Source organism: Hirundo rustica, chromosome 20 (assembly GCF_015227805.2).
Source record: "Hirundo rustica isolate bHirRus1 chromosome 20, bHirRus1.pri.v3, whole genome shotgun sequence".
NCBI lineage: Eukaryota > Metazoa > Chordata > Aves > Passeriformes > Hirundinidae > Hirundo > Hirundo rustica.
Genome location: NC_053469.1, coordinates 253,946 through 384,322, shown reverse-complemented (window position 1 = coordinate 384,322; position 130,377 = coordinate 253,946). Strand labels below are relative to the sequence as shown.

The 130,377-nt window shown below is 47.6% G+C and overlaps 1 protein-coding gene across 1 annotated transcript; it reads left to right on the top strand.

Moving 5' to 3' along the window:
- The first annotated feature begins 38,541 nt into the window (after window positions 1-38,541).
- Window positions 38,542-127,520, top strand: LMX1B (LIM homeobox transcription factor 1 beta). Its single transcript, XM_040083302.2, has 8 exons — window positions 38,542-39,090; window positions 39,419-39,605; window positions 114,974-115,206; window positions 117,789-117,967; window positions 118,342-118,419; window positions 118,798-118,864; window positions 119,692-119,853; window positions 121,568-127,520. The coding sequence occupies exons 1-8, from the start codon at window positions 38,952-38,954 to the stop codon at window positions 121,723-121,725; spliced, it is 1,203 nt and encodes a 400-aa protein (XP_039939236.1). The 5' UTR covers window positions 38,542-38,951; the 3' UTR covers window positions 121,726-127,520.
- Window positions 127,521-130,377: the final 2,857 nt, after the last annotated feature.

The window sequence follows — 130,377 nt, the reverse complement described above, 5'->3', positions numbered from 1 at the left end:
TTACACAAAGACTTTCTGCTTTTCCCACCGACACATAACCCTGTTCCCACAGTCCCCAGCAATGACCTGTCATGGGTGGCAGAAACCAGTCAATGGACTCAAAGCCCTTAATGCAAGCGTTTTCCCTGTTCTAGCTCTAAATTCCTTTTTCTGTCCAAATTCCTACTCATATGAACCTTTTAGGAACTTAATTATCCTTGAGACTTCTACCTCTCTGTGAAATCTGGTTTAAATCAGTAGAGAAAAGAGTTCAAAGTTATTGGGCAGGACAGGCAGACAGACAAGCACACAGGGATCACAGGAACCTTGTTTTCATAGGAAACTAGATTAAAAAAATCCCACAGCAGTTACCAGCCCCTTTGGTGGCACGCCTGCCTCGGTCCCGCGCAGGGCGATGGTGGGGGGTGCTGGGGCACAGGCAGCTGGGTCTGGGTCTTTGGGAAGGGGAGGGGGCTGCCAGCAGATCCTGCCTCCTTCAGCCAGCCTTGGCTGGGCAGTGGCGCTGGCAGCGGCGATTCCGCAGCCTGTCTGCTTCTCCCAGCTGGATGCAGATTCATGACATCCCCGCTCGCTTTGGCATGCAAACCTGTACCTAATTTCTTCTGAAACAGGCCCTGAGGAAGTCAGCAGATGTTATTATTAAAGCATTGAGCATCAGCAGCTCCCGAGATATTGTCAGTCTGTTAATGAGCTGATCAAACTGGGGAAGGCAAGGGCTTTCCCTACTTCTTAATAAGGAAAATAAGACCTCCAAGGTTAAAAGACTTCATTTAAACTGCACCAAGTTTATAGGTTGCAAAATGTTCTTTAATCAGTTTATTCTTAGAAGGCCCTAACTGCCCGTGAACAGGAGTGGACATTATCTTAAATGATCCCGCAAGAACACAGCCGCTCTGTCTTGGTGGGGTTTGCTGGCATTTTGCTCCCTTGATCTCCTTAACTAACCTTTTCTGTGCACCTTCTGCAATTATTTTGTGAACATTCTGTGCATCATTACCCACAGCTCTGCCCCAAGACTCCTGATGATTTCTGAATTATTAGGTTTTGCTGTTTGAAAGTTAAACTGATTTTCCTATCAATATATTTGTATTTGCAGTTTTGCAAATCTTAAATCCTAGCAGTTTCCCAAGGCTGCAGGAGACACCAGTTGTACAAGTGAGCCAGAAATATCCTGCATTAGACATCTCCTTGGACGTCTCCCTGTCCTCCCTCACTCTGAGCCTGTCCCTGTACCTGCAGACCCTCTAGACACTGTTCTCCTGGTAGCAGTGGCTAATGGGGAACCCCCTTTGTTGGCTTTTCTCTTAATTCCATACAATCTGGAAGTCATCTTGGGTTTTTCCACCTGCAGGGATGTTTAGAATTTGGACACCAGTGATATTGATATTAGAGTAAATCAGTAACAGCTAAAAGTTCGAAAGAAAACATCTATTATTTCTACAGGAGCAGAGGAGCTTGACATGCCTTAATGGTGCCTTGCCACCACTATCACTCACTCACCCGAGACAGGTCCAAGAGCAAGCTGAAGAACCCTTGTCTTGGGTTTATATCTAAATTGCCAACAGGTAAACAGCTGCCAAGGAATGATCAGAGAAGGAGAATACAGAGAAGGCCCCTTTAATTCTCTCCATGTGCTCCTTGGTGCAAGCGGGGAGGAGAACACGAAGGCGAAGCCCCATGTCCCATGTCCTGCAGTCCCTCCCGCAGGAGCCGGCCTTGTGTGGTTGTGGACAGCCTACCCCATGCCCAAGGGGGACTCCCAGGTGCTCAGCAACACTTCCTTCTCACCATGGATCACTGAGCTCACGCCCACGCCGTGATTTATTCCAGCATGGACATATTTATACCATCTGATAAGCAGTGCCTGCCATAAATATGTCCATGCTCTCCCTTTTGCTATGCACCACTGAGGAAGGGGCATGTTGTGATAAATTGACCCTGAAATATGGTGCGTGTACACAGTTTTAAAGACTGGAAGGATCAGGTCAGCTTGGTGTCTTTCTGTTGTGGTTCAATTAGTTATTTTTAAAGGCGTCGGCTGAACTGTGGCTTACAGGGAAAATTTCCAACATTACCGATATTTTTAACCCTAACGTGTGTCACTTGGCTAAACTTCATGAACACTAATAAACCAGAGGGCCCTGAACTACATCTCAGCATCAAAGCAGGACTGTTCTTCCCCTGCTGTGTTCCCTGGAAGGGGAGCATCCACTGTGTCAGCATCCACTGATGCCCTGGCATCCACTGCTTCCCCTGCAGGGAGAGCAGCATCCCAGGGGCAGCCAAGCCCAGCGTCCACCAGCACTCCTACACACCCTGCTCGAGACCTCCAGGGAACCCACAGCCTTTCTGACCAGGACCACTCACAGGTTTGTGGTCTGCAAGCACCCTTTCACATTCCTGGGTCATTTCTGCTAACTTCAAACAATAACGTGGAACAGAGGAATAATAAACCTGAAAAAAAGCCAGTGGGAAACAACTCCCACTGGTTTGAGACAGCAGTCTGGAACTGGGTCTGCTGTGGAGGAGGAGGAAGGGCACTGACACCCAGCATGCCTGGGAGGCACGCTGCAGCCAGTTATGTGCAACGCTGCATGATCAGGTCCCAGCTGACGATAAAGGGACGCACCTGTGCGGTAGCACTGTGTCATCGTTTCCCTCAGATCTGGGGTCCATCAACAGGTCTTCCTTTGAGTTACTGCTGCCTGTCTCTTCTCCCAAACTGTGAGTATCAGCTATATTTTTTCATCTTTTAGAGGAAGTTTATAATTAGGCTGGAATTCTTCAGGCAGAGTCAAAAGCCATGCTGGGTTGGGTTGGATTGTTTGGTTAAATTTTGAGAAAAACTGTTCCTCATTAAAGAATGTGTGCTGGTTTCCGGAGGAATGGCTAAGACCTTCCTCTCTGTAGTATTCAGAGTGCTGTGCAGTTCTAAACTTGAGTATCTTTTCTATTTAAATATTTAAAGCTTGCCTTTGCTTTTGTTTTCACAAAACTTGAACTGAGCTGAAGGGGTGAGACAGGCTGTGGAAGCAGAAGCTGAGCCAGCCCAGTTTGAACTGACCGTGTCTGTACATCACTGACCACGTGTGCAGCAGGGCCTGAGCTGCCCAGGAGAGGTTGTCAAAAACGTTAGGAAGTTCATTTTCCGAGGAGTTTTGAACGGTGTGTTGACCCTGCACAGGGCAGAGCAAGAATCTCAGTGGGTGAACTGGGTGAGCTGGGCTCTGCTGCCTCGTGTCGGAGGAGTTGGCTGCACTTTCTCTGCTGTGCCGAGTTGTGTTTGAGCAGTGACACTCTGGTGTCTGTGGCCAAAAAGTTACCCCTTTGGATGTGTTTTTTACTTTTATTTTGTAAAATGTCTTTAATCTCCAGCAGTGTGACCCCTGCGTTTCAGCTGGGTGACAGAGCTGCGCCTGGCCCCAGTGGCAGGAGGTCAGGGACCCTGTGTGGGGCTCACTCAGCTGTTTGGGGGTCAGCCAAGGATGGTGGTTTCTCAGCAGCCTGTCACCATTTAGTGAGATGTGCTACCACAGGCTGCCATGAGAGCTGGAAGGGGACAAGTTCAGAGTGGGTTTAGACACAGAAGCCCCAAGTCCCAGGGAGATCCTGGGCCCTGGAGAGCCAGGGGCTCATCCACAGGAGGGACAGCTCTGCTCCAAGTGCTCACCCCTGGCCTGTGTGGGGGTCTGGGAAAGCAAGCAGACTTGGGGTGGTTCCTTTCACGGTTTTTATTAGCAGGTCATAGATTTTAGGTGGAAAGCTTTCCAGCAAGCTCTGCATCATTAAAGAGGCAAGAGCAGGAGAGAGGAGCAGGGATGTTGTTGTTGCTACAAGTAGAGAAATACCCTTCCCACATCTGGCTGGACAACAGCCCTGGAGCGTGGTGGGGCCGTGCCTGACCCAGAGCCTGTCCTTACTCCTGTCCTTACATCTGTCCTTACATCTGTCCTTACATCTGTCCTTACTTCTGTCCTTACATCTGTCCTTACTTCTGTCCTTACTTCTGTCCTTACATCTGTCCCTGCGCTGCTGCTGGGGCCAGACGCCTCTGCTGGAGCCCCAGGGCAGGTGCTGCCGTGCCAGCCCTCTTTGTGTGCCCACAACAGCGCCCTGAGGAAGGGTCCAGGCGTGAATTCACTGCAAGCGTCTTCACCAAAAAGATCGGAAAGGGTTAAAGCAGCCATTGCGCATTCTTCTGGTAAAACTCAGCCTAAGGTGGTGCTGGTGGGGCACGCGCTTGTTTGTTGAGTCACCAAAACTTTAGAAAACATGAAAGCACTTCATGTAATCAAAAAGAATACTAGATACAGGCTTATTTCTGTGTTTACAGAACTGTTTTGGAAGAAAAAAGTTATTATTAAAAAAAAAAAAAAATCAAGAGAGAGTATTTTTTCATAGCATAACACCAAAAGGAAAGTAGTGCAGCTTTGGACAAATTAGAAACAGGCTTGAGTATTAGACTTTACATGGATGGTACTCGGGTATTAATCCATTAAAGTAATCAAAAGAGCTTAAATAAGAATCTGAAGGCTGCAATATATATGTCAATGAACAAGCTGTAAAACTTCCTGAAAAGGTGATTTCAAAGCCATATTGTCCAAGCTTGGCAAATTGCATATTTAATTATTTTGTCAGTCCCTCTTTCTACTCTAATCTTTTGGTGAAATACCTTTAGACATATGAAATCAGTTAAGATAATTAGGGTATGATGGAATTAGGTGTTACTTGATTTTTAAGAAAGATACCATCCTCTGCCTTGGTATAAAATGTGTGCAGACCCCAAAAGCTGGACTGTATTGTAATGTTTTCTTTTCTATAAAGATCAAAGGTCTCCAGCCCCTTTCAAGATGTTTGCAGAATTTGTTTCCTAATTATCCCACATTTACTTATTTGTGTGCTGGGACATCAGAGTTAACTCTTTGATTGTAAAGATGAGATGGGACCTTCCTCCAGATGACTGCGGCCAGCAAAGCCTTGCATCTCAAAATTGTTTTTCAGATTACACGGCTGCTCCAATTCTGAGGTTCTGGTGTGGTTTAGGATAGATGAGGTGTTGTGTTTGCTTGATTTTAATACCCCAGTCCTCCACAGCAAAGATTTGGTTTTCCACAGTAAGAGTTTACACCTTCATTAATATCCTTTACAAGTTTACAAACTCTCAGTAAGCAACAGTAAACTACTTAGGCTTTGATTTGCCTGGGAGTTGGAACTGTTTTCACCAAACCTTTATGGTCTTTCCATGATGTGGTGCCTGAGTTTCTTCAGCAGAATTTTCTATAAAAGTTTTGAAATTAGAATTTCTTGGCTCACTTCATTGACTTTATTTTCCCCCCATCTAGAGAGATATAAAAGACTGACAGGACACCCCAGAAATGTGAAAACAGGCTGTAAGTTTTGCAGTTTCAGTTGTGAAGTTACAAAAATAAAGTTGATTAGAATAGCATGAAATCTATAAAATAAAAAGTAAAATGTTTATAGGGGAAGTCTAATATGAAACATTTTTAAACAATGTGTTTTATTTACTTTTTATACATTTCATTTCTCATATTCTTTTGAACTTTTTTGAATCTTCTCATATGTTTCCTAATTACATTTGCTTCTCCGACTCCTGTCTGTATTTCCCTCAGCCCAGCAGGGCTGAGTGTTCGTCTTGGTTTGTGTTTGTTTCTTTCCTTTGAAAATTCAACACGCTGCATCAGGCTTTTCTGAGGGTGTATTTGCAACGGCAGCACTGGTTCAGTGCTCACGGGGAGATAATGAGCATTGTGATAACCAGTGAAGGATGTGCCTGCCTGCACGGAGCTCTGCTGGGACCCAGCAGCACCTACAATCACCCCCGTGGCTGTTTGGGGGAGAAGTTGCTCACACGCTGCCTGCTGACAAGTATAAGCTTTTTTTCCTTTTATAAAACCCTCTTTGTGGTTCAGCACAGGGCATGGCTCAGGCTGAGCTACCCCCTCAAAGCCTGTGAGGAAGAGGAGGGCAGTGGGCTCTGTTGCTCATCCCGTTGTGCGGGACAGGGGTCCTTGCCCATGTCAGGGTCTCGTTGTGCCCGCAGCGAGCGCTTGCTGGTCACGATTGCAGCCCCGGGAGATCATCTCGGCTCTCCCCGACACAGGCTGGGGCAGCGGGGTCCCGGCAGTGCCACACAGCCCCCAGCACCGCTGCTGTCCCAGGGGATGGACGCCCTGGCTGACAGCCCCGGGCAACTAACAGCCCCTGGCTAACAACCCCTGGCAAACAGCCCCAGGTAACTAACAGCCCCTGGCAAACAGCCCCAGGTAACTAACAGCCCCAGGTAACTAACAGCCCATGGCCAACAACCCCTGGCTAACAGCATTTATCCAACAACCCCTGGCTGACAGCATTTATCCAACAGCCCCTGGCCGACAGCCCTTAGCCGATAGCCCTTAGCCGACAGCCCCCGGCGAGCTCTGCCTGCCCCGGCGCTGGGGCTGCGCCCAGGGACAGGACGGGAGCTGTGCCCCGGCCCAGGGCCCTGTGCCGCTTCCCACGGCTCTGCACCAGCATCCCCTGCCGCAGGAGACCCCACAGCCCCTCGGCGTGCCCAGAGCCGGCCCCGGCCCCGTGGAACGCCCTAATGATCCCCTGGATGCCGTGTGCCATCCATCAGCCGCCCGGGCTGTTCCGGCAGGGTCAGAGCCCGGCTGTGCGCGGTGCTCTGAGCCTGACGGGGCTGCGCACGGGTGACTGATGGCCTTAAATGCTTTCCTGACTTTTGCGGGGCTATTTATTTCTTTGCCATCTTAACTCAGGTGTGAGGTTACTTATTGGATTTTTTTTTCCCCCTCTGCTTTTAAAATTCGGGAAGATTTTCTTTTAAATTCACCGTTCCAGTCTTTACTCTTAAATTGGTGATTTGCTCATTTTCCCCCCCTAGTATTTATTATTTATCCACCTAGGATTCTGAATTTCTCTTTCACAGACTTTGATAGGAATAGTTTTCTTCCTCAGTAATAGGTGTATTACTCACCTCCTTAGCACCCCACAAGAAGCCAGTATTCATTTCAGTACTTGGTTTGTTACAATTCTTGACTTCAATAACATCGCAGGTGAGTTTTTTACATTATGTACCCAGCTCAGAAAAGCATCAGGGAAAAGGTGGGGTTTTTTGAACTAAACATGCACTGAAATACATCTCAGATTCCAACAGCAATTAATAAATATTTCAGGTGAAGCTCTGGATTGAGTACATATCCTTCAGTCTGGGCAAAACATTTAAGTTCTTAGCTTTGCATAAAATTACAATTTTTAAAATTTGAAACAAAAAAGCATCTTGGCTGTTTTAGTGATAGGCTTGTTAAAGATGAAGATGTCTCCTATGTGCTTGGATAAAAGTTTTAACAAAACTAAACTTGAACTTTAAAGCGTCACAGGAGCTTTTGAAAGAGTTCACCCAGTGTTTCAACCAAGGTCTCACTGAAGGGACGTGGTGCTGCCCTTGGCAGCTGCTCCTGCTGCCTGCAGGAGGGACACTGAGGGATTTCAGACCAATTTGATCCAATCTCATCTTGGAGATTTCTAATCTGAGCTGCTTGACATATCCAGAATGGTTTATTTGGTTTCTGGCTGCAATTTTGCCCTGATACCTCTTTACTGGAAAACCACATTTAGAAAGGGGGGGAAAAAAAAAAAAAAAAGTGGGAGAGGAAGGAAATACAAAGAAATTTTACTGAAGAACTTGTGTAAGTTCTGGATTTTGAAACCAACCTCAGAAATTTCCCAAAGACACAAACTCTGTTGTATCGGTGTGAATAGCAACACAGAACATGAACCCCCAGCTCCCGAGCGAGCGCAGGGAACGGGCAAAAGCGACTGCTTCAACAGCAAACAGCTGCAGCACACACAATGCTGCTGCTGGATGTGGAGGTTTCGCTCGTGTTGATTACTGTGATGAGCAGGATAGTCCTCTGCAATCAGCATCCTGGGAAATCATAGATACAGCTCTGCTCACATGGCTTTGCAAAAAGAACTTTCAAAGCTATCCTCATTGAAAAATCTAAAGGTATGTTATTACCAGTAAGAATTAAGTTAAACTTTGTTTTTACTTAATTCTAAACAGATTAATAGCATGTATTGATAACATATATTAATTCCATGGAATATCTTGCCTGAGTAACTCCCTCCTGAGGAGAAGAGGATGCCATGCTCCGTTCCCAGTCCTTTCACGTGCTTTTCATTCATTGCAATTTACGCTGCAGTTTTAGCCAAAGCAGCAATAAATCTATTTGAATCCGTATCTTAAATTCAGCTCACATTTTTGGGTTAAGCGGGTTAAACGCAACTAGAAACACGAGCATTTACCTTGCTGTGCTAGAGGCAGCGGTGCCCGAGATGGGAGCTCGGAGCCGTGTCTGGGAGCCGTGGAAGAAGCCCGTGGAGGATTAGGGTGTGCTCAGCCTCTCCTCAGACAGGTGCACAAACACTTCCCCCTTTTAGGTGCTACCTGCTCTTTACTGGACGTTTATTACAAGTCGATGCAATTTCACAAAGCACCTGCATGCAATAAAACCCTATTACATGTGTGAGGCCTTAAGGAAATTAACGGTTCCTCCCTAGGGATGCATATTTTGTTAAGATGTTTATTACAGATGAAGTGGTCCTGGGGTAAAACATTAACAAGTTGTAGAGTGATAAAAGGAATTTTATCATTTCTCAGTGACACAAATAGGAAGAAACCTTTAACTAAATCTATAAAATTCCTGTTTCCTAATGAATTTGCTTTAACTATTTGTTAACTGGATGAACTTACACAGGCTGCAATTTGGATTTTTTCTTCCTCGTCCCCTCCCAAAACCCAAGCAGAAGGCATTGTCTATGAACTGATGTGAGCTCTGGTGCTATAAAAAGAAACTTTGGATCAATAACATTTTTTTAAAATAATGAATTATTTTTCTCTGTGGGTTTAAGGCAGGGCCCTAAAACTGAGATCATTCTTGTAATACTGATTTTAGAATTAAATGCAACATTAAAATTCTGTGCTATAATAATGCTAACTCATATTACTGAAATTACATGTTGCATTTTAGGGCTCAGTCCCAGGAATTTATTTTTGGTTGCCATTCCTTTTTTAGCACCATATTAATGAAGTTTGCTCTTTACCATTATTAGAGATGAAAGCAGGAGCACTGCTTTGGACTGAGAATGCTCCATCTAATTGAATTATATGAATGTAGTTAAATGTCTGCTTCAGAAAGGCCATATTCACTTTCAAGATTAGTTACTCCAAGAGTTAATGGCCTATTTAAGCAACATAGTCCAAGAGCCAAACACAGGTGGGCTGTGTTAATAACTTTATTTAAACCGTTTTTTCCCCTTTTGAGAGGCACAAGCCATCCATTAATGCATTCATTAGAGTTTATGGCATAGTTCTGCTTTTCTCCTAATGACACTATCCAGACTCAAACTTGCTCGGCTAATTTAGCCCAGCTGCCCTTTGCCTCTCAGCAACAGGTCCCTTGTTCTTCGGTCCTACAGGCTGAAGTGTCGCGATGATTAGTTTTTGGTCATTGCTGCCCTTTGCGATATTGTTTTGTGTTTTTCTCTGCATCAGAATTTACCTTTTCTTCAGAGTTTTTGCTGCAGGTTTGTGCGCAGCAGCTGCAGGGAGAGGCATGGCAGTGCAGAGGCATTGCCGCCTCGCTGCAGCCCTCGCATTCCAATGTGATTGAACATTGTGGTTTATGACTTGACTCTGACCAAACAAGCTCACAGGTTTTAATATCCAGCTCTGCCAAAGGTATTTGTGGAAGTTCATCGCAACTGCAGCATCTGAGCTTGCCTGGACTTTTCAGTTTTAAATCTGATCCAAATTTGCCTCTTACTGATGTCATTACAGCTGTAAAATGTGTGACTGTGTACAGAAGTGCCTGTTTCCTCCAGTAGCTGCAGTGGAGGCGACCTGTGTGTGTTTAGTAATGAATTCCCCAGGTACTAATGAACATCACAACAAATCAGAATGACCAATGCATCACTGGGAAAAACCAGGGTGGGTCAGACTCTGCACCGGCGGCTCCTGACACTTGCAGAGTTTATTTTGGATTATTTAATCCGTTTGGGTATGCATGTCTGATATTTCTGGGAGTCCTGTGTTAGCTGTTGGCTTCCAATCTGAAATATCACCTCTGATAAACTTGTACAAACACTGGGGTGGTCGTGGCTATCATGAGATACTGGACCAGCCAGTTCTGAGCAGCCTATTGTGATCCTGGCCAGACCTCAGGATCTCGGCACCGCTGAACCCCAGCGAGCACAGGGATGAGTGTTCCTAGGTGCTTCCTAACAGATGTTTGTAGGAAACAGCAGCTTTGAGCACTCTGTACCTGCACCTAGCTATTGGTAGCACAACTTCAGTAGGAGGGCAGTGATGCTGCAGGTATGACATTGTCACTTCTGCACGAGCTGTAGGAATTGTCACTGCAAACCACACTTGCAAACTGCCGCATCGAGATGTTTCCTTTTACTGATCTGTAAATCAGCACGCACGCATCTGATCATCATCATCATCATCGTCCTCATCATCACCACCATCTCTGCTGCCCATTGATCGCTCTCTTCACTACCTGGCTGCGAGTGATGCTGTGGGGCACGTTCTGTCTGGTCAGGGCTGCGATGCACCGGCCCTTCCCCGAGGGGAGCGGGGCGCGTGTCCGTGTCCCGTGTCCATGTCCCTGTCCCCTGTCCCTTGTCTGTGTCCCTGTCCCCTGTCCCCTGTCCCCTGTCCCTGTCCCCTGTCCCCTGTCCCCTGTCCCGTGTCTCTGTCCCGTGTCCCATGTCTCTGTCCCAGTCCCGCGTCCCTGTCCCTGTCCCATATCCCTGTCCCTTGTCCATGTCCCTTGTCCGTGTCCCCTGTCCCGTGTCTGTGTCCCTGTCCCCTGTCCCCTGTCCCCTGTCCCTTGTCCCTGTCCCTGCCGTGGATCGGCGCTGCCGCCGCCGCCCGCGCGTGTCCCGGCGCGGCCGCTAGGGGGCGGGCGGGGGCGGCGCGAGGAGCCCGGGCGGTGTCACTGGCACCGGATCTCCGACGGTGACACCGGGAATGTCACCTGCCCTGTGTGACACCGGGAGTGTCACCTGCCCTGTGTGACACCGGGAGTGTCACCTGCCCTGTGTGACACCGGGAATGTCACCTGTCCTGTGTGACACCGGGAATGTCACCTGCCCAACTGTGACACCGGGAATGTCACCTGTCCTGTGTGACACCGGGAATGTCACCTGCCCAGTGTGACACCGGGAATGTCACCTGTCCTGTGTGACACCGGGAATGTCACCTGCCCTGTGTGACACGGGGAATGTCACCTGCCCGACTGTGACACTGGGAATGTCACCTGCCCAACTGTGACACCGGGAATGTCACCTGTCCTGTGTGACACCGGGAATGTCACCTGCCCTGTGAGGGGCCTGTCCCGTGCTGGGCTGTGTGAGGCCAGGCACTTCGGGTACACCAGGCTCTGGGCACGAGTGAGAACCCCTTGCACTGCACACCAAGCAGGTGGGCGGGCTTGCAGGACCTTCGAGGGGAAACTCGGATTAGATAATAGGAAAAACGTCTTCACAGAAAGGGTGGATCATCAAGCACAAGGTGCCCAGGGCAGTGGTGGAATCTCCATCTCTAGAGGGATTTAAAAGTCGTATAGATATGGCACTTGGGGACACAGTCAGTGGTGGTCTCGGCAGTGCTGGGGGAATGGCTGGACTTGGTGGTCTTAGAGGACTTTTCCAACCTAAACTATTGTGTGACTCCTGGCAGTGATGGAATGATGATCCCGAGTGCCTCGGCAGCCCCAAGCAGGGGTGGGTGTGAGCCTCAAGTGTGAGTTGAGGTAAAAGGCCTCATGAGGAATGCATTTTGGGATTGGTTGGAGACTAAGAAGCTCCCTCCTCTGCAGCCGCTGCACCAGGGCGGGCTGCCAACATCCTGCCCCATGCTGGTGTCAGACGGAGCAGCTGCTCACTGCTGCTCCCATCAGCTCCTGAAAGGAACAATTGGAAAGAAAGCTCTTGCAGCTACAGGAACGCCTCTGTCCACAGGGTTTGTTGGTATTCTGAGGGCTGCTGGGCAAATATAGTTGAAGAGAGGTCCTTCATCCAAAAAGCATTTGGGTGCAGTTGCAGCTCTCCTTGGCTCTGGGAGGACAACTGCGACCAGAGACAATTTTTCATTATGGACAAGAGAATTATGAGGTACAAACGAGCGTGCACAAGAAAGTTCATAAATTACTGGGGATTAGCATCAGTGATGGGTAGATCTGCTGTGTGCAGCCTTCGCCTGGCAGAACAGGCGGGATCCTGCACAGTGTTTGTCACAGATCAGAAACAACAGCCCTTTGACAGATGCCACGTAGATCTTCATCCCCAAATTCACCCATCTGAGAAACATCTGTGTGCTTAGGCTGGCAAATCTCAAGGAATGCTCTGCCAAGCAGCCTCCTTCCGCTTTCATAGCTCTGTAATCCTCATTCCTCCTCTGAAAGGAACAGGAGTGTGTGCGGCTCTTCAGGAAAACTGTGTGGGTCCAGGAGAAGTCTGCGAGGAAAAGATTCATGGCATGATCAAAAAGCACCCAGGCCTTTTACAGGCAAGGCTCAAGGGCGCTTTAAGCAGTTGTAAATAACAGCGAGGAGCGAGGGGGATTAAAGAGCCGAGCGCTGAGGTCTGTGGCGGGTTGGAGCGGGGACAGGCAGCACGGGCTGCTCCCGCACCGCAGGAGGGTCCCCAGCACCCGGGACAACGCGGGCTCTGTGGTCACAGCCGCTGTCAGGCCAGAGCACAGGGCTTTGGAGCTTGGCTCAGCCATCTCACGTTCCGACAGCGTGGCTTTTCCCTGGAAATTCATGGCAGAATGAGCACCATCCCTCAGAGCGCACTCTGCCCCCAAGCCTGCCCTGTGCCGCACGCTGGCACAGCCCTGGGAGCTGCAGGGAGGGTGCCCGTGTGCAGGAGAATGGGCACGGGAATGAACATGGGCACGGGTTCTAGGGCAGGTCTGTGACAGCTTTTCTCCCCCATCACAGCCTGTGGGTGAATTCCCCCAGCACCAGCTCCCTTCTGTGCCTCCACCCCTTTGGAGTCACCAGCTCCTGTACTTGTTATAAAACAAGGCCCATTTCCCCAGGGAGTTTTGAATTTGAAGTAATTCTGGGAAGTCTGTGGATTTTGCATGCAGTCTGCAGCAGTCACTAGGGATTTTTTATAGTTTTGTTTTTTGTTTTATTTTGAGAGAAACCTTTGGAGAAGTATTACTTGCCTAGGGGCTGCCCCAATTTTTTCCATTTGTGCAGGCAAAAGAATATTGATGGAGAGGGGCGTAGACACACACAGTACCCTCGGGGCTAAAGATGTTTCATAGGAAATTGTTGCTTTCAGACAGATGAAAGCAGATCCCTTTAATTTTTTGTTAGTGCACGCAAGGAACAAAGTTCTGTTCAGGTGTGCTGATGTTATCCCTTGGGTCCAGGCTCGGTCTCCGTGGAGCTGGCTCGGAGCTAGCGTGGAAATGAAATGTTAAAGAATAGCAGAAGAGGTTTGTTTGTAAAGAAGTATCCCCTGCAAATAGGTCCCAGCAGGCTGAGGTCACAGCAGGGCTTCCGGGGGGGACACGGTGACATGGGGCAAGGTCTGGCCCCTGTGACAGACAACGACTGCCTGGCTCTGGCTCACTTGGAGCTGCTGCCCTGTGCTGAGCTCCCAGCCCCTCGCTCTCCCTCCAGCTCTGGCCTGGGCCACTGCCACAGCACCAGGGGACGCTCACCTGGTCCCTGCCCACGCCCGTGCTGGCCATTTTCTCTCCTCCTGCCAGCAAGGAAGGCAGCACGTTTGCTTAACATTTGAGGGCATGATTTATAAACAACCCCTAATGCACCTTTTAACCTCTTTTTTTCATTGTTTAAATTTCAAATTTTTTGGATGCAAACTCCTTAAATCAGTTCAATATGCTCTGAAGGGCTTTGCTAGAATTTGGGCTGAATTGTTTCCAAATGGAAATACAGCTCCAAAAACAAAATTATGTCAGTGATTTTAATTGACTCTCCACTGTGTGTGTGCCCTTAAATAATTAAAGTGTTTCCAATACTCATCGATGCCTCGATTTGGCAGTTGTTTGTGTATAGGCATAAAAAAAGGCAGAATGTAGAAATATTATACCTTGGGCTTCACAAGGGATTCCCTCTGGATTTACTTGGGATTCCTGTAAAGCTATGCAAAACATTGCCAAGGAAACTGGAAACCAGGTGAGCTCTTGGTGAACTGGTGTGAGGTTTGGTGTGACCTGAGTGGCTGGAACCAGGCAAAATTCACTGGTTTCACCTGAGCCACCTTTGTGATTTTGGAGTTTTCTTTACTTGAAACACAAAGCCAAATCTGAGGACCCTCAGTTTCTCTGTCTGGGGCATTCTTGATCAAGGTAGATTGAGAAGCAGATTTGGGGATGAGGCTGTTTCTCCCTGGAGGATGTGTGGTGTTCTCTGCTGGCTCCAGCTGCCCCAGGTGGCTCCTGCTCCCAGTCACACCAGGCAGGTGACGTTTCTTTGCTGTCCCGGGTCAGCTCAGCACAGGTCTGAGCTCCAGTTGCAAACCAGAGTCATCGAGAGAACAGGAAATTCACACCTAAACACCATAACACTGAAAAATTTGCTCTCATCAAATTTTACTGAAGTGAATTCCTCTTAATCCATTCAATATAACATTTCATAGGCATGATTTTTAACTCCTGGAATAAGTGGGACAAGGTGGTGTCTCGTACAGAAGCTGCTTCCTTGGGTAACGAAGTGCTCTCAGCTGAACAGGAGCCTGTTCCCTTGTCTGGCTGCTGACCTTCCTTCTCGTTTTTCAGAGGCACCTGCCCCTGCACCCTGTGCAGAAAAACCCTTTCCAATGGCAAAGGGCTCTGGGGAGAAAGAGAAGAGAAACTTAGAAAATGGAAGGAGGACTCTCTCTCATGTCTTTCCTCTTTTCATGAGGATAACTGTATGGTAAAAACATTATTTTCTGTTGATTGTTTGCTTTTAACAATTGCGGAAATAGTAGCTACTATTTCATGTCTTTCCTCCTATTTAAGGCTACTTCACTAGAGAGGAAAGGGAGAACTCTTTTTTTCATGCTTGTGTTCAGTCAGAGAAATATCTGATATTCTTATTTTCCTCGGAGAAGGAAGCTGTGGTCTGGTAGTACAAACACTGTAAGCATGCTAAAGAAATGCCAGAAGCATTCAGAACACATGTATGATCCCATGTTAGTTTAGTCTCAGCTGAAGGACGTCAGGATGCTGCTCAGGGCAGTGTACCCTAGTTTTACTCTGTGCACTCAGTTCCAAGGAAATTTGGAGGCCCTGGTATCCACACTCCATGGCCAGGGAATGGGCTGGTGGGGTTACTCACCCCTGCCTTGTTCTCACACAGCCCAGGGTCTGGGGGTGCTGGTGCCAGCCTGGGGCAGGAGGAGGTCACCCCACTGTCCCACACTGGGAACTCAGGGGGTTAACTGCGCTGGTGGAGCTCTGGAATTGTCTCTGTGCCTCCCATCTTAAAAACCTCTGACATAAATCTAAATTCCAGGACAAATTCTGCCAATTTCAGCTATTTAATATCACAGCTTTTTCAGCAGGTTTCTATTATTGGTAAAATAAGCAAAGTTTGGTTTCTGAAGTGTGTTTTACTACACAAATCATACAACCCTCAATGGCAATTCTCTCCCACTCATCCTATCACAGCACTTCTCACAACTTGACTGTATGTTGAGATTTCAAACAGATTCCCTGGTGCCCCTGGGACTCATATGACCAGGCAATAGAGGGATCTGGCCCAACATAACTGATGAAAATGCTTCTTTCCTCTATACAAAAGGTGTATTTTACATGCTGTTTTCATGTGTGTAAAATCAGTTTTCAACTTGTGTGCTGCTGCATCATGGCCTGTGACCTGCACTGCAGGGAACAAAGGTATCCCATGGATTCCCCCATCATTCCTTGCTGGAAAGGAAAGCACACTGGCTGTGCTGTACCAGAGCAAAATATACATACATGGATATTTTGGAGACCAAAGTCCAAAGCATCACCTGCTCCTGCAGCAGTCCATTCTTGGGATTTCATTGTGCCTTGGCACATGTTGTTCAATCTTCTCCTGTCCGGAAGCCAAACCATCAGGAAAGCATCTGGGTAGAGCAGCTTATCCCCTGGCATGCAAACTATGCACATGGGGAAAGATGCTGAGGAAAAAGAAAAAAAGCTTGGAATTTCCACTGGCTGCAAGTCATGTTGCCCAAAGCAGTCTCAAAGGATGAGTGGTCTAATGAAGCAGAGAGCAGGCAACATTTTCTGGGGCTCCCACAGTCACCCCATCCTCTTGCCCAAATACTGGCTGCACGGCATCATCTGAGGCTGCAGCAGCAGGGCATCCAGGGCAGAAAAACTTGGGGCATTTGCTCCTTCTATTTCCCGTTGTTCCCTTCTCCGTGACCTTGTGCATTTTCTTTTCCTAGTCTTGTGTTTGGATCCTGACAGGTCTCAGGTGGCCAAAGGGCCCAATTCAGTTGTGCTGGAGCAGCATTCCTCAAACCGGTTACAAATGCTCCCCTCTCTGTGGTATGGTAAAGCAAACTTCAGGCAAATGGAGACAAACTTCTTTTCAAGCGTCAGGAGGGAGTCACCCCACAGGCTGTGTGTGGCAGGAGCCTGCGTCTTCCAGGCTCCTACCCCCACCACAGGGCTCCTGGGCCCCGTGCTGCCCTGGGCAGGGTGGAGAGGCAGCCAAAGCCTTTGCTGCTCTGGCTGCCAGTCATGCCCTCAGCGTTTTCCCCGTTCCCTGTCACTGCCCACTGACCTGAGCAGCTTTTTCCTGCAGCTTCATTGCCTTCCTACTTTCTCCTGTGCTCTGAGCTTCAGGAATAGAGGAAGACTCTGATCTCGGCCAGGAGTTAATAGACAGCAAAGCTTCTCTGCCCTAGCTGCTGACATGTTTCCAACCTGGAATAATTAAGAAGTATCAAGCATCTTGGAAAGCAGTTGACTCCCGTTAGATTTCCTGCCTGATCTCCAAGTCAAAGGAATCAGATAAGATGTGGTGAAGTTGGGGAATGTTTATACAAACCAGACTCACCCTTCTCACATGCTGCATACATGAATCCATTACAGCACTCATCTTTCAGCAGACATCTCAATAAATAGCCTCTAATGTATAAAATAATTAGATCCTCCTCATCTCCCTGTTAAATCCTTCTTGTGTTTTTTCTTCATCGTGCTGTTCCTTCCCTCCTGAGCCGTCCTGCTGACACCAGCAGGGCTTCTGAGTGCTCACAATCCTTGCTGTGTGTGGTGGGACTGGGTGTGACCATCATCTCCTCCGTGTCATCGCCCTGCTCAGCCTCTGCACAGGGGAGGATCTCTCCGGGCCAGGGGCCGGGTGGCAGCAGTACAAGCTGTGACCCCAGGAGTGCCGGGGTGCTGGAAGCCCCCTGCCCTGTGCTCTGGGTGTTGTGTCTGTGCTCTGGGCGCTGTGTCCGCGCCCTGTGCCCGCCCATGAAGCCGTGGGGGTGGCAGCAGGTTGTTCAGCTGCCGTGAGGCCGTGTGCCCGGGGCTGGGCAGCGCCGGTGGCCAGCACGCTCCGCAGATGCCCAGCTGCAGGAAGCCTTTTGCTTGGTTCTCCACAGGGGGAGGACCCATCCCACAGCCTCGGTGCGAGGTGGGTGCTCCGGGCAGTGCAGGGGTGGCTACAGGCTGTGCCCGCAGCACCCTGAGCTCCAGACAGTCTCCTCTGCCCTCCGCTTGTCTGTGCAGCCCACGGCACAGAGCTGCAGAGGCACGCTCAGGCTCTGCCCAGGTCAGTCGCCCACCTGCAGGCAGCGCATCGTGGTTTTCACACCTTTCAGGTTGTGACAAGAAATACAAGTGTTCTGAGGTTTCTCTGTGTCACACGTATAGGACATTTGCACGATATAATTAATTGCACCCACAGTGCAAATATCCAAGAGGAAATAAATAGTTTTAAAGGTGCATAATGTCTGGGAAGCATGCGCTGATCTCTGGGGAGCAGCTTGATTTCCTGAATGCATTTTGAAACCACCACTTCTGACAGGTCTCAGTGTTTCTACAAGCCATTTTCCCATCAGTTACAGAACCCACTTCAAGCCCGAAATAAGGTAACCAATGTTTTCTAGTATTTTTTTATTAACCACCTCCACCATCTTGTAATTTAAAGCACCTGTCCATTTAAATTTTCCCCCTGACCTACTAAATAACCCTGCATGATACATACAATGAAACTAATGGCTTTTGGATGATGTTGTTGAAAACTAGCTTATGAAAAGTGAGTTGAACGAACCACACTGCAGGAAATCCTTTTCATACCCCCTGGAAAACTGAGCTGGAACACCTTTCTGGTTCAGCATAGGAGGCTGAATTCTTAAACAGTTATCACTCACTTTGCACTTGAAAAATGAGGACTGTCTTGTGATTTCTTGTGTCATTGGTGTCACTGCTCAGCCCTTCCCGTGGTATTTTGTGAGGAATGCCAGAGGCATGGCACACTCAGGAGCACTTGCCCACTAAAGACAGCCATGCAAAGAGACTGTCTGCTGCCTTCTGCTTCACTTACTCCTGTTCTTACAAAAATAGAAAGCTTTGGCTTTTGTCAGGGAGTAGTGTGTAGATTTTCTCCCAGGCAGAAAAAGGGGAGCTCTGTGCCTTGACTCCAGCTACCGCTTCAGTGTTTGTGAATCCTAAAGCGTGAGCCTGGTGAGCCCCTGAGGGGATGTGGGCAGCGCAGGGGCGAGATGGCAAGAGGTTGTGGTGTTCCAGATGCTTGCAGAGGAGGTTCCTTAGGTCCCTTGGGGCTGGGAATGGCAGTGACAGCACAGGTGTGTGGGAGGCATGGCTGCAGCCCCGTGCAGGAGGACGCAGAAGCAGGGACTTTGTCTTTTCATGGAAAGCCACCTCTCCTGATGGCCAGTCAGGCATTGTTATCTACATCCTGCAAGGGCTTGCCACAGGCCCCCAAGATTTGTCATAGCAAGCAAGAAAAAGATAGTTCAAGAGTTAGGTAATGATGTGCGCTGAGAATTGGAGACTGCGGAGATAAAAGGCAACTAGTAGCAAAGCATAAAGACTGACACCACTTAAAAGGGCAGGAGAAGTAAAATGGCTAGACACATCATAGCCCTAATGGGAAACACATGAGAGATGTTGATCAGAGAATGCTGGCAAACAGATGAGGGCTCTGAAAAAAAAAGCGGGGGGAAAAAGGAGGAAACAGAAAACAAGATGGAAAGATAAAATTTCAAAGCAAGCCCTAAATGGATAGCAGTTCCAACTACTAGGAAGACCTGTAGTGATTTTGCCAAGTAGTACACAGAGAAGCTGATGATCATTAATATCTTGATAAATTTATTATCAGACAATTCAGTCCTGTCAATGTCAATTCCCTCCAAGAGATAAGAAGTGGTTAATGTGGGTAAAAGCAAGCGAATTCCTAAAACCGCTGATCCTCCTCGTCTGCATCTCCATATCCATGAAGTTCAGAGTTATATGCTAATGCAGTACAGAATCTGAAAAATATGAAAGCTAAAACTTAAGGCATCAAAACACTTGGGAGTCAACAGTAAGAGAGGCACAAGAGCAGCCACCACCAGCTTCAGGCCTGCAATTCTGTCACCTTCCTCTGTCTTGTCCCACATCTCCTGTGTCCCCTCACAGGATGCCCACTCCACAGGATTGTCCACCGGCTTCTGGCACAGATGGAGAGTTAGAAAGTCAGTCCCTGCTGCGTGACACAGCTTCCTACCTGCCACAGTTTCTGGGAAAAGCCCTTTTTAACACCTGCCCTGTGCACGTGGAGCTGCAGGGACACACCTGTGGGCCCCAGTATTGCTGTGGGGGTGTCGGCAGGGCTCAGGGAAGGTTCCCCCGGCTGTGTGCATGCGATGCTGACAGGTGTTATGCCATGCAAAAGCTGCATCCCCACAGCCCCAGATGAGCAGGGACAGCAGCCACTCTCCACACACACAGCCACTGAACCTCATGGAGAGAGAGAAAACTGAATTTCAACAGTCCTGTCTACTCCTGCCACCACCTGGAGAGCTGCTCCTGCATTTTCCCCATTGCTTTCTGAAGGATCTGCAGGCTCTGACCCTATGCTGGAGTCATTCACAGGGCAGGGAGTCACTGACTTGTAACTTAGTGCCAGTAAGACACAATAAAAGCACAGAAGTTCACTGAGAGCCAGACTTGGCTGTCCCACAGGCAGCACAGCTGTGACACCGTGCTCTGCACACTGGATATACCACAGCCAAGGCAGAGCCCGGGGGAGGATTCCCACATTTTGCTTTATGGCATTCGATATACCTTGATTTTTTTTTTTAAAGTTACTTACTCGTGACTTACACCATCTTTTGCAGCCAGGCTCTGACACATTTTAAAACTAAAAATACTCTTCTTACATTTTTAATCAGGCTTCATTATGAATGGCAGATGCTTGAAACTAAAGTGAAAATCATCATCAGTTGTACTTATTGGCTAAATTCCTGCAACACTCAAAGCTTGAGAAAAATCAAACATGTTTGACAGCTGGTAGAATGAAAGGAAAGGATAAATCTTACCCCGACAGCATGCACCATATTTATCATAAGCTGTTAAACTCAGAAGCATCAGCCTCCCACCGGAATGCCATCACTGCTCTAACAGGGCCCCTGGGTTCTGAGCAGCTCCTGGGACAGAGGTGTCTCTGCAGGGGCTGGGAGCAGCCATGGGGTGCCAGTGCAGCTCTGCCCAGGGCTGGGCTGTGCAGGGCTGTGCTCACCAGGGCAGAGGTCTGTGCCAGCTCAGGACGCTCGGGCAGCACTCCCGGTGTTCCCTGCCCTCCCTGAGCACAGCTGCCTGTTCTGCACCCGCAGGAGTTGGGGACGTGGAGAGTTCCTCACTCCTCAGCAGCCTCCCTCTCGGCACCAAGCTACTTCTCGTCTGCAGAAGAGTGTGATAGACACGATGGCTTCAAGAACGGGGGGCTGCTGCTTGCTCCAGCCCCCAGGGGCGAGGCAGGAGCTGCGCAGGGCTGGGGGCTGCGGGCACCGGCACCGTGCCCGAGGCAGCCGCAGCTGCAGTGCCTGGTGCTGGAGTGGCCGACCCTGCAGCACTTGGGTAGGCAGGGCATGATTGGTATCTCTTCCATCAGGGCAGCAAGATGATTTCCCAGTAATTTAAGTACAGAAAGATAAAGTTTCAGCTAACTTGTTAACCTGATTGGTGAGCACTAACTCCAGTGTCACGTTTCACCTCCAAATAATTGGGGAATTGTGATTTGCATTCCTTCCCTCTTCACCTGTGGGTCAGAGGTCCATGGCATGTCCTACAGCATTTGAACAGCTGGTTTGAGGTAGTGGTAGTGTGTCTGTGCCTCGGAGCCGCCCAGGCAGGTTACATCACTGTGGGCGACCTCCCCATCCCACCTCAAGAGCACGGTGTGGCTCAGTGTTGATTCCTTATCACCAGCAGTTGTGTGGCTCTAGAAGACATTTGCAAACTTTTTGTTGATACATGTTTTATGGGCTAATATTGCTTGAACACTGTCTGTCTGTAAAATGAATTTCTGAAGAGAACACTGAAAAAAATCCTGTTTAAAATAGAAATGCACATGTTACAGAAAAGTCCCATTTTACTGCCAGAAGTTTGCAGATTATTATTTAGGTGTGTTTTCACTCGATTTTACATGATGCCAATTTATTAAGTTACAATTAAATATTGGGGCAAATAATTCTACAAACAAGTGATTTACTGTGCTTTTAACAGCATGATCTGTGTCTATAGCAATTAGTATGTTACAACTTAAGTATTACATTTACTTTCTACCGAATGCAATCAATCCCAAATTCTATCATCTGTTATTAAATATACATAAAAATACTTCAAAGGGCAGTAGAAGTGGTGAACTTTATCTAATACAAAAATTAACTACAACTTTACACTACTAAGAATCAACCTGTTTTCCAAGTAGAAAACATATTATTTCCCCAGACATCAGCACTGATGGGTTTCCAGCAGGTTTAGGAGACACGATCCACTAAAAGCCCAGGAAGATCTACATGAGTTAGATTGGCCCTAATTAAACATTAATATGGGTAAGGCAGACTTCTTTCTGATCCTGGGACTCCTGACAGGAGCAGTAATTTCATGCCTGACTCTTCTCTGTCAGAAGGCTGCAGCTGCTTCCCTGCCAGAGGAAGGCAGAGGAGGCTCTGGCTGGGCAGGGGGCACAGCTGGAGCCGCTGGGGCTGGGCCCCCTCCCCGCTGTGGCTGCACACAGTGGCCCGTGCTGGCAGTGGGCTCCCGCCAGCTGAGATCAGCTCCTGTGGGCGGGCACGGTGAGACCTGCTGGAGTCAGTACCTGCAGGCTGGGCTCGGCTTGTGGTGTGCCCCTGCCATGGAGCAGTGCAGGGTGGTGACAGCAGTGCAGGACAGGTGAGGGCTCCTGTCGCTCTCCTGTTTGCAGAGCAGTGCTTTATGCAGAGCCATAGCATAGACAATATGTAAACTGTTGGGAAAGAAGAAAATGATTTGGGGTTGAGAGCCTTGTCTGAACTTTGTCCTTTTCTCAAGCAAAAGAAAATATTATTTCACCTTTTAAAGAGCCACACATAATAAGAGGCAAAATGTCAAGACCAATGTTGATATAAACCCCCAAGGAAAACAAACTCTATGTGACTCCTCCAAAAGGTCTCACTTCCTCACCCCTCTCCCCTAGTTTAAACAGATTTAGTAACTGAGGAGGAAGGGGGGAGGGAAGGCTCTCCTCTGGTCACTGCTGAAGGTCCTGTGCATGGACCCACTCCTGCAGCATCCCTGGCCCAGGGGTCAGGCCCCGCACAGCACCTGGCAGAATGCACCTCCAGGGAGGGAAAATCTCTGACTGCTCTAAGGGAATCTGGCTGCACAAGGCAGAACAGGACAGAGCCACAGATCCATTTTAGCACGTGGGGCAGTGCCAACTCTGCCACAGCAAGGGCTCTGTGCTGCTGGGGAGGACAGGGCTCCCCGGGGGCACTGCTGGTCCAATGCTGTGGGAGATCTCACCAGCACAGGTGGGCACACGGACACCCTCACACTGTCACCTGTTGGGGTCTGTTGGCTTCTCCAAGGAGTTACATGAGGTTACACCAGTTGGCAACTGGCACTGAGGAATGAAAAATTGCTTGCACGTAGGGTCATCCTCCTCTTGTATTATCTTTAGCAGGAGGTACAGCGAGGTCCAAGGCTGCCCGGGATGTGAAAGCGCACTGCACGTTTGCAGAGCAAGTTCCCGTCTGCTTCTGCCATGTGTCTTCAGAGCTGCTGTTGGTCTCACTTCCCCCTCGGAATCTGCACTCCCCAGCATCCTGATCCTGCAAAGGATCTTGTTTTAAATGGCACGTATCCACTTGCTGGGGACAGGTCAAAGTTCTTCCAAAGCCATTCAGCAGTTAGCCTGAAATATGAAATTCCCAATGACAATGCTGTTACTGGGGAACACAGACACGGTAATTCCTACCCACAGCCACAATAACTGTCACGTGGTGCAACACAAAGTACAGAAATTAATAATTAATAGCCTTGAAGAGGCTTCAGATGAGCTGTGTTATTACGTGCATCAGAACCTGGATAAATCACAAGCAATTCAGAAGTATATTCCCAGGTTCACTCATAACCAGCATGGTATTTGGAGTCGCTTTGGGAGCAATAAATGACAGAGAGTCCCTATTATAAAAATAAACATGAACTTAAGTGGCAAGGATTCATTTAAACCAAAAGGGAAAAGACTTCTCCACTTGCACAATCAGTTTAACATAAGTAGAGCAAGTTCTACCTTGGAATATCTGCCCTATGCTTGGGAGGAGGGGACCATAGTGGAAGGAACTGATTGACACTGACTGCTTCACCTCAAAGGTTTTTAACTAAATTCTCCAAAATATGAGGCTCAAAATGCTGTTCCAAAGTGAAAAGGCAAAATGCAGCTGTTTGTCTCATGGCACTTTACCCAGTCTTTTCTTAAATGTGACTATGACCCCCCTATATACAGTACTGGGGTTCATCACAGGCATCAATGGCATTCAATACAGCCTTTAGAACGGCCACCCCAGGAGATTCCCTGCCCTGAGATTCCAGCCCTTGCACTCACAGCCAGAGCTGACAGCGCCCCTCGTGCTGCTCTGAAGGCAGGAGGAACTCAAACTTTATTTATTGACGTTAATAGTTTTAAGCCACCTGAGTGGATTTTAAGAACCTGATTTGAAGCTTTTTGCTGAATAAGAATTTCAGCGTTTTGCCTGAAAATGCTTGTTGAAGTTTATAAGATGACAGGCTTTTCAAATCTGACATTCCCTTTTCTTCCTTTGGTAAAAACAACCTTACAATATCCCACAGCACAGACCAAAAAAAGCCAATCGAACAGTCCTAATCGATTGTTCTGTCAAACCAAACGTGAGATGCCATCATCCTCTGCTTGGTGGTGCTGAGGGGGCACAGCGTGGCTCTGCAGTCCCGTCCTTGGCACAACACGGGATGCATTCGGCAGCAGCAGGAGAGGGCTAAGTGCCAGCGCTGGTGGAAGCAGACCTGTATCAGTGCTCAGGGAAATTACCCAGAGGCTTGAGCAAACAAGCCTTCCCCTGACAAAGCAGCTCCTGGCGGCAGCCCACCCCACCCAGTGGGCCAGCAGCCTTGGCCCCGCTGTTCGCTTTGTGCCCACAAACGCCGCCCGCTCTCTGATCTTCACTGCATCTCGCTTCTGATGTCGGCTCCTCCTCTCAGGCTCCGTCTCAATTAGCTCCCTAAATAAATACAATTTTGATGTGTGGTCTCATAGTGGGTTATTAAACTGGCTCCAAAATGCTTTTCAGCGAGAAGCAGCTCACTTTCCGCTGGCTTATCCTGCTTCACACTTCTGATGTAAAAACCCCGCAGGGTAAACACACACAAACACTTGTCTTTTCCTTCATAGCAGATTTTTTCCTAATCTCTTGAAGAATTAACCTTTAAACGATTCTTGGTGGCGAGCAGAGCAGCGCCGGTGCCTCGGCCGTGTGCAATCTGCGGCGGCAGCAGTAGATGGAGCCAAGCGAGAAAGGAAAGATTCGAGCATTTCTCCCACGGTGCAGGTTTAGCGCCTGACTTAACTCGATTAAGAAAAAAAATTTCATTTAGTTCCTGATGCTTTGAAGGTAATACAGGGAATAATTATGTGTAGCTCTGCCAGCACAATACCCAGTGGAAAATAGTGGCTTTTGGAAAAGTAACAAGTTGGAGGCAGTTTTTCTTGAGGGATGAAGTATATAATGGAAGGGAGAGAGGATATTCTTTTTTTTTTTTTTGAGAAGTTGAGAGATGAGGAGAGTAATCTGGGAAGGTGGCAATAGGGTTTTGAGCACTGAAATATTCCTTTCTCTTCTGCGAGTCCTGAGAAGTTACTCAGCTGGGCAGGAGTTATCCTCAGCATGCCCAAGGATGCACTCGGAATGTTGTGCCGGGCAGCAGGTTCAGAGAAGGTGCAGCATTGTTGCCATCAACCATTGTCCAGGGCTTCCTCAGAGACACTGCCTTCTTGTCAGCAGTAGCAGGAGGTACCTGGAAGTGACATTCGTGCTCTGTAGTGGGCTGGCACAAGCTGTTCTGAGGCCCCCTGGTCTGAACGTGCTGTGGCTGGTGGATGTACGGCTGCCTTCTCTAACCACGGGCCACGCAGTTCCCCGAGCTGTGTATGCTCAGCAAACTCTGCTGCAATGAATGTTGGAGCAATAACATTTTGCCCAAGGCACATTCTAGAATATGTTCTGGCTTGGTGTAAGATAGCTTAGATCTGTGTTTTGGGGGAAAACACTTTGCTAACCAGGAGAAATGGAAAAAACTTCAAGTCAAGTGCCCACAACGGCCTCTTGGCTTTGGTGCAGGATAGTTACTAACTGAGCTGATGGCTCCTCAGAATTGTTCTGCTTGGGCTGTGCCTCACTGAGGGGGCAGAACTGCCCCCAGCCAGGGCTGTCCCATCCTGTGCTGGCTGCTTTGTCTGAGCCGACTCTGGAGCTCTGGTACTGGGGCAGGGGAATGTCCAGGTGAGAGCTCAGCAAAACCAAGGAGAGTGTTTACCCCATGTCCCAGTGACCCTGTGCCAGGTGGAAGTTGGCCCTGGGAGCAGGAGATGGCTGCTCAGAGCAGAGCAGAGCAGGGACAGTCAGTGCCCGCTTGCCTTGAGCAGTTCAAGCAGGTTGTGTAAAGGGCATTTACTGGAGCTGAAACAGGAAAAGACAGAAGAGACCATACTGAACCCTCCCTGCCACTCTCATAAGCCATTCCCTTGTTTAATGTTTTTAACTGGGTTTAACTCATGCTGAATGTTGCTGTATGAAGATTCTGTTTACTTGGAAGTTGCTGCATTCTAGTGGTCAATGAATACGTCTCTGTGTGCTCCAAGTTCTATTAAACATCACACGGAGAAAGGTGACAGAGAAAGGCAAGACGTAGTCTAGTCCAGTTCTGTTTCTGCATGTTTTATTTTCAGCATCTGAGGTTTAAATCCTTACCAGGAATACTTTGTATGGGAAGAACTGAGAAAGACAAATCCCCTAACATTATTCCCTTCTCCCTCTGCTTTAACCTGTCTTTGTCCCTTCCCGGGGCTGCAGTGGGTGTGACAAGGCCAGCATCGCCCCACAGGCAGGGCACTGGTGGCAGGGGTTGGCAGGCAGCTCTGGATTCTCACACGACACTTTTAGTACCTGTCCAAAGGTGCCAGCAGATCCAAAGGAGTTGAATTGGATGTTTTAAGGAGGTACGGCGAGCGCTCAATCTGCACAGTTTAATAAATACTTGAAGCAGTATTGGGGGGGGGGGGTGGGTACGTGGGGCCCCTCAGTTGCAGGAGTTCTTGGGGAGGAGCACTGTGGCAGCAGGAGTGCTGAAGTGTGTGCTCCCTTCACAGACCCCAGGGCAGGTGTCTGGGAAGGGCTGGCCAGGCCTCCTCCTCCCCATGCCACTTCTCCATGTGCTGTGACCATGTAGAGACAGAAACAAATGAGTAAGATCTTTTCATGCAACCAGGGAAAAAATATGAAAATACTCTATTCCTCAAAAAGTATTCAGAAGGTGAATAAAAAGCATAGAAATGTAGTTTTAGAAAGATTTAAAACTCCAACCTTTTCTACAGCCCATTTCTACAAACATATTGTGCCCATGGTACTCCAGTGTCAGTCAATGCAACTGGCAAACAAAACAATGCTTTAGAGTTGTAATTACCTAAGTGTTCTACACTTAGCAAATAAATGTTAAATCCTCATAAATAATGCTGTCAGATCTATTTGATTTCAACTGTATTGTATTGTTGTTAAATGAAACAAACCCTATATTTAAATGTATTCCCCTTGCAGTCCCATTGTTCAGCTTTATTTTGATTTCTTTTAAAAGACAAAGAAAAACACATCCATCCTATGAAGAAGGCTATAGCCAAAACAAATGCACATCAAGTAAGTTTATTTAAGCAGATGTGCTCATAAAATGTTAACAAGACACGAGATAATTACAGGAAAAGGCTGAAGTCCAACTCAGTATGGAGTCCAAAGGTCTGAGTTTTATTTAAGTCTGAGATCAAATAAAATATGCACTGACAGTGTAACACCAAGTCTTCTATCAGTAGTGATGCAGCCATTGTTTTCAAGGCCAATAAACTTTAATGTACCAGTGGAGTTGTATCCAAATCACATAAAATGCCTAGCCGTAGAACATGTAGAACAGACTAAAGTGGGGTTACGGTTCAAAATATTACCCTGGTGCAGATTTATTACCTCTCCCATTTTGACATGGGGGCTGTTTCTCACATTGAGATGGTGCTTCAGATGTTGGTGTTTCTACTGCAAACACACCTCTGTTCTTTGCAGACTGATTGTCCTCATTTACCTAAACCACAGGTGATGCAGATCCCTTGACATCTCACACAGGATTCTTCCCCAGGCAGCTGATGTGACCTGTCACGACCTTGGTGGCAGGGATGCAGCCCCAGCAGAAGCAGGAGAGGGCTGAGGCCCTGGGGAGGGGATGGTGCAGGGCTGGGGTGCCTGTGCTGCCTGTCACCCCTGCACGGTGGCACTTTGGTTGGAAGTGTCGGTTCATTCTGCTCCGCTCTTGTGCAAGAGGGCGCCTGCCCTAACACTTGGTGGAAGCTTCAGGGCCAAAGATGTTCTTTGAAGGTGTTCAGGCTCTAAATAAATGGCTTAACCTCTCTTTGTTTCCATCCTTTACTATGGGAAGAGTTTGAATGCTCTCCCCTCAGCAGAGCTCAGCTCTCCTCTCCCTCAGTCTGTGCACTTCCCAGCACAGGAGGGAGAAAGCCCTGGTGTCTCCCTGCTTCTGGCTGTGCTGGGATGGGACGTGCCCGTGGCTGGAGGGGATGGGGTCCCTGCTAAAGCCAGGAGCCTGCCCTGGAAATGCAGGTGTTAACAGGTAGGCATGCCCTGGAAATGCAGGTATTAACGCTGGCTCTGCTCTGTGGTCAGGGATGTCCCTGCTCAGTCTCTGCAGAATCCACCTGGGATGCTCAGTGGAGAGAAGTTTGGCTTTTCCCTGCACACAGGCACATCCTGAGCAATGCTTTAAAGTTCTTTTCAAAATTCTTTTTCTGGCTGCAAAGAAAACTTACAAATGTGACCAGAAAGGACCCTCTGCTTTAGCCCCTAGGAATGAAAATAAAGGATGGTTTAAGATCCCGTGCTTTTAAACTGCTCTTATGAGCTCTCTAAAGCTAAGTGAGGGATTTTGAGTACCTTGGCTTAGTGTTACTAGAACTGGCTTCCCCTTACTGATTATTTTATTTCTATTAATTCACTAACAATGAGCAGCATTCCTGCCTCCACCTGCTGGAGACACGCAGGTCTCAGTGTGTCGTGTGAGAGAAATTTGGGTAACATCTTTCACTTTACTCCGAAATACGGATCCAACAGATACAATTTGCATGTAGTAGCAACTGTAAATATTCCAGATTGGTGTTGTAGGATGGTGACCAAAATATACGTGTTAGCAGATGCTCCTTTGTAAGTGTTTCACTGTAGTGAAATTCACCTTTTTTCTTTTTTTTTTCTTTTTTTGATTTTTTTTTTCTTTTTTTCTTTTTTTTTCTTTTTTTTTTTTTTCTTTTTCTTTTTTTCTTTTTTCTTTTTTCTTTTTCTTTTTTCTTTCTTTTTTCTTTTTTCTTTTTCTTTTCTTCTTTCTTTTTTTCCTTTTTCTTTTTTTCTTTTTCCTTTTTCTTTTTTCTTTCTTCTTTTTTCTTTTTTCTTTTTTTATTTTTCTTTTTTCTTTCTTTTTTCTTTTCATTTTTTAAAGATGCCTACTCGATTTTATATAATTTTAGAATATATAAACAAACTTTAAATTGGTTTCCCTGGACACTGTTGGGATTGGAACAGCAGTCTCAGAGGTGAAAGTCTTATAATTAATACAGCATGCCAATCAAACCCCATCAGTGACATGTATTTCTTTAATATATCTCTTTTTTAAATTGTTGAGCTACATTATAAACATTTTAGCAGTTCACATCTGTCTCTCGTAGAACAAATGTAATTGAAATTAAAATGCTATTTTTTCCAATGCAATTATATTTTAGAAGCATACATCCTTGCTCGAGGATACGATGTTTTCAGCTCAATATCTCACAGTGCTAAAAAATCTAACCACCAATAGCAACGGTTCTGTACGTCTTTCACCTGCCACAAGGAAACAAAATGTTACCCTGAAAATTCGTCTTCATCCGTACCGCGTTTTGCCCTCTGTATCTCCTGCTCTGGCAGCAGAGATGCTTTAGGGACTCCCCAACAAAATGATAACGTGCAATGTTTCTCTGTCTTCTTCGTGGAATTGAGCTCGAGAATTCAAAATCTTGCAAACTTCACACCCGGTTTTTTCTCATTTAAGAGCAGCATTTTAAAATCGTATCAATAATTTTATATACCTCATTAACGGCAAGTTTAGATGTATTGTTTTACTAATTAACCGCAATTTTTCTTAGCATTTTTGCCTGCAACTCCTACTTCCCACACAAAGGCAGGGAAAAGATTCTCTAGCGTAAAAGGTGTCAGAAACGAAACTCTGAAGGCGCCGCAGGCTCTGCGTGTGCTGGTGGCTGGGAACCGGCTCAGGGAGGAGCCCTGGCCTCTGTGCGCCCTGCGGCGAGATTCCCCGTGCGAGAGAGAGAGCCTGACTGTGTGACCCCCGCATCCTCCCTTGCGCGGCTGCCACCGCTGAGGGACAAGGGCTGGGGCGCCGCTTTAACGGGTTCCATCGACACCCAGAATAACCTTAAAACCTTCATACACAAAACCGCCAACGTACCCGCTCTGCCCCCTCGTTTAGGAGCGATGGGTTCATTCCTTGACGCTTATGGAAGTGAAGACCCAGGAGCTCATGTGCTGTCGATACTGAAGGATCTGAGCTCGGGGTCTGTCCCAGCAGATCTGGCTCCGTGGCTGCCCGCGGTCCCGAGCCGCTGCCCGGGGCTCCGCACGCCGGGGGCCTCCGCCGGGGGAAGGTGCGGAACCTGCGGGCCGCGGGGCAGGCCGGCTCTCTCCTGCCTGTCCTGCTGTTAATTCTCCTTCTGAGCCCGCCGAAGCCGTGCGAGCTGCGGGGCCGGTTCCACTGCGGGGCTCGTCCGCGGCCGTGGGGAGCAGCCTGTGCTCTGCTGAGTACCCCTCTGCCTCAATCGCGCTGCCGCAGCCAGAATCGGGAGCGTAAATGCATTTATGGATCAGTTTATATGATGGGCTGCCCGGGACTGAGGGGTCGGGGGGGTTTTCTTTTCTAAATCGGGCTTAAGCAACGATGAGGAGTAGAGCATTCACGGGACTCGTTCTATGTGGGCAAGTGGTTGAACAGATCAGAGCTTTTGCAACGGAACCCGCTTCGTCTAAAGCGTAAGTTCATTCCCGCGAGGGTGGTATGCTGACCCCGACCGAGCTTTCGGCTGACCGCGACTGACAACGCGAATGCGTTCATAACCACAGGCACCGCATCGAAAATCACACTTCAAAGTTCTCAATCGAGTCTTTCAGTTCTCTCTCTATAGCCCCTTTCACCCAGAAAAGATGCCCCAATCTGTAGTAAATGTGGCTGTTTGGACACGCGTGTGTCGCATAAACTATTCCTGGGGAACATCTTTCCCGGTCTGTTACGCAAATACTGAACTTCAGAAATACCCAAGGAATCCCTATGGAAAGAGAAAAGGCAAAACTGCTCTAGGGGCGGGGACCCTGCTCCATCGCCCTCTGACTCTTTCTCCCCGTTTTCACACGCGAAGCCTCGAGACACCAAAACACCTCGAATGAGGCAGAATCGGTCACCGCGACTCCAACGAAAAATATGCAGGTCCCTCGTTTTGAGATGAGCGAGTCTGCGTTGCGGGAAGGGAACATATGGACTCGTCTGACCCTGACTAACTGAGGCTGAGGGTGAAAGTGCTTTTTATCCATTATAACATTTTAGCCGCAGGATGATAGGGGTTCTTTCAGGAAAACACCTTGGGAAGGGGATTCCTCAACAATTCGATGCCACAGCTGAGTTTACATAAATTTACATCTACAGATAAATAGAAATAGCAAGCAATAAGCTGGTCTTATTGATAATGGGGGGGGGGGGCGGGGGGGCGTGTGGAAATTAACCGTATTCCGGCATGCCCGCCGGCAGGAGTGCGGGCAGCGGCCGAGGCAGCGGGGATGGCAGCCCTCCGGTCCCGGAGCACTCCAAGAACCACTCCAGGTTTCGCCACGCCAGCACCTAGCATGTCAGGCAACTCAGATATGCAAGAGAAGGAGACAGAACAAGGAAACGCTGCCAGAAGAGCCTGCAGCCTCAAATGTGTCTTCCGAACGATCAGCTGGCAGCAGGTGAGGAATCCCACGCTGGGAATTGCATCACGCACCGCTCGGCGCGACGAGCTGCCAGGCGCGAGGTGCTGGAGAGCAGGAGGGTCTGAGGGGAGCGGGGCAGGAGCAGCCCCCGGGACGGGGATCGACCTGGGGGGTGGGAGGGACGGCCTCCCCCGGCTCCCTCTTAGCCTCTCTCGGGGTTTGCTCAGCGTTATCCCCCCTTTCTGTGCGGCACACTCTGCAGAGTTTTGATTCCCTCTGGAACCCCGTGTTTCGAGTCCCGAAGCGAATGCTTCCACCCTTGCATTCCTTAATGACAGCACAATAATCGCTAATAAAAACCAGAGCGGAGCGCTCCGCTCAGGGCAGCGCTGCTTATCCGCGCGGCTTCTGATATTTCCCGGTTGTACGTGATCGTTTTCTATTGACAAAGGCAGCTCCGGAGAGCCTCAGCAGCCACTGCAACGCCGTCACCCGACTGCAGCTCCTGCTGTTCATATCTTTACATAAAAGAGACGTCGTCTGCAGGCAGAGTCTTCTCCTCTCTTCTCCTCTCTTCTCCTCTCTTCTCCTCTCTTCTCCTCTTCCTCCCCAACACGTTTTTTCATGTCCCTTTTCAAGCAGAGCCGGGGCAGCGGAGCTGCGTGGGCGCACGAAGGGCGCGGCGGAGCGATGCCTGAGCGGTCCTGCCTGGCCCACGCGCTTTGCTGGCGCTGCGCGGAGCTCCGGGCTGCCCCGGTGGGAAAAGGAGAGCGGCTCGGGGCGGCCGCGGCCCGCTCTCCCCTAGATGCGGCCGGGGGAAACGTTAATCATAACGGAGAGGCCTCCCAGAACCAAAAAGAGAAGATTTCTCGTTGTCGTTATTTCCCCCACGCCCCACCCCCCCACCCCCGAAAATCGAGCTGTATTTAGGTTCCTCGATTAAACCTACAGAAACGATCCCGCAGAGCCTCGGAAAAGCAGAGGAGCGGCCAGCTCCTTCCTTCTCTGAGGAGCTGGCTCTCTGACGAGAGGCCGCTTCCATCCGGCGAGCGGTCCCGTCGCGCTCGGCAGCCGAGCAGGAGCTCTCGCTCGCCCCGGCCCGACGGCTCGCAGCGCCACTCGGCACGGGCAGCCGTGCCGCATCGGGAACCCCAGATTCTACAGAGGGGGGCGGCGGGTCCCGCGGGTGCCGGGATCCTGCCGGGCAGCCCGGAGCAGCTGCCCAGCCGGCGGACCGGGCTCCCGCCCCGTTCTCGACGCCGCCCGGTCGGCGCCGAGCGCTCTCCGTACCCCGCGGACAGCCCTGGCCCGGCGCCCCCGCCCGGGCTGCTCCACGCACCTGGCAAGTCTCGGGAGAAAAAGCAGAAGGTTGGGGTGGCCTCGTCCTTTCCCGTCCCACTGCCCCGCTCACGCCAGCTCGGGAGACGCGGCTCTGCCGAGCGTGTCCCTGCGGGAGCACGTCCCGCCGGCAGGGACAGCCCCGGGACGCGCAGCGGCCCAGACCGGCTCGCTGGTCCCCTCGGCCCCCGCCCGCTCTCCTGGGGCACCTGCCGAGTGTCTGTCTGTGCGGGGAAAGCCACGGGAGCGGGCACGGCCTCTGCCTCTGCCTCGCCGGCCCAGCCCGCTCCCCGGGAGCGGTGGGGCTCAGCCAGACCCCCGGAAGCGTCTCGGAGGCTGCCGAACCCCGCGGCCGCGGAGGGGCCCCGAGGGCCCTGGAGGGCAGCACGGGTGGGGGGCGCCGCCGCCCCCATCCCTCTCCGGCCGGCGGGGCCGGTGCGGAGGCTACGCAGATGAAAGGCTGCGCTCGCAGGCGTTCCCCGCGCCGTCAGGTCCTGTCCTCCCCCCCAGCCCCCCCGGCTGCACATGTCAGAGTTCACAGACCTGGCTGCTGCCTTTTACAACACTGAGCTGTAAAAGAGCGGATATTAAACCCGTATAATGGATCCAGCTCCGAGGAGAGGTTGAATTTCCCAGTGAAACGAAGGTATTTGCCCTGAACTGGGAAAGGACCCCTCCCACACCCCCTGGGCTGGGAAACCCGCGGAGCCGTCAGAGACCGGCTGTAAACTCTGCCCCCAGCCTCGCACCTGGCATCGGTGGCCTCGGGGGCACATGTGCGCGACACGCTGCTGCCAGCCGGGCTCGTCCCGCCCGCCCCATCGGGTCCCTGCCCCCGGCGGGCGGCCGGAGAGAGCGTTCGGTGCGAGGCGGGCCCGAGCCCGGCCCCCGCCGCTGCTGCCACGGGGCCTTCGCCTCCTGCCCGGCCCGTTGGGTCGTTGCGGCTCAGGGCGGGTGAGGGACGGGGCTGCGCCCGAGGTAGAGCTCTGCGAGCGGGCAGCTAGAGCCGGGGGCTTGATGAGGCTGAGGAAGAGCCGCCGCCACGGGCGCAACCCTCGCGGGTGGTGCCCGGCGCCGGGATAGTCGCGGGCACAGCATGGAGCCGCCGGTAGCCGCAGGAGGGGCCGGGTGGCGGAGCAGCTCCGTGCCGGGCCTTGGTACCGAGCCGGTCCTGCGGCTCCTCGGGGCGGGCGGGGGCCTCGAGCCCTCCATTCCACGAGGCCGTCCGGACGGGCTCTCCACCGGCAGAGGGAATGCGGAGCCCGAGCTTGTTTGCCGCGCTGCCCTCAAAAATCCACTTAGGGAAGATGAAGGCGCATGCAAATGCGTGGCGCCTCCTCGCCTGCGCCTTTAATCATGGTAAATTGGCTCCCGTTCCTCCAGGCCCCCCGAAAAGGCGCACGGCGGCACCGCACCGCGGCGGGGTTGGTGCTCCCAGCGCTGTGCAGCACCCGCCGCTCCCCGGGGCTTTCCGGCTTCTCTGCGCGGCCCCGACGCCCTGCCTGACCCGCCTCGCTCAGCAATTTTCCTACCCAAATGCTGTCGTGACGGGAACAGAGGGCAGAGATAGATAGCATCAAGCTGCCTATATCAAAGCGGTCCTGCTTAATTAAAATACCGGCTCGGTGCTCGCCGCTTTTCATGCAGTGCGACCTCCGACCGCATTCTGCCCGATACCGCTGGCACCACCTCCCCTATCGGCCACCCTGGCTGGCCCCGGCCCTGGTCACCGGCCCTATCACCTGCTCCGTGAGCCGCCGGGCGAGCAGCGTCGTTTCCCGGGGCCGGGGAACAGCCGCTCGGCAGACGGGCCGGTCCCGGTGGGGCTGCTGCGAGGCACGGGGGACTCTGCGCGGTTCACGAAACATTTGTTTACATTACTGAGCAACAGTCCGATAATTTATTGTTATTGTTATTAGTAACTACACTTAGTAGCTCGTTCACATCCATCCTTTCGAGGGGGGAGCGTGGGCTGGATCAGTCACCGTCGTGCGCCAGCGGCGGCGGCTCCTCCCGGGCCGGGGCCGCTCCGCTAGGGCTACCGAGGCAGCGCGGCCAGGTCCTGGGGCTGCCCCGCACGTCGGCGGCCGGGAGAGAGGCCCGGCGACGAGGAGGCACCGAGCAGCGATCTCCGCCGTCGGGGGCTCGGTCGGAGCTGCGGGCTTGCAGAGCCGGTCTGGGGAGCGCCCTGTTGTGGGAAGCCTAGAGACCTCCGTGGACAACCGGCAGCGAGGCCGCTCGAGGGGCGGCCGCCGGTCCCCGTGCCGGCGCCGAAACCGGGCAGCTGTCCGCCGTGCCGGCAGTGCGGTGCCCCGGCTCTCCCCACGCTCCCGCCACGGGCTTTTCTCTGTGCACCGGCGTCGGCCGCTGGCTCCGCAGGGGAGCGAATTGCAGAGTCCGGCTGCGGGTGGAGAAAAACAGGACAGAGTGAACCGGTGGCACGCGACTGCCCAGGGGCTCCCCGCACTCGCCGCTGCGCTGCCGTGGTGCCGCAGAGCTGGGGCCGGCAGCCGGGCATCGCTAGGCCGGAGGCCTGTCCGGCCCGTCCGGGCGTGGGAAGCGCCGCCGTCTCCGCGCTGCGCGGGGCCCGGTCCGGCCGGTCCCGCTCGCCGCGGCCCCGCCGCTCGCCCCGGCTGACCCCGGCCCCGGGAGCCCGTGCGGTGCCGCCGCGCGCCGGCAGGGGGCAGGCTGCGCCCGAGCCCCGCCGCTGCGGGCACCGGGCCCGGCCCGGCCGGGTTCAGCGCGGCCCCCGCCGCGGGCAGCCCGCACGCCCCGCTCCCGCCGCACGGCCGCAGCCCCGCGCCGCCGGACCGCACGGACCGCACCCAACCGCAGCCTGCGGAGCGCCGGGCGCCCCGCTGATGGCGCCCACCTCGGCGGGGGAGCTGGCGGTGCCCGTCGGTAGCGGGGAAAATAAGCGGCCGGGCGGCCGGGAATGTGCGCAGACACCCACCCAGCCGCCGGCACCGCGCGCTTATGAGGAGAAAGCCGGCGCTTCCCTTCCCTCGTGCGGAGACGCCCGCGGCCCTCCCGGGCTCCGCGCGGGTCCGTCCCGCTCACGGCCGGGGTCCCGCTGCGCTCCCGCAGCGCCGGGACCCCGAGGGCACGGGCACCGGGCGGGACCGACGGGCCAGCAGCGGGGACGGGGCGGCGCGTCCTGCCGGCCGGTGGCGGAGCGGGTGCAGAGGGCTCGGCCGTTGTTTTCCCGATGGTTCCTTCCTCCTGCCTCCTTTGGGAAGCGTTGGGACCGGCCGCGCTTCTTGTTCGACTCTCAAATTTAACTCAAAACAAAGAGATTTGCCTTGCAAATAAAAGGACAATTCGAAGGAAGCCGCGGGGAGGTGGGGCCGCTCAGTCTGGTTTGGGTTTATTTCTGTGATGGTTTTGCGCGTGGGTGTTTTAATTGCATTTCGTTTTTCGTTAAAAGCATTATATAAACCTATGTAACACCTCATCGAATTGTTCTCGGGGCAGGAGCGGAGATAACAATTACCCGGCGCAGTGATCCTATACACACACGGAGAGAAACAACAAACCTTTAGTGTGATATTTGCGAGTAAAAGCCCACGAACAAAGCTGGAATTACTGCTGCGGGTGCAGGGCTAGGAGCTCTCCCTCTGCTTCTCGGTCCCGCTGCTCCGCGCTGCCTTTTCCTTGGGTTTTAAGGAGGTTGTTTGGTTTGTTGGGATTTTTTTTCCCCCGTTCTTTTATGGCGAGAATTTATGAAAACTCTTGCGGAATCAGGGGCTTTAATTTTCCATGCAATTGTAGAAGATAATTTGACGGAAGCCCTGTGTGATGGACAACTCCGAATCCTTACGCGAAAATAGGAAGGGGACATAAAAAATTAATGTGAATGAGCAGCTTTTGCGCCGCTGATTGAACTGTGAAATCTTAGCAGCCTTTATCTTGATCTCAGAATTAAATAATCATATATTATTTTTTTTCAGCATTAGCGGCAAAAGTTTTCCGATTTTTACTGTCTAGAACAAAACCAAATAAGCTCTATTACTGAAAACCTTTTACAAAATAATTTACTAAAACACAGTGACGAATTTCTTTCAAAGATTTTTTTTTTTCTGTACGCAAACGGCATAAAAATAAGTTTTTTCTTAAGACCCACAAAATAGAAGCATTAAGTAATTCAAGCTAACACCCGTCCTGTTAAATAAGTATCAATATTTTGGAAACATTACAAAAGATATCTTTTGGCAAGGTCATATCACGGGTCACATTAAGAATCTCTGCAAAGAATCTGGATTTTAATTTCCTCATATTTAGATTTTTAACGGTATCGAGTGGGAAAAGCACACAAGAAATACAAACAAAAAGGACAAAACAAAAAACAACAACAAAAACAAAACAAAAACAAAACCAAACCAACCCCCCACCCCCCCCCCAAAAAAAAAAAAAAAAATAACCAAAAGCCACCAAAAAAGACAAAAAAAACACGAAAGGGGAGCAAGCGGCGTGGGGTCCGGCGCTCCACACAGGATCGCTTTTCCCGTCGATTTCTTCCTCAGAGGGAATCCCGGCGCGGTGATCTTGGACGGGGCTGTCCCGCACACGCACCGCGCCCAGCCCTGCGCGTTCCAGAGCTTTAGCGACCAGCCCGAGCGGGCAGCGCTGCTGCGGGAGCGGGCACGGGCTCCGCCGCCACAGAAGCACCCGCAGCCCTCGGGCCGCTGCTCAGCCCGAGCTTTCCCCGCTGGCAGCCTCGGCGTGACGGTCCGGAGCCGTCCTTCCAAAAAGGGCGCGCGCGGCGCGGTCCCGGGTGCCCCGTCCCGCGTGCCCGCCGGGGCCGCTCGCGCCGCCGCCGTCCGCGGGACAGACCCGCGCGGGTCCCCGCCGGTCCCGGGCTCCCCGAGGGACGCTCCTGCCGCCACCTGCCCGCGGCCCGGCGCCGGACGCGCGCTGCTACCTACCCCGGACAGGGCAGGAGCCAAGAGCCGCCGTCGGGCCAGGAGCTGCGCGGGGCGCGGACCGGAGCGCGGAGCAGCCGGGGCCCCGCTCATCCGCCCCCCTCGGTAGCCGGGATCGCTCACCCCCTCCGCGGCTGGCGGGGACCCGACCCGGGCCCGCGCAGCCCGCGCCGCCCGCGCCGCTCGGCCGCCCCGGGGTGCACGGAGCCGGCCGCCCCGGGCGCCGCCGCGCTTCAGGGGCCGCGGGGGCCCGGCGGGGCCAGGGCACTATTTGACGTCGAGGAGACGGATCACCGCGGCGCAGCGATACGCCGCGCACCAATGGAGTTCAAATGTCAGCAAGTTTGAGGAGGGGTGAGGCGCCGGGGGGTGTGTTCCTCCGCCGCGGCCCCTGCTCTAAACGGCGCGGCTCCTCGGGCCGCCGCACGGCTCAGGGGCTGGGAGCGCCGGGAGCCCCGTGCCCCGCCCGGCCCGCCGCGCCCGCGCTCCGCCCGGCACGGCCCGCCCCGGGAGGGCCCTCCGCGCCAAGCAGGGCGTGGGTCCGGCGCTGCCGGCGAGCAGGTGACACCGCGGCTGCCCGGCGCCGTGTGCGCGGCATGTGCGCGCCCGTGTAGCGGGGCGGCCCCATGGGCGGCGGCGCCGGCTCCTGCCTCTGCCCCCCGTCTCTGGAAGCCCGGGCAGGAAACGCTCCTCATGTCTTCCAGATAAAAATAAAAGCGACTCCTTCCTCCCGGCCGCAGAGTGTCCCCGCGTCCGGCCCGACGCGGGGCTGAGCCGGCCCCGCCGCCCGGCAGCGCCTCTCCCCGCCGCCCGGAGCGCCGGGCCGCGCCGCAGCTCATGGACATCGCGACGGGTCCCGAGTCCTTGGAGAGGTGCTTCCCGCGGGGCCCACCCGACTGCACCAAGATGCTGGACGGCATTAAAATGGAAGACCACCCCCTGCGCTCGGGGCCGGCCACGCTGGGAGTGCTGCTGGGTGAGTTGCCGGTCGCTTCTCGACTACGCCGAAAGCGTCCCCGCATACCGCTCGGTGCCCGGGGCCGCGCTCCGAGGGGCCCGGCCGGTCCGATGCGGGCTGTGGCCGCTCAGCCCCTGACCGGTGCGGGGCGCGGGACTGTCTCGCCGGCACGTGCGGGGCGCGGGACCGGCGGCAGCCGTCGAGCTCGGTCTTACCGACCGGCTGGGCTGGGCGGACCGCGCTGCCCGGGACGGGGACTGGGGAGCGGGGCCGGGTCGTGTCGGGGCCGGGAGCGGGGCCGGGTGGGGCCGGGGCCGGCGCCTGACGCCGCCGTCTGCCGTTGCAGGGTCGGAGTGCCAGCACCAGGCCGTCTGCGAGGGCTGCCAGCGGCCCATCTCGGACCGGTTCCTGATGCGGGTGAACGAGTCCTCCTGGCATGAGGAGTGCCTACAGTGCGCCGCGTGCCAGCAGGCGCTCACCACCAGCTGCTACTTCCGGGACCGCAAGCTCTACTGCAAGCAGGACTACCAACAGTAAGGGCGCGGGGGGCGGCGGGGGTCCCGCCGGGGCTGCCCGGCCCGGCCCGGGGCGGGCGGCGGGCGCTGGGCGTGTTCCCGTTCGGGCCGCACCCCGGGCCGTGCCCGGCGGAGCGGGGCAGCCCGGCACCGGGCTCACGGCTGCGAGTGGCGGCCGCGGCGAGCGGGGACCCCGGCGGAGGCTGCGCGGCGGGCAGGAACGGGACCGAAGACACCGAGCCGTGGCGTCCGACCCGGGCGGGGCGCTGCCACCCGCCCCGGGCCCGCCGCGGTCCGGTACCGTGCGGCGCCGTCGGAGGGGACGGCGATGGGGCGGCCCGGTCCTGTTCGGGCTGCGCAGGCGGCGCCGCGCTCGGAGCCGGCCCGCGGCGCTCTCCCGAACCGCAGGCGCCCGCTGTCCCGGAGCCGCTCCGAGAGGCCCGAGGCCAGCCCCGGCTCCGCTCGGCCCGCGGAACGGCCGATGCCGCTGCCCGGCGGCCGGCCCGGGGGCTCGGCGGGACCGACGCTCCGCTGCCGCGGGCCGGCCCGGTGCAACGGCCGTCGGGCGCAGAGGGGGCCCGGCCCGGGGCCCGGCGCAGCGGCGGGGGAAGCCGAGGGCCCGGCGCTGAGCTCGGCCACGGCCCCGGCCCCGCCGCTGCCCGCGCTCTCTCTTATTCCGGCTTTATCCCCAAATGTCAGGCGCTGTCGGGAGCGGCCCCCGCCGCGTCGCGGCCCCGCGCAGGGATGGAGCCCGGCCCCGCGCCTGGCCGCCCTCCCCTGCAGAAGCCCACTTCATGCTTGTCACCTAAATTGAGGATCCTTTTTGTGCCGGGAGGGGGGCGAACATGGGCATTTCAATCACTAGGACATAATATGGCTCTGCTAGAAGTCTGGCAACAAACAAAGAACAACAACTATTGGTTTGCATCAACTTTTGTCAGGCATTCAGCAGGCATCCAGAAAGGCCTGAAGTGGCTTAGTGGCAACAATGTGCATTTCATAGCTACAGCATGAAAATCCATCTCCATAGAAACGGGTAGTAAATGCTAACATGACATGCTGAGTATAAATATTGTGAGGGTTATAACTCTTGTATAAATGGCCCAGATAAATGTCCCCTTGTTTAGGAATTACAACAAAACATGTTATTTCATGCTGCAGCCCTCGCTAGCTCCCGGAGAGTCCTCCACAGCCCGGGCACTGTGCATGGGAATAACTCAAGGCTTGCCGCCCTTGTGGAGCTGGGGCTGCCGCACCTTCAGGGTTTTCTCGTTCCCGCTTTAGGGAGCCCGTCCACGAGCTTTGCTTTACATTTCCACGCAAAATAAACCACCCCGTGGGAGCTGTAGTTGTAGATCGGTGGAACTTCTTTTTCTGTAGGTAGTAACATCTTATATATTTTTGTTAATTAGTAAAGAATGTTGAACAGTCTTCGGGCTACCTAAAAAAACATGATTTAGCAATGTAAATATTTACATTAATTGCAAATAAATGTACCCTCTAAATACCCAACTTTAGTTTCTGTAAAATAAAGGATTGTACTTAGTGACCTAAAAAGCGAGATCAGACGCTATTGCTTCGTAAAACAAAAGTGGTTTTCTGACTGAAAACAGAATTGTTACTGCTTCAGAAGTTCCCAAATTACCAAAAGCATCCAATTGTAGAGGGGGAAAACGGGGTAACCAGGCTGCCGAGCAATAAAAAGATATCAACATGTTGGCCTTTGTTGCATCCCAGCACCTAGTGTGACATGACATGGTGCCCTGCTGTGTGTGCCCCCGAGGACTGACAGCGGCAGCGGCTCACGGGAAGGGGAGGGGAGACACGGTAAATCAAAATTTGTTTTCTCTGAGATTTTATTAGCCCAAAAGAGCAAACATGTGAAACTGTGCTAACACGGATTGTGTGCTCTTTCAGAGCTGGAGAAATATTCGTTTATGGTAGCTAGAGGATAAAAATAGCTGTCTGTCCGTGCAAGTGGCCCTGGGCTGTGCAGTGCAGAGGGTCAGTTTTATCCATCTGGCTGTGGGGAGTGAAGCCAGGAGCGAGCTGTGAGAGGCCACTGCAGCGAGAGGACACAGCCAGTGCTAGAACACCGGGATGGGAAGTGCCTGTGTGCTCAGTGAGAATGCCTTGGGGTAGTGAGATGGAACGGAACCGGTACAGAGGAAAACAGCGATCAGTACTATCAGATGCATTTTGTTATCCTGAGTCTTATTTACAGATATCTGGGGAAAATAATAATTAAAAAAAAAAAAAAAAGGGGTGGGGGGGGGGGGGGGAGAATAAAGTTTACTTAAATATCCCAGTTCCTGAAATTTGCCTTAAATAGATTTTTTTTTTTTTCTGTACGTAGTAATGTAATTTTAAAGGTCAGATTTCTCCAGAACTCCCAGGACTATAATCAAGTGCTGTGTATATATCTTTGGGAAAATGGTGTCTCATCTTTCTAATGAAAGCAAGCTTCTGATGGGTCAGATATCAGACCTTACACCTTTCCCTGGGTCAGGAATGATTGCTGCCCATCCTTGGATAAGGGCATTTCACATTAGGGGGAAGGGTGAAAACAGTTTTTTTTTTTTTCTTTTTTTCTTTTTCTTTTTTAAGAAAAATGTTGGCTGTGTGAGGCTACCCTTGTGCTTGGAATGTTACAGCAAGTCCTGGGGGAGGCGGATTAGTAGCCCAAGCCCAGTTTGAAGTAGTCAGAGGTGCCTGATAAATGTAATTTATCACAAAAATATCAGCAGTATGTCAGTGGGATAAGCTGGGCATGTATTTTGGTCTCTTTTAAAAGAAGGAATTAAACACATTCTTGCATGAGTACATAGTGATGTTTTGAGTTAATGCAAAGAATTTATTTTACTAAAATTTAGGATTTTGAAGGTCAGGTGCATTTGATGGCAAGGTTTTAAAGGGAAAAAAAAACCTAAAAAAACCCAACCAAACAAACAACAACAAAAAAAAACACACCACCACCAACAACAAAAAAAACCCCAGAGCAGTGGCACCAGGGAAGACTGGCTTTCACAAGCCCCAGTCAAGCAGAATCTCTTTGATTTTAATTAGAACTTTGCCAAATTGCTGCACTTTTGGAACCTTACGCTTACACTGTGGGGATTTTTTTTTTTTTTTTCTTTAAAAGAAATTTTCTTTCTGACAAACTGAAACCTTCAGAATTAATGTTTTGTTTTGTTTCAAAAATAGAATGCTTGTGGTTGTTGTATTTTGGTTCTTTGCTTAAATGGATTTACTTATTGTATCACTCATAACAGTGCTTTCTACTACAAAACATTAGTATTTATAAATGCTACATTACTTTTCATTTTTTGTGTGTGTGTGTGTGTGTGTGTGTGTGATTGTGCTTTTCTGGTTTGTTTTTCTCTCACTACCCAGTGTTATATAACGATTTGCCCTAGTTCTTGCTGATAGTAAAAAAAGATATGTTATGAAAAATAACTCTTCCAGGATATGTATTTCACATGTTAACAATGCATATGATTTATAGATAGATCTGTATTTGTGTTTTGGTTTTGGAAATACAGGCTCTAAAAGAGGTTTTTATTCAAGGGACCAGAGAGCAAACACCCACAGTTGCTATTTCGTAGTTTTTCATTAATCCATTCTAAGTTTTGCTTAGGGTGAGAAAGAGAAACATTCAGGCTTTTGTTCTTTTAGATGTGTAAGGTATTGTTTTAGCATCACTTTTGGATGCTGTTTTAAAAGACGCACTATGTATTTCTATTCTTCATGTTTGAGTCCTTTCTTGTCGATGGCTGGGCTTGGTTTGGCTGTGCAGTCAGCACGGAGCAACACGTCCCTCGCAGGAAGCAAAGGAAAGGAAAGGAAAGGAAAGGAAACCCCATGAAGCCTCGGTGCTGCGGGGAAGCCTTGGCCGCTCCAGATTTTGGGAATGCTTTCACGCGAGCGTAACACTGAGGCTGATGTTTCTCAGTTCGGTTGCGTTTTACATTGAAAATGTGACTAAAGCTTCCCGTCAGTGAGTGTCCCTCGGTTTCGTGGCTGTTATTTCTCGCAGAGCACGGGCCGTGGAATGTGGCAGGAGCCCGGTGCAGGAGGGACCGGAGCTCCTGGATTCTGCTGCGTGCACGGTGGACAATAGCAATCTGCTAACGGCGGGATTTGGTGTGTTTCCAGCGTGCCTGTTTTATTTTTAACGGAGGGGCTGTGCGGCTCGTGGTGCAGCACCGTGAGCTCAGCAGAACCGTGTGGATCGGGGGAATCCCTCCAGCTGCCTCCGCCCTGTGCGGGACGGGCTCTGGTCCTTGTGTGCGGGCCACTGGGAAACGACAGAGAAACCAGGTGAAACTTAGAGTCGGGTGCAGCCGAAGCACATGTTCAGGACACGGAGTAATGATTAAAGTTATGTCATCCACTAAAAATGCTTTTCCAAGTCACTGCAATACTCCGGCATTTCTTTCTGAAAACCCCACCAGCCCTGCACCGTCGGTCTCATCAGCCCCATAAAAAATCCTCCGTACGGTCAGCCTTCGTGGCACCTCGGAGCAGTCCCCGGCGCGGGAGCACGGAGGAGATGTGGCTGCTATTCCAGCCGTGACGTCAGCGCGGTGGCCGGGCCCCTGCGGTCCCCGCTGTCGGGGCTGTCCCCGCGGGGGGCAGCGGCCCCGCACCTCGGCGGCGCTGGCCACGGGCCACCCGCCGGGCCGGGGCTGGGCTGCCCCAGCGCTGCCGGGGATCTGGGATGGAATGTGTTTTAAGGAATTGGGGAGACATTTTGGTTTGCTGCTGCAAGCACTGTTACGTTGGACAGAATAATTGCGATGGAAAGACGCGATTCGCGCTGATCCGTGGCAGAAAGCGATAGGGGAGATCTTTGTGCGGTATAGGCAATATACAGTTAAATTAACAGGAGTATAATTTATAATGCTTTACTTCTACCCTGAGGGGAAAAAAAAATGGTCTTAGATGTGAAATACATTGCAAAAATTTCTTCAGTTATTACAACAAACAGGAATATTTTACATTCTGTTTAGAAACTGAGTGTTATTTTTTGGTCTAAATATTTGAGGTAGTTCAAAGACATACATCCCCTTTCCAGCTATCAATACTATGTCATGATAAAACATCTGGATTGTAACGTCTCTTTTTAGACTAATTATGTTATTGGTGTATTTCTATGGTAAATTCACACCCCTGTCACTTCCCTCCGTTTTGGAGCAGCCTGTAAAGCCTGCTATCTCCTAAAGTGCTCACTGCTCTGGTGAACCTGAAAGTGGAGGGGCAAATTTAGCCAGCCGCTGCTTCATTTGGTCAGATATCTGGGCAGAAATATTCGGGAGAAAAAGGAATTCTTTTCCTAACGCAGCTGTGATTTTTTTTTTTTTTTCCATTCCAGACAAAATTTGGATTTATACTAAATCTGCTGTTTCTTGCAGTAACAAGAGTTGATTCTATTTAATTTAATATCTCTTTCTTCTGGAATGGCGAGTGCAGCGGATCAATGGGTTGGTTAGAGGAGACCCGAGCCCCCTGCGCGCTCGGTGTGGAGGCCGGCGGGAGGTTTAGGAGGTTTGGGAGGTTTGGGAGGTTTGGGAGGTTTCTGCGCTCCAGAAGCGGCCGGGGCCCTCCCGGCTGGGCTGGAACACTCGCCGGGGCCGCGCCGGGCACAGCGACCCCCGCACCCGCGCACCCCCGGACGGCTCTGCCGTGGCTCGTGGGGCGGTTTCGGGGCGAGAAGGGGCTCGGTGGCTCTCGGTGTTTGTTGTCACCGCCGGGCTGAGGGCAGAGCCCGTGCGCGGGGCTCCCTGCGCCCCCCGGCTTCCTGGCGGCTTGGGGAGAATGTGGAGTGTAAATAGAACAGCAGCGTTTCAGGGCAAAATTAGAAAAGGATTTTACACTGCTCGGGCCAGCGTGGACCGTGCCACGAGTTGCTTAAAAGTGCAGAGTCAGAGAAAAGCTGTGGATTTCGAACCCCACGGAAAAAGGCCGTCGCTGTGTCCTCTGTAGAAGGGGCACAGGGGCAAATGACAGACTTGAAAATGACAAAACAGAAAAGATCTTCTCTTTGCCAACAGTTTTCCCCCCACACACATAATAAGTCATTTTAATGCTCAAGTGATGTAAGAAATGAGCAAATAAATAAATAAAACGGTGAAGTGACTTGATCAGCAATCTCCTGTAAGGGTAAACAAACCAGGTATTGCTCTGGGATGGTTTGGTGTGGTAGGAAGGGGTTTTGGCATGATTTGGGATGATTACATTACTCACAAGGCAAAGATTGACTCATAATGAAATGACAGTTTCTTGTTCATTGCAGAACATAAAATTTCCACATTTGTTTTGAGACAAAGGACAAGATCAGTTATAAGTAACAATGTGTTGTGAGCCCCAACAGCTGAGTCTGTAGCAGCCACACAAGGGAACTAGAGGGGTCCTGAGATAAATGGGTGCAATTAGGAATAGAATTTTCTTTTCTCCAGGTGAATTGAAATAACTAAATGAAGTGGGCAGGAAGTTTTTATTGATTATCCACCTTGCGGACTGTGTAGTTGTGGTTTGGTATAACCAAAGCTATGAATGAAAACTGCTCTTTTTGGTAAAAAAGTATTCACATTTATTTAGAAAGCAGAGGTGTTTTCTGAGTTATGGTATTTTATAAAACGTAACAGAGAGATAACCTCATTTTGCAGCAGTGGAGCCTTAACAGCACTGGTTATTACATTTGGGAAGGAGACATCACTTTTCTCCATTAATGACTAAGTAAAAAAAAAATACATTAACAGCCTCACATCTAACTTAAAATAAATGTTGAAAGTCAAGCTAGATTCTGAGTCTGAGAGGAGAAAGCATAAAGGAGAAAAAAGATGAAAATACTCATAAGGTGAAATGAGCCTGAGTTTTTGTTTGTAATGCAGTGCTAGTGTTTCTAACATGCATGCTAATATAGATCTGAATCTTCAGTGCCTTGTTCAGGCAAATTATTCACTGGTTTTAGAAGCCTCTTTAAATTCAATACAAAATTGAGACAGATACTTGACTTTTTTTCCTTTTATATAAAAAATATTTTTTACATGTCAACCTTACGTTTACATTACATTCCTGAAATTGCTTTAGCCAGACTTACACTTCTCAAATGCAACGCTGTCTTACCCTTGCCTTGCTCTCGGACATACCTGCAGTCGCTCTGGCCACAGCACGAGAGCCGTGTCCCCCAGCCGTGGCTGCTGCAGCCCTGAGCCCGGGGACAGCCCCCGGCCCCAGCAGCACTGCCAGGAGCAGGGTGGGAGGATGAGTGCTCCTGCCCCTGGGCCTCAGCAGGCTGCTCTCAAAACAGCCATCTTGCAAAAGAGACTCTGGTTGTTAAAAAACAAATGACTGGTAACTGTTTTCTCCTCCTGTAGAAACGACACATGCCCCGAATAGATGTGCTGCCGTGACCCCCTTTTGTGTGCTGAATATACCTCATAAGTAGAAACACCATGTGCGGTATGTCGTGCAGTTCTAATGCAGATTATTTTGGAGCAAAACCCTTAAAATGAAGGATTTGTAGTCAGCATTGAGTGTCTGCTGTCCCAGGAGGGTGCAGCATTGAGGTCAGCACTGCCAGTGGCACGCGGGGTCTGGTTGCCCCAGCACCCAGCTGCCCGGCCCAGCCCACCTGTGCATGGCTCATCACCTCGCTCCCACAGAATGGGGGTTTTACCTTTCAAAAACTATTTGCCTGTGGGCAGCGAACAAGTAGACTTTTCTGAGATTGTATTACAGTAGAGGGGTTGTTAATATGAGTAATTTCGGTTCATTATTTTCTTGGGTTTGAAATTTTACAGTGATCTTCCTCATAGATACAGCAGAACTGCTGTAGCACAAATTGGTTATACGCTCTTGATATCAGCATAAATAAGATACAGAGCATTTCTTCGGGACTTGATAAGTGTTTGTGCTCTGATTCTCCTGTAAAAGGAAAATAGAACCCTTGTCATAGAGGTCAAACTCCACTTGTCGTGGAGGTCAGTTCTTTGCTTCCAAAACACAATATTTTCTTTAATATACACAAAATTTTCCTCTGCAAACATTGACTTGAACTTGTGAACATGCAATTCCTATTGCCTTCAGTGAGAGCCGTCCTCGCTCATCAAAGGAGGGAATTTGGCTCTTGATTTTACTGCAATCAGTGTTTTATTTATAATGTACAAGAGTGCACGTGCACTCTCCCAGTAAGAGCTGATGGGATTTATGTGCACATGCTGAGGACCAAATCCTCCTGGTAGCTGTCAGGAAGTTTACTTTCACATGCTTGTTCCTCGGCGTAACCTGAATCACCATTCACTGATGACAAAAACAAAACAAAACCAGACAAAGAATAATTGTCTATATCAGTAATTTTTTTTTTTTTTTTTTTTTTTTTGCAGTTGTTACTTTAATCGTGTTAGTATTATGACAGGGAGCAAGCAAACTTGAATTCGCAGAAGAAACTATGAATATCGTTTTAAAGCATTTTTGGTTACAGCCAGCGATTGCTCTGACAAAGAGGAGCACCACTGCTCTTTGGAGGCTGGCGCTGGTGCATTCCCTGTGTGTTAGTGAGGGAGCAGCCTGTGGCTGGGGACAGCTGATGGAGACAGTTTGATGTGGACAGTCGATGGGGACAGCTCTCCAGCCCCCAGCAGAGGAACTCGGCAGGGTGCTGGGCTCTGCTTGTGCAGCTGCAGCCGAGTCCCAGCAGCTCTGTGGGGCACAATACCTGCCAAAGCTCATTAGTGAGAAAGGCCAAGCTCTCCTCAAACATCAGAACCCCACAGAACAGTTGTATCTAACCTGTGAGATCCTGCCAGGATGACGTGTTGTGGATACTGAGCTGCTGTGGTGTGGCTGGTAGCTCACACGGGTCCAGAGCCATGGGCTGTGGTGGATGGACGGCAGCTGGCACAGGGGAGCAAGCTGCTTCTCCCTGCCCGTGTGCAGTGTGGTCATGCAGGTTGCCGGTACAGGTGGGTCTGCTGCTCTTCCAGCATTTCTGGCTTTCCAGAAGAGGAAGAGCTGATCCTCTGTACTCCTCCACCCCACTGTTAATAACCATGGTTTGCAGACTGAATATCTGTTCCATGAATGTTTGTGTGTAGGTGCGAGCTGGAGTCAGTACCTCCACCCTGTGAATGGAGCCCTCCTTGATGCACTGTGTGCCGCAGGTATGAGTGCTGGCAGGGCTGCCAGGGCATTCTCCAGCAGCTGTCAGCAGCCAGGGACATTCCCTGTGCAGAGGGGCTGATGCTGCCACTCCACAGGCCCCGGGCAGAGGCTGGAGCCAGCAAATCCCTGCCTCCAGCAGTGCCAGGGAAGCCAATTGCCCAGGCGTGCAGCAGCTTGCAGTGTCATGCAAGGTCAGTTTACCTGACAGCAAGTGTCTAGGGAGGGCTCAGTGGAGCTGCTCATTGCAGTTTTTGGGGATGTGGTTTTCCACAGGCCTAAGATTTTCACCCACCCTAAGCAGAAGTCGCAGTTCAACATCATGGGTTGTCTTCACAGTTGGATCTTGGGGTAGGCTTCATCTGGCAATAAGAAAAATTTCCCCTATGGAGTTTGACCCTGTGGGGCCAGGTCCCACTTATACTGGAGTTGGTGCGGAAAATGTGGCGGGACCCTACACGAACGTTAGCACTGGCAGTGAGGCTGATTATTGTTAAGTGTGCAAACAGTAATTGTGCAAAAATACAAATGGAGTAAAACAATTTGAGGGAAGAAACGGCATGTAATCTTGCAGCAATATTCTCTGCACAGCATTATTCGTTTGAACCTGCCACGCTCACTGCTTGGAGCTGCAACAAAAAAGTGATTCAGCTGATGGGAGCAGAAAGTGTTAATAGCACTGACAGCTCCTTTGGTAATGGAGGAGCAGGCGGATCCTACTACCAGGGATTCCCGCTGCGCCCTGGCTGCTCCTGGTCGGAGCTGCTGTGGAGCAAAGTTCCACAGAGGAGGCAGAGTTTGTGTTTCAGCAGCAGCTTTCCTTCATGTCCTGCGCTGGGGCTGCAGGGGCAGGCACGACCTTTGTGGGGTCGCTGAACTTCTGTGGGGTGTCCTGAGCCGCAGGGAGCCGGCGCTCTCCGGGGTGTGCAGCTCCCTGCAGCTCCTTCGATCTTGCCTCACCTCGCAGCCCGTGCTGGGGCTAGTTCCCAGCATGGTTTTGTGAGTGTAGAATAAATTAGCCATAATGGCGCCTGCATTAATTTAATGTGGGAGAATCCCCAGGGATTCCAGAGCAATTACAGGGAGTGCAGTCTTGCCCAGTGCGGCGTCCTTCCCGTCCTGCTGCTGTTTCCCGGAGAGGGAAGCAGGAGGGCTGGGTGCTGCGGTGCTGGTGGCTGCAGCACCTTGGTGACACAGCCAGTGCAGGGTGGTCTGTGGTCCCACTGCACTCCACAGCTGGCCCAGGGTGCCTGGCCTGAGTGCCAGCAGCCGTGGAGCTGGCTCGGCTGGTGTGTCCTGCAGATAGCCTGGAGAACAGGCCCAGGGCAAGTGCGCTGTCTTGGCTTCGTTCCTGTCCCTTGACCACTGGCTGACTTGAGTAATTGAAGCCTGTCCCATTTGTGGCTTTTTTCTTTAAAAAATCAGCTCGTGCTTTGGCAGGGGTTTGTCTGAGTGCATAGCAGATACATTCAATGACAAGAGTTACAACGTTCAATTTGTTGGATGCCACAATTAAACCTCAGGTTTTTCACCCAGCCATCCGAAAGCTAATTGGACGTTGTCACTCGAGCAGGAATACACACAAACAAGGGCAATCCACGGCCCCGGATCCCAACAATGCGATTTTCATCACCTTACCAGTCTTTGGGGAGTCTTCAGCTTCCATCTGGAAGTACCTTCAACCTTTTCCACCTACAGATCTTGAAAGAGCTATAACAGAGAGAAAACCAAAATTACATGGAGTTTATTGCCATTTCAGAAGGAAAAAAGTGTTTGAAAAAGTTTATTCAGGAAGCCAAGGGAAGTTAAGTGGGAGACATTTGCCATTTCATCAGTCTGTTGGTGATAGCCATTCATGTCATAAATGGCTTGTGTCATTTGATGCCAAAAATAACACAATTTTCCTCCCCAAAGGCCTATAGGGTTTTTTTTGCAATAAATGTTTATTTGTTAATAATATACTTTAAACAGTCCAGCCTTGACCTCAAGTCTCCAAAAGAATCCATCTTCTCTCTGAAAAATCCTGCAAAGTTTGTGTAATTTTTTTCTGGGAAGGTGTAATTGATGGCGCAGTGAAGGGCAGTGTGTTTGCTTTAACTACTGCAGCTGCGTGGATTAACTGTTTATAAGGGCCTACTGTGCTTTGAATGGCGACTTGCTTAGATTTCAGGCTTTAGTTGACAGCACTTCCTAATTGTTCCTCGGATTTGCTTAAGTTCAATCAGTAAAAATAAATTTCTGCACTGAGCTCACCCATCGTTCTTTCCTCACTGCTGCTTCAAAACCTTTGAAATGCTCGTTTGTAGGAGTTTGATTCCATGGGTCACCCTGCAGCTTGAAATGGGGGTGACCCATTTCAGGACAGGGGCTGAACTTGTTCTGTATCTCCTGTTGATTTCAGAAAAAAATGTCAGAGGAATTTGGGTGCCGAGCAAATAACCTGTATGCAAATATTTTTGACAGGCTTTCGGGTGCACTGATGGGAGTCTCTAGGAGTTGAACATAGAACTGACAGATATGAAATGTAATTAAATACCTGAAAATGTAACAAAGGATTTTGTAAATATCTCTGATATAGAAACTGTTGTTTCGGGAGAAAATAGTAAGTAAGATAATTAATTTATAATATGCTGCACTGTTTTGAAATTGCTCTGCCAAAAGCTGGAGTTGGATTTCTACTGGTAAAGTGTTTGTGGAATGCCAGTGACATGTGACCAGTACCACAGTAAGGCAACAATTGTCTCTTCACTAAATCACCAACTACCACTGATCTAACCAATGTTAAATAATATTTATCAGCTGTTTTTGTTCTGCCATCAGCCACTCTGATCCTTCTCTTACGATTTTTCATGTGAACTTTCACTAAACAAGCAAAGTATTAAGGCATTTGTCAGATATTTTTTTGTTAGTCCTTAAATGAAAATGTGGTTTTCTAGAACTCTGGAGGACTTACTTCCTTTAAGATCATCTGAGTTGTGGGAGAGAGTTACACATTTAATTTCTCAAAGCAGCTCAGCTCCCTGTGCTAGTTTGTTTTCAGTTCGACAGGCACTTGGATAAAATAAAGAACAGAATGTATAAAATGAATGGAATTCATTTTTTCTTTGAACATTTCACATTTGTGGAGCTAAATCATTTGGATAACATTGACACTCAGGTGCTTTGTATAAAGCTTATTTTAGTGGGATTCCACAACACAAAATGGCACTAGTTGTTTGCTGAAATATGTTTGTAATACATTTATTAATGTAACAATTATATGATGCTTTAAAAATCTTTATTTTGGGAATCAAAGCTTCTGGCTTGGGCTGTACTCCCACATTTAGAAGTTGGCTAATTTTTCTCAATCTCCTCGAGTTCAATTAACAAGGCAAAGTTACACACACAGCTGGTTGAAGAACTGGGCTGTGTGGTGGGTGATCTCTCACTTCCCAGGGGCATTTTCTGGGGCAGTCTAGGGCACAGTAACCTGTACCGGCGAGGTCTGGCAGTTCACAGAATCCCAGGATGGGTAAGGCAGGAAGACACCACGGTGGGTCTCCTGGTCCAAACTCCCCACTCCAGCAGGGTCATCCCAGAGCATGTGGTACAGGATTGCACCCAGATAATTCTGGAATATCTTCAGTGAGAGAGACCCCGCACTCTGGACAATCTGTTCCGGTGCGTGGTCACCCGTGCAGTAAGGAAGTTCTTGTCACGTTCGGGCAGAACTTCCTATCCCTTGGTTCCTGCCCGTTGTCCAGGGCAGACGCGGGGTCACGCAGTGGCTGCGCAGCCACGAGTGACCCCGCTGCTGCGTCCAGGGACAGCGGCAGTGCCACCAGGCTTCGAGCTCTGTCCTGTCCCGTCCTGTGCTCCTGTGCTCCTCCCCTCTCCTAGAAGCGAGTCCTGTGCAGACCTTGCGGGTTTCCTCCGAAGCCTCCCGGGCCGGGGAGCGCCGTGCTGCCTGTGTTCCCCCGGCCCGTGCGCTGCAGGCTGGCCCCGACCCGCTCCTGGCAGCGCAGCACGGGGGCCGGAGCCTGCGGAGGGGCTGCAGAAACCAGCGCTCCCCAAACTGCCCCTCCCGGCTCCCTGAAGGTTCTCCTGATTCATTCTCAGGTGATTCATGCTCTCAGCATCAGCTGCCTGTTTGTGAAACTGAAAAGAAGCAATCTGAAAGTGAAACAGTCACACTACCGAGGCTAATATGGGTTCGCTCCTGTAAGAGGATGTTAGAAGTCCCTTTGTTGTACGGAGACTGAGCTTTACCACGTTTTAGTCTTTTTGTCAGCTTTCTTTGGTATTAAATCAAGTGACAAAACATTTAACTTTATCCCTGTGCATGAGCACTTGTGCTAATTAATTCAGTAACTCTTTTGACCTTCTGTTTAGAAGATCACAACTGGTGGTGTTCCTGCCCAGACACCACCATCCCTCAGCGCTCTCGGTTGTTCAGGTATTTGAAGCGTGGCTGTGGTGGGGACGGCTGGCATCCATGTGCTGTTATATTCTTGTAATAGCAAACATTAAGAAAGTTAAACGGACAAATGAATAAGAGAAAAAGTACAAAAGCCAAGGAGCAATTAAACGTAACTTTTCATCCTGGAAAGGATTTCGCTGGTTTATCTTCTAATAAGATTATGTCACCGACACAAGTACCTAGGAGCCTGTGATTGACAGCCTCCTGTACTTTTATCAGGCAGTGTGACACTAAACCTCGGGGCCTTTTGTCCGATAGAGTGAGCTCACGGAAACTCTCTGTCCTAATCCCCTTATTCATGTCAGGCACAGAAAAGAAGTTCTGATCAGATGGCATCTTACAAGAGTGTCACCTCCACCCCCTTGGTGCTGGATGGACATGGGACATGGGACGCTTTGTTCGCCGGCTGTGCCGGGCTCCTGCCGGCAGCCCCGTGGCCCCGGGACGCTGTACTGCCCGGGGAGACTGTGTCTGCAGGGCAGGAGATCCCAGAGAGAGGGTAGGATGGTTTACGGGCTATCTGATTTTGTTTCTATTCTGTTTTTTATTTCTTTGAAGAATGTAAGAACTTTAAAGGAAATACTTCCTTTTGTGTTGTGTCCGTAAGATCATGCAGTGAAATGTCTCACTGAGCCTCTTCAAACTTTGCACTCAGGCAAAAGAGTAAGTGGAACTAAACCCCAATCTTTTCAGAAGCGTAGGATCAATGTTGTAGAAGTCAGCAATCGATTCCAGTGCTGGTATTATAAGTTCATAGCTCCAGCCCTTTCTTAGTTGTAGGAATTCCTTTGTGCATATCCCTGCGGTAACCTATTGCAAATAGCGGTTCCCCGTGGTGCTTTATTTACTTGTCCAACTGTTTGGAAGTCTGTTAGTCTAAAGATCAGATGCTCTGAAACAAATCTTATTACCTTAACCAGCTCTGCAAATTCTTCTTTCTCCATTTTTATTGACTTCTTTTCAGCTAGAACTAATACATGTGCAGCAGGTGGGCAAGTACATCTTTCAAAGTTTAGCCCCTCAGATTTAACATGAGAAACTATAAACCTTTTTGTTTTCCTTGGAGAATGTGGGAAACCACAGGTATTTGAAGAGTTGTCTCCTCAGTGGATTTGTGAAGTTTATACTGGTTGCTGTAATTTTTGAAACAGAAGTCTGGGAAATTTTGAAAGAATGCTGCATTCTGGGGGCATAGTCCAATTAATTACTTTTTTCCTTGCATGAAGTATTTTTTCAAGCTGTAATCAGAAGCAATGAAATAGGAAAGTTTTAAGATTTTTTTTCTTTTCATCTAGCCTGGCACCACTGGCAGAGAAACTGTATCAAACTTCCTCCAACTCGTCTGCTGCAAGCTGGTTCTGTCAGCACTACTCACCAGTCCCCATTTAAGAAGGCGTGTGCAGCTCCTCTGTATTTTTCATCTCCATGCACATTTTTAAAGTAATTTTAGATGTAAAAAGTCAGTGCTAATTAAATGTTTTAAGAAATCATCCTGCAGGAATTCCCCTTTCTCCTCCCTGTCCCCCGCCCCGGCTCCTGGCGGCCTTGTGCTCCCCGGTGGGAGCTCACATCCCATCCTGGGCAGATGCTTCATCTCCTGTGGCACTTTGCTCCAGCAGAGGTCAAAGTCCTTTGCAGAGCGACCTGCCTGGGGTTCCTGCAGGCTGGGGCCTGTCCCAGGCACGCTTATCCCTGGGACACACCATTTCTTCCCATGTCTTCTTAGGACCAGGCTGCCCCAGGAGCCGGGACGGGAACGTTCCCATGTCTGGGTGTGTGGAGCCATTTGCTGCTGCTTTGCCTGTGTTTGTTTTTCCACTGTAAGCACCAGTGGCTGCCAACGTGAAGTGCAAAAGGGAGCGTACACAGGATCTTATTTTTAAAAAACAGCACGCAAAGGAACCTGCAAGGCTGCGGCTTTCCTGCAGCAGAGCATGTTTGCTTTGAACAGCCAGCTCTGCTGGGATCTCGGGAGTGCAATCTGGTCTTGGTTTGCTGTGGCCTCTGCAGCAAAGACAGGGCTGGAGGTGCTCTGCTGAACAGGGCATTATGTACCCTGGAAATCTGTGAGGCTGGTACAGTCCACAAATGTCTGTAAACTTCTCAGGTCAATTAACTGATAGGTGAATTGAGCAGACAGTGTGATATCAGGGTGAGCTTGGGGAGAAGGTTCAGTAGAACTGTAAAGGGAATCAAAGCATTGGCAAAAGCCTTACTAAAATACCGGAGTGCTTAACAGAGTTAAGTGTGAGCAGAAGCGATGTGGTAGGACGCTGTGTGTCTGTCAGAGAAGGGGACTTCAGAAAGCATCTGAGATCCTGTTAGTGTCCCAGGTTTGAACCTCAGGGCTCTTTACCACTCCCCTCGGAGCTCTGCCAGCTGTGGTGCCAGTTTGGGGTGTCCTGCCCTAACGCTGAAGATGTCTGTTGCAGAAAGGTGTAGGAAATAAAGGGAGGGAACCAAGCCTCACTGTGTGCCCTGACGCTACACAGAACAGCTCCTCTTCCTTGACGTGTCCTGCCTTTCTCTGAGCAAGAGGATCAGTAAAAAGGGAAAAACATCCACCCACAGTGAGTGTGGGCTGGTGTTCCTGCGCTAGCAGCACTTGATGCTACAGCATTCTCACTGAAAGAAAAATAACGTTTATTTGGACCAAAAAAAAAAAACCCAACACCAAAAACACGCCCCCCCCCCCCCCCCCCCCCCTTTGGGGATTGAATTTCAGAGCCTCCCTGCCTTTACTCTCAGCCCCCTCTGAAGGCTGAAATGATTTGTGAGCCAGGTCCTGTGACCCAGGGAGTCATCAAGCAGCAGAGAAGGGAAACATTTGGAGTTCAGAGGGACAGTGGGTTTGATGACCAATGTAAGACAATGCAGATGTTTCAGATCATGAGGTCCCTGAGGATTATAAGAAAATGTCTCAACCTCTGGGCTGGGGTCTTCTCTGCAGCCCTTTTCCTTGGTATAATGTCAGACCTCACAGGATTACATTTTTAGGGTTTATTATGGAAGACTCTTGGTGCTTACTGCGTCAGGTAATTCTGATGAGCAGAGTGGGATTTTAATTTCCCACTGGAAAGCGAGTTACTGCTCTGCCCCATGGATGGCGGCAGGGGCACCCAGGGCAGTGGTGATGGGGCTGGGCTGTGTGTGCTGCCAGCCCTGACAGTGGCCCATGGAGGGTTATCTGAGAGGAGGTGAGCCCGAAGAGCAAGAGTTTTTGGACAAGAGTCCTGCACTAACAGCATGTCCCATTGTCTTTCCTCATATAGACAGAGATTTCCTGGAAGGAGGACAGGTTCTGGAACAAGGAAAGAAAAACACTGATGGAGGAGGAGAAGGAGGAGGTTCAATCATTCAGGATCCTGACTCAGCAGTAGGTCTGCTAAACATCTAGTCACTGACCACTGGCCGTGTAGGCTCTGTCCAGTTCCAGCCTGTTGATCTCGGTGCTCCTGCCCTTGGGAGGAGTGGAGGAGAATCGGTGAGGCAGCACCCACAGGAGCTCTGGGACGTGGCCCAGCACAGGGATTTGTACCTGCACTGCATCCAGGGCAAAGCATCCCTCAGCATCACTGCTGGGCCAGAGGTGTGTGAGTCTGACACCCAGGTTTGTGAGAAAGTCCGCCAGAAATATGTACAGAATTATGTACTGAACACATGTTCAAGCACCAGGAGAACAGCATGGGCTGTGGAGCCCAAGTTGTAGGAACAAACCCTGATTCTCTCTGGTTTAATGCTCGTTCAGGGGAGAAAAGGCACACACCAGTCGTGTGGTGCATGCTGCTGTCTCTGCTGCTCAGAGACCCTGTCCGTACCCAGGCTCAGTGCAGGTACCAGAGGTGCCATGGGGCTGGAGGATGGCTTTATTCCCAGACAGGAATAACAGCGAGATGCCTAAGAGACAGGCATGGGTGCAAGCACCTCACTCTCTCACCAGTCAGTCCCAACACATCTGGAAGTGACCGTGGGCACCTTTTCCTGATTCCACGGAGGAAAGCCCCATCCCGTGCTGCTGCCAGCGTGTGTGAGCAGTGGGGCTGGGCTCACCTCACTGGCTGTGCTGCAGCCACTGCTGCAGCAGCAACCTCGAACTACATCTGCAGTGAGAAAATAGGATACAGAACTTGACATACTGGGTGTTTGTTTGTCTGTTTGTTTAAAAAGAAAAAAAAAAAAGAAAAAAAAAATCCAACTGCCTGTTGGCTTGGGGGCGTGCAGAGACTCTTGAAGGCTTTCCTGACATCTGCCTGGCTGGCAGGAGGGGATGGTGAAGGGGCTGCTGAGCTGCCGCCCCTGGCCCTGCCCAGCCCCGCAGCGGGCAGGGCCGGCAGCATCGCCACTGCCAGGGCAAGGCAGCGGCAGCAGGTTTGCATCCTGGCACTGCTGCCAGGGGGACTCTGGCTGGAACAATTCCCGTGGACGCTGCCAAGCCAGAGCCTGGCAGAAGAGTGAGAATTTCCTAACTGTGACAAATGCCTGCCTGAAAAAATGTGTGTTTATTTATCAGTGATGCGTTCAATTAGCCTGAGCTTTGGAAAAGCTGTCTCATTGCTCCGGCAGCCTCCCCTGCCATTTAAAACACCTCTGCTGAGGAAAAGACTAGATAATGTTTTACTTTAAAAAATTTAGGAACTGCTTATTTCTGATGGTCCCCTTTGCAGCCCCGCTTTGACTCCTGATGCTAACTGGAATGGAGACATGCCTTCTTGGCTGTGTTTGCTATCAAGAGCCAAGTTTTTTGGGCCTTTTGTATCTGATGGTAAGTTAGTGTTTTCTTCTTGGCTATAGCTAAAAAAAATGAAACCAGAACTTCGCCCTCAGAGAACTTCTGTCACAGGAGGTTTAATTAAAAATCCACATCCATGATCTGTGATTCTGATAAAATTTACTTTTCAATTTTGAAGAGGTGGCTGCAAGCTCAGTGTGGTTCCCCACCAGTGGGACAGACAGTTTTTCCTTTTGACTTTAGCGTTCAGCATTGGGCTTACGATGGAATCTGAGCGTGGCCTTTATTGTCATTATGGTTGAAGGAACATTGTTACAGGCATAACTGGAGTTTTGTAAGCATATGCTGGAGCATATACTTAAGATATTAAAAAGAGGTTTTCAATAACAATCGTGTTTAGAAACAAATGACCTTGGTTTTCCATTTCTGGGCTGTTCTGTGTGAAGCCAAATGATCACTGTTCCAGGGATGCAATCTGCTGCATTGACTTTGGGGTTTCAGGCACAAGAGAAGCAAGCTGCCTACTTTAAAATGGTGCTGAGCTAGCAACAATGCTTCTGCCTCCAAAGCAGCTCCACAAAGTACCATCTCTGGTAATCAGCTGATTTTTTTAGGTCATATGTAAATTAAGAACACATCTGCTTTCCATATGTCTCACATACACAGCTTACATATGTTTTTGGATGCATTATCTTAATCATATTTATTGGGCAAAGAAAAAAAATTGAATTTTAAAATATTTTTGGATTAATAATATTATAAAATCAACAACTATAAAGCAAATGAGTCATGTACTGCACTGCAGTTACAGTGTACAATTGCAACAAGTATTTAAGGGCTGTATTTCTTTTCTGGAACAAAATCTATAGGCAACTTTACTATCTCTCCTGTATTTTTGTCTAACAGAGATCTAAAGAAAAATTAATTACACTTCTCTGACTGATTGTTATTCTGCTGAAGTATGGTTCTAATCCTTATTAACATTCTCTAAAGTCATGCATGAAATATGACTTTTGCACCACACTCTGTGGCATATGTTTTCTCTTTCCAGTGTATTTTTCAAACTATCTTCAACCCTCACTGCTGTTCATTATTTTAAGATAGGTTTAGAGTTTGCCACAGTCTCAAAACTGATCCAGTACAGAGCATTGCAAGGAAAAAAATGACACATCATTCTGCTCATGAACACAAATTGCTTCTGATTATTTAGCTTTGAATGTTCCCCTCATACTGTTTTTATTAAAAGCCCCAGTATATTTATTCTTGATAGTGTCTTCAATTAAATTAAAAAGAGTCCCTTTTCTATAGCAGTATGTAAAGAAAATAGTTGTTACAACCGCAAAATTACCGAAAAAACCTGGTTCTAGTAAAGTACTACTTCAGTTCAACAACCACAGCACGAAGTTTGCTGTTTTCTTGTAAACTTTCCAGCCATTAGATAAACAGTGTCTGTGTCTTCACACAGAGCTGCACCCTCACATTGTCTGAGGACAGTTGTTTTCCTGCAGGTCTCTGCAAAACATATGATCCATTAATCCATTTATCAGTATTGGAAGATTTGTCTATTTGGATATAGAGTGACTCTTTGGCCAGTTGTGTGTAGGTCTCTGCTCTAGGAACAGTTCGTGTAAGAAATGAGCTGGGCAGAGCACTCCAGTTCTGCTCGGTGCCTCCCAAGTGCCATTAATTTGAGCTGTGACAAGGGGAAGGAAAGTTGTTACAAGTGGGATCCTGTGACTTCTGCACACATTGCACACAGCTAGGAATGTTTTCCTTTTCCTCTTATAAAATAGTGATTTAGTAAAACGGTCGAAGTTTATCAGTTTCTCTAGCTTTGCTCTCTTTGCTTGACAATAACTTTTTTTTTTTTTTTTAAACTCTGTCTTTTGGTGCTGTGATGTCACAGCCTAATATTGTGCAAAGGTGTAACTGGACCAAACATGTCAGGAACATGTCAGTAACTTTCCATAAATTATTCAGTCTCTTTGGGAAAACCCCTAATTATGTCTTAACTCATTTTCTACTTCAGAGAAGTTTTGTCTTGAACTTCAGAGTCCAATTGCTGGGAAGCTTTTATTCATTTATCTATTTATTCATTAAAAAAAAAAAAAGAAATTGGGGGGTTTACTGTATTTCTGCTTAAAATTCTTTGTGTGTGAGCTCTGACAGAGAACTGCAAAGATCTGGCAGAAATAGGATGTCAGAAATCAAAGAGTGGAGTCACTTTAAACTCGTATACAAACAGCCCTGGGAGCACAGGATGCAAAGGTCCCTGCCGAGTTCTCCGTCCTCGTTCCGCGACTGCCACACATCCCCGAGCGGATCCCCAAAGTGCTCCAGGCAATAAAGCTCTTTGTGCTTTGAAGGCCATGGGGTATGGAGGAGAGGGCTGTTTGAAACATGTCACTTTGAACTGTGCTGGAGGGTCCCAGGGAGCTGGCCACCTCCATCCCTCAGAGGTCTGCTTCCAGTCTGCGAGCCCTGGAGCCAGCCCCGTCATCTGCTCAGGTGGCCCCACTGTGAGATGTCAGGCTGATAAGTGAAAGTAGAGACTTTCGAGAGAAGATCAAGAGTTTACTGCTTGCACTGCATCCCTCTCTACGTGTAAGAGTTCAATATGGCAACAAAAGGGGTTTCCTGCCTGCAGACAGATGCTGCCTTTTAAAAATGTTGCTTTACATTTGAAGCCTCAGCATATGCTGTAATAAAGGCCATCCTGAAACTTCAATGGATTGCATCATGAGGAAATTCAGAGAGGAAGGAGCTTTAGGTGGAGCTGTGTAATCTTTTATGAATTAATCCTCTGTGAAAAAAAATGGGACTATAAAGTTGGGGTCAGTCACGGCTCAGGATCAGTGCTGTCTTGTGTTTTAGCTGTGCTAGCATTCCTGCCAAGATGACTGGGTAGGGAACAGGGGCTGGAATGCTGCTGAAACACCCAAATTGTGGTGCTGCAGAGAGGAAAAAATAAGAAAGAAGATGTACGCTGTCCTGTTAGCTGATCTGCAGAACTTAGGTAGGTGCAGGATGATGCTACATTTAGCCACTTGCTGTACCAAGAGGTGGAAACTGAATCTCCCCTTGGAGTGAATCCATGTGCATCCTCTGTGTCAGTGAGGCTTGGCAGGCAGACGCAAGCTTTTGCCTGTTCTGTGTCACCCTGGTGCAGTTTTCTCTCTTTTTCTTACCATCTCTGTTCCTCACAGACTTGCAGTGTAGGGAAGCAAGTGGCCAGAGGCAGGGACACGATCCTGACTGCCTTGCTGAGGGATGCTAGGGCAGCACTCCCTGTCTCCTGTAAATGGGGAACAGGGAAAGCATTTGCCTTGGCTCTTTATTTTAAAGCAGTTGTTTTCAATATGCTTTTGCATCCTGTTTCTGAAGTGGGCTGGCCATTAAGCTTTACTTGTACAAGTGTTCGTGAAAAGCAAAACAAACAAACTATTGTTTATTCTTCAAAATTAATCTGACAATGGGCACTTAGTAATGCTGGAACGGTTGGGAACAGAGGTTGTCTAAAGTAACACATGGATGCAGGGTGCGGTGGCTTATGGTGGATAATGACCCGAGTACAAATACTAGGGTTAGAACATGGAAAATGTGCAAAAGAGAGACAGAGTAATTGTGGTGAGGAACACTGTTCATTTTCGGCAGTTTGCTTAGTGACAATGTTGAGGGGAAGAAAGGCTGTAAATTCCTGTTGGGTTTGGGACTGACAGTAGGGAGCAGTGCTAAGCTGGCTGCCAGCGAGAGTCACGTGGGCTGGAATGGATTCTTGCTTAAAAATGTAAGGACTTTTAAAAGAAAATATTTTGTGCCAGGACTTTGAATTCAGATTGTGTTATGGTGGAATTTTTTTAGAGGTTGGATTTGTAATTTCCCATTTTTACAACTAAATTTTTGTCTAGCAGTAGTGTAAATCTACAATACTTTGACTGATGCAGAGCAAAACTAGCGCAAAGTTTGTGCAACTTCATCTAGCTCCGACCTTCCAGAGCAAGGCTGTCAGATGAATGTGAACTCTCCAGCCCCCAGTAAAGGTGCTGTTATTAAGTATAAATATAGACTAGCTTTTAATAGCTATAATTAAGGTGTGTTATAGTTTTAAATTAATAGAAACGGGGTTTGGTGGCGGTGAGGAGTTCGGCTCGAGTCAGCTCCGATCCGAAGGTGTCAGGCTGGTTCCAGAGGCAGCGTGTTGTGGGCACAGGTCCCTTGTGCCAGGCCTGCAGCGCTCTGGGCAGTGCTGCACGGGTGCCAGGACAGCACTCGGGGGCACCAGGACTGCCCTCCATGGGTGCCAGGGCACCAGGACTGCCCTCCATGGGTGCCAGGGCACCAGGACTGCCCTCCATGGGTGCCAGGGCACCAGGACTGCCCTCGGCGGGGGCCGGGGCACCAGGACTGCCCTCCGCAGGGGCCAGGACACCAGGACTGCCCTCGGCGGGGGCCGGGGCTATCGGCCGCTCTGGAGGACCTGGCCCGCTCCCAGCTGAGTGCTCGCCAAGGGGAGCTGCTGCTGCTGCGCCCGGCCCCGCGGGGCTCGACGCCGCGGTAGGCATGCAGGAGCTCACCGCGCACGCTGACAAGATCAGGTTTCGCACAAAATGCAGCGGCAGCCAAAATCTTCTCTTAAAGCGCTACCGGAGGAGGAGCCGGTGGTGCACCCCCTCCGTCCCTCCTGCAGCACCCGGAGTGTTCGCTGGCGCCCCGCTCCCATTGCGGCAGCCCGGGCACGGCGGTGGGCAGCCCTGGGTACCTTAGCCTGGGGCAGATGAGTGTCCCCTGGGCAGCCCTGGGTACCTTAGCCTGGGGCAGATGAGTGTCCTCTGGGCAGCCCTGGGTACCTTAGCCTGGGGCAGATGAGTGTCCTCTGGGCAGCCCTGGGTACCTTAGCCTGGGGCAGATGAGTGTCCTCTGGGCAGCCCTGGGTACCTTAGCCTGGGGTAGATGAGTGTCCTCTGGGCAGCCCTGGGTACCTTAGCCTGTGTACCTGAGTACTTAGATGAGTGTCCTCGCTGCTGCCCACCCGGTCACAGCAGCCCCCGGATGCTCTCCCGGTGACTCATCTGCGAGGGGGAGGGTGAAGATGGGACCTGCCCCTGTCACCCCTTAGCTCGAAGGTGAGGGTGTTCTCCAGGCTGCTGAAAGGTGTTAACCTCTCAAGGGGAGGGGAGAGCTAATGTCTCCCACATCCTTAACGCACAAACTTGCAGTCCGCAAATGTCATTTTTGCAGGCTGCAGGCGAAGGCCTCTCCATAGCACCATGCAACTGAGCCCTAATTACTCCTTGCGGTGTTGTAAGATAACATACATTGATGTGTGTCCCACGTAGAAGCAGTGAGCAGCCGCTTTGCACTGTTCTCAGGTCTCTGTGGAACTGCCTGCACGTGACACGAAGGTGCCGTCCCCTTGGCAGAGGAAGGGCCGCGTGCTGCACGCTGTGAGATGTGGCACACGCAGTCCTGCACTGGGCGCAGATGCCTGCAGCGTGCAGGAGTGCTCTGTAAAGCTCTTCCCTTCCAAAAGGCTGAGGATGCGTGGGGTGAGGAGACGATTCAACAGGCTGGCCTGGTGCCAGCTGGGGGTGACTCTCCGCTTGGATGAACGCTGGCACTGGGTCTGCTCCCACACACAAGCTGATGGGCTGTTGTTGCTGCTGCTGCTGCTTCAGTCCTGAGGGAAATAACTGGTGTGCACGTGTGAGCCTGCCAGGCTGATCCCTGCATGATACTGAGCAGGATTCCTGAAGCTTCCTCAGGACAGGTTGAGTGTCAAACAGCCTCTGTCAGCATTTCCCAAGCTGTTGTACCCCCTGTCCCACTTCCAGATAAACTTGACTCTTACACCCCCACATTTCTCAGCCTGGGCACAGTGCCGTGCTGACATGGCTGTTCCAGCTCCAGGAGTGAATCCAAAGCCCCCAAGCATTCCCAAATCCTTCAAGAAGGAGTACCCACAGTTGGAAAGTATTGGCATGTGTGGAAAATACTGGTTCTGTGGTCTGGAGAGCTCCTGGAAGTTGTAATTCCTGCTGATGTGCACCAGCATTGCTGGCAGCCCGTTGGAGAGGTGCTCATGAGATGAGCAGGGGGACAGCCAAGAGCCTTTTTGTGTGAACCTGTGTGCTGGTGTCCATGAGCAGAGTGGACAGAACCCTGACCGTGAACTCAGGACTTACACTGGTTCAGGCATGCATCCACACGCTCCAGCCCATGCACGCCCCCTCACTGGAGCCCTGTTACACCTGTGGACAGTTTTGTGGAGAGTTTTGTGTTCCCAGCTCCTGCCCCAGCAGCCCCTGCTGCAGTGGCTGAGTCGCAGGGCATACGGAGTTCAAAGGCACGCAGTCCTCCCATCTTCCTGATGCTAGCAGGGAAATGTCTCCGTGTTTAGAATCTCCAGACCCAAACATCATCTCACTGTGTGTCAGCACTGTGACTACCATCTGTCATATGCTGTTTACTCTACTCTGTCCTTCCCACGAGGACAGGTATGCTTGCTCTGCGTCCTCTTCTGATGAGGTCCTCGGACTATCAGCTGCACATAAGAGGCAGGGTGGAAAAAGGTAAATAACAAGAAAAAGAGCACTGCGTTTGCCCTTTTCTCTACAGAAGATCATGACGTGTTCACTGAGAAAACGCTTTCTTCTCCCTCGTTCATTGACATCATCACCACCTTATTCACTTATGACATGACCTGGCCACTGACTGTTTATAAATTGGCAACCTGTGGGCACAGACGTCCTCTGGACACAACCTACAGAAAAGTTTAAACTTTATTCGCCTCTTTTTTCCAAGCCATCAGTTGTATTCCATATGCCAAGGCAATGAATGTACCCCATATAGAAAGTGTCAGGGATGGAGCTGATCTTTGCAGGGACTTTAAACAAGGGATCCAGCAGAGTATCATGAGTGCATCTTGGAACCATGCTGGGTACAAACACATAAGCATTTTATTACTTTCCCCTGAGCCTCTGTGCCTTGCCTCCCAAGAGGCACAGGTGAGGGCAGTAGCTCCTTGTTACTGGCTTCATGGGCTGCCAAGCTCCCTAGAAGTTTGAAAATGGCAGCTCCACCTTGTCTGTTTCCTGGGGGCTGCAGGCACAAGGGTGGTGCTGCTCTTCAGGGCACCCTGAGTTTCTGGGCAGATAAATGTGCTCAAGCCTAAGGGTGCAGAGAAGTTATTTTTGTGATCCCACTGCAAGTGTTTCTTAGGGCCTGTGGGCTTGCAGCGGTTTCACTGCTCTGGTACCAGCGTGGATCATCTGTCCAGACAGCACCAGGCACAGAGTGCCCTCCTTGCTGCTGCATGGACCAAGGTCAGCTCGGCACCAGGAGCAGGACCACAGGAGGAGAGGAGCCGTGGGGAAAGGCTGAACTTCAGACTAGTGTGTGGTGAAACCTCCCAGGAGAATGAGTTGTGGCATTTTGCTGCTGCTGCAGACAAGGTACCTGTGAATTTCTTGGTGAATCCTTTAGTCTCTGGTGGTCTGTAAATAAGCATAAAATGCGTGTTAGTTTTGGCTTAGGTTTCTATTCTCAGATGAATGAATTTGAATGAACTTGTCTTATCTGTGGAATCTCTCTTGGAACTGATGTTTGCAGAGAAGATAAATGTGCTGCTGCCTGCCTGCTTGTCCTGACTTAATCTGAGATGCACCAAACAGTGTCCTGGGGGAATTAGGAAGGCTGGAAGCAAGCTTGGGATGTCAGGCTGCCAGAATCTGGTGCTATGACCTGTATCTGTTTCTCTGTCGATGATAAGGCTGTGGATTGCATGTTAGCAGTAGAGCATCATGGTTATAATGTTTTCCAAAATGTTTTTTTGGAGGGCAGCATTAGACACTGGTGTTCCTGTTATAACAGCATCCTGATGAAGACACATACTGGATAAAATTCATTCCCATTTGCCTAGGACAGGCCAGCATACCTGTCCAGTACAGCACACACCAGGCTGGTCTGCCCTTGGATGGAAATATTTGTCAGCTTGTTTTTAGAAAATGTTAAACCAGCTTCAGGTTAACTGACTGTTTTTCCAACTCCTCACTTAAATTTTTGCTACCAAGAGCTTGTGAAAATCCTAAGTGAGGTCATGCTGTATGCTGCAAATGTCATTCACATAAGTTACATATGTAAGTTGTAAACCACAAAAAAACCCCAAACTATTGAAACTGTTTTATAATAGAAATCCTTAATGATGAATCCAAACTTGGATTCAATGTCCTTAAAGATGCAAAACGAGGAACATGGTCTCAAAATTTTATTGTCATATAAATGAAGTATTTTACTAGAGAATTGCTTAAGCATCTTTTAGTCCAAGGATTCATTCAAGGTAGAAATAAAAAGAACTGAAAATAACTGAGGGGTGAGCAATGAGCAGTCCCCATAGGCCAAATCTCAGTAGGCGAAAACACTTAAAGTTTCTTTAGTGCTGGCAGGTTCAAAAGTCAGGGCTGGTTTCAATTAGCTTGGGAGAGTCTCAGTGATAAACAATTCCTGTGGTCTTGAAGCAAAGGGCCTAGCTGCATGCAGCCATCCGAACTACTTGAGCTGGCCCTATTCCCTCTGCTCTGGGAGTAACTGTCTGTTTGAATGAGGCATTTGTCATCGTTTGTATATGAATTCTTGTGAGTTTTTGAGAGCAAGGAAAACATGAAGTTTTCTGGTTAAGGCATTTTTGGTCTGAAAATCCCCCGGGGTATCAGTTTAAAATATGCACGACGCTCATGCGATTTATTTTCTTTAAGGGGCTGGAAAATGTGAGTGTGTGCAGATGTGTTTGTGTGCTCATGGCTGCGGGATCCTCAAGTTGTGCCTGAAGGGGAAGTGTGTAGGACTGCCCCCTGAGCCCCTGGGCAGTGCAGCCCCACAGGTGGAGGGGGTGGCAGCGCCTGTGGCAGTGATCCTGCAGGCAGACTGGCCTCTCCAGCACACCCCGCTCTGGGAATCTTGTTCACGTCTGCCCGTAGGATTTCAAGAGAGGGGACAGCAGTTCCAGGTTGTTGCAGCTGTGTGTGTAGCACAGAAACCCATCCAAGGCTCCTGAAGCAGCTCTGGATCTGGCTGGCAAAGCGATGGTCCCAGTCCTGCTGAGACCAGCACAAGCATCACTCCGTGGTGCTCAGAGCTCAGACACTGCTGAGAGAGGGCTTTTATGTCTGGTACGTGTTACAGAGGGGTGAAGCAAGAGGCTGGGATGAGAAATGCTCTATCTCTTATTCAAAAAGATCATATCCTCAATGTGCAGTTCTGCTTGGGCAGGTAGTAAGGTGATAGTCCATCTATCATTGCCTTGAGCCTCACCCAGGGCTCATGCCAGTTGCTTTTTCCCTGCCTGTAGTGACTGGATGATGTGCCTTCCATTCGTAAAAAAACCCTTTAAACTAAAATGAGTCAACAATATTTCAAATAATCTTTAAAAAAGGTCCTGGTTCCAAAATCTGTGTCTACCCAACTCTCAGAAAACATGAGGGTGAACATATTTTTTTAGAGTCACCATTCCAGTGTTTCAATTTTAAGAGCATTAAATAGCCAAATCCATCAAAGAATGCAAACAATAGCCCCATGTCTCCTGTTGGAAATTTTTAGCATGTTTTGGACAGAGCTGTTTTGATTGTAGACTTGAAAAGTCTGAACTCAAACAAAATACTACTTTGTGATCTTCGACACCTCTATTCAGACTTACTGATTAAAAGATTTACTGTTAAAAGATTTATGGTAGCATGCTTAGGGATGGGTTGTATAAAAATTATGAACCACCATATGCTCTTATGCCTTAAAACTTTTATTTTTAGACAAAATGCTAAGAAGCTTAAGCTTTCCTTTTACAGCTGGGAAAAAAGAGACTGTATTTTTCCTCTGTGGCCAATACAGCATCACCTATTCAAGTGAATCCTGGGGAAAGAAAGGAATTTTTGACAAACATTATTTTTATGCAACAAAGCACCGCACAGGGTAGTTCAGTAAGGGCCCTTAAATCACACACGGTACAGATCCTGTAGAGCAGGAGGGTCTATTTTTATCATGTGAGTTTCCATAGCAAAGGCTGATTTAACTCCTTGGGGTGAAGTTCACTCCAGTGCATGTCCCCGTGGAAGATCAAACTCCCTTTAGTGCCAGTGAGGGACCTGCAGAAATTGTGCGTGGGGTGGAGAGCAGATGTCTGTGCACAACCTCTCCGACAGGCACCGGGACACCTCCGTGCTGCTGTGACCTGGCTCCTGCCCTGGCAGCGACAAGATGTCAGGGAGCTGTGCTGAACAAACTCTGTGGCAGTTTAACTGTGAGGAAAAATCCCTTCCCTCTGGGCTTTTTGGAGCAGGAAGCCTTGCATGAGACGGCTGAGAAACTTTATTTTGTTGGGGGGGGCAACAGCAGTGTGGCAGTTCAGCGAGACCGAGGAGTGTGAGGATGCAGGTGCCACACAAGGGAAGCGTGGGAGGGGACGGAGGACTCCTGGCTCTGCCCAGCCCTGGGGAGCTGTGTGGGCAGTGCAGACCCTCTGTGCGCTGCTCTCTGCAGCAGGGTGGGCTCCTGCAGGGAGGCCCAGCCACTCTTCCAGGGTGTTATGTGTACACTCTGATTTCCCTACAAGCTGTGATCCTCTGAATCACAACACAATTTCCATTTCTTTCCTTTTTTTTTTTTTTCTTTTTTTTTTTAAGTAAGTTTCTTGGTGCAGCTTCCACAGAAGTGAAACATGGGGAGGGATGGGGTGAGCTGTGACACTATCCCGGCACCTCAGTCACCGAAAGGTGGGTGGTGAAGGAGCCTACACAGAAAGTCTCTTTTGGGTGTTGTGTTCTCTCCTTCATGGTATAACACAGGTCCTGCCAATTAACTCTAAAGATGGATACTTGTAATTAAAATGTTTGCTTCAACTCAAAAGTGTGAAAAACAGCAAACAAAAATTTGATTAGCTTTGTAAACAAATTCAGATAAAACTTTGCTATTAAATAAACACAGAAATTAAAAGATAATTTCTCCACGCTTAATATTGCCCCTCTCACTACAGTAGAGTTTTGTTCTAAACTTTATTTCATGTTAGACTTCTCCTGAAGATTAACTTCAGTGTGCAGAAATTCTTCAGGGAGTTCTGCTTAAGGTCCCTAGAATACCAACTGGTTTTAAACATGATTTGAGTTCCACAATCTCTAATCAAGTAGGATTCCCACAGAGTTCAGGGTAGGTTGCATTCATTTTAAAATGCACAAGATTAATTCCAGCTTCAAAAATTTGACTTGTCATGTGTAGGTAAGAATTCAGAGCAATGTGCAGGCTCTGCCGTTAAAATGGCTCGGGGTGTCAGTGTTGAGTTGTGGAGAGTGTATAAATCATATGTGTGTGTTTCTCAGGCTGGTACCTGGGGATTTGCTTGATATGATTATACGCACGGCTCTGCTCACTTAGTTCATTTCACGGCTGCCTCAGGAGCGACCTCAGGAGGCGTTTACATTGATTATTTCCTTCACAGCAGCCAACACAGTTCAAATAAAGCAGACTATGCATAATTAAAGGCATCATTGCTTTCTCACTCAAAATAGTAATGGGGCAGTGGATCTAATTTCCTACTTAACACAGCAAAGCTGTTCTTATTAACTATTCCTCTGATTATTGTTTACTAAACTAATTTTAATAATGGCTTGTTGTGTGCTTTTTCTCTTGGAAGACCCAAGCTGTTCTGCGTGTACTGCAGGAGCGTGACAGGGCAAAGAGCGGATCGAGGGCAGGACCATGCACAGCACCTCAAAAGCTGGGCCAGCCAGGGACTGTGCAGGTGCTCAGCTGGGGGCTTGCTCTGCAGACTCACGCTGCTGCTGCTGCTGCTGCGCTGTGAGACACACACCAGTACGAACCACCGCTTGCAAAAGTGCCAGACAGAAGCGTGTGTGTTTGAGATGCCCAGGGACGCCGTTCGGCCCCTTGCCTTTGGGCAGACAGGGCAGCTCTGGCACAGCTCGGCTCGGTGCCCTCTGTGTCCCCAGGGGTGCTGGGCTGCCAGGCTGCCAGCTCAGAGCCTGAGGAGCTGCCCTGTGCTGTAGGGAGCAGCACGCTGCAGGCACTGACCTGTCAGCACGCCTGGGGCAGCCCGTCTGAGCTCGCTCATGTGGTGGACAGCTGTGGTTTCTGACAATGCAGTGGTTAGTGTAGAAGACGCCCACTCTCAAAGCCAGCCTTGTATCTGTTTTTCCTGTGGGAGAAGTTTTTAGCACTGCCCCTGGCCTCTGGCTCGCATGCACCAGAGGACTATTGTGTTCTTATTTCATTAGCATAATAAAATCTGCACCTCCCAGATCATTCCAAAATCAAAATACCCAGCTCATACACTGACACCACTCGTGCCACTGAAAGAGAAAGTTAGCTGGTGAGGAATGGAGCGTGCCGAAGGCACTGAGAGGTGTCTGATCCAGGCTGATGTCAGGCAGGAGTGTGTCAGCTGTGAGCCTCGGTGCAGACACCGTGCCCTCGCAGCAGGAAACGATTACACCACACAGGGTTCCTGCTCAGGCAAGGCTTGCATGTGGTGTCAAGCCCTACAGAAATAGAAAAGCTAAGATGTTTTGTAAACTGCTCTTATCATGTGGTGGAATTACTAAGCCCAGGGATCCTTTGCTAAACTAAAAACCCAGGGAAGCTTGGGGCTAAATTCCAGGTGAATTTAGCCAGAGGTGGCAGCCGACATGCTCAGCTTTTGGACGTGCAGTGAGAAAATGTTAATCTGATCATTTTCTCATCTTCAGCTTTTGCTGATCCTTCCCAGGGCTGCATCATGCTGGCGGGTGACCTGAGGCCAGGCTGGTTTGCGTTTGCACTGCTCACCTTAGCAGGGACGCAAATGACAGTAACTTTATGATGACTTCAACATGCTCTCACATGTTTAAATTGTTCATATTTTCTGGGAAAGATAGACACCGACCCTGACAACATCTTGCTTCTGATGAGTAGGGGAGCCTATAACGTGTGATTCCTGAGAAGAATCTGTCAAACCTCATTACTTTCAGTGAATGAGCCCTGTCAGCTTTCCTGGTTTGTACTTCTCTAGCAGAGTTATTGAATTTCTTGTAAAATGAGGACACCACGGATTGCTTGTTCTCGTCCTGTCGTTTGGCCAGTCTTACCACCCTCGTCCACCTTACTCTATGCCAAAGCTGTGCCCTGCATCTCTTGGTGCAGTTGAGGCCAGGGAAGTACCTCACTCAGGCCAGTCTGCTGCCTTCTTGGACAAACTGAGTTAAACCAAAAGCTGATGATTTTAAGAAATAACTGACCAAACTTCTGTGAAACAAGTCACAAACTCAGTTTGCTCCATGAGCTGTTAAATATCTGACAAACTTCTGGTTAACTTTAGGAAGGACCAACGACAAGGGGGTTATTGCCATTGTAAATTGTATCTAACAGTTTAATAGTTGTAATACCTGGCATGTTCTGTTTAATCATAAGTGTCTGGAGTGTTGCAGAACAGAGAAAGCATCTGGATCTAGAAAAGCTGAAGTAGAAAGTTGTTTTTCTGTTTACAATATGACTCTTTGCTCACAATAACTAAGTGAAATGCCTCTGGTGTGCATTGGCTATGTATTTAGTGTGTGAAAAAGGTGTGTTTTTATGTACCAAAGTTAAGATTATAGTGGTTTTTGGGTTTGTTTTTTTTTTAAGGATTGGAAGTGAGGAAACAAACACAGTAAGCAAGCGCATGTTGTTAACACTGGAAAATGTCTGTCAGCTGGCTGCAAGGTTGTGTTACACTGAAGACAAGGAGGTGAGGGATGCCCATCTGGGCTGTGTCACATCCACAAAGACTGGCCTCGCTATCCTTGAGCTGCTGCAGCCTAAAGCATTTCCACTCCACAAAGGCCCCGCAGACAGCTCCAGCAACTTAAACTTTTCCAGGCTGCAATGCCTTTTAAGGTTCTCTTAATTGAATATTTTCTCTTTAATTGAATAGCAGTGTGTCCAGCTGAGGGTAAAAGGGATTGTCAATGTGGCCGTGTCATTCCTGGCCGTACTTTAGAGACTTTCCCCAACAGCTTCTTTTACAGAGAAAATGTTTGCCTTAACTGATAGATTACAGGGAGGTAATAAATGTGATTTTGCAGAGCTTCATGGTGCCTGGTCTCTGTGTAAGATCAGTTTTAGAGTAGGTGAAAAGGATTCAGTTTACCTTAGTCCGATGAAAACCAAAGCTGTACTACAGAGTTATGGGGCTTTTCCAACACAGCCAAAGTGAGCCATGGTGGAACTACAAGGCATGTCAGACGAGACACTGAGATAGGTCAAAAACAATCAGCTAAAAATGAGCTATCAGTGAAAAATAAACTAATACCTATTTAAATAGCTGAGGGTACTGTGCCTCAGATGTGGTTTTGATTCGCCAGTGCGGGGTGAAGCTCCCGACACGCTGCCCTCCCCAGTTCAGCAGTGCCTCTGATCCCCGCGCAGAGGGGTTCCAGCCCCGAGTGTCCCTGCGTGCCCCAGCTCAGGCAGCCCCACGGCCCTTACCCACTCCCTCTCTGGAATGGAGAAAGGAGGGCTTGCTGCAGGCGTTCCCCTCGGTTTATCATGAATCCCCAGACACGGTTGGGAGATGAAAGCAAAAACATTTTAACAGGACTGTTGTGAAATGGAAACAGTAAAATAATTCCCAGGCTGGGGGTGCTTTGCTTCCCTCCCTCCTTCACCTGCAGGTTTTTAAATGTCCTGTTTCCAAATCTCTGTTGGGACGTGGAGGGCCAAACCCTGGTTTGCTTGTGCATGAAACTTGTTTTGGGCATAGCTCCAGGGTGGGTTTCAAGGCTGGCAGAGCCCCAGGTGCAGGGTTTGCTCCCTCACTGCACAGACTGCAGCAGCCTGGGGTGCCCTGGCAGCCCTGCCCCAGTGGCATTGCGACAGACCTATAGAGAAACAGAGACGAGTGGTCATTTTAACCCCTCTGAAACTCCAATCGTTGTCCTGTAAATGAGATATTTGGGGAGCAGGTGTGGCATTTTATGTTTCAGTGAAAACTGGAAAAATCAGAGGATTTATCAGAGCAAGTTGCCTCCCATTGCCTGTTTATTCCAGCCAGCTGCTAGTGTTCAATCTTGCCAGATTTCTTCCTCTTGCTTCAAAAGGGTATTAGCTAAAGTATTTTTAATAACAAGCAAATGGTTTAATCACAAACAAATGTTTGAGAAATTTGTGGGGTATAGAAGAAAAGCCCCGGTGTCATTCCCCTCTCTGTGGATAGATAGGAGAGGGCTGGGGAGCCCCAGGTTCAGACTGTGTAACTTTTGTCATTAATATGCATGAGCCACTTGACAATTGGACTCTGGAAAAGGATCTGGCTAGGTGGTTACACAAATGCTGACACCTGCACTTACAATTTCATGCCATGAACTCAAGCTAAAAATACTGCAGTATTTTGGGCAGTAGAAGAGGTCCCCAGCCATCACGCTTTTGCCCCTTTACAGGGATAAAGTGATGTTGACCGATTTTGATGGGTTTTGCACAGGAAATTTTGCTTGCACAGGGCTTATGGACCAGCCATGCATAAGGTCAGTGGGATTCTCCACAGCCATTCTGGCTGTTGTTCTTGCCTGTCCCCCACCAATAAAGGTATATGCAGCAATGTGAGATGGTTTTTTTCAGGACTGCAGGCTTGCTTTATGTGGCCTGCTGGGTTCTAGCTGATAGGCGAATTGTCGCTACTTTTATTTCTTGGTATGGAGTATTTCTTCCAAGCCTGTAGGAAGTGATACCTTGTGTTACTCATCATCAGCTGTGGCTTAAGGCTGTCTCAGTGTTCACACTGCTGAGGTGCAGATAGCTCACCTGAGCCTTTAAAAGTGCATTTAATTTACACATTTTACATGTATTCTGTCACTTAATCCTTTTGCTACCTCTCCCTGTGTAGAGCTGGAAGGAATGTGTCATTTCTCTAAAACTTCAGGACAAATGGTATCGGCAGTGTCCAGTCTCAAAGAACTGCTCCTATGGAGAAAGATGCAGTCATTGGGTCTGCGATCTGCTCCGTTCTGGAATTATTCTTGGGATCAAACAAGTGGAATTGACTTCTAGTAAGTGTCCCAGTAAGCCTAAATGGAACTTGGTTTTCTCAGATTCTGGATTTGTGCTGGTGTTAAATAAAATCACTAACATATCATTTGTGTCTGTAGATGTTGACACAGAAGTGGTGAGGACCTGGAGCGCGGTCAGCCCAGAGCTCTGCTAGCAGTCGTGCTGCTTTGTGCTGGCCTTGTTCTCCAGCTCACAAAAGGAAAAATAACTGAGATTTGTCTTGTCTTGGGCTGACAGTATAGCCAAGTGATTGCCAGTCCAATTTGGCAGTTTTTAATCATTTTATCTCTGTTCTCTTCTCTCTGGGGAGACAGGCAGTGTTTAGCAGTCTGCTCAGAAAGACCTTGGGGCTAGTTTCAGCGGCAGTGGCTCAGAGCTCCGATTATTAGCTCTGCTCTTAGGAGCACACTGCGATCCTTCCCAGGGGAGTGGTGTGAAAAATTAACACAGGCTTAGAGCAGCAGTGCAGCAGCAAGCTATGTAACTGTAATTACTCCATTGATATTCCTCACACAATAACACTGTCATCAGTCATTTACATAAACTTTTTCTCCATGAAGAGGGAATGGCTGCTTATAACCCTATTGGGTGCTTCCACAGCATGCATTATACATTTTATTTGTTCTAATTTCAGACTCAAGGCCTGTAGGAACAGAGGGAGGAAACGTGCAGCCTTTTTGTTGTTTTCTTTTCTCTTGCAGCAGTAAGCGTGCCACTCTGCATGCGTGAGCATGCAAGCAGGCAAAAATGTGTCTTGACAGAGTTGTGGGAACTAATTCCAGGATTTGAAATGTTCGATGTAATTTCAAGAAATACAACCATATATTTTAAATATTTTAAATTATGTAGGACACAAGCTCTGTTCCAGGTCCCAGTCTCTCACCATTTCGATCAGGCTGGGTCCACAAGCAGCAAGTACTGTTGGACTCTAGAACTCCTTGGGGCGCTCTGGGTTTACTTAGGTTCCTTTTTCTTCCCCAAGCACATGGCATGGCTCTGTGCACTCTGCCTGTACCAGCTCTCCTGTAGTTCTATTTCTTTCACTGTCACTGGAAAGAATGGGTATCTAAGCTACAAAAGCGCTCTTCCTGCCAGCAAGTGATCCAAGAAAGCAGCAGAAAATAAGTGGTTAGTAAAATTTAAAATTAGTACCAGCCTGTCTTCTGCCAGGGACACAAATTTCTTCTGTGTCCCTCCTATCGCGTAAAAGACAGAGCTACACAAGGCAGGTTACCCTTCTCCCGGTCAGAGCCAGGCAGAGATGAGCATCCCAGAGCCTGTGCCCATGGGTGCCTTCTGGCCTCGGGGTCAGGTGTTGGGGTGAACACCACGCTCCGTGCTCCTCAGACAGACGTGCCCACTGGAGTCCTGGCCAGCCTGAGCAGCTGGGCGTGTTCCTGTCTCAGGGTGTGCAGGATCCTGCAATTGCTGAGGTGCCCACCTGCAGAAGGGGCTGGAGATGAGGCCATTTAGTGCCCAGCTTCACTAGGGACAAAATGTCCCTGCTCTCCAAGCAGGAGCGTTAAACTTTTGCAGATATTATGCTTCCTCTAATTAAAGTCTTTGGAGGTATTCCTGGGGCCAAGACTAATAATGTATTCAGGAGAATAATCACCCTGTCTGGGCTGCAGTGTGTTTATTGATGGCGCCAGGACCTGCTGCTGCTGCCCGTGCCCTGCGCGGCCGCGAGCCCTGCGGGGCACAGCCGCCCACATCGCTGTCGCGGTGAAACCCTGAGCGCTGCGGCACGACACATCTAGTGGGAAAAAAGGCACATGATAGTCAAATTTCAGTTGCTGAATATTTAATGAAGCCTGCAGTGTTTATTTGGTTAGCCTGTCGATTTTTATCGTTCTGTCAATAGCTTCTCATATGTGGCACGGTGATGATCTTTAGCAGCCTGTCCCCTGGGAGCCAAAGCGCTAAATGCAATTATGGATTTTATACCGCAATGTGTTTGATATTTCCAGTGATCTAATTTGCAGTCTGGTAGTTTATTGTTTGGCATTTTAATGGCGTTCAAATGCTACGGAAAATTTGATTTCTCTGTATAATTCATCCTAACATCATTAATGCTGGTAGCCGAATGGCATGGATTTTAGAGGGCTAAATATATAGGAAAGTAATTTTTTTAATGTGGACCAAAATGAACAGAGTTTTAACTAAAAGGAAAACCATGTTGTATTTTTTTACACTTCCTCTTTGTCACTTTCCATTAAATATTAAGATTACTTTGAGGAAATGGTAAAACAAATGCTTGACCTTACCGAACAAAACACAAGTGCAGTGTGTTGTATGATGGAAGCTTCACCATGCAGCTCACAGCTCCTCAGGAGCCTTTTGAGAGAGAAACAGAATGAGAGTTTTTATATTAAGAAGTCCTTTCTGGCTGTTTTTCTCTTCTGTTCCAGACCACCTGTGATTGATAATTAATCCTCCATGTATATATTTTCCTCTTTTGTAGCTCACAGAAGTCCTGAGCCAACCACTTGAGTAGATGCATCTATTAAAAACAAAACAAAACAAACAAAAAAAAACCCAAAACAAAACAAAACCAAAAAAAAAAAAAAAAAAAAACCCCACAAGCCCAAAACAAAACCCAAGCCCACCACTACCAACAATCCCAATCCCAAGCCACAGAGTGGTTGAGTTTTGGGTTGGGGCCGTTGGCAGAATGAAGGGGCAAACAAAACTGTGTGGGGTGGAGTGGCTTGGGGGAGTTAATCATGGTGTTATTTTACACATCTACAACACTTTTATTGTGCAGTAACTCATGAGTTATGGGTCCTCTGCAACTGCAAAATAAATCCTTTAATTAACCACCTACTCAGAAACAATTTAACCTCCTCAGTGTATCTCATAAACTACATTAGCCCCAGATTTATTTAGAATAGTGTTATGCAAGTGTGATCTATTTACATTAAGGAGTATATGCCCTTTGTTATGTCAAGTATTCTGGGACAAGAAAATACAAATCTATTTTATATGGTTTCATCCATGGCTTTTAATGATTTCACTGAGTGTTTCCCAAATAGAAGCAAACACATTTTTGCACTGTTAGATGAAAGCAGATGGGGCAATAAGCATTTCACCTGGGCAGATAGCATATGAATTCATTCCTTGTTATTAGAGACTATTTCACAGAGAACTATGTTGGAGGGAAATGTCACTCTCCTCTGTTGTCCAGTGAAATCAAACTACACAGTGGCATGTTGACAAGAAATGATTCTTTTTCTTGAGTGCTGAAGAATTTGTTTCTGTCTTTCAACAGAGGTGAACACAAGTCCAGTTTGTGTAATCCATCTTACAGGCTGACAGAACTAGAATATGCCTTGTGGTTTATGAGTTTAAGAACATTAGGGAAGTTGAAGAGTGTTCTTCTTTTAATGTAACCGAGTAGAAAAGATGACAAAAATAGGAGTCACAAAGGAGAGCGAATGAGGTGCCAAAAGCAGTAATGAATGATTATAGAACATTCAGCTTTGTGTTTCACAAAATGCTTCAGTGTTGGGCTGGCCAACCTGTTTGCTTTCTGAATGAGGTTCGTAGTGATGTAGAGGTTTCCAGTGCCTCTCACAGCTTGGTAACAGAGGTGCTCCCGCTGCTTGTGCCATAGTTGGCAGTGGTGGCAAACACCGATTGCATTTCTAATTCATCTCAAATCTTTCCCCTAAAAAAATTTTCCTTGAAAAAACCGCGATTTTTCTCTGAGCTTATTGAGTGACAGGATCACAGGTAAGAAACTGTCAACTGCCATATTTCTTTCAATGGAGCAAAAGTCCTTCTCAGGTCCCTGTTTCGTCCTGTACTAGTTTGAAGCAGTGCTGTACTGTTGGGCACTTGGTTTGCTATTGCCAGGAGAGGTGTTGTGGAGGTCACCTGGAGTCAGAGATATCCTCGGCCAGACCCTTCTGGGAAGCTACTTTGCAGGAAGACCAGTAAGGGGTCAGAGGGGATCAGGTCACAGGCAGTGACTCTTTTTCGGGCACCTTTGCTGAAGCGCAGATGAGAGCAATGGCATGACCTCAGCAAGGTACTGGGGACTGTGGCTGCTGGGAGCACTGTCCTGCCTCATCTTCTCTGCTGTGCCCTCAGATGAGTCGTGGGCTCAGCTGGGAACCCATCTTCTTCCCCAGGAGGTGCAGAGTGGGCTGGGATGGGAGCACAATGGGGACAGGAGTCCTGCTGCTGTAAAAAGGAAACTGAGCCTCTGGCGATACACAGACTGTGCAGAGGCAACACTCGCTGCAATTCAGCTAAAACATCACACAACTGTGTAATCTCCAGAAAATATATCAAACCCCCACTGTGCTACTCAAGCTCCGGTCCAGGATGTTTCAGCTGATGTTTTTGTTTGTAGGAATGACAGCTAACAGGCCCTCCCAAAATTGTTGAGAAACATAGTTAGCAGGAGTTAAAAAAAAAAAAAAAAGCCACCAAGTTGTGGTGTGCTGCAGGCTAATGACATGAGGCCTGGCCCTCCAAGTGATCTGCTAGCAGATGATGGATGGATGTGCATCTCACTCAGCAGCAACACCAGCTTTGCTCCATTCTTGAATATCTGTCAAGATGTTAAGTGGGTGACTGCAATCAGCAGTGAAATAAGACCTGTGTAATCTGATGTTCCACTTAGAAACGAAAACAGAATTCCTACCACCTAATATGAGACTAGATCAGCCAACACATAAAGGTCTTTAAGCCGGCCAGGTATCTGATAAAATCTTTACACCTCATTATCACTTGTAATTTAGAGATACGGGCGCAGCTGTATCTACAAACGCGGCATTATGACATTTCCAGGGATTTTTTATCTGTGTCCCTTTCCAGCGAAGAAAAGCTCTTCCTTCACACATATGCTTTTCTATGACTTTTAATGTGTTCTTTTATTCAGATTTAATCTGGCTGAGAAGGGAGGGCTGCCTGTTTTGTGCTTTGACAATTTATGAACATTTTTGTAGATTAGCAGAAAAGACAACCTTCTACTGCTCTGTGGGGGGAAGTTCAGGTTTGGCGAGCTTCATTTAGTCAAGTTGTTTTCTAGAAGGCGGCAAGAAATGTAGCATTTACTGGTAAAAGCGTGGCAAAGATTATTATGGAAGGTATTGAAAAACACATGGAATACAAAGCAGGCATCAGTCAGCTAGCACAGCTTCATGAAGGGAAAGTCCTGCTTGTCAAACTTGATTTCCTTCTATGACAGGATAGCCCACCCCAATGACCAAGGGAAGCCAGTAGATGTAACCTGTTGGGGCTTCAGCAAAGCTTTTGATACTCTCATATTATGCTTCTGGACAAACTGTATCTCACAGCTGGATAGCCGTGAGATGTGATGGGTGAGCACTGGCTCATGGGTCAGGGACAGAGTTGCAGTGGCTGCGGTGACATCAGGTCACTAGAGGGGTTCTATGTGGCTCCATCCTGGGCTCTTCAACATCTTCATTAATGACCCAACACAGGACTCCAAACAATACTAAGTTTGCTGATGACACTAAATTGGGAGGAACAGCCAACTCCCTTGAAAGCAGAGAGGCCCTGCAGAACATCTCCACAAATCAGAGAGAGGAAGTCTCATGATAAACAGATGAGGGCACTTTGTTTGGAGGAGACTGAGGTCAGATCTTGTTGTGGGTTTTAGCAGCCTCATGCGGGGAAGCAGAGGGGCTGGTACCAATCTGTTTGCTTTCGTGACCAGTGACAGAGACAAGTGGAAATCTAAATTTAACTGGAAATAGTGATTGAAATACATTTATTTGTCATATAAAAAGGAAAGTTCTTGACCATAGAATTGTCTAAGCTATTCTGTTTGTTGTTATTATCTCTGAAAGAGAAGATGAAGACTGTTTAAAGAGAAAAGGTAAGAAGGAAGAAAGAAGGGAAAGGATGAAGGAAAGGAGCAAGGTGAGAGAACAGGTTAGACAGGCCCAGGTAGTGATTAATGAAGATGTGGACTTTCCCAAGCACTGAGGCTGTAGCTTGTAAAAAGGCTGAAGCAGGGCTCTGATGGGACTGCAGATCTGAGAAGGGAGACCAGGTCTGGTGAACTGGAAAGTTTATGGCAGATGACGGCTGCTCTGTTACTGGTCTCCCAGTCCAGCATGATCTTTGATGTCTAAAATCTGTCACCTCTCTGGGCTAAAAATAGTCTGTGTCCCATCTCCGGCCGTGCAGTACAATGTACCATGAAACTGCTTAATGCTGTAGAAAATTGCTAATGCAATAAAACAAAGCCCCTTGAAAAATCAGCTAACACCTTATGATGCCTTTCTGGGTTCTTTCTGACCCCATTCATGGGAGCATCACTTCACACAGAAGAGCTGAGTTCTGTGTGGCTGCTCCCTAGTGTCTTGGAATACTGAAAGGTGTCTCTGAAACTCAGTCCAAACCCCGCACTGGGATATGCAGCTCCCCAGCAAGGCTCAGAGCTGTGTCCTGGGTCAGGGGGAGCCCAGAGGAAACAGACAAAGGAAAGGCAGTTTCCAACAGTCCCATGCTCTGTGTTACGGCAGCTTCTGAGTCCCTGTCTAGGTCATCAGTGGGTTCTGCCTTCAGGATAATGCTCAGGATGGACCCTGAAACACCTGATGGCTCCAAGGCTCCCTTATTTTAGTATGTGCAGACAAAACCCCCATGTGTAAATAAGATCTCCCTGACTTAGCAACGCCAGCATGCACATCACAGCTAGCCAGGCCATAAAAATTAGATTAATAAAGATTACCAATGTAAATGCAAGGAAAAAAACCCAAAACCAAACATTGTCAGTATATGCATAAATATGTTTCAGGCAAAGAATACAGGGACTCCTATGGGAAAAGACAATTACAGAATTTCTTACTTTCTGGGAGAATGAGCGTTATTGAGACGTATCCGCTTTTCTCAGGGCAACGGGAAAGAGCAGCAGAAACAACTACTGAGGTGATTCCAGGTATATTTTTATCTGACCAATAAATTACCGAGGCAGGAATACCTGGGTAATGATGGCTAACCTAGAGAAGGAGAGATCGGGAGACAAGACACGAGTCGTGGCTGCTGTTCCGTGGCTGCTTTAGCTGCAGAAGGAGCATAAAAATACCCAAACCCTGAGACACGTAAAGGGCTCCACATCACTGAAAGTCAGGCAGCACAAGAGGTGCTTGAGCCCTTCTGAAAGGAGGGGGACCCTGTGGTTGTGTTGATAGACTTAAGCCCCTTCCAGCCTCTCTGCAGCTGGGTAAATCTCCCTAGGATTGGGCTGGCTAACAGAAATATTGGCATTCCTCAGTGCCGGGTGAGAGAGTACAACTGATTCATTTCTTTGCTCTGCAGAGTAATTCTCAGCAGCTTCTTTTTAACTGAAAGGATCAAAGTCCCTAAATAAGAATGTGGTGAACTTGATACTTCTTCACAACCCCAACAGACATGGACAATATACGTTCTGTAACCGAAACCTTTTGGGGTTTGTGTAATACAATACCCTTTCTGTAACCCCCACCCTTCCCTCCATCCTCTTGACCCTGTTGCAGCTAAGGGACTGGACAGTAGAAAAACATGTCAAGCATGAAAAGCAGCAACTTGAGGGCAAACATGACCCCTCCACTGCTAGTTACTGAACTTCTGAAAGTGCATCAAGCAAGCAGAATCAGCTAAAAAGGGAGGCCAGGGACACCTCATGTTGTGCAAGATGGGAGGTGAGGTCTTTGCTCTTTAGAACTAAAGTGTTTTGTTTTAATCATGGGGAGAGCTGCTGGCTTGGCACTGTGTGAAATAGATTTAGAAATCCTGAGGAAGGAGGAATTTCTCAAAACAGTAAGGAAAACAAAAGTCAGCAACAGGGAAGAATTGGCCAGCATTTTTACAACAGGAAATGCGGAGGATACTGAAAAGAGAAAATTAATGGCACTGGGAGTATGATCCTGTTAACCGTTATTGTTGACACCTCATCATTTCCAAACTGAAATGCCAGCTAAGGCCGTGTTTCACTTCACACTATCTTAGGTCATCTTTGTCTTGCTCAGAGAAAAAGAAACTCCATAATAGAAATGGAGCACGTCATGAGAAACTCCTTTGTGTGTGGAGTCGGCTCAGCAGTCAGGACATGGCTGCAGCAATCCTCTGCTTGATTGCACCAAATATTGTGCTGCATTTTATTTTCTGGGGTAGAATAAATGTTCCGCTCTGAGGAGTGGAAAATGCTAGCTATACCTATTTTAAACACCAGAGTAATGCTTTATAGCCCATAGAGGGATAATTACAAAGTACAAAATCACAGATTTTATAGCACTATTTCCCGGGAGTGCAGTTAGGAGAACAGCATGTGTCATGTAGCCAATTTAGATAATGATTCTGATAAAGATAAACTGTATTGTTTATAATAAGTAATTGGGCTGACAAAGGCCCAAAAGACACAGAGGAGTTTAGGAGCTGCAGCCCTGACCGTGGGCACCGGCTCCTGCCTCCCGCTGGCCGCGCGCCGGGGCTGTGGCTGCAGGACAGTTCACTTCCTCGGGAACAGTAAACAGGCTAAAAATACGTCAAAAGCTCTCCATGGCTGAGATTCCAAGGTGGTGGCTCCTGTGGGGGTCTGTGCTGCTGAGGGATGTGCTTAAGGGAGACGCAGCTGAAATGGGAGACCCGAGAACTGGGCACCCAAAAGCCTGAAAAGAGGAAAGGAAAGGAAAGGAAAGGAAAGGAAAGGAAAGGAAAGGAAAGGAAAGGAAAGGAAAGGAAAGGAAAGGAAGGAAAGGAAAGGAAAGGAAAGGAAGGAAAGGAAAAGGAAAGGAAGGAAAGGAAAGGAAAGGAAAGGAAAGGAAAGGAAAGGAAAGGAAAGGAAAGGAAAGGAAAGGAAAGGAAAGGAAAGGAAAGGAAAGGAAAGGAAAGGAAAGGAAAGGCTTCCCTGCTCCTAAGGAAGTCCTAGGGCTTGTTCAGAGCTGAACCATGAAGAATACTGGCCTGGTAAATACACAGTGGCACTTTACCACAGGCAGGAGATTACTTGTTGAGTAGATTATCTCCCTTGAGATAAGGCAAAATCCTTCAGACGCAGTGGAGTATCTTGCCAGGCCTATTAGCACATGACAAGATGCAGTTTGGGTCCAGTGAACCTCTATCAATCACAAGATGAAGTAAAGCCCTAATTATCATTTAATTGCTGCCTTCAGCTTGAGCTGCCCTTCTTCACAGCTTTCTGCATCCGTTGGAGATTAGGTTGTACTAAAATGAGAACCGTAAAGGGCCTGGCAAAGGTGTGAAATTCCCTGGGTAACTGAATTAATGGCAGCGGGTTCTGCTGCTGGGGGGGTTCTGGTCTCTCTGCAGACAGAATGAGTGAGGGTGAGGGCTTTAATGGGGAATTGGAGGCGATAGCTCTCAGCTATTTGTTCACAAGAAAGAATGACATAGAATCTGCTGGTTCGGCCAAGCTCAAGGGAGCAAAGAAAATACCACTCACAAACGTTTGTTTTTATGCTAATTTTGTGGAATTATGTTGTGAACTATTTTGTTAAATAAGAAAAAGTAGTAATATGTTCATGTAGGCTTGTGCAGGGAAGTTCAAGTAGCAGAATATGAGTATGGGTAACTGTTTTTCTGGCCATTTTGGAGTGGATTAATGTACGGATTTCGGATGTTTGGGCTCTGGTTTAGTTTTTAAGTCAGGATCATTGCTGGTCTGCTTTCATATGTTCTGCGTGGCAGGTGTGTTTTCTAAGTAAATTGCAGAATCAGAATAGTTTCTCATGATGAAACTGACATCAGTAGGACACTTGTCTGTGCTGTGTAACTTCACAACATCAAATCCAATTTCAAAGAAAATTACAGGCCATTAGCGCTTGACACAGAGTTTAATAACAGAGTAAATATTGTGGTGATCTTCGGAAATGCATAAATAAATAAGTAAATACACAAAGTAGAGTTGTCTGGCTTTAAAAATGAGCTTCCAAAACTGGTATTTCCTGAGAAACAGGTGTAGTTGGAACTGGTCACTTAACCTCATTAGATGAAAGACAGAGCCCTATAAATCCGTCATTTTACCAGTCTGCCTGGCAAGCAAATGTACCTGTTTGCAGTGCCCTGGAAAAAAGGTGAGCTGGGCAGATTGAATACCTGGGAGCATGGGTGCTACAGTGAAAAGCAATAAAGTCCTGCTCCTCTTGCCAACATGCTAATCGAGCTGTAGTTGTCTCAGCAGCGTTAAACGCTGAACGTCAGCGGGGCACTGGATGGCTCCAGCTCGTTCCCTTCAGCTCTCCCTTTGCAACCATTAGGGGCTTTTAAGTGTTTCGTGTTGTTTGGCTGCACAAAGCTGGTTTGTGGCTTGGCACAACATCCTTGAAAAGGGCAGTGATCTGTGCACTGAAGAGATTCTGAAACTGTGATCAAAACAAGAAATAAGAGTTATACAGTGACTCTGGCAGGTAAAAATATCACAAGACTTCCAATTATTTCACTTTTAATGGATCACATTGAATTCTGGTTGCTCCTGGGAAAGCACGGGTCAGTCAGCAGTTCTGGTGCACTGGCCGCCCGGGTCAGCGAGGGAGATCGTGTCCCGTGAGCTGCACCGCGCTCTCAGTGTCACCACACAAACACAGGGACTCAGAGCACCTCGGTTAGGCTTTATGGCTCGAGTCCAAATCTGTATTGCTGCAGAAAAGTTGTGTTGTAGTGAATCAGAAGCTCTCAGCTTTCTCTCTGAGCATCCTGAGATTCCTGCGAAGCAAGGAGACCTGATGGCTTGTTACCCCAAAGCCCTCACTACAGGAACAGCACAGCCCATCGTGCTGTTCCAATATTTAGGAAAATTGTAGACCTATTTAGGACTTCAGTTAAAACAGAGATTTATTTTTGGCTTTAGTTACAGCATCTCAAGAACTTGTATAATATATTGTCTTTTTTAATGAACATAAACCATATGACATACATCTGGATTACTAATTCAGAAGATATTTGTCTTTTAAATGCTTATTTTATTTTCATAACTGGGCCTTCTTAAAAGATCTTAAGAGAAAATATAAAAATAATTGTAAAAGGAAAATAAGAGAAGCTGTGAAAGGTCCTTCTGCATTTCAGGGATCCTCCTGCAGGCCCATCACTGGCAGAAGCAGGGCTGGGCAGGTGATTAATTGCATCAGAGGTATTAACATTGCACAGGTACCTCTGAACCTGTTTAGGTGTTAAATAGTGGGCTTGGGTCAAGTGTGAAAGCCAAAGACTAACGAACATAACTCGTTGACTGAATTGCAGGGTAGATTTTGTTCCCCTATATTCACTTCTCTGTCTCTGGTGGGGAAAATTGTACTTATAAGACCAAAATGCAACTAGAAATGAACCTCTGTTTGCTTTGCAGCAATGATAAAAACTGAAAAACATTTTTTAATCTGTCCATTCCTTTTGCTATTTTTTCCACTCCAGCTGTTTTTGGTGTGGCTTTGTTTTTGGTGGGGGTTTTTTTGTTTTGTTTGTTTGTTTGTTTGTTTGTTTCTCTTTAATTATTGTTTATTTCTCAAGCATTCTGATGGAAATTTTTCTAAAGTCAGATTTTTTTCATAGTATGAAAAATAATTTCTTTAACTTGGAGATTGATTTGCTTACCACAACAATTTCTCATATTTTTCCTAAATAATAAAATAAATATGCCATAATGGGGAATAAGGAGTTTACATTCCCAATGGAAAGAATACATCTGTGGAGATGAGTTTCATTAAACCATTAACTGAAACTGACTTTTAGAATTGATTCCATCTTTATCCAGTGTAGTCAGTGCTCTCCAGAAGACTGTATGTATGAAGAATTCTTTATTTAAGATAAGCAAAAAACATAAAAGGAGGCCTCCTCACCCTCTTTTGCTGCTCTGGGTCAACATCACAACCTCTTGATTAGATTTGGAACCTACTAATTAGATATAATTCATTACCTGCAAGAATGAGATCAGAAATCAGGAGCTGCTTTTTCTGAATAAGGCGATCCTGCCCCTCATCCATCATGGCTGTTAGTAACCAATTTAAAGTCAGACAAATGCATAACCAGCATTATTACCTTGTCATAAATAGTTAGGGAGAAAGACCTGGAATAACCTGGCATTATAAATGGTTTTTATCACATTATTTTGCAGTTATTTGTCAGCCACTTTGCTTAAGATAAATGTAGAACAATAATCAGATTCTAAAACAGAGCAGCCAACAAGGTTTTGCTAATTGTGAAACCTCTTCTGCTGGCAGAACTCTGTCATGGGGCACAGTTTATAAATTTCCTTATGGAGAAATTGCACTGAGCACATCTCCATGTTTGGACTTGAAAGTCTAATGGGCCAAAAAACAGGAAAAGGGCTCTCGTTCCCTCCTTCAAGCATGGTGAGATTTCAGCAGTCGGTGTCATGGCTTGTGTCCCTGGAGGACTGCTGGGCCAAGGGAAGTGTTCTGCAGCTCTTGTTGGTTCCTGATGCGTGCAGATCCCAATGCAGCATGCCCCATCATCCATGGAAAGGAGCCTTGCACTGAGACAGAAGGGATGCTTCTGCCACGGGAGGCTTCTCAGAAGGGCAGATAGGTTCCTTGGGTTGGGTTTTTGGTGATCACAAATGTCTGATAGAAAGAAGCACATGAGTAAATGCTAATTGCAGCAAGATTATATTGAGATGAGAGTGGCCAGTGTCCACAGCACTGACCACACCATGTTCTGGAGCACCACATTCCCATCCTCCCCAGGGTGGAGGGAATGGAGATCTGAGTCCCTGGAGCACACCTGGAGCTGCAGTGCCACCCTCTCACCCCGGTGACTCAGGGAAACCAGGATCTGTATCTGTGTTTTAAAGAGGCATGCTGAAGGGAATATAAGGGCTAGGTTCTGCAATATAAATCCCAAAGAGTTCTCTCAGGTCTATTTATATTTAGATACTTAGTGATTTCAAATTTAAACCCCTACTATGGAGAGTAGCATCAGGCTGTGACCTATGCCAAGGTTTTAAGGATCGTGGGAACCCCTCTTAAAAACAGGAGACTCCAAACGTGGAGGAAGGTTTCAAGCTTGCCAAAGGAGGTCCTAAACACCCAAATCAATGGGCACCTTTCTGTGGGATAAGACAGAGAGCTTGAGAGCGGGGAGCTTGCACTAAGGGTGAGTGTTCCCATATGCGAGGGAAAAAAGGTCTTCAGAGATATTTTCTTCTGATAATAAAGATATTTAATATGATTTATATTCAATTAAAGCATTTAGAGGAACGGTTTTAAAAGCAACAGAATTACTACAATGTGGTTGAGATGGCAGAGAACACCTCCTCTGGTGTCAGAGGATACGGAGCTACTCAGCAGTGGTGCAGTACTAAAATGCAGACAGAAGTCACAAAGTCAGCAGATCTGATTAACTGTAAATCCAGGTTTTATTACACTCCCCCCATAGGTAGAGAAGGACAATAACTTGATTTTGATCTCAGCTGCAGCACAAGTAAGATCTGAGAGGAAGATATTTACTAAATTATTTACCTTATATAGCGCTGTCAGTGAAAAGCAATCATGTTTGAAGTGCCATGTCAATGCAGCTGGCCTCAGAAAGAAATATTGAAGGTGTGTTTACTGTCTGGGGTTTCTGTTCGTTTTCCTAAAGCCATATCTAATCGAAAGTGTTGATGTAATTGCAACTTAAGGCAAAATGTAGGAGGAATAGGGACACTTGCAAGCGACAGGCCTATAGAACTTGAATTGTCCTTCCATCATCTCAAAGCTTAAGCTATCACTAGTCAAGGTAGAGAGCGATTATTTTCCTTTTGATTGAAATTTCAGTGGAAGTTTTGGGCCCTGTATCAGCCCATGTTATGTGTCCTGACTCGGCTGCGAGGTGGCTGCCAGCGTGTCAGCATCCAGGCTCCATCCTGCTGCAGCCGCTGGGAACGCAGCCAAAGCCACAGCGGTTCCCCTCGGAGCCTGCTCTGGGCAGCACCGTGGTCCGGCTTGTATTTCCAAACAAATTCATCCTGAAAGGCAAAGAAATGGCTCCACCTGATTTTTGTATCCCAGGATCACATTAAAGGGTGATCGATCGCAGATTTTAGACAAATTTTCCTCTTTTTTTCTTCCGGTTCTTGCAGCTTAGGTGGCTGTAACAGGAGAAGCAGTGACAAACTGTTGGCATTAATGTACTGAGCATAATGAACACCAGCCATACAGCACATGGTGCTTGTCTGCTTATTGGTGGATTTAACTCACTTTAATTGCAGTGTTACTTAACATGATGGAGAAGTAGCCCTCAGAGGGATCATTTGAAGGACAAATAATGTATTTGTGTAAAATTAAAAAAAATAAACCAAACAACTAGAAGATAGTACTACTAGCTGTAGTAAATTATAGTTTAATAATTATTATCTAGATAGTACTTGGCTTAAGGTTAAAAAAGAGGCACTTCTGGAAAGCAGGATGAAAGCTTGCCTGGAGCACAGCCATGGGGACTGTCTTTTGCAAGCTGCACTGGTGGCAGACATTCGGAGAAGCACCTGGGAATAAATTGAGTCTGCTGGGAGGGGAAAGTATCTGCCCCTGGGGCATGTCAATGGAAATAGAAGGTGACAATGAGCCCAAGGCCTGCTTGGCCATATCACATGGGTCTCCTGATTCTATTGAAGGTATTGCACAGCAACCTGCCCTCTGAGCATATCTGACACCTGGGAGGTTTTCTGTGCAAGTGGGAGGTGTAGGACCTTTACCCCCTGGAACAGAGCTGGTGCCGTAGGCAGTGAGACGCTGGTGGTGTTAGAACCTCCTTATGTCTGTCATTTGTACCCTGAACATTAAATATCTTTCTCATTATTCATCCCACCACACTAGAAACAGCTGGTCTTCAAGGGAAATTACCTAATGAATCAACAATAAGGCTATTGTGTAGGCGTGACATTTCTGATAATAAATTACTGCTTTCAGGAGGTTGACCACACTTGTCAGGGTTTTGTGAGTTACAAATTCAGCTGCCTTGTCTTATGCTGTTTTACATAACTGACAGTGTAAAACCTTGGCATTTGACTGTAAGTTATTCCCTCAACATCTAGATCTCTATCATAAAATTTCTTTCTTCCTTCATTTAGAATAATCTTTGACATTTCCAACTCATACATTGAAATTATTTTAATTTAGTTTGGTTTGGTTATATTTATTGTGTCATATGTGTCTTGGACTTAAATATTAATTTAAATGTTTTTAATTAGAAATGTAAACAGGCTATAAATGTAAGGATTCATTTTTTAATTTCATTTAGATAAAATACGTGTTTGCATATTTCTTGTATGCTTACACTTGAAGGAATGCTTTTTCCTAATCCCACGGTATGGAGGAAGATCTAAATATTGCCTTACCAGCTTTCAAAAAATACTTGGATGTACCTAATTAGTTTGGAAGTGCTTGGCTCGTATGAAGTATGCTTCAAGGATAACTATTTTAAAGCATGCTTCTTTTTTCACATGCAAGTGTTACTTGCCTTTTTCTTTGTGTATCCAGGGATGTGACTGGCTAGTGATGAAAAGCAGAAGTCTTTGCTCCCTCTTAGCCGAATGCAAATGGTACTGAAATTCAGGCAGTATCTGCACCGAATTGTGTGTTTATCTCTGTGGAATTCTGTGGAACCAGTTCTTTAGCTTTTAATACTGTAAGTCTTTTCATAAGTAGCCAGCAAGGAGAGAAGGACAGGAGTTCCATTTTCTGCCAGATTTCTCGGGGCAAAATGCATTCTTGCAAACGTGAATGAAGTCGGCAAAGGTGGGGCAGGCTGAAGAGGAAGTCGGTATTCTTATGCAAGGAGTTGTGGAAGCTAAAAATGAGATCTAAAACGGCGAATACATGTTCTAGCAAGTATACTGGGTTTCAAGTGCTCCCAGTTTCTTTGTTACACTCGTTACACTATTGTTGCGCTCGTTTCTTTTCACTGGTAGTTAATATCTTAATGTCTGGACATTGCTGCTGCTTTGCCTCTCACAGAATGTGTCCTTATTTAATGCAGCAGGGCCTTTTAAGGTTTGTGTGAGGCTCACTTAGACATCAGTGGATTATTATTTTAAATAACAATTCAGACCTTCAACAGGAAGAAACTAACCAAAAGCTGGTGCATCCAAGAAATGTCTTGTGACACTCCTGTCTGAGAGCAATAAAAGCAGCGCTGCCCAGTGTGTGAGCAGGGCTTTCGGAGATGGCGCTGTGTGTGATGTGTGCCAGGATCCTTCTGCCTGAGGTGTTCTAGGAAGGCCAGGTGCAAGTGGAGCAAAGCTAAGAATTATTGCCCTGTGCCTGCCCTTCAGCCCCCTAAAGCTAGAGAGTCCTGGGGAGCCTGTCCTGGGAGGATCACACCTTGAACATCTTCAGAGGTGCCTGGAGACAGAATCCTCTGCCATGACCCCACTGACCCTGGCCTGGGGGTGGGTCTGACTCTTCCGTTCCTTTCTTTGCCTCCGTGTGTTGCACTCTAGGGTGAGGTGCTTGCAGGTGCTCCGAGCAGCCGTTCCCCACCTGCCCCGAGGGCAGTCACAGGTGACAGTGCCAGCAGCCGTGCCTTTCCCTGGAGGAAGCCTCTGCCTTCACTGCCTCCTTGTTTTGCAGCGGGCATGAAGAGACCTCAGCTGGTCCCCTCCGGGGATGGAGGCTCTGTGACCCTGGCTGGCGGCTCTGGGCGCAGCCTCGGGGCTGTGGCAGTGTGGGTCTGTGCCCCTACAGCAGGGGTTTGTGGGCAGGGTCCCCGTCTGTGCCCTGCCACGCTGCCAGATGGGCCGCAGCTGAACTGAAGAGGGAGAGGGGAGATCCTGTGACCTTTCAGCGTAATATCTTGGCATCAGTTATTTAATTGTGCATTTTAACCATGCTGATGGTGATGAGTTAGTGTGGACTAACTGGCTGATTGTGGATGTGTTCTGTTTATAAAACAACACCTGTAACCAGCGTCAGGTATGCTCGGCAGCCAAAGGCAGACACCTATGGGCAGGAGCAGCTCCAGAGCCTGCAGGGCTTGAAGGGGCCTTTTCCACTGTCTCCTGCCTTCACTGCACCACCCTTTGCCCCTGTCCCCTACTACCCTGAGGAGGACTCATCTCCCCAAATATCCTTTTGGGGACATTTCCACTGCTCATGGCCCCCAGGGCCTGGTGGATGAGGACAGCCCCGTGGAGCCACCTGTCCACATGGCCAGCTGTGGAACACAGCATCATTTGGAGGGCTCAAGGAGGTAGCTTGTCGCAGCTCGAGTGAGGTCACTGAGGGTGCTGAGAATAGCGGCAGCATCCTCTCCAGCCTGCTTTAGTTTGGTTGAAGGTCATTGGTATCTAGTCCGGATCTTGTGCTTCGAGTGAAGGCCATTCGGTTATCATACAGAGATGGCATGAATTAAAAAAGAAGTGGGAAAAGAATTTTAAAACATACAGCCAAAGACTGATCCTACACTGGTTTTGGGTGGGACTATATTGTCCCAGAAAATTTAGTTAGATGTTAGTGATAATCAAGGTCCTCTGAATTCTATATTTTTTTTTTCTCCAAATAATGTATTTTCAAGGGATCCACTGATGAAAGCAAGTGCTGGCTGTTCTCTTCCACTTTCTAAATAATGGAAATGCATCTGAACCAAACAAAGGTGTTACAATGGTGTCACATTGTCATTTCATTTTCCTCAGTAGCCTTCTGATAAAGACATGTTGTATTCAGCAGCATACAGACATAAGAGCAGTTCTGTCTCCAAAATCTGGCTTTGCAGTGTTGAGTTTCCATGGCAATGGCCACAAATTCCTCCCCAGCTCTTCAAAGTGAAAGACATATTTGTTTTGCTGGCGCAACTTTGTAGCACAAAAGCTCTCTCTCCTTTTTCACGTAACACCTGCTAATCTGAGCCTGGGCCCTTTGAAGCCTCCTGCTGATCAGAAATTCAAATACATTTTTGCATGCTAATCTTGGTGGTAATCTAGAGTTTGTGCCTTTCACGTTGTGTCTGTGAAAACAGTTTTCTTTATAAATCACCAAAAGTGTTGGCCCTGATTGCTATCCATGGGAGGACGAGCTGATAGGGCTGTCAGCAGCTTGGATGTCCATTCTCTCAAGATGCAGCCTGGACAGAGCTATCAGATCAGGGCTTTTTAACCATCCACTCGCCCTTTGTGAAGAGATGGGGCCGGGGGAGAGGGGGAAGGGCTTTCCCAGATCTGGTTCATGGTGCTCTGTGTGTAGCTGTCCGGCTGTGCAGGGCACCCAGGCTGTGATGGGCAGAGTGTGGCACTGGCTTTGGGCTGTGCCTGTGCCTGGCTTTGGGCAGAGCCCAACAAACCAATGCGAGCTGCAGTGCTTTTCTTGTCATCTGGTGGATAAACACACACAATGCTGAATCCACAGCCTGCACGGAATTCCCTCTGCAGCCGAGCTGCATCCTCATGGCTGAGGCGCTGTGGGTGCTCTGCTGAGCCAGGGGCTGGTGCCATGCTGGGACCCCTTGTCTCTCAGCTGCCCACACCGTCCTTCCTCCGTGCCACACAGCCCCGGTCCTCAGCACTGGCGTGTGCATGAAGAATCTGGCTGTCCAGGGAATGGGGTCCCAAAGCTGCCAGGTGTCCTGCTGCTGCTGATGCTGTGGGGTGGTTTGACTGTCTGGGGGACTGTGAAGGTCTTATGTGCCTCAGCCTGTGGCTGGAGATGGAGCTGTGGAGTTCCAAGAATGCTTAGTGCTATCGCAGTGTTTGCATCACTAGTAAAAGATTCAGAGGGGTTTGCCCTGAGGTACTGCTCTGAGTCCATGTGTCTTGCAAAGCACATTAAAGCCCCGGGGGCCCCAGGTATTCCATCCCCAAATTCCATCCCCATTCTCAGGTCATTTTCCAGTGGTGCTGTGTCCAGCCAGTGCCTGTGCTGGCAGTGCAGTGCCTACTGCAGACACGCTCACAGGCCATGTAGCTCCTGCCACGCTCTGTGCTTCAGAGGTTTAAAACAAAAGGGTTTGAGTTTCACTGCAGCTCACACTTAGGCAAGCCTGTGGGGCATGGCTGCTTTACAGAAGTCAGTCCTTGCAGGGCCTTTGCTTGTTTAAAATGATCTTTTTTTCCACTCCTTAAAAAACCAAAGAGGTCTTCCTGGTTCATTTCTCAATAATTTTGTGCGTAGGTATGAATTTCCTCTTGGAAGAGATGAACAGTTTTCCCACTTTTACAAGATGGGATCCCTGTTTAACACTTGCAAAGCTCAGCCCTCCCATCTCTTTCCTGCAGCCTGATCCCCCCGGCTGCAGAGCTGGATCAGTTTCCCCAAGTGCTGGTTGGGAGCTGAGCCGGGCAGCTCTTCCTCCTTACTATGAATTTTATAAAATCTGAACTTTCAGAAAAATCCTTGTTTATGGAAGCTCACAGTGCATTTCAGGGAGGAATGCAGATTTGCTGTTTCATACAAAATCACCAGCAAAATATTTGAAAGAGGGTTTTGTGTTCATTGTCAGCTGCATCTCCCTGCTATTCAGACTCCATTCTATTCAAATTTTCTTCCTTTCTTTAGGGGGAAGAGTCCGAGTGCACAAAGGGACTGTGGTTTCTGCAAGCAGATAGTATAACCCTGTAATATAAACATGGCAATGATTTCCTTAGGCCCTGTGATCCATCAGGCGTGTTCAGAGCAGTTGGCAAGGGTCTGGGAAGTTCCCACTGCTACACAGCAGCTACAGATAAACTGCCTTTCTGCCTTGGTCAGCTGCAGGATCCACACCCCCGGCGCTGGAAAGGTTCATCCCATCCTCTTTCCTGGAAGGGAAAACCTCTGCCTTTGAAGTCACTGCCCACAGCTTACAGAGCTGACTGATGCAGCAACATCAGTAATTTACCGAAGTGGGGGGCAGGGAGGGAAGAAAGCTGCAGCATAAATCTCAGTCCAGCTTTATTCTTTTACCTTACATTATACATCTTTAAAGAAAAATGCTGACAACATGCTTGCTCACAAAAAGCCTTTTGAGCCAGTGCCAAGAATTTGCTCAAACCTGGTAAAAAGTCACAGCTGGGACCTAAGACCAGCACTGAATTCTACTTCAGTGAATCTTAATTTTCTGGGGCTGAGGAGATGTTCGGTATGCCTCCTGCTCCAAAGCTGGATGAGAACCTGCTTTTGTCCTTTGGAGCAGGTAGTCTCTGGTGTCTGATATGGTGAGAATCCAGAGTGTTTCTATGTTTGCTCTCTCTGCATCACTTACTCTTCAATTTAGAAAGTTTAAAACAATATTATTTGGACTGAAATAGCGCAGCCAGGCAACAAGGGGCCTCCAGCCCGCAGGAAGGGCACGTCCCCTCTGCAGAGGGCAGCTCTGTGAGTGGCAGTGTCTGCAGCCCTGCCCATGGCTCCGTGCCACAGCAACCCGAGCAGCGGCCACCTCACCTGGAACAGCCCCAGCCCGCAGCCCTCTGCTCCCTGTGCTCTCCAGCTGGCCGCGGGTGCTGCTCCTTGGGGCTGGTTTAGTGTTCAAGATGAGGTCCTGGTGACTAGCTCATCATGAAGTTTTCAAGCATAATAAATCAGAGGGGGCAATTTTTTGATGAGTACTGTACCTGCCTAAGGGGAGCTGACCACACACATTTTTCTTCTCTCAGCAATCTTAATGCCTCCTCTAATCACTGGACAGTGGCTGCTTGTGTCTGCAAGCAGCTATTTGTGATTTTGGTAGAGATCCTCCTACAAGGAAATGGAGACATGGGACTTTGTATCCCCACGGTTCCCCCCTGAGCACTGCGCAGAAGATGGTAGATGGAGGAGGCACTTCTTCACCCTCCAGAGCTCCAGAAGTGCCCTGGCCAGCGTTTGCACACGGGCCCAAAGCACCAGTGTTAATTGTACAAAGTATGAAGAGCAGCTCATTGACCTGTAAAAATCTTTTCTAAGAATTACTACCTACCCCTTGAAATGCAAAGAGGAAGGGGTCTAGAATTACTGAAGAGTTTAGGATATGAATCCCAGGGAATCTCCTGCCAGAACTTTTTCCCCTGAACTAGGGGAGGGAGTGAATGTGTTGTGTTCCCAGGGATGTCATGTCCTGCCACAGAACAGTATTCCTTTATTTCTCCCTTATTGATGGCTCTTCTAGCTGCCTTAGTTGTACCTATCAGATGTGATGGTCTTCTTTCCACCAAAGCTGATGGTTTAAGTCTTATGTCCAAATCTTGATGCTTTAAGTTAAAAAAAAAATAAGTGCATTAAAAAAAATCATTTCTAACCTTTTTATTACAAAATGGATCTGTATGGAATTATGGAACCCCACACTGCAGTAGTGATAGCAACATGCCTAGTTTTGCTTCCTGCTCTGCATCATGCACTGGTGCTGTAGCTCCCCAGACAATGTAGGAAAAGTTCTAAAACCTTGGGTGGCCTTTGTGATCTTCTCACTTGCGATGTACAATCCGATTAGGGCTCAATCATTGATATAATGATAGCTCCCCCCACAGTTTATTGATCCCAGTGGGAATGAAGGGCATTCAGCACCTCACATAAGCAGACCCTTCATGTCTGTCCTGCTGCTCCTTACAGAATATGAGCAGTAAGGCTGAGCACTCCTCGATTTTCCTATTCAGACTCATTTCAAGCTCCAGCTCAGACTGGAGATTTGCTGAGTAAATAGTCTCACAATAATCTCAGCCTGATTCCAACTAATTAAATCCTGTACAAACATCCCTCTCCGGGCCAATATAGCAAAAGACAATGAAAACACAGAAAACCAGACATAGCTTTCCTCCAGATTTTGCTCGGCCCTTTAATCCTGTATCTTTTGAAAGATAGTAACGTCCATAAGATGAGGGGTCAGCCTTCCTGCCCTTAGCATCAAGCAGTGGAATTTTTCAATAATGAACAGCTGGGTCACCAGCGACACAAAAGCTGCTGTAATATCCTGTAGGCTTACAGGGCACAACAGAAATCCCAAAGCAATCATGATGTACACAGAAAGGGACCGTCCTTTTCTATTAAGGAGACCACTTCAAACCAGTCTCAACACCACCTTTTCTCCAGCTTTTCGAAGGAGAGATTATCCCCTGCGTATATTTAATCACACATTATGGGGCGGCTTTGATTGCCTTTTTAGAGTCAGAGAAGTTAAAGAACATAGTTTGAAGGCTCTTATTATCAGTGCTCCATCCTCGTGCTCCCAGCCAAGATGTGTTTACAAACAAGGGTCGGGAAGGGGGTGGAGGAAGCAGGAATGCTGCCCTGGGCCCACGGCTGCGCTTGGCACTGCTCTCACAGGCTTGGTTGTATAACCCTGACTCCAGCTACGTGTGGTGAGCGCCATTGGGAGGGGGAGGCAGGGGGGTTGCATTTGTGGTTTAATTTTTATGAAACCTTGTGGAATTCATCTCCTTTTCCAGGGAAAGAAGAAGTTATCTTGTAGGGGTTTTCCTACACAGAAAGGCAAAGAGTAGATCAGGGTAACACGAATGAAAACTAAATGCTATAAAGACTTTTTAATGTATCACAAAAGTCAGTCTGAGATGTGTGCAAGATATGCTGGAGATTCCTGATTAAAAGCAGTTTGTGTCAAGGAAGTTACCACTTGCAGCATGTAGAACATCTGACAGTGATTAACTGGAGCTAGCTATTAGATTTTCCTAAAGAAACAATACTTAAACATATCTCCACAAGTATGAAACACTTTATGTACTGTATCTGGTACACCTCATTTAAATTGACTTAGATGGAACAGACACACTAAGTCTAACTAGTAGGTTATTAAGAATATAAACCTGGTGCCCAAGAATTTACAATCAGTTATATGGGGAGGTATCCTGACTTTCCTCCTTTTCCCAGGGCTTTCATTTACTAAGCATATGCTGTAAAGATGTCACATTTACAGCAAGGGACATGTTTAGGATGTTTCTTACAAACAGTTTTAAGTTACATACCTGTAGAAAATGCATCTTGCTATGCTGCAATGTGCTGTTAGAAAGTCTGCTGTGAGCTCAGGAAAATGTGGGTGAAAGGAAGGATATATGCATTGGTACAAATGCATTCTTAACCTAGTTTTTTCAGTTTACTTATTAGCGCTTGTGAACTTTTGATAGAAAAATGACATAAAATTGTTTTCTATGGGAAGATGAATTTTCAGCTCTGTTAAAGCATTTAGAGGTTGGAGAAATATGGTTTAAATCAAGCATATCATACTTCTAATTCCGGGGGGGGTTACAAAAAGAAGAGCTTGGAGATTCATCCAGCCTGGAGTGTTCGGTAGTTGCAAATAAACTGTGCATTATATGTAATGATCATTTCCCTAAGAAATACCTTTCTGTTTCCTTCCCCTTTTTGTATCAGGAGGCTGATGGTTGCTGCAGGGCTGTGCCTGCACAAAGGCGCTGCTCTAATCCGGATTCATACATCACAGGGGAGGAACAGGGAGTCAGAAGACTTGGAACTCAGCATTCCAATAGGCCTTTAATTATGGATTTCCCTACTGTTTGTGAGTGGTGAGAAATGCTGAAGTAACCACTACAGCACTATGAGCCCAATTGAAAGCACTGCTTCAGTGTGGGATTTGTACGAAGAGTGTTTCTGCCTCTTTACTGTTTGTCACTTACATTGGAAGGTTTTTAAAAACAATCACACTTCCATTAGCAGCCACAGGAGCTCTGCTCTCCAGCCTGGCACCCAAAGTCCCAACTTATCTTACTTTCTCTATGCATAAAGGGTCAAATCAGGAATTGCACTGAGCTTCTCCAGAGCAGAAGAATGCTGAGGGTCAGTGTTTAGTAGGTGGGAAATCATGGAAACAGTCCTCTGGGGGCTGAGAGGTAATTTGCTGTTAAGTCCAAACTTCTCTAATTTGCATAATACCAAGCCTAATAAAATATTCATGGTAGCTCCTCTCACTTTCAGACAATTTAAGATAGAAAAAAATTAAACTGGAAAATACTGCTTTAAAAAAAAAAAAAAGGAGAAAAAAAGAATTGAAGACAATGTCTTCAAATATTTTTGTGCTTTTAATTTAATGTTATTTTTCAGAGTTACAGAATTGTTTGCGGTTATTGCCAGATAGAAATCTGCCTTATGCATAAAACTGCAGAGTTTGATCTTTTTACTGGGAATCGCAAAAAGTGCTGGAATTCCAAGATGCGGGTCACGTGGAAGGAGGACTTGGAGGATGTAGCATGTGCGCTTCATGGGCTGGCAGAAATGGTCATGCTGTGAGAAATGACAGCTTGAGAGGTAGTTGGTTTTCTCAGAGTTGGATTCAGTTGAAATGACCAGAGCCAGAGTTCACCCTTATCCAAAGGATCATCACTGGAATTCCGTCATAGTTGTGGCTGATGCATTCTGTGAGGTGTCAGAGACTGGAATGTGTGGAGAGCAGGAGAAACCACCAAAGTAAATGACAGCCCTGGGCTCAGTGCTCGCCCTCAGGGTGCTTCTGTCCTGTGCAGGTTCTGCCCTTTGGCAGCTGATGACCACAGCAGCTCCCAGCAAGCCAGGCAAACCCAGGGGCTGTGGGCAGCTCTCAGTGCCTGAGATGGGGCACGGCCTCAGGGCAGCTGCTCCTGTGCTTACTCACAAAGAGACATGAACTTATCTTGACCAGTCTGGAAGTTTCTTACTGGTGACTATTGCACACAGTCTTCATATTTCAACATCAGTCTAGAGTCTTGTGTTTGGAAAATGCTGATTTCTGCATTGCTATTAACTACCAAACCTGCACAGTCTTTCTCCCAGTTCCGAGAGAATTTGGAAATAAAAATTAATGTACATTATCCAAACGATATTGCAACTCCAGTGGTTCAACCCACTGGTCATCTCGCTTAGATGTGGTGTCTTAAAGAGCACAGAAAGGGAACTGATTGTGTTTGTTCTTAGCATTTTGGGGGCAAATGATTTTGTTTGCATCGATTCACTCATGTGAAAGCATCAGATTTCAGTTAAGCTTATAAATTAGTCAATGGTAAAACCTGAATCACATTAGCAAACACAGGTTTTCCTAGCATAACGGCTGTGAGATGGTGCCTTCCTGACCAAAGAATTGACACCTGACCTGTCCCTTTCCTTGCTGCTGCCAAGTTACATTTATTTTTTGGTAAGAAAACATGAAGTGGAGCTGCTAAAGGTGCAGGATTGCTTGCATCTGCTTACCTGTAAGAATAGTGCCAATGGCTGCAGCAGGCACATATCTGGAAACCGTTTCTCAAAGCCCCCAGGCCCTGGGAAGTGTGATTATCCTCACCCACAAGGGTGGGTGAAAGCAGTTTTGTCACTGGTGCTTCCTTTATGCAAAAGGAAATCATATCACAAGGTGCCAGTATAAAACACACTCCTGACAAGGATATATTAAACCAAAGCCACATTTGGGGTGCAGAGGGAGGTTGAGGCTGGCCAGCTGCATGAGATGACAGATATTTTTGTTAGGATATAATGTCTTACTCTGATTTCCTGAGCGGTTGAATATAAAGCATAAAACAATGGACAGTGATGAAATCCAGAAGAATTACCTCTGTGTATTCTGGAAGAGAGTAAACAAGTACCTCTATGCTGTCCAGGTACAGCAGGCACTGTTTGGGACAGCTGCACTGGCCCATTCGAAGGTGCTGCTTGCCAGTTCGAATGCAGGTTCATATAGGGTTCATATAAAATTGTACAGCTCCATAGACATCACCATGATAATAAACCCCACACAACAGAAAGGTTGGGTTTTCCAATGCATACCAACTACTGATGTAGAACATGCTCCAGTGAGGATTACTTGAAAAACTGCATTTAGTGCTGCAATAATACTAAAAGGTCACTTTGGATCACATTTGCAAAAGGTCAGAGCTGGTGGAGATAACAGCCTGTGCACACAGAGCAGAAGGTGGTGGGCTCGTTTTAGCTCCATCTGCAGTCACAGCTGAAAACCAGTCAGGATCAGACATGGAAAAAAGTTTCTTCAATTTTGACGGATGCTGTGCTAGAGGAGTTCTTCATGTAGTAAGAGACATTTTTGGGCTTGGTAAAAAATCCTTTAAAAAGGCAGAAAGCATTTTAAAACACAACACCATTCTGTATTCTCAAGATGCATCGGGGTTGAATTCATGTATCCAAAGTGGTTTTAGCAGCAGAGTTTCATAGAACATTGTTTCATGTGACATGGCAGGAGGTATGTAATGCACAATGTAAAAACATGCTTTTAATCTTGAAATCTGTCATATGAATCTTGTATACATAGGGAATTTTTGTCCTCAGTTTGCTGGGAAGCTTTCAGCATGAAATGGTGGGAGTGCAATTGTTTGATGCAGGGGTACTGCATTCTCTAAAGTTAATATTTTGGCATTTGGGAAACACATCCCTCACAAGCTGCCGCTCTTCTGCAGCCACTTTGCAGCCCCACCAACAGCAGACAAACCTCAAGCCAGGGACAGAGAAGTTTGTACCCAATATTGCTTTTCCAGCTGCTCTCAACAAGCTGTGATGGGAATATTGCAAGCTTATTCTGAACATCGTAGCTTTTGGCTTTAAACTAAATGTATTCCTGGAGAGGTTCCCGTAATTGAAATGGTCCCAGGAGGAATTAGCATCTCTGTACATATCAGCTGTCTGTCCATCAGGCCTAGTGGAGCAGTGAATGGTGGGGGCTGTGGGACTGAGGATCCCACCTGAGAAACTTCAAGTCTTCATCACCATCTCACAGCCTCTCCAGTTCTGATGTACATTGTGATCTCCTCCAGCACAGCTCAGGGGAAGTGAATTCTTTTGTGATGGATCTACATTGCGTTGAATGATTCTGCTGGCAATTTTTATTTGTAACAGGGCATGGTCCAGGGGTGCCCTGTAAAGTAAGGTAAGGCCAGTCCCAGCACAGAGGGTAAATGAAAGTCCTTGCCTAATGAATTTCTATTAATTGTAAGAAAGGTTCATCCTTCTTTCTCTACATTTTCTGATAGCAGTTGAGAGACACAAGAAATGTCATTTATCTTTGAAAACACAATATTAGTACATGTAAAGGCTCCCAAATGCTTCAGTGAAGGAAGGCAGCATATATTCATGGCTGGAGTCTGCCCTTAAATCTGATCCCATTCTCTATGGGCCCGTAACTCCATCACGGTGACCCTTGCACTATAAGGTATAATATAAAGCAGCAACTGACAGTAGTTCCTGCAGCTGCTGGGACGTGGCAGGGCCTTACTGGGTACACAAGGGCATTCAGCCCCATTTGTGGGAGTCTCTGAAGGATGCAAAGGTGATCAGCGTCCGTGGAAATGAATGGGCTTTTCATGCTGATGATTTCATTCTGGATGGACACAACACTTCCAGCCGTGGCGATTCATCATCCTGGCTGGATGCGAGTGGAAGGCAGCCAGCACTTTTGCACTGATGCTCAGAGCAGACCCTGAAGATAAAGCGTGGGACTCGGACAGAGCTTTCTAAATATTTGACCGAGAACTGCCAGGGAAGAGCAGTGCTATTCCTATTTCTAGGCTGCCAGCAGTGTCTAGCAAATTCTCCCAGAGAATTGCTGCTATCCATGACACAGCTCCAACGCTGCGCTTTCTTAACCTCCTTGTTCTGCTCAGGATTTACCTTCGCCTCTGAGGCAGCTCAGCGTTGCTAAGCACAACACGGTCACTGTGCGTCTGGCACGTTTGGGGCACTGGTGCTGCCGTGCACTCTCCAAACCAGCCCCAGAGCTGGGCTGGGGCTGCTCTGCTGGCACTCCACTCCTGTTGTTGTACAAAAGGAGGCAGAGGCTGCAAGGAGGCATTGCCAAAGGGTGCTGCTGTTTACAGGGTGGGGTCAGGGGCTCTCTGGGCACAGGCTGAGCTGGGGCAGGCGGGAAGCCCGGAGCTGCAGCCCTGCCCGGGGTTCGGAGCTCCGTGGGCACGGGCCAGCGGGAGGTGGGTGGCAGCTCCAAATCCCTGTTTCTGCCATCCCGCCCCAGCACACGGCTGCCTATGGGATCTGGCACCACCGAGGGTTTGTTCCTCACCTTCTGTGGGGAACGGGGCAGGGATGGAGCAGCCATCTCAACTTTACAAGGTGTCTGGATGGAGTATTGATGGATTTGGGCCTCAGAGTGACTAATTAGCATGCAGGGTTCCTCAAAAGGGTTAACGTGAGATCTTTTTAATTGTCAAAAGAGTTGCAGGCTATTAGGGTTGGCATATTCTTCAATAATCTGTTTTATTTTTACCTGCTGGGAGCTTAATTAAAAAACAAAGAGGCTCAATTTAAAGCCCATTACTATGCTAATTTTGTAAGAACTGGGCGGTGATTAAGAAGCTTTAAAAAGAGGAGTTTAGTTTGCTCTAGGGAATGGGTTGGAGGCAGGTTTTATTTCGTTTCATTAGCTAGCTACAATTATTTATAAACTAAATGGAAATGATATTAAAGAGTAATGAAAAAAACAGCATCTATGTATTATTGAACAGCAGAACTTTTTTTAATTTAGCATCGAAGTGTGCAGAGCCTTTATTACTGCAACTCACAGTTAACACAGCTAAATGCAGTTGTTAAATATAAGAGGCTTTTAAAATATGCCCATAAATACGGAGCTGTCTGGTTTGCTTTTCCTGTAGATCACTAGTGTAAGTTTATAAAGATATCAAAGTGACAATAAAGATGAACCACTGTCTCTTAAAAAAAAAAAAAAAAAAAAAAAAAAAAAAAAACCAAAAAAAAAAAAAACACCCAAACAAAACAACCTGGGGTTTTATATAGGAAAATTTCTTAACAGAATAAATTACACACTTACTATTTTTGTATTATGCATGTAATGCTGTATAATCTAACACCACTGCAAACCTTCTACTGCCTTTTGCCTGTCACGTGAGCCCAAAATAATACCTGCAATTCCAGTTATGTTGGAGTACTTGGGAGGAGCTGGTGCATTGCACGGGTGTTCAGAGCTGAAGGCAGGCAGGGACCAGCAAGGGCCAGAGCTGTTACCCAGGCTGTGGGGGGTGAAGAGGTGGGACAGCAGCTGCAGGACAGCCTGGCTCCCAGCGTGGCTGCGTGAGAGGGCAGCAGGAGCGCAGGGTGCAGACGTGGCCAGGGAGAGGCTGGCAGAGCCAGGGAGAGGGCTCCAAGCCCGGGCAGCAGCTGTGAACTGAACCCCCCAAACAAAGGTATCTGTGTCTGTGGTGTCTGTGAGGATGTGAGCAGGGAGATGCACGCTGTTCCTGCCAGAGGAACCGGTAATGCTGCTGGTATCTTCTCAGCACTGGGAGGAGGAGGAGCTGCTGAGCCTGTACCTGGAAAAGCCACATCTCTAGTGGCACCAGGGCTTTCTACAAAACAACATGCTCCTATAAAACATCCCAGCTCATGTGGCAAGAGAGCTGGTTTGCATGTGCAACCTGGTAGCTGAGTCCACTCAGCACTGGATTTCTCACTGAAAAGCCACTCTGATCTTACAGAGGACAGGAACCCCATGCCCCACCAGCCAGCACTGCCATTCCATGCTGAAACCCTTTGTGCTGCTGCTCTTTCTGGGAAAGCCTTGATGCTGTTCCAGGGATGGAGAGTGGGAGGAAGCTTGGAACAACCGAGAGACATCAGTATCAACTAGGCAGAGGGGTGAGGAGGAAGAAGAATGTTGACAGGAGGGCCAGCAGTGGATGCCAGCCCATCCTCCTGGGCTGCCCAGAGCAGCTGGCATTTAACTTTGTAAGGCTCCACATCAGTCTGGCTGTGGCACCAAAATTGTTGGCGGGGCATCTTATTTTAAATAGTTGTTGCAACCAGTAAAGTGTTTCTCGATGAAAGAAATAAGTTAGAAGAATTAAAATTACCTGCACATCAGTGATTCAAATGTTTGTGGACGCGAGCAGGACTCCTCCTTCTGTGTGGGTCCTGCGTTTGTGGCATGAGGTAGAGCATCCTCGAGCCATTCAGGCTCTGTCAAATCAAAATTCACAACGTGGCTCCCACAGTCGTGCTGGGGAGAAAAGCCTTACACTGCAGGTCTGCTGCTCCTGTGGGTAAACTGGGCTGAGCCCAGAGCTGCCGCTGGAGATAGAGGTCATACAGCAGAATAACTTCAATTCCTCTTCTGGTTCTAAAGGCAAAGTGAGCTATCCAAGATCCCTGAGGTTGCAACTGTCCCTTGGCCTTCTTTTGACCCTATATACACCTTACATTCTTCCTTTAATGATTGACATTCAGTGGGTTTGTGCCTTCGGGCACACTGAAGTTGTAGCTGCTTCTTCATCAAAGCAACTGTTTACAGCTGGTTTGAGTTGGATGCCGATAAACAATATTCTTTTTGTCTCAAAATAAAAAGCAGCTTAAGTCCCTAATGATAAGGATTTTGTGCTTTGTAGAGGAAAAAAAAATTCAGCTAGTTTGGGACAGCCAGCCACTTAGCTTAGCAAGTTGGAGTACTTTATACTTCCTGCTAAACTGCCTTTATCTTCTCAAGTGAGCCGGCTATAGATTCTTATCATTGTGGCAGAAGTGATGAGGGTAACATCTTTAGTTGGAAATCATTGGCAACATGTGGAGAAAGCTTAAGATGTTGTCACACTTTAACTTGGTCCTAATCTGTTCAAAGGCAGTTGATACTTTCTAACTGTGCCAGCAGGTAGTGAGAGGGAGTCAAAGACCATCAGGGTGAAATAGCTCCTGCTTTTCTTTGGAGAGTTTATGACTTTCATAAAGCGGACACAAAGACACTGTGGCGGTAACTGTTATTGTCTAAATTAAGAGCTTATGTTCACCCAACCATATTTCATTAACTTGTACAGCCAAGCTTCTACATTTCCTGCCTGCTCCATGCAGTGCTAGAAGCAAATCTTAAATATTTTAACGCCTATTGTCAGTGCAGTGACGAGCAGTGCGGAGGTCGGCCCTGCCTGTGCGTGGTGACCAGCGCGGGCAGGCGTGCGCTGCATCCCGGGGCAGGCTGCTCTGCGACTTGGGACCTGTGTTGTGTGAGATCAAAAAAGAGAATTGTTTTCCTCCCAACAACAAATTGATACTGCGACCAACCCTAAAATGCCAAAATGTAGGGCCTAACTGCCGATGGAGCTGATCATTTCTAAACTCATCTTCCCTGTGAATGAGGACCCAGTCCTGTTCCTGATGCTCCCTAAGGAGTTTTACATCTCACTTGAAGCAAAAGCTGACACAGCTTCTCCTCCCCTGTGTTTCTATAACAGATCATCTTAAGAACATCAGAGGTCTTGGTGAGCAAACTTCAATGCATTTCAGCAAATACAGTGTTTTGGAAAAAGGGGCTTCGTCAGCTCTATAAAAAGGACAGTGCAATCAGAGCGGGATTTCTTTTCAACCAGATATTCAACAAAGCATCTCGTTTCTGGAAATATATATGGAACCCTGAGCAACACCATGTACAGAACAATTCCAAGCCATACAAATTTTCTTGCTGAAAGAAAAGAATGTGCTGATAAGATATGAGGGGATTTTGTACACTTTTTCTCTAACAGGCATCTTTATTTTTCTCTGTGTGTGTATAGTATATATACATACACTTAACCAAAAGTTAAGTAGTATTTAATTTAAGTATTTCAGCTTTGACCTACTTACAACTTTTCATTTAATTAAAAAAAAAAAATCTGGAAAAGTTAATAAAATGTTTAGACAAACCTTCCAGTCTTGCGAGCTTAAAGGAATAATCCTCTTTGCATGCCTAATAATGTTGTTGGTGTCTAATGGGATTTCATTTTCACACATGTGGAAGTGTCCTGTGTTATAAATGTTTGACTGCTGGAATAACTTAAAACCTGTGCAGACGTTCGAGGCAGGAGGAGGGTCTGGGCGTGCTGTAGGGCCCTGCTTACTGATAAATCTCTTTGTATGGGTTTAGAGCATCTAGTTTGCTAAAGCCTGAATACAAACACAGATGCTGATAGCTGAGTCTTAGGGCTCTGTCAACCATATTTGGCCTTACAGAAGCCAGGAGATTTTCATAGTTCTGTGTCAAATCTTAAAAATTCAATTTATAGAGCAACTTTAGTAGTCATCCATATTAGAATGACCAGGCTCATCAGTTCTTTAATGTAAAAAAGATGAATCAGATGTTTCAGTCTTCAAAAAACACTGTATTAGGAGGAGTGTTTATTTTCCATCCTAATATTAACAGTAAGTAATTGACATAAGCTTAATAAAGGTCATTTCATGCTACAAGAATAAATTACCATTCTTAGGCATTGCAGTAGATACCTTTGGTTACGAGAGTTTTGGGTGTTTGAGTAGGGTTTTTTTAGTGTTCCTTTTCTTTTTCAGTGGTCCTTTTTGCAAAGCTCCATGCCTCTGGTAAGAGTCTCCTGTTTTCATCAGAAGAACAAAGTTTGTGAAAGAAGGACTATAAAAAGAAACCATGTGAGATGATTGGGGGAGAAAAATTTCTTCCATTAAGGATCAGCCTAAAAGAGCACGATTTAGAGCAGAATATAGCTGGAACTTTTGTAAGACAAGCAGCAACTTTTCATGCTCAGATGGGGATTCTTGGGTTAAATTGCTATCTTTGAGTTCTGAACTTGGAAAGGTATTAAAGTGGAATTAAACCTTTACACAATCCTGCTCTTGTGTCATTCAGGATTTTTTTGGGTTCTGTTTAATTGTACATCACAGCAGGGTTCTGAGTGACTGGTGCTTTAAAGAAATGAAGGGTAGGGTTAAGTCTGCAGCCCACTGCTCCCTGCTAATCCTTCTTGTTCCTTGAAGAAGGATTTACTTTTGCTGCCAGCTTGTGAAAGACTTTCCTCCTCCCGAAGAGATTGTTGTGGCTTTCCTGGGGAGGTGTGGTTGCTATAGCAGGGAGTCACGCCTGGGTATTCTCTCAAACCCTACTGAGAATGGGCCAAAAAAGAGCCAAAGAAGAGTAAAACTGGGGATTAAAAAATGGAACAATGGGAGACAGGAAGATAGGAGTGGGAACAAATGGGAATTACAGCACCAAAAATAATGCAAAGTGACAAAAAGAGGAAATAGAAAAATAATAGCTGACAGTTGCATTGAAAAGACAAACACTACAAAAGAACAATTTATTTTCAACAGGCAAAGAACATAAAAAGGCATCTGGGAAATAAGACACAGCCCTATGTTGAGGACTTTTTTTGGTTCTTACTGTATTGCAAACATACATGCACCAAGTACACAAAACAGCATCATGCCTCTCTCTCAGTTCCACCTTCACCACAATCTGTTCATTTGAAACAAAAACTTCTTGGGTTTTAAGCCGCCTGTTTGTTTATTCATTTGCTCTTAAATGATGTCTCTAACTGCGTCTGTTCCTAGGCACTAAAGGTAGGGTAATTCTGGGCTTTTCATATTAAATATTGTCATGCATATCAATACCAGAAGAAAAGATTCAACTCTGCTCAAATTCTGTTCTTGAATGCTTTCCAGAGAAATAACTGCCTCTAGTGGACACTTGGTTTTGCTGCTGCTTACTGGAGACAAATTCTTTAGCTCATGCCATGGCAATGCCCTGACGCCTCTACCTGCCCCGGGCTGTGCCCTCTCCTCACCCTGCTGCAGCTGACTCCTCACTTTGGCTCAGCCAGCTCATCCCTGTCCCGAAGAGTTTTCCTGTAGGAGTTTAGAAGAAGTATTTTGATCCTAACCCCCTTTGCTCTACTGACAAAACACGGCCTAATTTTGCAAATATTTGAATATTTCCATCTCAGTCAAAGAAACAGAAATTTTCATTCAGTGAAAAATTTGTCACAATGCAAATAGAATTTTAAAAGGAGCCAGTGCCACATCTAACAGCAAATCTCTCTGAATGCCTTTCCTGCACCCCACTGCTTCATATACAGGGGAGGCAGAGAGATATAATAGATGAAACATTTTGTTTATGAAGTGTCTATGTTTTGCTTTATTTCACATGTTTTTGCAATATAGATAACAGATTACACCACTGAGCTTTCATTGCCTTGTGCTATAAAGATACTATAAAGCCTTTCTGGGTATTAATAATAGATTGTGTTGATGAGTTTGGAGAAGCTGGCAATAGACCCCCCACTGCAAAGACATTAACACCACAGGACTAAGGTATCTTTCCCTTGCAAATCAGTTGCTAAATTGGCTGTGCTGATGAGTTTGGGCACTAGCTCTCCACCAGCATCACTGCAGCAGGCACAGGAAGTGATTTTGTTTTATACTAGCAAATAACATTTCTTCCTCTCAATGTTCTTAGTTGTGAGGAAAGCCTTGTGAAAATTCTTTCCCTAAGTCATTCTTGCCAGCCAAGAAATAACTTAGAAATTATATTTGAATTGCTTTGACACGATTATTTTTTTCTGTAAAAGTGAAGACTGGGCCAGTGAACCACGACCGTACAATTTCCCTGCTTATGGGGTCTTCAGGGTGAAATCTCATATAAAAATTGCATTAGAAGACTTTCCCTGTGTTGTTGGTGGTGTAAATTCAGTGTGCGATTCAGTGAGCAAGAAGGATAAGATGTCTGTCAGAGCAGAGCCAGCATCCCGGCCCCGGGCAGGGCTGTTCCACAGGACCCCTCCACGGGCCGCTTCATCCACTGGAGACTGGCAAGGGCACAAAGGGACAAGGTGAAGGTGGACTTAATTTAATTTGTGTAAAAAACTGAGCAAAAATCCAAAGGAAAAAAAAAAAAGTGTGCCCGGTTTGTTTTGGTGACCACTGCCCCCCAGCTGGGTAGAGATGTGGCAGAAGCACAAATGCCCTGAAAAATGCGATGCCTTTATAGCCCACCAGTGTGATCTAGAGAATGCAAAAACCCACAGCAGCAGAAGCCCATTTACCTTCTTTGAAACTCATGGACAAAAATAACATTATTTCACAGATGTTTGCACCGCCTAGAAATATAATTCTAACAAAATCGTCATCTTTTGTTAATTCATTAAGTCTTCTTAATTGCAGCCCCAGCTTTATCAATTCAATTGGTGCCCTTAACTTTTATAACAGTTTCTGTTCTACAGAAAAGATTAGGAGAAAATTGCAGCCATAATCTGTACAGTGCAATTGCTGTGCTATAAAGAGGAATGGGAGTAGCTGGGAAGAGCAATTGGATTCCCAAAGGTGGAGCACAGTAGAGCAATATCAGTGACTTTGTAAATGAAAAATTGTTTTAATTCCCTTCTAACAGCAATAATTCTATTCTTCATAAATTTTTCCATCAAAGTGTTGTATGGAAAAATGCTATAAAATAGAACAGCATGGCATTGATGGAAGACAGTTGAACAAAGTGGTCAATTAGGGGATGAAAATTAAGCAAAGAGAAGAATTCATTCTGTCACATTCTGCTCAAAGAAACTGCTCTGCACTTTGCATTTTATGTTGTACTCTATAGTTAAGGGAGATGTAACTATTTAGGTCATTCTGGTCCCACTTGAGCAAGTTGCATTAAGCTGTAAGCTTTAAATTCTGTGTGTCTCTGTGCCTCTGTTCAGCATCCCAGTTCCAGCCCGGAGCTGCCGGTGCCCACCGGTCTGAGGTGGGCAGCGAGTGCTGCTGGGCACAGCGATGATGGGCGCTGGTGGCTCTGGCAGGGTCTGTGGTCAAAGCCCCACCAGCGTCAGGGCAGGATTTGGCATGGGATAATTTGTGGTTGGTCCCTATCGCTATTTTAGCCATCAGCTTGTCCTGACAGGGCAGTACAGCACTCCTCACGGAAACACAGGTAACATATTTACGTGAAGAAAATGTCACTCGTGGCCAAGATAGGCAAAATGTAATTTGTGAGTCTCAATCCACGTCGTGAAGTGCAGATTTAACACAAGCTTTCACCAGTAGCTGGTGTTCATAGTACAGCACCTGTGGATAAGGGTTAATAGATATTTTCTTCAGTTCTCCCTGAAGAAGAAAAAGGTTTCTTTGTTTTAGTTTCTCTCTAAATATTACATTTTTTTTCCTAGAAACTTTTAAATTTTGCACATTTTATTACTACTTGATGAAAGGGAATTATCTTTCTTATACTGAAGTTTCAGCTATGAAAGTTGCTTTAATAAATTATGTAATTATTTCTTCTGCAGGGAAAATATTTTAAATTGATTATTTCTTTTTTAAGGGGGGGTGATTCAAATCATAATTTTATAATATTTCTGTTCTGCTTTACTGCATTCGGGATGTTTTGTATATTCTGAATTAAGTGCAATCAAGCAACAGTTTTCCATTTTATAAGCACCCATGAGCTGTAAGACACTACAAGAAAGATTCAAGTCCTGTGCTGGAAAAACCCCATGCATACTGTTTTTCCAATCCTATGTCATCTAAAGAAAGAAGTAACAAAATTTATCCCAAAGAACAAGGAACAGATGTCTTTCATTAGTAATTTAATTTCTTCTCTTAATAAAACTCAGTTGTGTGAAAAACATACTGTATTTTACTCCAGCTCTACCCTGTTCCACAGCACAGGAGCGTGGAGCGAACTCCCAGCCTCCGAGCAGGCCAGCAGGGGTGTCCCGGGGTGTGAGCAGAGGGAAAAGCATCACACACAGACTGCACCAAGACTGCTTACAAAAGCTGTGACCACTACCTTTGCATATGTATTAAATAATGAAATCCAGGTATCTGCTGTGGTTGCTGCAACACACAATGTCAGAATAACAGAGAAAGGGAAATGACTGAAGGTCCCTGATAGGTAGGAAGCAGCATCTGTCCTCTTGCATACATCAAACACAGCTTAATAACTTCCTATTTACTACTTCATGGCAGAGGCCCAGTAAATAAACAACCTGACTGAATTAGTCTATTTTTCTACCTTTTTCCTGTATAACAAACCTCTTGAACCACGCTTAATGTGAACAGCAAATTTCACACTGCACATGGACATCTCTCAGCACAGATTAAATTAGTTATAATAAAACAATTAAAATCTATTTGCCCACAGACAGGAGGAAATGAAGGACCTGGCTGAGCCACAGAAAGGTAAAGGGTGGGTTGTCAGGGCACCAGGAGAGTAAACAGCAGAGCTGTGATTCTCAGGAGCAAAGCAGGGTCAAACTTACTGCGAGATAACTGCGCGGGATATAATAAATCAGGGGTCCGAATTGCACTCCAGATGGCTGTGCCATACAGGAAGGCACAGTGGATCATGTAACTGTGCTTGTTTCTAAGGATTACTGATTCAGCCTGCCTTCACAGGGATATCCTAACAAATAAAATCTTTATGGCCTCTTCCGCTGGTGAACATTTTCATCTACTGGTTAAAATCAGGACACGTCTTAGCGTTTGCTTTGCCCCTGATACATATGCAGAATTAATTTAAGTTCACACAGTTTTAGCTGGTAAAAACTTTTTGATTATCTAGTACTGTAAAGTTGCTTCACAGCATTTATTGTAAATACTCTGATGGACAGACAGGCCATTGTTCTGAGCTTTAGCTTGGCTGAGTCCCCCAAGTGTTCCAGGCATAGAGGCAAACACACTTAAAAACTCCTAAACCTATTGAGTTGTCCTTCAAAATTGTCCAGGCAACAGAACTTATTTATAAAACTCCACAATCATTGATTCAAAACAAGGTTTTCTTGTTCTGCTTTTCTTCTTTGTCCTCTTTGAACGGTTTTCTCTGGAATGTTTTCGTTGTGCTTAGGAGTCAGAGATTTCCTGCGGCTTCTAATAAAGGCATTTGATTTCCACTCTCCACATACTTTAACACATCCAAGGATTTTGAGGTTTGACATTAGCTTAAGAGAGCTGGAGATAATCAGCCATGGGGGTAAAAAGCCAGAGTTATGCAAATTATTTGTAAAATGTATAGGAAGCAAAAAAAATTATGCCTTTAAATGTGGCTGGTGTGGGACAGAGTTTTTGTCTCAGCATAGAATATCTGTGTGCTCCCCTTCAAATTTATGGCTTTGATTGAAACCTGTAAAGGGGTGATCTGTAAAGTATTCCTGCTATCCTACACTTCCCAACAGGTTTATTACCATTCATTTATAAAATGAACAGTCTAACGAGCAGTGGTTTAGATCACAGCTATCCAAGTCTGGTCATTTGTCAAGATTAGTTTCCTGTTGTGAGATTGCCTTGTGCAAAAAGAGTGCATAACCTTGTGTTCCTCTTGGGAAGCTGAAAAAATACCTATAAACACCCTATAAGATAGGTTTTATGAAGATTTTATAATCTCAGAGTTGAACCCAATGCGCTGCTCTGTGTGTGTTTGTGCGTGTGTATTTGTGTGAACGGATGTTATAATACAGAGTACCTGTGTACAGGGGGGAGGGAATTTTCTTGACAAGAGTTAAATTCAGGATATGAAGTCCGTGCAGTCAAGGCAATTTAATGTTCATTTGAATGAGTTAATATACACTGATGACAGTGTAATTCGTTATAGCTAAAAGGCTGTCTTGGGAAGCACTGTTGCAAAAGAACCATCTTTACGGGAATAGTCGGCTGCCAGTAAATAACACGAAGTGTTTTCCGTTCACGTTAAATATCTTTATTTTCAAGAAAAAGAAAAAGCACAAACAGTCACTAAGGCAGTATGACAGCAAAGGTACAGGTCAGGGAAACGCTCCACAGGACAAGGAGGTTATCTTCGTGTCCCTGTCTGAGGGAAGGTGCAGGGGATTTGTGCTCTCCTGGGCTTTTCTTCTTGAAATTATCTGTAAACTATGTTACATTTGTGTTTGCACTGCCACTGGACGGTGGAATTGCGCGCTTTGCTTGGGAGACAACTGGAGGTAGCCGCAGCCCATCGCGGAGCGGTCCCAGCCCTCCCCGGCGGCCGCGCCCCGCCCCGCAGCGCCGGGCCCGCAGCATCGCCGCTCCCGGGGAAGGCTCCCCGTGCTCCCCGAGCTCCCCGCGCTCCCCGTACCCCCGAGCTCCCGCGTCCCCGTGCCCCCCGCGTCCCCGAGCTCCCCGCGTCCCCGAGCTTCACGTTCTCCCGCGCTCCCCGAGCTCCCGCGCTCCCCGAGCTCCCCGAGCTCCCCGAGCTCCCCGTGCCCCCCGAGCTCCCGCGCCCCCGCGCTCCCCGCGCTCCCCGTGTTCCCCGCGCTCCCGCGCTCCCCGTGTTCCCCGCCCGAGCTCCCCGTGCGTCCCCAGCCACCCCCCTCCCCGTGCTCTCCCCGAGCCCCCGCGCTCCCGTGCCCCCCGTGCTCCTCGTGTTCCCCGCCCGCACTGGGGAGATGGGCACCTGCCCGCGGCGGTGGCGGCAGGGCGGGGTCCCTGGAGCCCCTTTGAGAGCGATTCCCAGCCCAGCCGCGCTGTGTCCGGACACGCGATGGGCGGCGGAGCCCGCAGGTGGCCGGAGCCCCGGCCCCCGGCACGGCCGAGCATCGGCATCCCGGGGCCAAGCCGAGGGAGTGGGAGTACACGGGGGGACAGAGCCTTCGCACCAGCTCTGCCGCTCCTGAGGTCTCCAGGTGTGCCCCGTCCTGAGGCCATCCCCTCGGACACAGAGGCCAGGCTTGCCTGAATGAGTCAAATAGGTTTAAGCAGTTAAACAGAAACAACTTTTCTCAGTGCACCTTTTTTTTTTTTTTTTTTTTTTTTTTTTCCCTCTCCTCTTTCTGTGTTAATCCTTTCGGATATAAAATTGCATAGAGATAAAAATATTTTCTGCTTAGGAATTTGCTGGCTAAAGCATTGTAAGGAAAACCTCGTGGACAAAGCAAACTGAGTGTATGGAATAAGCCATTCTGTTCATGGCAGTGCCCAGGGTCCTGCCTGTGTGGCATCAGCTTCCTTTTGACAGATTTAATTGATTCCATGCCTGAGAAAGAGCCACTCAGTCCACCTTGCACCGCTGTTACCTTGAGGTTGTGGTGGTGCAAAGGTGCGCTCTGAGCCCGCCAGGCTCCCGATGCAGTCACTCCTAGGTACAGCTGGGAACAGCCCAGTCCCGTCTCTCAGCCGGTTTCTGGATGCTGTGTGCAACCATATTGACATTTGCTTTTCCCTCCTGCCTGCTCTGACTCCAGCCCTTTGCCGAGGGCTCGTACTGCCATTTTCTTGCACTTCTCAGCTCAGACAAAATGGAGGCTCTGGAGGAATGAATCACTACCACAGCCTTAGCCTTCTAAAATCAGAGAGAATTGCCTTTTTTGTGAAAAATTATAATGTTGATGATAGAAAAAAGTCAGCATACCCCATGCTAAAAGGCAGAATCCAATTTTTTTTGCAGTAAGCACACTGGAGCAATGGTGTTCATTTCCTTGCTGAAATGTAAATGTTCATGCACCTTGCACTGTGATGTATTGCCATAAAAGACACTGAATTTCAAATCACCAGCACACCATGTGACACAGGGATGTAACAGCAATTCATCTTTATTTGAGGCAGCCCTTTTCTGAAATCTCAGGGAGATTCCCAGTTGTCATTAGAAAAGCAAAATAAAATTAATCTGAATAATTCTAACTTAAACCTAGAAAATTAATGATCGATGAAAAGACCGGGCTTATAGAGCATTAATAAGAACTAGTCTGGATACAGGTGTGTGTTCTAGGGTCTGTGATTATACTGGTAATTTGACAGATTGTATCACTGCCTATCTCTGCCAAAGGGTGTTTCACACCATTTAAAATGCACAGTACTTCCTTCAGAGACAGGTTGTTCTGGAATACTCAACATCCAAAGAAAAGCTGTGTTATTTCACTCCTCTCTTATTGATTGCATGTGTACAATCGTGTGTATGCACAAGTGCTGACTTTGCCCTCAGCAAAAGCATAAAGTTTTCATGCTCATTTCTATGTTTATCAGCCTCCTCAGAGACAGACAATACCAAAAATGGAAAGTCATGAAATCTGTTCGGAATAGGGCTTAAGTGCTGAAACCAGAGACCCTGCATAAAACAAAGCATGAGCTTGTCCTTCCTCTAAAAGGTGAATAAAAATACATTCGGGTTTTAGCAATTATCCAACTTTGGGAGCTCCCTTTTGTTTCTAATTTTGAAAGGAAAAAAAACACTTGAGAGGAGGACAGATCAAAGTGCGCTTTGTCCAGAAGAGGTGATTTAGGGAACTCAAGACCAAAGGGTTTGAGATTTGAAAAAATTGCGTGCCTACGATGTTTTCCAAGCCTAAGGATGCAGGTCTTGCAGTGTGCAGAAGCATGCGCCAGGCTGATCTGTGCAGACATTGCTGGATGTAGATCCACACGGGCTATGATCTGACGCTCCTCTGACTGTGCTGCCTCTTCCTTGCAGGCTGTTTGCTGCAAAGTGCAGTGGCTGCATGGAGAAGATCGCCCCGACGGAGTTCGTGATGCGAGCCCTGGAGTGCGTGTACCACCTGAGCTGCTTCTGCTGCTGCGTGTGCGAGCGCCAGCTGAGGAAAGGGGACGAGTTTGTCCTCAAGGAAGGGCAGCTGCTCTGCAAAAGTGACTATGAGAAAGAGAAAGACTTGTTGAGCTCGGTCAGCCCAGACGACTCAGACTCAGGTGAGCTTTTCCCACACCTGCTCTGACTGGAAAAGCTGCATGGGTCTGTAGAGCTTTCGTACAGAAAAGCACATCCACTTTCACATCCACTTCATCTATATGCCTGTGCCACCTATGCAAATTTGCAGGCACAGCTGAAAACATTCCTACTGGCAGTCTGCTTTTCCTAACCTAACTCCCTTCCTTAACTTCCTGCTCAGTAAAAGACAAAATCTTTTTGCTTTCATCGACGTGCTTTTCTATAAGATCATAAAGCATGAGTCAGACTGACTTTAGCTACCCGAGGTCTCACTCAAGTGAGGCATCAATATGCTGTTCTCCATAGGCATTCTTCCATCCACTCAAAATCTTTTTCAGGGGATCTTCTGCGCATACAATTTCAGCACTAAACCAGGAAAAGGGGCACAGCAGTAATATGATTTTCTAGAGGAATCTCTCTGCCAATTGCAAGTAGTACCTTTAAGAAAGATTGCAAGTGCAACACAGAAGAACTGAAGAGAATCTGAAAGTAACTGAAATGTTGGTTTGTGCCATCATAGTTGCACACTTGTTTGCCAAAAAAAATATGTAAGAAAATCAACAGTTACCATTCCATTACTTGTACAAATGACATGCTTCCCTCTGGTTTATGGGAAAATGTGTTACTCCATTTTAACTGGGAGCAGAAATTATCCTTAATCTCTAATCTGAGAGTCATATTCTCAATATGGCTCAAATTTGTATTACAACTTCAGGAATGCCTCAAGACAAAGGTCTCTGCAGACTCAGCAATGCATGGGACCAGGGCCATTCTTGGAGCAGTGTTTTAGTTATTGTCATGCTGCCTTTGCAGGACCTGGAGTGCTGGGTCTGGGCTTTTGGTGAATGTGCCTGAGGCACCTGAGTGTCCTCCTTGACTGTCAGCATACCTTGTCCCACCCAGAGCCCCAGCGACCCACCAAAGGCCCTTGACCAGCTGTCCACGCGAGGCTGTCCCCACACTGGGGCTGGTCACAGGCACCTTCCCCTGCTGCTGTCCTCACTCACAACCCGTGCTGGAGCCACGTTTGGCATCAGCTTCGAGCAGGGGTGGGCTCCTCTTCGGGACCACATCTGGCTTGTGATCTGCAGTGAGGTGCTACCAAGGTAGCACAAACCAGTCTTGGTTTCAATTTCATTTCCCTTTCGCACAAAGGGGAGTTTCTTACTCCTGGAGATGCCTTTTTTCCCTCATTATTCTCTGTTAGCCAAACCCAAACCTGAAAAACAAGCTGACAAATTAAACAAGCTGTTTGTCTCCCATTGTTTGACACAGTGAAAACGCTGATCTCTCAGGGGTCTGTGTGAGAGCACACGCACATCTGCAAAGCCCTAGTTGAGAATGTGTCCTGCTTCAGTCAAATATTTATCCACTGGACATAAAAGAAACTCTCCAATGAGCAGTATTAGTCCTCACACATCTTTCCTTAGAAATAGCATGCTGGAAAGTTAATAATATCATGGTTATTAAAATGACTGAACTTCTCTTTAATCATTAGGCCAAAGACGCTTATTAAAGTAAAAGGTGATTAGACTGCTAGGTGCATAATAATCACACCCTAAATTGAATTAAAGTCTAATTTGTTGATTCCCCAAATGCAGTCTTTCAGTATACAAAATTTCTGTGTGTTTCTTCATGTTGAAGTCCATATAATAATGTGATAGTGTTTTCCGGAAGAAAAATCAGTAATCTGGTCAAATAAAATATGCTGAGTTGAAAAGCTGATTTTCACAACAAAATGTGTATTTACCCCTCAACCTTTGCCACTATGCTTGAGATTTCCCAGGACAACATACTAACACATGTAATATCATCAGATTGTATGAATATTCAGAATTTAGTTATAGAAAATACAACGAATCTCTTTGGTCTACGCAAGCACATAGATACTTGTATATATATATTTACTGAGAAAGAAAAGTTTGTGCTTGTACATACAGACACATTTTAATGCACAGAGGAAGATTACCGATGTTTTCTGTGGGAAGTGGAAATGAGATGACAAAGATTATATTTAATATTATCTCTGGAGCTTCAAAACATTCAAAACAGTATTCAATAACTGGAATCTGCACTATATTACGTTAGATGGACTTTGAGATACTTGTATGATGCTTGCTTTATGCTGTTTTGCTGCCGTAGCAGTGCAGGTAGTGGTACCTGTCTGCAGATAATGCTTCAGGAGAAGCTGGAGTTCAGCTGTGAAGGTAAAGGTGTTTATCTGGTGGTGAGATTGGAGCAGGTGAGCACATGGGACCAAGAGGTGCTGGAAGGGCACAAAGTCTCTCTGTGCCTGATTCCTGGAAACACTGAAGCATATTCTGAGTTTCCATCCCTTGATCAGTGCCATGTCCTCAATTAAAAATTGAAAACATTTTTATGCTTTTGTGGCATTTGATTTAGGCAGAGCACACAAATCTAAGATAGTCTCTTCCTGCCCACAGCTGCTTTAGGTATTCAAATAACCATGGGGCAATAGTTGAACCAGTTGACCGAAGAGCAGTTCTCAAACATCCTGTTTTCTTGGTGGAACAAGTGCAATTACATATCCTTTTTCCACCAGTCAAAAGTGATGATGAAGATGGAGACGTTAAGCCCACCAAAGGCCAAGTAACCCAAGGAAAAGGAAGTGATGATGGGAAGGACCCAAGAAGACCTAAACGACCAAGGACAATACTTACTACACAGCAGAGACGAGCATTCAAAGCATCCTTTGAAGTGTCTTCTAAGCCCTGCAGAAAGGTAGGTGCTTCACCAGGGATCAAGCCAGCCCTGACACCAGGCCACAGCCCCAGACAGCCCTGCCCCTTCCTGGGACAATAGCAGTTTTCCTGGGGTGAGAGCAGAGCACTCTTCTTGCACAGAAGTCCTTTATGGGTAAAATTTAGTGTCATTTTCCTCAGCTTAGACTGTTCAGTAGTTACAGAGCTAGCGCCATCAGGGGCAGAATTTTACAACACTATGCAAAAATATGATGAATTTTTAAAAGTAATTCCATACCTGCAATTTTTGTTGTTAGTTCAAATGTTTCCTAACAAAACTGATCAGTGTTTTTTGGTTTTTTTTTTTTTTCTTAACTTATAAAAAATTGCATCATTAAGCATTTCCTCCTGCAGGTCAGAGAAACATTGGCAGCTGAAACAGGGCTCAGCGTGCGAGTCGTCCAGGTCTGGTTTCAAAACCAAAGAGCAAAGGTAGGCTGTTTGTCACATTCTCACAAGTCAAATGCAGGCTGTGCCTCAGCATGGGCTCTTGCCACGGCAGAAGTCCCACGGCTGTGCTCTGCGTGTTCTGCCTGCTCTGCTCTCTACATCCACACTAGAAAGGCAACTTCCAAACACAGACATTAAATTCATATGCTCAAAGCAACTCAGGGTTGGGAGTAAATTTTGCATGCAAATCTGAACTGGAAACTGAAATGTTTAAGCTTGGAATTGAAACTGAACACACAGCAGTGTGTGCATAAGTATAAATGGTCTGTGTTAACTGATAACATGTTTGCAGAGAGTTTTGTAAGGAAACAAAATTATTGCATTTGCAGCTGTGAGATTGTGCTGTTCTGCTTTTTTCAGATGAAAAAGCTAGCACGGAGGCACCAACAGCAGCAGGAGCAACAGAACTCACAGCGACTAGGACAAGGTAGGGGATTTGTGAAAAAGCAAAGTGAGAGAGAAAGAACGTGTAGCTGTCTGGAAGTGCTATTCCCACATGATACTTTAGTACAGCGATCCGGGGCACGTGCAGGTCTGTGGGTGAGAGCAGTGTCCATCAGGCCATCAGCAGTGGAAGTGCCTGTGTGCCCACGCTGGGTTACTCCAAATGCTTCTGGTGGGATCAGACCCCAGAGGTGCTCACGCAGAAGCTGTTACCTCATCTCTAGTAGAAATATGCCATGTGGAGGTGTTTGCACTGGAGGAAATCTCCAGGAGGCTGACTCCAGACAGATCCTCCAGTTTGTTTTCTTCTGCAGTAAGGCGCACAGTGCTCAGGTGGGAATGTGCACAGGCATCAGCGTTACTGCCCCAGCCAAGGCATGGAGAGCCCCACCCTGTGCCCCCACAAGTGTCTGGACCCTGGGGCAGGCACTGCACACAGGCACTGGGACTTGCTCTGCTTCTCTGTGGGTACTCCTGAGTATCCCCAGCTCCCAAGACCTTGCAGCCTCAAATCCTCCACTTTACCCAAAGCAGAAAAACTGGGACCAGCAGAAGTTAGAGAGTAACTAGGCTCTGTCACACAGAGTATACAGACTGGGAGGATAGGGTCCAGGACCTAAGAGCTCCAAAAATTATGTAGTCAGAAATTATAAGTCTTTCAGCTCATTGCTCAGGGTTCTACTCTCAGACAAAAATTGGAAAGTTTCTCTAGCTGACAGGATACCCCTGACCACATTTGCTAGAGTTCATTGTTGCCACTGATTCTGCCCTGCTCCCCAGCAGTAACTGTGCCTCCTCTTTGCTTTGCAGAGGTAATGTCCAACCGAATGGAAGGGATGATGACATCTTACACACCGCTTGCACCACCACAGCAGCAGATTGTAGCAATGGAGCAAAGCAGTTATGGCACAGACCCATTTCAGCAGGGTCTTACTCCTCCACAAATGCCAGGCGACCACATGAACCCCTATGGTAAGGCATGCCTCATTCTGCCATGTCCCAAGTAGCTGGGTCCATGTGTTGGATCACATACCACAGGGGCGGCAGCTTTACTGGCTTTTAGAATATTTTTTCTGGAATTTGTACCAGGGAATTTGTACCAGTCAGTTTTATGCGTGTGTTTTCTTGTACACATAAGGGGGTAGAACAGAGCCCATCTCAAGCTCTGGACACTTTTCAAAACTATTTCACAGTATAATTCTGATAAATTATAAGCAAGCAACATCACCTCTCCAAGCTCCACTTTTTTAAACCACTGTCCAAGACACTGAAAAATAAACAGTACCAAATTCTAGCTCCCTCACAAATTTCTCCTTTTTTCTTAGAAGCTTTGAGGAAAAAGTGCCTTCAATAAAGAGAAGTAATCTATTCATTACAAAATGAATAAGCAGCCCTGTAAGACCACTCAGATTGGATGCGTGGATTTGTTAAAGAACAGTGTCTTGAGCTACTAAGAGATGGGTTACCACAGGACATTTCTCCTGCATAGTTTTATTCTCTGTCCCAAATTCAAGATGACGGTTTGCTTTCACGATTGCTTGACCACACATCAAACGCATTACAAGCACTAATGCTCAATTATTGATTCTGGACAATTGCAGTGTGGCATTTAAAAAGAATGTCAGAGGATTTTTCAGCCTGTGATCCTCGGCCTTGCGGTAGCCCACAGGGGCCTGTTTCAGACTCCTTTCTGCTGACCAGGAGCACTTCACTGTAGAGGCTCACATGCGCATCACTGTCCCGAGCACAGCGTGCACAGGCCAACAGGAAATCTGCTTTGGGTCTGTGTCGTTACTTTTGCCACTGAGACAAGTCTGTGGTGCACACCGGGAAGTTTGGGAGGTCCTGTAAGGAGCTGAGGACGTATGAAGTGCCCTTGAGCATTAGGCGGCTTGTGATTTTGTTGGTTTGCTTGGCTTTCTGAGTAAAACTCCTTGGGAAGCAGGTTCTGTGCTTCAAAAGGGGAGCAGGGGATGGCACAAAGCCATTTCAAATGAGTGTGTGAGGGAAAAAAAACCAGACCAACACTTTTGCAGAGCCCCCAGGACCTGAGCTAGAGCTTTTTCTGGTACCTTCAGTGCTGAAGTAAGCTGAAGTCTTAGTTGCTAAGGGAATTAAAAAAGGTGCTGTTCCAAACCAGTCTAAAAAGAGCGGACTTTTCTGAAAGGAGAGCATGTTTACAACTGTAGCTCACCTGAGACCAGGGATGCTGTGTCTCTCCTGTCCCACTGGTAGAACTTTTACCTTGTGTGTATATCAAGACCAGAGCCATGATTATGATTCTTAGACCACGCTTCCCTGTCATGGGTATTCAACACCTGGTCCCACCTTTTCTGACACAGCCGGTGCTCCCATGACAGCCAGAGCCAATGGAGAAGCTGGGGACCCGCTCCTCCCCAGCAGCGTCTGCTCCCGTTGTCAGCCAAGACTCTGTTTTGTGCTGCTGACCAAAATTGAAATTAAATCCTGGCAGGTTTGGGTGTACTGCTGCCAGCTGACCCCTGCGAGTTGATTTCAAACCCTCCTCCTTGTAGGTCAGACCCTCAGAGCCAAAGTAGGTTAACGTGTGACGGCAGAAGCAGGAGAGTTCCCGTTTGCTGCAGCGTGCAGCCTGTGAGCATCCGTGTGTACTGTGTCCTCCCCTGGCTGCGCAGCATCCAGCTTAACATGTACATTTCATTTGCAGGAAACGACTCCATTTTTCATGATATCGACAGTGATACCTCTTTAACTAGCTTGAGCGACTGTTTTCTTGCCTCTTCCGAAGTTAACTCCATGCAGGCTAGAGTAGGAAACCCCATTGACAGGCTGTACTCTATGCAGAGCTCCTATTTCGCCTCATGAAAATAAAGAAAACTAACAGCCGGCGTGTGTTTAGCCAGTGACTTTTCCAGTGCAGACTCTACAGCCATATGTTGCCCAGCTCTTCCTTCACAGTGACTCTGCTGCCTCTGGACTGCAAAGAGCATTTTTTTTAGGAAGACTGTCTCTGTTTGCATATATGTGTGTGTATGTATATATATTTTAATACCTACATACATACATACATATATAGAGATACAAATCCACCCGTCCCATACCCTTGATTCCCAGCTGGCGCCAGACCACGAGAGAAGCACAGAAGGAACAGAAGAACCTGCTCGTCCTCCGCCTTTGATCTGGTTTGGTTTGAGCTCATCATCTTAAAGGAAATGGATTTTGTGGAAAGCTAGACCTTTTCCTCCTCTCTCTCCTCCTTCTTTTGGATGTCTAAACTTTTTTTTTTAAGCCACTGATACTGACGTCAGTCAACCATATGACAAATAAATCAAAGAAACTGGAGATTCCTCCTTTTCTTACTGCATGATTCATAGTATGTTGTGGATGAATTGCCATTTGAACTGTGAGAAGTTAATGTAAATGTGACGTTCAACATTTGTTTCCTTTCTACACTTTTTCTACATAACCTAGATCTGCTCATTAGTTTATAGCCCTTATGCATATGATACTGAGGAAACTGGTTAACGGTATTTGTGGAGAAAGACAGTGATTTCAGAGTAAGAAAGGTCTATGACCCTGGAGAGGAGATGCATGTTAGGGGCAGAGGCATTTAGGTTAGTATTGATCTTAAATAATTAAAACTAAAGGTGCTTACAAGGCAGATTTATTTAATTTTTTTTCAGATGTGTGAGATTAAAACATTTACATTTGTTTGTAAGTATTGCAGTGCCAAATGTCAAGCCTAGACCATGATTGGCAAACAAGCGTTTTTCATTCTATTCTGTTTGTTTTGCATGAGGCATAAATGTGCTGTTCCCTGTTGTCCATCTGGAATAATCAAGCACTCCTTTAGTTACCTTGCCTCAGCAAGAATCAAGGATACACAGTTCTAGCCTGAAACACCAGAAGTCCTGAATGTGCACCAGCCAGGAACAGGAAACTGTGAAAGAAATTACGATGGGAAGTTCAGGTATGTTGAGCTGAAATTTTACCACGGCCTGCAGCCCCCCAGTGCCAGGACTCCTGGCTGTGGTGCCAGCTGACTGACCAGCGCCAGTGCTGCAAGAACAGGTACACCAACGCCAGCCGGAGTCTGCCTCTGATGCCGAAGTTTGAGCATATGTCATGTAGATTTTCGTAGGCCATAAAATATCATAAATAATAATAGTATAGCTATAAATATTGCCTGGTGATAATTATAATGTGGAGAAGCAGACAAGTACAGTCATGGCTCTCAGTGGAGAAAACTTCATGGGGAATATTTGCCAGGGTAATATCAGTAATTATAGGGTGTGTTCAAAATAGAGCTCGTGGGGAAAGATTGGCAGGATAGGCACTTTCTTAAATAAATACCTTTAATATATTGACCATAATAGCTGAAAAACAAGTCCAAAGCTTCGGTTAATCTAACTCCTCCAGGCTGAGGACTGGTACCAGGCCAGCATCGCAGTGTCCCTGTGGGGCTTGGCACCTTCTGTGGGAGCATGGGTCTCCATGGAGGGGGAGCCCAGAGCAGGACCCCTGTAGCCTCAGCCCCCCAGGGAGGGAGCAGCCCTGCTGGGGGAACTGCAGCCTCATCTCGAGGAGTCCTGCTGGGAGCTGATGGAGACAGACCCTCCTGGTGTTCCAGAGGCACGGGCGGGAAGGACAGGATGATGGGTCCAAGGGAAAAATACCATTTTCCCCCAGCATAGAAGTGTGCACTGAACATGTTGGAGGTTTCTTGAGAAAGCCAAGTTTTATCTGCAGGGTAAGTGCATAGGTTTTCACTCCAGAGATGACGAGAGCACCGTGGATGAGGCTCTGTGTGTGTGTGTGTGTGTGTGTGTGTGTGTGTGTGTGTCTGTGTGTGTCCATGTGTGTGCCTGTGAGTCCCTGTGTCTGTGTGTCTGTGTCTCTGTGTGTGTCCATGTGTGTGTGTGTGTGTCCATGTGTGTGTCTGTGAGTCCCTGTGTCTGTGTCTCTGTGTGTGTCTGTGTGTCTGTGTGTCTCTGTGTGTCTCTGTGTGTGTGTGAGTCCCTGTGTGTGTGTCTCTGTGTGTGTCCGTGTGTCTGTGTGTGTCTCTGTGTGTGTCTGTGAGTCCCTGTGTGTGTCTCTGTGTGTGTCCGTGTGTCTGTGTGTGTCCATGTGTGTGTCTGTGAGTCCCTGTGTGTGTGTCTCTGTGTGTGTCCGTGTGTCTGTGTGTGTCCGTGTGTCTGTGTGTGTCCATGTGTGGGTCTGTGAGTCCCTGTGTGTGTGTCTCTGTGTGTGTCCGTGTGTCTGTGTGTGTCCGTGTGTGTGTCTGTACATCCGTGTGTCTGTCTGTGTGTGTGTGCACATCGAGGGAGGCAGAGCACAGTCCAAGGACCTCCCACTGCTTGAGGCGCAGAGCCCATGTGCCACACACAGCCTCGGCCAGGGAAGGGACTGGAGGCTCTGCGAGGGTTCCAGGGGACGTTCCTGTCCCTGTCCCTGTCCCTGTCCCTGTCCCTGTCCCTGTCCCTGTCCCTGCGTGTGCAGATTCCCATTGCTGCCATCCCCAGGAAGGCGGGTCTGTTGTGTCCATATGCTTTACCTAGTGACCATTCCCTGCTTTCTGGCAAGGATGTGGTTTCAACTGAGCATTGTGAGCCCCTGGATATATTTTGAAATTGAAAAGATTTTCTTTTCTTACCCATCATGTTCAAGTATTTTCCCCTTTCCTTGTGTATCAAAATAAATAACAATTTCCTTTCTCTCTGCATGATAGCAAACATCTATAAAGAACTCAGGTGATTCTCACTGCTTGCAGGGCAGAAGCAAGTAGGTTTCCTATGGCACATGTAAACATTTGTCATTTGTCACCACCGATCTCGATGGATTCGTCGTTTCCCTCCTCTCCCCTGTGCTGTGCTACTTTACAGTCACAGAAAAGTCTCTCAGATGTACCAGTTTGTAGACTCCTCACACAGGCACAGCCTTGCCTCATATCTCATTACTGGCAGGATCGAAATGGCATTTTTGGTGTTTACAGGGACTTACTGAGAACTATAACGTGACCTACAGTTTGGAGAACTGCCTTGTCCCAACTCTACCTCTGCATCTGGGATGGATGTTGAAAAATCCATCTCCAAGGAAAAAATCAGACATCCCATTTTATAGCTGAAGTATAATTCTTTGCTGATTTTTTTGATGACTGCCACCATTATTTTTTTCATGCTTGTACATACTATCTCCTCTCCCTTGGTGTATCGTATGATGATGCCTTAGCTGTTTGTTGCCCCATGTTCTGCCACCTTTGGAGCCACATACACGCACACATTCAGGCCCTTGGCATGTGTAATATTTTCCATGCCGTGGTGGGCTGCTGCTGGTCCAGGGAAGGTGGCATAGGCAGGGTTTTCCAGTGGACCTGCGATAGCTGGCAAAGGCCAAAGTTCATTAAAACAAAACAAATGTTCACTTTCTTTTTGTGGAATAAATTATCCAACTGGAGTGTGATCATTGTGGTTTTAACCTGGGACCTTGCAGTAAAAGATTATACAGCAACCTCTGACCTCTTTGATTTCTGCTTTACTCTTCTGTTGTCAAGGGAATGTCCCTGATCAGGTGAAAGTAAAATGTTTAATGGGCCATATCACAGCAATATCTTACATTGAGTCAAACTGATAAACTCTTGCCAAAAATTCTTAGCATCTGGCACTTCCACGGAAACCACAAACAGTGATTGCTCATATGGGAGCTCAAAGGCTAGAGGTCATGACAGCAGTTTATTACATCCACCTTACACTGATCATTTTCCCTAGGAAATTAACCCCTCTCTAATAGAAATGCATCAAGTGAGCTCTTCACAGTGTTTCCATCATATTGTTTTGGCTAATCAAGGAATACCTGTGCAGCTAAAGTAAATTGACAAGATGCAATTAAGTAAAAGATGATTGATTAGGTTTCAGTGCGCTCAATAATGTATAAAAAAAGGTGATTGTGAGATCAGAATGAATCTGCTGGGTACGAGCTCAGAAGTCCTCGTGCAGCTGCAGGTCTGTGACGATGGCAGAGAGTTCCCACCACCCACGAGCAGTTCCTGAGCTGCCTGGTGCGGGGTCCCAGCTGGGCTCTGGGACAGCAGCACCTTCCCCTGGCACGGCTGGCTGCTGAGGGGACGACTCTGGCCGTGCGCTGCTGTTCGCAGACCCTCCTTACCACTGCCCGGTGGGGGAAACCCTGGCCTCTCACAGTCACAATACTGAAGACAAGTACGTTGCTGTAAATAAACGGTGGTGGTTTCACTCACATATTGAAACATGATCCTGGGCATTTTGATCTCCTTTTCTTCTTTAAACTCTGTCATAAAAATGCGCAGATCGCTTGGCCCAGGCGCAGTTAACCGTGCCTGGGATGTGGCTCATGTTTGTGGCACAGTAGCTGCTGAGTGGATTTTTCAAATCCACCCTGCAGGACTCAGATGATCATTACCAGGTCCTTTGAAGGGTCATTGCTCAGCCACCTCGCTGTGCATCATGTCATGGGGAAGGTCCTTCATGCCAGCAAACCTTGCAGAGGTGATGTGAACCCACTTCCTTCTTCCTACTGTGCTCAGGACTCCCTTCCAGTTTCCTTAAGGGTCAGAGGTATATCCCAAGCCACTGTCCCAGGTAGTCCAGAGAACCGGGCTCTGGGATGCTGCAAGCTTGGGTTTACAAGAGCACCTCTATGAACCCTGTCATAAGTATTCTGGTTCTTCCTGAAAGTCACTAGAAATGAACAGCAGAATCATGAGGAAGGGAAGGATTCTCACAAGCTGGAGCTGGGTGACAGCAGTGGAAGGACAGAGGCAGCTGAAGCACAACTCGGCTGTGGGAGCTGGAGCCACAGCACGTAGAGTCTCAGTGCTTCGGATCATGCTTTCCACAGCCCCATGCCCAACCCACCCCACGGATTTGTGACCAGTAGCTGCTCCCTAGCATGCAGGTCCCTCCATTGCCCCCTTCTAGGGCCCAGGGGCACAGGGCACCCACACAGCCGGGCCTTCAGGCACCTGTGCTCCTTGCTCAGAGACACGCTTGGGCATTTGCTTGCCTGAAGTCTTTTTGCTTTGGTGGGCTTTCAACACGGTCTTGCTTCTCTGAGGCCGATCTGACTGCGCTGATGGCTGTTTCCCTCGTGGTGGCTGCAGCCTGGATCACCTTGGCTCAGTGCGCTCTGGTTCTGTTCAGCAGCAGCGGTGAAGGGGCTGCCAGATACTCTGCATTGGGAACTCTGTTTTTAGGTGAACACCCTATTTTTTAGCTGTGTATGGCTGTATTACTTGTATATTTATATATTCTGTATTTATGTTATTGAAATGTAGTATTTTGTAGCTGTCTGTTACAATTTGTTTAACTTGTAAAAATATGACTGTGCTCTCTCATACTTAATCAGCTCCTTCACTGTAGATTCGCTGCTTCCTTTCCCTCCGTGTTGGAAACAAACCACCATAATGGTATGTAGATTGGATTTTTTTTTAATTTAATTATTTGTCGTTATTAAATTATTTATTAGTGTTTTTAAATTCATTTTACTTCAGTTTTTTTCCTGCCAACATTTCTGGCAGCTAAGATCTATGAGTTTCTCATGCATCAAGTTCCTTCCCAGGCGTATGTGCACGTGCACACACACACACACATACACACATAGAGTCTAAACAAAAACAGAAAAAGAAAAAAAAGAGAGAGATTACACTTCAGTATATTTGTAAATAAAAGCAACCTGTAAACTAAGCAGGACTTTCTCTCAGTGTGCAGTTCTTTCTTTGCTTTTGCAGACTGAGAGTGTGTTCTCTGTGACCTGGGGCTGGCACCAGTGTTCTCGCAGGTGGGAGAACCCAGGGACAGGGACAGCTGAGCAGTGCCTGATGGTTTTAGTGTTGTGGAACTGGAGCCCAGGCTTCCTGGTGGAGGGACACAGCCAGGGTGATGGCAGAGGCTCCTTTTGCACTGCTTTTTGGCCCCTGCAGGTTGAGAGCTGTTCCTTCGGGATGGGGGCAGACTGTTACACATCCTGGCTCCTCCAGCTGGCTGCCAAGTCGCAGGGAGCCCCCCAAACCCAGCCCTGACCACGGAGCTGCTCCGTGGAGATTTCAGAGACCCAGTGGGATCTTTCCTGTGCAAAGCACATGCAAGTGTCGCCTCATGCTAAAGCAGACCAAAGTGTGTAACTACTAGAGCAATATAAACCATCCATGGACTATAAAGCATCCATGGAACACCAGCTGATGTTTGGTCTGGTCACATCTGATTATTCATTGCCATTCCCTAGGTCCAGAAACACCACATTTCTTTTCTATGCCTTGGACATCAAGCCACAATTTCTATCAAAGCATGCTGTTTTACCTCTAACCCTGTCTCACCTAATGGGACAGCCCTGTTTCCACCCCCATGCCGTTTCAGCACGTGTCTGTAGCCCTTGCTCAGCAAGGTGGGATCACCTACCCGTCCGTTCCCCAGCCCTAGCAGGCCTTGGACTTGGTGTACCCCAGGGGCAGGGTGCTGGCACCCACTGAGTCCCTCCCACTGCAGCTTGCACATCAGGTGGGTGACACCACAAAGGGCACAACACATCAAGAGGCGGTATCTCAGTGACATAATAAAAATCAGTCTAAAAGCTTTTCCCCTGTTTTGTTCTTAAAGATCCAAACTGCTGAGCACAGATCTCCCTACTCAAACTCTCCTCATGGTAAAGGGAGGTGGTACAGCCCCAAGTCCCACCTGAAGACTAGATCAATAAAGCAGTTTTGCTCCTAGTTTCATTCCCTTTTGCTTTCCAGCTCCAAACTGCATCATCCTGTCCCACTCACACTGGTTATTGGTGGAATGTCACTAAGGAAAAATGAATTGCCATTAGCAATCGGATTCACCTAAGTCAGAATTAGCTACTCAAATATTCATGCTCTGAGTGCATCTAATATTCATGAAGGAAGAATTAGAGTTGCCCATAGCCATTTTTGAATCTCCCCCCAAAAACAGGTGAAAGAGATCACAAAGAAAGGGAGGGAAAAAAAAAAAGATTAATACATTTGGGGCTTGCTGTAGTGCATTGTTTGTGTTCTGTTTCTCTTTGGTGTCAGTGAGAGAGAATGGAGAGTGATTTATGTGCCACAGCTGTAGCAAACAAAAGAAGAAGAGACCAGGGAAATGGCTAGAGGTAAAAATGCCGGTGCAAGGGGCTAAAGGCCTGCACCTGGGTACTGCTTCCCATGCAGCCTCCCCCGCCTTGGAGCACCTTGTAAAATCAGATTATCTGCTGGACACAGGAGTTCAAACAGCCCTTCAAAAGATTTGTCTTAATAATTGCTGCCTTATCTTAACTTCTGGTTTTTTATCAGCCAAACTGCTGCTGGGAGGCAGATCCTGAGGATAAGGTTCTGTCACTCTTAATTATTATTACTTCTTATAATGAAAACACATTTGTTCATCCTCCTGTGCACTTGGAAGTGGTGCAACAAATGAATGTCTAGTATTTTATCAGTATTTTTAATAACATTAAAGAAATATTATTAGTATGGTCCGACTGTATAAATGATTGTACAACAAATGCTATGAAATAGGTGGCCTATTTGCTTCTCATTTATTTATAGTCAAATATAAACCAATTACTCAGTAAGAACGAAACACATTTTTATGTCCTCAGAAAACCGTTCTTTCCTGAAAACCAAATTTTGCAGTTAAGATGCTGTAGGGATATTTTCCATCACAGAAAAAACACGATAATTAGCCCTAGAACCAGCAGGTACATTCTGAAATAAGGTGATAGAAATGCTATTTCTTTTTTTACTTATGATGGGAAAATAAAACCATTCTCTCTGAAAGTGTACTAATGAATTTGGCCTGCAGTATTTGTCAAAGCTACAGCCACCATTTGCAGTCTTCAGCTGGTTTTTCTCATACTAAATATGAATCACTTGGATAAAATGATGGCACGGTGTCAGTTGTATTGTGTGAAGATCCTAAATTCAGAAATTATCTGCACATCTCCTTGGCCTGCAGCTCCTTGCACAGGTCTGATGGCTCTCACCAGCCATGGCCAGGGCAGATGCTCGTCATAGCTCAGTGTGGCTCTTGCAGTATAGCCTGGTGAGCAAGGTCCAGCGTTGGACATGGCCAAAGCTGCACCCCAAACTGCAAAGAAAATAAAAGTGGAGAATTACATAAAGCACAACATGAATTCGAGCAATGCACGTTTCACTACACTGAATGATGATAGAGTCTTGGTCTGGATTTCCACTAACAATACCTTGACCTTTAGTTCGCAAGAGGGCATCACATTCTCTCATCTTCAGCCAAAATGTGGAAGTGAAGTGATATTTTTGTATGCCTATGGGATGCTGCATCCACAGGGAACTGTGCAAGGATCCAACACAACATCCGCTCACTCCAAAAGCTTCTTGCCATTCCTTGTGCCTGCTGATTGGCTGGCAGATAGGACAGATCCAGTTCCTAGAAGCAGCAGGTAATGAGGGTTAGATCAGACCCTGGCATAGTCAGATGATGCCCAAAGCAAGAAGAATTCTGTAAGACAGGC

What these genes read in the sequence shown, in the direction of transcription:
- LMX1B (XM_040083302.2), top strand. Translation starts at nt 38,952, where the DNA reads ATGGACATCGCGACGGGTCCCGAGTCCTTGGAGAGGTGCTTCCCGCGG. An exon ending in TGCAAGCAGGACTACCAACA is followed by an intron (nt 39,606 to 114,973) that starts GTAAGGGCGCGG and finishes TCTTCCTTGCAG; the next exon opens with GCTGTTTGCTGCAAAGTGCA. An exon ending in CTTCTAAGCCCTGCAGAAAG is followed by an intron (nt 117,968 to 118,341) that starts GTAGGTGCTTCA and finishes TTCCTCCTGCAG; the next exon opens with GTCAGAGAAACATTGGCAGC.